The sequence below is a fragment of the Eucalyptus grandis genome, chromosome 7 (genome assembly GCF_016545825.1).
Source record: "Eucalyptus grandis isolate ANBG69807.140 chromosome 7, ASM1654582v1, whole genome shotgun sequence".
NCBI lineage: Eukaryota > Viridiplantae > Streptophyta > Magnoliopsida > Myrtales > Myrtaceae > Eucalyptus > Eucalyptus grandis.
Genome location: NC_052618.1, coordinates 866,734 through 1,010,912, shown reverse-complemented (window position 1 = coordinate 1,010,912; position 144,179 = coordinate 866,734). Strand labels below are relative to the sequence as shown.

Below are 144,179 nucleotides of genomic sequence, written 5' to 3'. Positions count from 1 at the left end.
TTAGATGCTAATTTGTGCTATTTGAGTGATATTTCTAATTTTGGGAATTTATCCCAAAATTGAGTATTTTCAATATTTAATCGAGAAACATCGGGCGTCGGTTTATAACACCAAAAATATCTTTGTGGACTATATTAAATGGTGGGATTTAAAAAAAAATAGTATTTTAGCTAAAATTGATTGTATACCCACACACGATTATTTTTATCGGGAATGATAAAAATGGTGAAATTCTCAGTTGGTGGGGACAATATACTATATCAGCCTATGAACCTTGAATATCAGCTTAGTGTGAGCAGTGTATTTTATTAGCTTAGAGTGAGCATTATCGGTATACTATATCAGCCTATGGGCTTTGATATATCATCTTAGTGTGAGCAGTATACCTTAGTAGCTTCTAGTGAGCATTATCGGTATACTATATCAGCTTGAGGGCTTTGATATATCAGCTTAACACGAGCAGTATACTTTATCAACTTTTGGTGAGCTATATCTATTATTAGCTTTTAGCGAGCTATACTATTTATCTTCAACTTAGGGTGAGTAGTCATTGATATGATCGGACTTTATAGATAGTATTGATTGGGATGATTGATAGATGGTGTTGATGATATGGAGTCGATTGGATCGATTGATCGATGACTTGGTTTGATTTGATTTGAATTGAAATGATTCGTTGGATATATGAATCGTATGGACTTGCATGAAGGAACTAAGGCAAGTCACCTATCTCTTGTGTGTGTAAGTAACCTTTAGGTGTATTTCCTTTCTAGTTGGAGTTTAAAGGGTGAACTTGCTGAAATGTCGTCTCACTTCATTGTAGGATAACATTTACAAGTCCTTAGATGGTTGTGCCACCCGAGCGTTTTGGCCAATTGAAGAAGGTTACCGAGCAACACTCTCAGATTCCCCTCCCTAGGAGCCAAGGAGCCTGAGTCTACGAACTCGTGTGATCCGTTGTCTTGGTTGATGTGGGTCTACCCCATAAGGTACCTTATTAATTCAGATTGTGATATCGTTACGGGCAAGATGGACCTAGAGAAGGCCCCCTTTTAGAGTCTAAGATTCCTAGGTCGATATTGGAGATCACGTTTGGCAATGGCACGATTGACCCTTCTGGCGGTTTAGTGGTAGACCCGAATCTCTCAGATCCAAAGTCCCCGAAGTATTCAGTTGGAGACTCGAATGCTTAGAGGATTCGTAGCCCGCTACTTCCCCCCCCCCCTCTTTTTTCAAACCTTGTATATATCGGTTAATATTTTATGACTTAGTTTGATATGTATATAAGTGTGTTGTGGTTTTCAAAAATTCATGGTCCTGCTTTTCTATCCCGCCTTTCTGTTTTCTTGGCATTAATTATTCGCTTCCACATGCGCATTAAAATGAATGGATCGGCGATACGTCCTAGGATGTCGTTATTTAATCAACCGCTGAGGGATGGGCACACGCTCAAAGGATTGGGGCGTGACATCCCCATTTAAGTGGTATTAGAGTAGGTCAGTGGTTAGAGTGATAAGGTGCGATAAGTTTATGGGATAGTTAGTAGCAAAAGGCCTTTATTTCTTGATGGTGCATGTTTGTGATGGTTGGTAGATTGTTTGTTTGTGATCACTCAATTTCTAATTCTATGTGGAATTGGAAGGCAAGTTTCAGTAGAAAACTTGAGTCACGAGTGATCTGGAGCAGAGGACTCCTAGAAAGCATACCATAGGACCTGTGACTCGGGGTAGGACACCGATGAGGGTCGGTACCTGAGGAGGTTGTGGTCGAGTGCCAGCTCAAGCTAGCACTAGTGGGGTAGCGCCGCCTCTCGTTGGTGCTGGGGTAGTAGCCCCTGGTGATCACAGGTTCAAAGGGATTATGCAGGCACTTGAAGCGATGAGAGATCTAATAGGGCATGTGGCACCCTCGAAACAGCCCCTGATCCGTTAGGGTCGCCACAGTTTGCTTACCTTTCTCTTGACCTAATAATATATTACTCTGATACCATAGAATTATAATGGGTCCATAAGTCCTGGGGGTTCATATCATTTAGATCAATCCCAACGCAGTTTATATAGCAGAAGCATATTCAAAATCTCCCTATCCCATACTTAAACAAAATAATGCCATGCACACCAACTACACATTTTATATAGATTAGAGCTGAACACTTTTATTTACATAATTTTATAAACATCATGAGTCAGTACATCAAAAGGCCAAGGCTTTTCTAAGCTCGGCTATAACCAAAAGTACCCAACTACAAAGCAGTTGTGTATATCAGTCCATCATTCAGTGTCGGCGGTCCAAAAAGCTTCATCTTCCACTCATCACACTCAGTCACACCCAGCCCGGTCCGTCAGTTGGCGGCAGCGGCAGCATCCCTAGCATGATCCCATCGCAGCGGACATGCACAGACAAAAACTCCTGAATGACAAGTCCGGCAGGTGATCCAACGTCATACAAGACCAGAACCCGCACACGAACAAAAACTAACCCCCGTATCTCGGGGTGATGATGCTCCATACACTCGCACTCAACATCGGTCAGTACACCATAGAAAGTACCGGGGGTGACTGGCGACAGAGACATATCTCCTAGTCTGAAATGTTAATCCCCAAAAGGGGTGAGTACAACCACTCAGGAGTAAAAGATCCATCAAACTACACAACGCAACAAGCAAGACAACCAAGATTTCATATGAAATGCGCATATCATCTATGCAATCATGCATATATCTCCATAAGATTTATTCCATGCCTTAATGACCACATTTTCAATGCCAAATAGTACCAGCTCAAATTCATAGACAATTTATGCACCATGCCATATGCACACACATGCACATGATTCATTTCCCATTTTGATATTCAATAGAATCTCATTTTCCCCGGGGACCAATGTTTGCATCCCTCTGGGCTTTCGCATCTGATCCTGGCATCATGAGACCTCCGGCACACACCTCCGGCATCTTGCACCCCACCCGGCATCACAAGGCACATCCAGGGCTCGCCATGAAAATGGTTGCCCCTTCCATCCGAATTTACATACAATACTTACAACCGAGCATCTCAAAACTCCCGAGGACCTCTGGCACACACCTCCGGACATCCGGCACACACCTCCGAGCATCCTGAAACTCCCGAGGCATCGTCGAATCAGCCGTCTAACAGTATCATCAACATCACATTATACACATATATGTCTCACTTTGAAAATAGCATTTGATGCAATACCATCATAAGTTTCCATAAGTTTACAAAGCCTCATCAATTTCATTTTTTTAATGTCATATGATATGCTAAATGTCACCGCATCCGTCGATGACCCAAGGCATCACAACTCATAGAGCAATTCAATTGTTCTTGAAATAAAACAGTTTTCGAACAAAACAGAATGCACTCCACTAATTGAAATTCTGGAAAAATTAGTAAATGATCTTAATAAATTCTAAGAATTTAACATGTGATAAAAAAAGGTCTAGGGAAAAAGGTTTTATGAAGAACACAAAGTCAAGAAAACTTCGTATGAATTGCAATGGTCCGTGCATCACAGCCATAAAACATTCAAACATCGCTATTGCACAGTTTTAATAACAAATTTGGTATAACCCCTAAATGAATGCAGAAAATTATGAAATTTTGATATGTTATAGATAAAACCTAGAGGTAAAATTTTTGTGAAGAATCAAAGTCGGATTCATTATATATCAAGAGCTATAATCACTATAACTCTCCCTAACCCTCTGTAACAGTTTCCAGGTTTAACACTTTCAAAGAAAAATTGTTTCACCGACCAATACTTGTCCGTTTCTTTTCAAATTTTAGTATGTTACTCCTCAAGATGTCATCTACAACTTCCATCAAGGACAAAAAGTCAAATTTCAAATAGATAATTGCATAAAATTCACGGAGTCGCCAAAGGTCAAGCTGTTTTTCCATGATACAGTTTGCTAGTCCTAAAGAACTATTTCTATCCTTTCAAAATTCCAACATCCAGCATCAAAATTCAAGCATCCCCAAAATCTATTACACTTCACACACAACCACAGCAAGCATAATGTAAATCAATGGACTTCACTTGCCTTAAGCCAATGCAACCCCATCAAGCAAAATAGTAACTAGCAGACTTCGGGTGCAGCTCAATCGACAGCGAAGCTAGGGGGTGTCGACGGCAGCAAGAGGGCATATGCACGGCAGGGCTAGTCTCCTTCTTTCCCTCGCCGATGCACCCTCATGAACTCTCTCTTTCTCTCGGACTCCCTCTCTTTTTCTCTTGGTCACTCTCCCTTTTCTCCCGATCACTCTCTCCCTCGGTTGCTTCCTCATTCATTCCGCCCCCTTCTCTTTTCTTTTTTTCTTAATTAGCTAGTAATCATGAGATTTTGCATGGGAAATCTCCGGTGAAGCAAGGGGTAGTGACACCTCATGCAGTCCCTCTTGCCACTTGTTGAATTCTTGCATGGAGGTGGCCTCATTCGGCCGAGCCTTGGTCGACCAAATGGAGAGGAAATGTGGGCTGTCTTGGGTGCTTTAGGCCTTAAGTATCCAGCCCGCATTTACTCCTAATATTTCACTTTAATCTCCACTTATAATTACATAACCACCAATATTCGCATGGCCATGAATATTACAACATTAATCAAGGGTAATTCAATTCATAGGGTACACGGCCAAGTATAGAAAATTTCTTATCAATTTATTTTTTAGTACAACCTTGGTCACACATGAGCATATGTTATATCTTCAACAAAACAATGGTCCATTAAATGCTCGGCCCTTGCTTAATTGTAATCCATTGGTCTAATGACTATAATATAGTCTGATGGTGCTTCCATCACCTAGTCATGGGTCATAGTGTATCTACGGATCGTTATGAAATTTTTAGGATGCCATAATTCTCCCCACCTTATAGAATTTTGTCCTTGAAATTAGACATCACTTATGTCTCTTTAAACAAGTGAGGGTACCTTTCTCTCATCTCATTTTCACTTTCTCATGTGGCTTCCTCCAAATCATGATGTTGCCATAATATCTTAACCAATGGAATTTTCTTGGTCCTGAGAATTTGCTCCTTTCGATCCAGTACTTGCATAGGCTCCTCAATGTACCTCACTTTCTCATCCACTTTGATGGCTTCATGATCGAGTATGTGTCCTAGATTGGGCTGATACTTCCTCAGCATCGATACGTGGAATACATCATGTAAGTTCTCTAGCTTAGGAGGTAAAGCTAGTCGATATGCTACATCCCCTATTCTTTCTAATATCTCAAAAGGTCCAACAAATCTAGGGCTCAACTTACCCTCCATTCCAAATTGAGATATTCCTTTCATAGGGGATACCTTAAGGAATACATGATCCCCCACATTAAACTCTAAGGGTCTTCTACGCTTATTTGCGTAGTCTTTCTGCCTACTCTAGGCTGTTTTAAACCTTTTCCTGATAATTTCAACAGCCTCAGTGGTAACTTGTACCAATTCAGGTCCTGTCAATCTCCTTTCACTTACTTCATTCCAACAGACAGGGGTCCTACACCTTCTTCCATATAATGCTTCATATGGAGCCATGCCTATACTTTTCTGAAAACTATCATTATAGGCAAACTCTATTAAGTGCAACTTTTCATCCCAACTTCCCCTAAAATCAATAATACAAGCTCTCAGCATATCTTCCAAAGTCTGGATCACTCTTTCCGTTTGTCCATCTGTTTGAGGATGAAAAGCAGTACTAAATTGAAGCTTTGTCCCAAAGGCATTTTGGAGACTTCGCCAAAAATTTGAAGTAAACCTAGAGCCTCGATCAGATGTGATCGTTACAGGAATACCATGTAAGCGTATTACCTGGCTTACATATATCTCAGCCAGCTTATCCATCAGGTAGTCTACACGGACCGCTAGGAAATGGGCAGATTTAGTCAAGTGATCTACTATCACCCAGATCGAGTCGTGACCACTTAATGTCCTTGGCAGTCCTTGCACGAAGTCCATCGTCACATGCTCCCATTTCCATTCTGGTACATCTAATGGTTTCAATAGTCCTGCATGTTTGCGGTGTTCCGCTTTCACTTGCTGGCATGTTAAACACTAAAAAACGTGTTTAGCTATATCCGTCTTCATGCCATTCCACCAAAACTGCTGACGTAAATTTCTATACATTTTTGTGCTATCCGGATGAATACTATAATTACTCCTATGTGCTTCTGATAGAATTTCCCTTTTTACTTCTTCATTATCGGGAACACAGAGTTGTCCTTGGCATCTTACTACTCCATCCTTAGAGACTTGAAACTCTGGTCTCTTCCTTAAAGACACAGTGTTTCGTATCTTCACAATCTCCGGATCAGATTCCTGTAGAATCTTAACTTTCTGAATAATTTTGGTCTCAATCTTTAATGCAATGAGCATACTGGTAAGGTGATCTATTTCCAATTTGAAGTCTGAATCTGTTATTGACTTTAACAGATTTCATTATGTTATCCTTAGACTAGCCATGTCCATAACTGACTTTCGACTAAGGGCATATGCCACCTTATTTGCCTTCCCTGGGTGGTACCGTATTTCACGGTCATAATCCTTTAATAATTCCATCCACCTTCTCTGTCTCATGTTCAACTCTTTTTTGCGAAAACAAATACTTCAAGCTCTTATGATCTGTATAGATTTCAAATTTCTCTCCATACAGATAATGTCTCCATATTTTCAAAGCAAAAAGTATAGCTGCCAATTCTAAGTCATAGGTTGGGTAATTCTTTTTATGAGGTTTCAACTGGCTGGATGCATAGGCTATGACCTTGCCATACTGCATCACAACGCATCCTAGCCCTTTGTGAGACGCATCACTATATACCATGAATCCTTCATATCCAGATGGTATAGTTAAAATTGGGGCTGTAGTTAACTTCCTTTTAAGTTCCTAAAAACTTCTTTCACATTCTCCACTCCATTCAAATCTTACATTCTTTCGGGTCAATTTCGTTAAAGGGCCTGCCAATTGTGAGAATCCTTCGATAAACCTCCTATAATGGCTAGCCAATCCCAAGAAACTCTGTATTTCGGTTGGTGTTGTCGGCCTCGGCCAATTTACTACCATCTCAACTTTTGGAGGGTCTACTGTAATTCCATTTCTCGACACCACGTGTCCTAAAAATATTATCTGGTCTAGCCAGAATTCATACTTACTGAATTTGGCGTATAACTTATGATCTCTTAGTGTTTGCAATGCTATCCTCAGGTGTCGTTCATGTTTTTCAGGTCCTTTAGAATATATCAGGATATCATCAATGAAGACAATTACAAACTGATCCAGATAAGGCTTAAATATCCTATTCATTAAATCCATGAATGTGGCCGGTGCATTTGTTAATCCAAAAGGCATAACTAGGAACACCTTAAGTTAATTTTAGAAAAGACTGAACTTCCTTGCAATTGATCAAATAAATCATCAATTCTAGGCAATGGATACTTATTCTTTACAGTCACCTGGTTCAACTGTCTATAGTCAATACATAAATGCATCGACCCGTCTTTCTTTTTCACAAATAGGACTGGTGCACCCCAAGGTGAAACACTTGGTCTAATAAATCCCTTATCAAGCAATTCTTGTAGTTGCACCTTCAATTCCTTCAGCTCCATCAAGGCCATTCTATACAGGGCTTTCGATATTGGTCCTGTTCCAGGCATTAGTTCAATTTCAAATTCAATCTCTCGTTCCGATGGTAATCCAGGCAACTCCTCAGGAAACACATCCTGAAATTCCCTAGCTATTCGAATCTCATCGATTTTAGTCTATTTCTTAGTAAGATCTCTTACTACTGCTAAGTATCCTTGACATCCTTCGTCAAGTAGTTCATGAGCTTCTACCATTGAACTAATAGCTATAAAGGGTTTGTCTGACCTTTGAAAGATTCAAAACTAGACTGGTTAGGTAACATGAACTGGATCACTTTCCTATAGCAATCCACCTTAGCCCGATACTTATGAAGTTAGTTCATACCTATTATAACATCAAAGTCATACATGGCCATCACGACTAGATCTATTTCCATATCCCGCTCTTCTATAGTTATCTTACATTTTGCACATACCATTATAGGTAATACCATATTCTTTAATGGCGTGAAAACATAAATAGGCATCTCAAGAGATGTAGTTTCTATTTTACTCAATTGCCTATATCTTTCATATACAAATGAATGTGTAGCACCCGTGTCAAACAATGCATATGCCTTTTTGCCATTTATGAAAATTGTACCTAAGATAACGTTTTTGGAAGCTTCCGCTTCCTCTTGGGTGATTGCATACAACTTTCCTTGTGCTGGTGGTCTTTGTGGATTCCTTTGTGGATATGGTCCAACAATATGTTGTTGTACTCGTCGCATCGGGTTGACATTCGGCTACAACCTCTCTTGTGGACAATCTTTCTTGAGGTGACCTACCTGTCCACAACTATAACATTTCAACCGTCCATTGCAAGGTCCTGGGCCATGTTGTCTATCGCATCTTCGACAGGTATTATTTTGATAAGGTGCTTTTCCTGAATTCAAGCCATCTCTGGTTTTTCCAAAGTTTCCAAAATTACTCTTTTTCTTAGATTCCCAGGTCTGACCTTGACCAGGACAGGGTCTCTTACCCCTTCTGATATCACTAAAGTTCAACTATCTTTTAGACTCTGATTGCTCTCTCATCAATTCCTATTCCACCAACTGTGTCCTTTCATAAATCTCATTATAATCTCTTATATTCAAAGACACCAGTTGTTTCCTGATATCAGTCCTCAACCCTTTCAAAAATCTCTTAGCTTTTTCTTCTCGATCCTCAATCAGCCTGGGAGCATATCTGGATAATTCAGAAAATTTTGCCTCATACTAGTCTACTGTCAGCTCCCTTTGTTCCAACTGAACAAATTCAGTGATCTTCTTATCCCTAGCGCAGTCAGAAAAATGCTTTCTATTGAAAGCTCTAACAAATTCATCCCAATTTATATCAGTACCTGGTGGAAAGATTGTGTCTCTTGAAGCTCTCCACCAAAACTTTGCATTTCCCTCCAGTTGGTACTCTGCCAAAGTTATTTTCTCAGCATCATTGCAATCCAACAAACAGAAAATTCGTCCCATTCCATCTATCCATCGTTCCGCCTCCTCAGGACTTCCTGTTCCACTAAACTTAGGTGACTTCAGCTTCAGAAATTGTTCCACCGGTCCTTGAGGGCGACGTTCCACTCCAGGTTGTTGCTGCATTTGTCTTTCCATCAAATTTCCTATATTGGCCAATGCCTGCAGGATGTCTTCCATTTGGGGTTCAACCCTTGCAACAGAGGCTTCAGCACTCGATGGATGAGAACTTCCAGCTCGTACCATGACTTTCCTGCAATTTCCAAACATTTGCCTCAGGAATAATCTGTGACTCAATGTCTCCATTTAAAAGCAACTTCAACTATATATATGTAACATAAACATGCTACTGACACCTAAAAGCAACTTATAAAAATTACTAGGGATCTACAAGTGAATGCCCATCACCCGTTGTTCAAAGTTAGTCAACTATCCTAGTTAGTATCCTATGGTGTGCATTGTCATCTTATTCCTCAATTTCCAAATGAGGCTCCTTATCACTCCACATATAACCATTGCTCTGATACCAAGACCGCTATGGCACCCTCGAAACGGCCCCCGATTCATTAAGGTCGCCACAATTTGCTTACCTTTCTCTTGACCTAATAATATATTACTCCGATACCATAGAATTATAATGGGTCCATAAGTCCTGGGGGTTTATATCATTTAGATTGGTCCCAACGTAGTTTATATAGCGGAAGCATATTCAAAATCTCTCTATCCCATACTCAAACAAAATAATGCAATGCACACCAATTACACATTTTATATAGATTAGAGCCGAACACTTTTATTTACATAATTTGATGAACATCATGAGTCGGTACATCAAAAGGCCAAGGCTTTTCTAAGCTCGACTATAACCAAAAGTACCCGACTCCACAGCAATCATGTACATTGGTCCATCATTCAATGTCAGCGGTCCAAAAAGCTTCATCTTCCACTCATCACACTCAGTCACACCCAGCCCGATCCGTCAGTTGGCGACGGCGGCAGCATCCCCAGCATGATCCCATCGCGGTGGACATGCATAGACAAAAAATCCTGAATGACAAGGCCGGTGGGTGATCCAATGTCGTACAAGACCAAAACCCGCACACAAACAAAAACTAACCCTTGTATCTCAGGGTGATGATGCTCTGTACACTCGCACTCGACATTGATCGGTATACAATAGAAAGTACCGAGGGTGACTGGCGACAGAGACATATCTCCTAGTCTGAAATGTTAGTCCCCAAAAGGGGTGAGTACAACCACTTAGTAGTAAAAGATCCATCAAACTACACAATGCAACAAGCAAGGCAGCCAAAATTTCATATGAAATGCGCATATCATCTATGCAATCATGCATATATCTCCATAAGATTTATTCCATGCCTTAATGACCACATTTTCAATGCCAAATAGTACCAGCTCAAATTCATAGACAATTTATGCACCATGCCATATGCACACACATGCGCATGATTCATTTCCCATTTTGATATTCAAAATAATCTCATTTTCCCCGAGGGACCAGTGTTTGCATCCCTCCGAGCTTTCGCATCCAATCCTGGCATCGCGAGACCTCCGGCACACACCTCCAGGCATCCAGCACACACCTTCGGGCATCTCGCACCCCACCCGGCATCATGAGGCACATCCAGGGCTCGCCATGAAAATGGTTGCCCCTTCCATCCGGATTTACGTACAATACTTACAACCGGGCATCTCAAAACTCCGAGGACCTCCGGCACACACCTCCGGGCATCCCGAAACTCCCAGGGCATCGTGGTCTCAGCCGTCTGACGGTATCATCAACATCACATTATACACATATATGTCTCACTTTGAAAATAGCATTTCATGCAATACCATCATAGGTTTCCATGATTTTACAAAGCCTCATCAATTTCATTTTTTTTTTGATGTCATATGATATGCTAAATTTCACCACATCCATTGTATAAATGACGACCCAAGGCATCACAACTCATAGAGCAATTCAATTGTTCTTGAAATAAAACAGTTTTCGAACAAAACAGAATGCACTCCACTAATTAAAATTCTGGAAAAATTAGTAAAAGATCTTAATAAATTATAATAATTTAACATGTTATAAAAAAAAGGTCTAGGGAAAAAGGTTTTATGCAGAACACAAAGTCAAGAAAACTTCGTATGAATCGCAATGGTCCGTGCATCACAGCCATAAAACATTCAAACATCACTATTGCACAGTTTGAATAAAAAATTCGGTATAACCCTAAATGAATGAAAAAATTATGAAATTTTTATATGTTATAGATAAAACCTAGAGGTAAAATTTTCGTGAAGAACTCGAAGTCTGATTCATTATATATCAAGAGCTATAATCACTATAACTCTCCTCAACCCTCTGTAACAGTTTCCAGGTTTAACACTTTCAAAGAAAAATCGTTTCACCGACCAATACTTATCCGTTTCTTCTAAAATTTTAATATGTTACTCCTCAAGATGTCATATACAACTTCCATCAAGGACACAAAGTCAAATTTCAAATATATAATTGCATAAAATTCTTGGAGTAGCCAAAGGTCAAGCTGCTTTTCCATAAAACAGTTTGCTAGTCCTAAAGAACTACTTCTATCCTTTCGAAATTCCAACATCCAGTATCAAAATTCAAGCATCTCCAAAATCTATTACACTTCACACACAATCACAGCAAGCATAATGTAGATCAATGGACTTCACTTGCCTTAAGCCGACGCAACCACAACAAGCAAAATAGTAACTAGCGGACTTTGGGTGCAGCTCAATCGACGGCGAAGCTAGGCGGTGTCGACGGCAGCAGCAGGCGTACACACGGCGGGGCTGGTCTCCTTCTTTCCCTTGCCAATGCACCCTCATGAACTCTCTCTTTCTCTCGGACTCCCTGTCTTTTTCTCTCGGTCACTCTCCCTTTTCTCTCAATCACTCTCTCCCTCGGTTGCTTCCTCGTTCATTCCGCCCCCTTCTGTTTTCTTTTTGTTTTCTTAATTAGCTAGTAATCATGAGATTTCACATGAGAAATCTCCGGTGAAGCAAGAGGTGGCGACACCTCATGCAATCCCTCTTGCCACTTGTTGAATTCTTGCATGGAGGTGGCCTCATTCGGCCGGGCCTTGGTCAACCGAATGGAGAGGAAATGTGGGCTGTCTTGGGTGCTTTGGGCCTTAAGTATCCAGCCCGCATTTACTCCTAATATTTCACTTTAATCTCTACTTATAATTACATAACCACCAATATTCACATGGCCATGAATATTACAACATTAATCAAGGGTAATTCGATTCATAGGGTACACGGCCAAGTATAGAAAATTTCTTATCAATTTATCTTTTAGTACAACCTTGGTCACACATGAGCATATGTTATATCTTCAACAAAACAATAGTCCATTAAATGCTCGGCCCTTGCTTAATTGTAATCCATTGGTCTAATGACTATAATATAGTCCGATGGTGCTTCCATCTCCTAGTCATGGGCCGTAGTGTATCTAGGGATTGTTATGAAATTTTTAGAATGCCACAAGGTAGCAGGCCCAAAATCAAGCCGTCGCCACTGCCGCCACTACTATTGCCGTTGCCAACACTACGAAGGCTGCCACCGTTGCCGTACCTGTCGAAGTTCTAGCTGGGAACATAGTTGTGGAGAAGGGGAGTCAAATCCACAAGTTGGTTGAACAATTCCTAAAGCTAAACCCGCTGAGGCTCACCAATGCCGGAGATCCAGAGACTGCATCACTTTGGATTCAAGATATGGAGAAGGCCTTTGCACTATTGATGTGCACTGAGACAAAAAAAGTTGTCCTGGTAGTATACCAATTATAGGGTAACGCAAACACCCGGTGGAGGGCCGCCGGAGGTACAGTATTTTTGGAAGGCGTAATCCTAGTGTGGAACGCTTTCCTCAAAGCTTTCAATGACAAGTACTTTTCGGGTAATGCCCGAGAACATAAGATGGAGGAATTCAACGCCTCCGCCAAGGATGATGACTGTTGACCAATATGAGGTCAAGTTTGCAAAACTTTCTCAATATGCTCCGATATTGATAGAGGATCCAGAAGATAAAGCTCGAAGATTTAGGAATAGCCTTCAACTAGAGTTGAAGAATCCCTTGGTGCCGCTAGATCTCAAGGACTATCGTGAGGTGTACAATTGAGCCCAGCTGATAGAAAGAAGTTTGAATGAACAAGCCGCCTCTTTTGGATCGAGATTTACTTCGAATAAAGTTGGGAACCGGTATGGGAAGAGGCCCATGACCGAAGGAAGATTCCATGTTCCGCCCAATAGGAAGGGTGGAGTTGGAAAGCGCCAAATCAGAATGGCGTATGTCGCTCTTGTAGAAGGCGATACGACTTTGTGCATCCGGAGAATGAGCATTTGTTTTGAATGTGGCCAACTAGGTCACTAGGTCACTAGGTCAGAGATTGCCCCAGAAGACTAAGGGGGCAACATCAGTTTGTTGCTGCCGCCGCCACCAAGCCTACATCCACTCTCTCACACTAACAACTTTCTGGCTGAAATTCACTAAAGTATCAATAGAGAAGTACAATGTTTCGAGTGTAAACACTCAGTGGAAAATTTCTTTTCTTTCACTAAGTCACTCTTCTTGTGTTTTTCTCTCTTGAATGCAATTTGTAAGTGTTGTTGTTGAAGAAAATTGGCTATAAAGGTCTCAAACTTTGGAATATCAATTTTCACACTCTATCTCAAATGGACTAAATGACCTCCTTAAATACTCTTCTATGCCTTTCTAGCTGTTGGCATTCTCCAATGAATTTCTTCCAATCAATCTGTTGGACATAATCAATTAAGGAAATCTTATAGCCATTTGAAAATTGAGATGAAAATTCAATGATTCTAGTCGTCCATACAATCAGAATCTAGGTTTCCATAAGTAGATGCTTCCCAAAAAGGAACTTGTCTTCAAGATTGATTTCATCAATTCATGATTGATTCCATCAATGTATTTATAAAAAGTAAGTGAGATTCTTCACTATAAAGACAAATATTAAGGATAAATCTCTATAACATTCATACTAAACTTGTCGTAAGATCAATAATCATGAGTCTGATTATATTTTCGTTATGGACTTGGTTTCAATCTGAATCACATTAGAGTGGGAAAGACTTCTGTAATAAATAGATTTTGAGAAAAGCTCATGATATAGCTCAAAAGTCTAGTATTCTTCATAATAAGAACAAGAACAAGAAAGCTTTGTCAACTTCAAAACATAATAGAAGTTTTCTCAATAGTCGTAAGTGTGAGATGTAATAATCTCTTGCACGAGCTTGAGTAGTGAGTACTCAATCCTTGTAACCTATGATTGATTGACTATAATGAAATTCAGCTGATAGGCTGTCAGCGTGAGCGAGCGGATGTAGGCTTGTTAAAGCCGAACCACTATAAATTTGTTGTATGCAATATTTTCTATGCCTTAAGCTCCTATCTATATTTTGTGATAGATTTATTGCATATCGCCAAGATCTAAGCACTGCACGGTGTTATCAAATGTTGTCCTATAGCAATATTATCTTAATTTTGCTTTGATTCCGCATTGTCACTTCTTCAACCCCTCGAGATGATAAATCTAGCCCTACCTAAATACATCCCCAGAGACAAACAATTCCAATGAACGGTATGTATGTTGACATTCTAGTAGCATGATGTGCAACCATGCTATATGTCAAGAGCTTTCTCGGTGAAGCCACAACCTAGTTTCTGGGACTTCCTCCGATGAAGGAATCGAGTTGTTTAGGCAGTGGCAAGGTTGCTTCTTCATTTGCCAACATGATAACCATGGATTGCACCCCTGGCCTCTCCAAGATATTTTTGGATGAACAGCTAACCGACCTGGATACATCTCTCTACTTGAGATTTGATGGAAAGTTACCCAAAGAATCAACCTTAAGTTCTAGGGCGGTGCCATCTTTCCACAACAACCATGCCTAGGAAAGATCAACTTGAGTTGGTTGGTCGCCAAACATGATAAGCGACTAGAAGCCAATATGTGAATTTGTAATGATTTGAACATCAGAAGGAATTAAGTATAAGAAGAAACAGCATTACATGTCCGAGAAAGTTGTGAAGGTGACTCGAATGGCAGAATCCTCTATTGATTTTGCCACTATCCATTTCCAAGAAGAGCGCTGCATAGCACATTGGATTTCATCGAGAATTTTTTATCCAAGGCATAGTCTTAGGGACCTATTGCCACTACATCAAGCAAATCATGTCTCAATTCCGAACTCATAAACTTTGGAGGTCACAAAATGAGATGAGCACTTACCAAGTGCCGATGATCCTTCTAGTTCTTGCTTCCGTTTCTTCACTTCCAAAAGATTCTTGCCAATGAAGTCAAAAACTTTTGGATTTAAATTGTCATCCAGTAAGACGTTGCCGGTTTTAAGGTCTCCGTGAATGACTTGAAGTTTTGAATCTTCGTGGAGGTAAAGATTGTTGAGAAAACTCCTATTTGGTTTTGAAGTTGACAAAACTTTCCTACTCTTATTCTTATTCTTATTCTTATTCTTATTCTTGTTCTGAGAAATATTAAACTTTTGCGTTATATCGAGGAATGTCGTCAAAGTCTTTTTACATCAGAAGTTTTTCCCACTCTGACGAAGATCCAGACTAAACAAAGTCTAGAATGAAGACATAATCAGACTCGGGCTTATTGATCTTCCAACTAGGATTCAGTATGATCAAGACATATTTGGCTTTCTAGCGGAGAATCTCACTTATCTTTTCTAAATATATTGATGAAATCAATCACGGATTGATGAAATCAATTTCGAAGACAAGTTCCTTTTTGGGAAGCATCTATTTATGGAAACCTAGATTCTGATTGTATGGGCGACAGGATCATCGGATTTTCACCTCAATCTTCAAATGGCTATAAATTTTCCTTAATTGATTATGTCCAACGGATTGATTGGAAGAAATTTATCTGGAAAGTGCCAACGGCTAGAAAAGCATGGAGGAGTTAAGGAGGTCATTTGGTTCATTTGAGATAGCGCGTGAGAATTAAAATTCCAAAGTTTGAAGCCTTTCCAACTACTTGTTCTTCACCGATAGTGCTTGCAATTGTACTCAAAAGAAAGATAAACACAAAGGAGTGACTTAGTGAGAGAAAGAAACACTTCAATGAGTGATCGTACTCAAATCACTATAATTCTCTTTTAATTCCATAGTGAAATCCAGCTAGAATGCTGTCAGCGTGGAAGAGTGGACGTGGACTTGATCTAAGCTAAACCATTATATATTGTGTGTTCAATTTTCTCTTTCCTTAACTCCTTTAATTTGGTTATTGCGTTATTTTTCCGTGTCCTACTAAATTCCAAAATATCTTATTTGAGTCTAAATTGAACTTAGAAGTCTGATATTAATCAGACCTTGTTTGAGAAAATAACTTTGATTGCTTTTATTGGTCAAATTTGTATTTACACCTATTCACCCCCCCCCCTCTCTTGGTGGTAATATTAGCACATTCAAAGAAGACCTAGACCAATTCCAGTGATAGTGTTAAAGCGCCCTTACCATGCAATGAGAAGTGCCACTCGTGATATATATATATATCGATTAGCACAAGCTGTATGGGAACAATTCTTTGTGCATTGAACCCTGCATTCTTCAAGGCTCATGCCATTGGCCAACCGATGGTTGATCAGATTTGGTAGTTTACAATCAGAGAGTTTGAAAAGTGCTTCTCCTGTAGAACAATTTGGGGGAAACTTTCTCAAGAAATCACTGGTCTAATTAAAGCATTTGCCACTCTTCTGGCGGCTCTGGGAGGAAACCTTGCAAGCACTAGCATCTCGAATGTCCGTAACTTTTGCAGAAACCATTGTAAACCACACAGTGCATAGCCGTCATGGGATCAGTAGAAAGCAATTGCATGATAGACTAACTAAAGCTTCCCTTCTTCCACACAAACGTTGCACCAAACCAGATGCATACGTTGGTGTTCTAGTGAGGATTTTATCATTTGATGGCTGATGGTACGTGGCGTAGGCATCCGTCTAGTTGTAAACCACCGTTTGCCTTACAATGGGATCCACTGGCATCGAGACGCCATCAACCTGGATCCCACTCCACTTCCCGATTGCAATATGTTCAGATGAACCCATCGTTCAACACTTCAAATCACGGCAATCCCTGAGTGGTTAATCTGAAGGGGCAATGACCAGGGGTAGGGTCATCCACACTTTTTCCAGGTGGTCAGATACCATTTAAATCCGGTTCAAGTTTGACCCCAATTCCATACCTACTAAGACTGTGTTAGATGGGTACTCAAAGCTTTGCCAAGAATAGGCACCATCAGAATGTGAGCTGAATTTCAGACCCAATGAAATCATTTGATTAGTTGAGAAGGGGATAAGATCATCACAAATGTAATAACTTCCATACAATACTCATATAACTGTCATAACTTTTAAAAAGCGTTGACCCAAGTGCTAGAAATTTGACATGGCATGGCACTCATGGTGAACGTTTTTAAATAGTTATGAAGTGATCCATTAAGAATTATATGGCACTCAATTGATCAAATAAAAATTATATGGCACTCAACTGAGCCAATATATATATGACAATCAGTTAACTGCCGTATAAAAGTTATGGTATCCAATTGATCGGAAAAAAAAAAATGACTTTCATGTGAGCACCATACGTAAGTTATGAAATTTGTAGTGACTTTTTTCCGCTAAAAAGAACTAGATTCCCTGCATGGCTGAATGTCATAACACCATTTGAATCCGTTGGTTGTCTATTAGCAATCCAAACAACTGTCTGAGGAGTGATCTTGTTTCAATGCCCAAGTATCAGTTCTTGCAGCTTCCAGGAGAGAAGAAGCCAAGCTCAAATCTTTGGCCTGAAGAGGCCAACGTCTCTCCATCTTTCATAGACTAGTCGGAACTCAAAGTACTAGCTCCAGATGAGGACCCAACAATCACACGAAGATGATAAAACAATAAATGCAAGTGGCAAAAGGAGTTTTTTTCATTTGATTGAAGACTTCAACTGATCTTTTGTGCTCCCCACGATTAAATCCATTTTTGTTTCTGGTCATGAAAGGCCAAAGGGTCATATGAAGTCCACCTCGCAAGTTGCCGCAAGATCAAGAAGACTGGCATTAACAGTGGCACGTACATTAAGATGAGTGATGCGTCACTAATTTAGAATTTCTCCTGGTCCAAACGAAACTAAAGTCAGAGCAAGAATTTTTGCGTAATTTTTATTCTACGACTAACATCCACTTTCTTCAAGCGTGGAATTAAAGTATACAATTTCAGTTTGACCTAGATGGTTCCAAGGTCGTTGAACATATCCTACCATCGGTCCATTCTATATTTTCTCGAAATCCAATGCCTGATGTGCTTTCACACAATTGGATTTGTTGATATTGAATGCTGCGAATGTATTGACGTCTTGCTCATTTGTCTAACTTCATGTGTGCTGGTCAAGCTGTCTTTAGATAATGCAAATTTTGGAATGATCATTACTATGATTTCCAAGAAAGAAAGAACAATGTCATTCATATAGCAGTCTCCATAGAAAGGCTATGCCTGAATGAATCCCGCCTAGTCTATTTTCAATTACAAGCAAGGTTATTTCCCTCCCAAATTCAAAATGTTCACATTTTTGTTGACTGTTCTGTCTTCTATATTCACATTTAATACCGTCCCCTTCAGCTCAATATCAGCAGCAGAAGCTATAGCTTGCGAATAAATGCCCACAGGTTTAACGAAATCAAAGAAACTGACATACAACATTACTATTATATTCTGCTCCTTGAATGTCCAAAATGGTGATGACTTTGATTAAATCTCCTATATTCCTTTTACTGCTGTCTACCAAAAGCAATCCACATTCATAAGACTTTACTCTAAATCATCGAAGGCATGTGTTGGTGGCAAAGCCACCATCGAACAATCATGTCTCTAAACTGTCCGAAAGTAGCCCAGTGAGCCTCTACGAAACAAGCTACAGACTTTCTAGGTATCCTTATTTGTACTTGTCCTCTCTGCAACTTTCTCGTTGCCAACCTAAGCCTGAAAATTTAAGATCTAGAATAGCGCTCAGAAAGTGCATTGCTTGTTTTCAGGTCCTTGTGAATGACTTTTAAGTATCGACTCCTCATGGATATAGGGAAATCATGCAATTCCCGAGACAATTTCACCTTTTCAGTGACAAAGTAGGAGCTCATCCTCCGGAAGATCTATTGGTCAATTTAGCTCCACACCCCTTTTTGTCTCAAGCATGAAAGTCGCGCATACAAATTATGTCTAGGAAACAAAATCAGTTTACCAGGCCCTATGCTCTCATTCCACAAGCTAATGCCCCGTTACCATGGTGTTCACCACAGCCACAATAACAGAAGAAATGAGAACTTTTAATCGTTATCATTCTGCGGGACTCAGTCTGCTTCTGCCTTTGTTGCACACGCAGGAGATACGCACATGGGGAGATCGCACCAATGGTTTAACACTACCATGCAATAAATATTCAAGACTCAACTGACTGAAGCCGGGTCTAGGGGGACGCTCGGAAACGTCAAGTTTTTTGATCAAACAGTTGGTGTAGATACCATCTGTCCATAAACTTATAAGGGTCTATTAGATATTTTCCTCAGCCAGAGACAGGTACAAATCTCATCGTGCCAAGACGTCCCTGTGGTTAGTTCATATCGTCAGGCGTCTTCCTATGTGTTCTGAATTTAAGTGCAAGGATTGCCCTGCTAAAACCAGAGGACAAGAATGGGTTTCTGCATGAAAACCTTCTCGAGAGCATTAGTCACAAGCTGGCTGCTCACATGATTTCTAAGATGGTCAACATTGCGTGCCATTAAAGCGCGTCGAGTGAAATAGCCACTAGTCTGCTCCAAACCAAGAGCACCTCCTACAGTAGATTATACTTTAAGGTAGTAGACAATCAAATTCATATCCACATCAATTCTTTAAAACGAGTCAGGGTCAGTTGGGGGAAAGAGATGGATAGAGAAATGTTTCACGAGGTAGAAATAAGGGATAATACAAACCCAAGACTCCAGAAACCAGACGTAGTTATCATAGATTATAAAATAAGGCATAAATTAACCATATGTCATCACAAAGTTCAGAGGTACTTTAAACATAAATCGAGCACATTGATGGAGCAATGGCGTTGAGGTTGATGTCCACTGCCATCAGAAGACAATTCATACTCAACAGGATCCTCCATGGCTTTCATCAGTCTGGAACCAGAAATATTCTTTTGTTAGTCGCTCGCAAAGTGGGTCCAAAGGACCTAAAAGCAGTTGAGAAAGGGAGTGGGAGAGGGGTTTTTCTATAGTTGGCGAGCAATTGATCCCCCAGGACCTTTCTCGTACTCATACCCAATATCATTGCGTACCGCATGACTATGCATGAGAAATCTATATACAGATTGTGGTGCATTTTGAGAGAGCTTAGAAAAACTTGAACTGTGGCCAATTCGCTTCTTGACACCTACGTCCATCTTATTTCTGTCCAATATTTGCGCTTCCAAAAGATCAGCCCTCATAGATTTCACAAGGTTCCAGATATAGCTAACCCCTCATTTCTTTTTCTATTCCAGAAACAATTTAAAGGGATTAGAGACTTCTTTGAATGATAAAACCTAATCGAATTAAAGAGAGAACATAAACAATCTAAAGAAATTAGAGACTCCTCTGGCCAACCGAACTTAATCAAATTTAACATAAAGGAATTCAAAAAGTTCAAATATGCAATCGGAAATACAAAGTCCATCGAAAGTATTCATGAAGAATAGTGATAACAAAGGACTTGAAATTGAAAATAGTAGTACTGGATGAGGTAAAACAAAAAAGACAACAAAAATAAAACATACAAAGTGTAATATTAGGTTAGTGGGCCCCAAAGGAAATAAAAAAAAAAACAGAAAAAGAAGTTGAAAAGTCAATAAAGTAAAAAGGAGAGGAGAGAGGGCTCGGTTAAATAGAAGCTGAAGGGTCCTCAACTAGAAAGAAAATAAATAAAAGAAGATAAAGAAGAAGAAGAAGAAGAAGGAAGAAAGGAAAGGGGTTTTGGCACGTGCATGCCTCAGATGCCTTGCCAAGCCAACTCGACTCCATAACGCAGCACTTGGTAAGAGATTAGGCTTCTCATTCGTCCAATTGAAGTAATTCTTGGATTTATGGCTCAAATTCGAAACTTTTGGAAAATCGAGCAATGAAGTCTGATTTTGGAGTCGTTAAGCCGTGTATTTTTGTAGGAATAGTAGTTTAGGGTGTTTCTGATCTCACTCGATCATTGAAGACCTTACAACCTCTCCCTCGCTATTGGCCAACAGGGATGAGCCTTGCCATTGGTCGACAAGGCCAGCCTTGCTAGCCCTTGCCTTTGGCCAGTGCCGACTAGCTAGAGGAAAGAGAAGATGAGAAAAAAAATTAAGAAAAATAATTAAAGAATAATTAAAAAATGTGTTAGCGTTTGCCGGACCGGCCAGCATCCACGTCAATATCAGCCAGCTAAATTTGACCACATAGATCGATTGACACAATTTCAATAGATTTAAGATTTTTTTAATAATTCTCCCCACATGAATGATATACCGTAAATCTTTGTTGGGGTGTCAATGGCTAGGTCCAATTGGAGAGTTCTGACAAATCCGTCCAAGTACTATTTCAGACATCTTTTTAACTCAAACCGAAATAGAAGTGGAGGCTGCCCGTTTGACCAAAAATTCGAAGACTAAAAAATGAAGGATGTTATTACTTGTGTTAACCGGAATCGGGAGATGAAAGAATTGTTTGAGATGACTTTATGCTGACATCATCATGACGTCAGTGGCGAGATCGCTGATGGCTGCCATCAAAACTGCTAGCGAGGTCGAGGCCCATCGTCGGTCCATGGTAACTTTCAACATGTCAAAAAGTAGTAACTCCCCAAAATGGTTTTGCTTGGTAACGTTTCATGGGAAGGGTAAGTAATCATATAAAGCTTTTCCGTTGATATGGCCCTAAAACTGAAAACTTTACACTCTGGTCAGTAACTTCTGTTTGTTATGCAATTATGTTTCTCTTAATAACGAGTAAGCTTTCTCGACCAAAAAGTAGAGGTAGACTTTATAGGTGATAACTCTTGACTTATAAAAGTAATTTTCACCTTCTATAATCAATAAATTTTCAACAAACAGAAGTTATTTCCCATCCACAATAAGGTTGGTGGTTCATTCTATCGTTGGTAACTTCTAAATTTCTAATATAAAAGTAAAAGATCTTATCCCATGGAAAATTTTAATCATTTTTTTGGTCGTAAAAACTCAGTCATTTGACTAGCAAGTTTTCAAACGTAATGGTATCCATTGGCATCTACATAAACTTTTATACGTGATTAATAACTTTATATCTACACCAAAGTAATTATTTATCTACATACCAATACCTTTTCCACACGAGTTCTGATCAAACAAGTATACCCAACTATTGCCATTAAATGTGTCCACGGTAACTGAGAAAAAAAATGAAACTCGCGATGATTTGAAATAGGATTATCTCCGTACCATTATTAGCCAAACAATGGGATTAACTTCTTATGGAAACATCAGAAGTGTAAATTGTACAGAAGGTCCAATAGAAGAAAATGTACCAGAGGTCACTGAGCTTGTCAAATACATCCAATATCAGCATCATAACTAACATTTTACGTCAATCGTCTTCAGCGACGGTTTCAACTTGGCCCTTACAAGAGATCACTTTGCAAAATGGCAAAGATATGAGAGGAGGAAATTTCAGTCTATCAACTACTGTAGAACGCAAGACCATGTTCTCTACTCGCAACAGCTATCATACCACAGAATAATACATTTATCTTTCAGGTGTTTTGCACTAACTTGCCATTTAAAACTCATACAGGAGGTTCAAGTTACAAGACTGCGATGGGATATATACAATCACAACTTCAATCACAGAGCAAAATTGAAAGACAATGCTGTTCACCTCTAGCAATACAAGCTACACGCAGAAAATGAAGCATACCACTCTTCCTCCATGGCAGGAATCATATTAGCAGCCAGAACCCACAACTGATGAGCGATCATCTGTGTTGACCGCGACATCAGACCCTCCATTGGCTGGGCCGACATCTTCCACTGGAAGCTTTATTTTGGGCAACAACCTCTTGACTTCCTCTGTAGTGTAGATGTAAATCTTCTTTGCCATACTGCAGAATTCACTGAAAAATAAAAGAGAGTTAAAAATATTCGATTGCAATTTTTTTATCAATACAATAGAATTTCTCCAGAAAGGAACGACCGGTATCTAGTTCCCTGGTGCTTAAGGATAATACTAAATTTGATCAGACGCCAAGGTAGCAATCGAACCCAACTTATGAACCACAGTGGAAGTAAAAACCATTCAGTAGTCACAAATTTGAACGCATTAACTGGGCTTAACAGTGAAACAAGTGATGTTTCTTAAGCTCCTTATGACCAGATACAGAGGCAAAAAAAAGAAATTTGCAGAAAATGCCAATGGAAAGTATTTAAACTAAAAAACGAAAGTCCATCTTTAGCTTAATGAATTTGAAACAAATCCAATCACCGAACTTGCAAAGAGAATGAAATAGCCTCTGCATAACTAATTGCAAGTTCTACAAGCAAGCAAAATATACAACTTATGCACCAACAGTCCGAATGTGGATGCATGTGTGTGCGTGATGCTCCTGTTGAGTTCCGTATGCATGGTCTTGTAGAGTTCTCGAGTCCACACATGCATGTACGTTGGAAAATAATGAGACAGAGGAAGGAATAATGGCCATGCTACAGTTTGATTCCAGAACAATGTTAAGTTAATAAATAAAAACAATCATCGTGCTAAGAAGTCCCTTCTCCCTCCCCCCTCCCAGAGACCTCTTTAGAACAGTGGAGGAGTCTGAATTTTCCAAGGCCTCCTTTTGTAAGTGAAACATAGTTGGAAAGGAAGAATCCAAACAATTATCTGCCGATCCAAACATTTCAGACCTGAGCTATGAATCATTTTTCCATGTCTTCAGTTCAGAAGTTCAACTAAATTACCTATCCTTTGTACTTGACGAGGCAAATAGTTATGGTGAATGAGTATAGAAGAGGTCTTCCTATTATTGTTTGGCCGGATGCCATTACAAAGGTGGTCCATGGCATACTGCAAAGCGTAGTTCCTAAGTTGATAGCATGAAAAAATGAAATTTGTCTCACCTTTCTGAAGCAACTCCGGTTATGCCACAGGTTGTTTATTTCGCAGACAATTTTCTATCTAACAATAAAACCATCTACAAGCTACAGAGATACCACCTAAATAGTCTAAAAATGTCCTATGCTCACGCGATTCTTTGATTTTACAGACTACGCCAGGTATAATAATCAAGTACTAAAATGGTTTAACGCATCTAACTGAAACTAAGGACATGCTCTTTCAATTTACTCTTTTATGCCAGTGACTTCATTTCCCTTGAGAAGACAAAGCATCTGAAAGTAACTTACTTCCATGGATCATCTCCAACCATCATCATGTCATCTTCATCATCTGTATAGACAACCTGCCATTTTCTCATGGATCCACAGAGCTCGCCTCCAATCTCGAACATTTCTTCAAATCGCATGAGCAGGTCCTCGTAACGATTAAACTGTGCCAAGTTGACAGCTCTCCCAACAGCAATTCCTTGCATGTGAACCTAGAAAAAATAATAACCCCATCAGATAATATCATCTCATGCATAGCATATTTCCACATAGAATAAGAAAGAAAATATCAATCAATTATAGAATGCCAATTTACAGCTTTAGAAAAAACATAGTACAAATATCATAAGATGGCTTAGTATAATTCCCATAAGATGGCAAATTTGATACTTAGCTTTGCAATGCCACCGTTAGAGCACATGTATCAATTCTACAACCATCTGAAAGAAAGTGTTTTTCTCAATATCAAAAGGCATCAAGCATAACAGTGTATTCTGGGGATAGGGCTACTGATTCGCAATCCTAGCAATGAGAATAAATCCAGATATTACAAAATCCAAATAATAAACATTACAGAGTCATGTGTTACCTTAATACAGGTCCGGATTTGCCTGCTTTGTAGATCCTGAGAAGAATTTGGGCATGATTTCTCTGGATCATAACATGCAGAAGGATTATCAAAATGATTCACACATGAGGGTTCTTGGTGCTCTTTGGAATCATCATCTACGGATAGAGCAGTTTTATCATCGTCCCTCTGTCCTGCAGCCAAGGTTACTGATAAACTTTCTTTTTTGGCACTGTCAAGTAGCTGAACGCCAAATAGCCTGCAGCCACTACCACCGCTCTCTCTCTTTTCACTAGATTCTTTCCCATTGACTGGTGTACATGGATCAGTAATAGTTTCCATATGACTAGGCCAGTTGACTGTGTAGCCAGATAATGCAGCTGGTGAACCATTTCCATTGTAATTTAAAGATTTTGACCTAGCAGATGGAGAAAACTTGGGAGAGAGATAGACATCTCTTCCCCTCTGGGAATCGCCATGTAGAAAATCTGAAGAATACTCAGGAGCTTTAGGTCCACCTATTACCAAAGACACAAGACAGCTGTCAATTAGTCAAGAAACAAGAAAAGTAGCATTTCTAAATATACATTGAAGCAAGGTGCTTACCGAACACAGAAAGTTCTTGCACTGATGATGATGGTAAAACAGTTGGCCGTGCTCGCTTCCTCTGTACCTGTTGGGAATTAGAAGGAGCAGTCACAACAAGTGGCTCCAATTCCCATGATGAAACTCTGTCGGGACGCATGATTGATGAAGGTTCGTCCCATTGGACCTACAAGGAAATGTACTTCAAGAGATTACCCATTTATACCTGATTAAATCTTCTTCTAACAATTGAGGAAATTTTATGTAATTGAATATCCTCAAAGATAAACCACATTAGCACCACTATAAGCATGATTCAACAAACTCAATGTGGTGCCAAGAGTGAGCGAATGTGCTCAGCTGTTGAAACTCTTGACAAGGTTGGACTAATGGGATGGGCATCACAGAGAGCCAGAAAAAACCACTTATCAGAGTAGTTGAAGGTTTAAGTCAACGGCGGCACAGAACTAGAAATTAGGGTTGGAATATCCTCAGGCGGGTCTGAAGATGATTCCATCATAATAATAATAATAATAATAATAATAATAATAATAATAATAATAATAAAGGGTTGTTGGCATAGGCAACAGTTAGCCACAACTTTAGCAGGAAGTGGTTTGAAATTTTATGGACTAGATAGTCCAATGAAGATGGTAATGAGACCTGCAAGCAGATATGCTGCAGGAGCAATCTCTATACTACTTGCCATTATTGAAAGAAGAGCTGCTTCAAACCCAAGTGGCGCAATGATGAGAATAGGCTTGTGCACTATAAACTTCAGGGCACAGAAGAGACCCAATGCCATTAGTTATCAAGAAAAAAAGGTCAACATTTTAAGAAGAATTTTGCATATTAGCTGAGTACCATTGAATAGCAGTCAGGTTCTACAAAACGCATTCCATTGGTATTGCAAAATGCCCAAGGAACATTTTGTATTTGGGGTGATCTAAAATGATTTCATACTAACATTACCAAAATACCAGACTTGCAGAAAAGCAGGAAAATCCAATCTTTTTCCCATTGCTTTGCTCTGGTTGGTTTGCCTTGTAAATTTAAGTTTCACCAGTTAACCAATCCAACAGATTTTATCGTATCCATGGATCCGGTGGCATTATCATGTGCTGAGGCTCACCAGCCAGATGTTTGTTACATCACCATCTAATTTGGCTGCTGAGGCAGGGCTGATAAGGAGCAAGCTCTCTTTTCAGTTTAAAACATGTACCCTAAGGTTCAGGATTTTTATGAAAGGAAAGTTGTGGCCAGAAAATTTGCAAATTGAAAGTCTTATTTAAATTGAAGCACATCAAAGAAGAGACATAACTGTTGCAAAACATGCTCAGCAAACTATCGAGGACAAAACAGATGTCCTTTGATCAGATAAAAGGAACCAGCGTGAAGTTTTATTTCTTTGATTCCCAGGAAACCAAACACAAAAAATAGCTCCTCTGATGTATATAAATTATATGTTCAGATATTACCCTACTTTATCACAGCTTCAGTTTTGTGACACATAAGCAAGCCCAAATAGCATCAGTGATCAGTCTTTTTAATTTGACTTAAAATCATGTTCCACTTCTCCTGGTTAATCTGCTTTGCCACTAGTTTTTTTCTCATATATTGCTCCAACTAATTCTGGCCACGTCACTCAAGTTTCACAGATGAAGTTTGAACCTACAAGAAACCAGAAGTCTTGAACATATCATGCTTATATGATGGACAGACTCATGACCTATTAAAATTGTACGTAGTCTCTTATAGATGGTCATTCAAAAGAGGCTCCAGGTCTCCAGAAGAGTACTAGACAGGATCGAAATGCTTGTTTGGAAGGGAGGATGATTCTTGATGTGGTTCTCGTTTCAAAGAGCTTGTTCATTGATAAAAATCTTCATAGAATTTTTAAAAGACCTTTAACAATATCTGCAAGGGCTAGCAAAGGTAAGAACGGTTTAGTACAATGTAAGGGTGTCTTTCTAATGTTGCATTACCTCTTCATAATTTCCTGTGCTGGAGAATCAGTAGCTATTTTATAGTGACTTTCAAATGTCTACTTTAGGTACCACCAGCATCGAATGCATTCATGGACATGCCTGCTGTCATGATCTTTGTAGATCCTTTTCTCATATATATGCTACACGAGTTGAGTTGGCAACCCTTAATGTCCTAAAGTGCAAGTTTTTCCTCTTAATGCCTAACTGTCCACATAAATGAAGAAATTCAAACAAAGATACATGTACGAGTGTACACATAGATGACCAAGGTTCTCATTACATCAGCAAAGCATGAGCATTTCATTTCTCCCAAGGTGCCTGTGAATTCCATACATGCCCAAGGTTCTCATTACATCGGCAAAGCACAAACATGTCATTTCTCCCAAGGTGCCCATGATTTCCTAATTTGTTCTTACAATCTTCCTCTTGATGTGCAATCAAACAAGTATGAAAACCAAGCTTAAGGAATTTTATGATTTTAAGCTAAATCCCATATTTAGAAAATGTTGACATGATAATTCGCAATTTAAAAATGATTCAACGAGTGATAGAGGTGAGATGAGATTGTCAACTCAATATGCCATGGGCCTTCCTACAAAATGTCCAAGACATCACTTCCAAAAAAACATCATACGAATCATTATCTAATTAATATGCTCTTTGAAATTGTTAGATATATTTTGGTGGGAACTGTAAACCAAAATGACTTAGAAAGCATAATGCTAACCTTTAAGGATCTCCATTCAGAATTAGTCCATCCAGATGACATGCTGTCTCCTACACCAATGATTGTGCCGCTGAACCTGTGATTTGATAAATACCTTGTTAAAAGGTTCTCAGTTTCCTCCACTTGTAAGTGAAAAAAGAATGATCAAGTGAGCAACACAGATACCTTCTTTCTGAAACTTCTTCACCCTCAAATTTCATTTTAAACCTCATTCCAATGGATAGCTTGTGGGCCCGTGCTTCAAGGTATTTATTGAGACTCACAATGAACTCTGACCTACTTGTTCTGCAGAAACAATGCTCTTTGAAATGAATACACTGTTTTATGACAAAAAAATATTTACCATTTTCTTTGTCGGTCAAAACTTATGGAAAAGCCACAGCATAACCACAAGCTGTATAGACAATCCTACAGGCAGAAGATTAATCTCCTAATGATAACTCAAGTCCGCCTTAGCATTAAAAGATATCATTAACAAGTCCAACTTCCTCCTGATCCTCCTTAACTTCCACGGTCCAACATAAATACCAGAACTGCTGTATACAACCATTCAAACCCCCTCGTCTAAATAGTTGACTTCCTTAAGTCATTGTGTGCATATTTGACTAAACTGCCTTTTTCCAATTATGCAAAATTTATTGACTGAAATTTCTCCATATCTCATTCTTCTATTGGCTTTTCTAAAGTACATCTAAGGCTAAGGATGCCTTTCTAAATGAAAAGGCTTTGATTGATTAATCTTCTTACCTTATTTCTTTTATACTTTTTTATAAAGTAAACCTGAAGATACCTTTCTAAATGAAAAAGCAACAAACCTTGGTTTGTAGAATACAGAAAAGAGAGTTCCAGTTGCAATGGCATGAGATGCAGTGGCCAGAACCCCAAGATGCATGCTGTGACTAGATATAACAGAGGATGGCATGTTACTTTGCTGTCTCATTAATCTCCTAACACCGACGCGCAATTCTCCATCTTCACCCCTGTATAATGCATGCTAACATGCAATTAATGGAACAATTCCAAAGGGCAAAGAGAAATTCAAGAACATTGTATTATGCACAGCATACCTCAAAAATATAAAGGCATCACCAGCTATCAACTTCTTGGAGCTCACAAAGACACTCCATCCAGTAGTGAGTAGGTGGCGTCTAGGTTGCCCTACAATAAATGCTATATCAGCATAATGAACTGAAGCATCCATAAAAAACACAACATGAATTGAACAAAGAACTGCAACAATGAAATATCCATCCTCAACTCCCAAGAACTGTTACATGAAGATGAAGAAAGAATGCAAGCTCAAGGTTTTCAGACTATATCAAAGATAAATTTTTCAAGCACAGTCGGACTCCATCAAAAAATAACCTCGAAAAATATGTCGGAAATGCCATTCATTGCCATGTAGATCAGTTGCAACCAATTCCTGCCAAGGAGGCTGCTGGGTCATATCCTGCACAAGTTAAATAATGACAATTAGTATACACATAAATTGTTCAAGGAATAAGGTAAAGAAGGAAATGCACGAATTACATATATAACCTATTTAAAAATTGAACATTTCAACATAGCTGTAGAGCTTACTAGAAGTGGCAGACACTCCTCAGCATGCCTCCGAAGGACAGAAAATCCCCCATGAGTACTTGTGTCAGAAGCGGTAAGTGTCTTGCAAAAGGAATGCACCTTGCACCTTGGAGGCTCTGGGAGGGGAGGATCTGGGCTCGTGACTTCCTTTTGCTGATTTTAGGATAGCAACATAACAACACATTTATAATTAAGAGAAGGTGTGCCCATGTCAAAAGGAACCATAACATCATCGATATAGAAAGAGTATAACTCATGTACTAATCAAGCATATAAGTGAAAGGAAGGCAGAACATGCTCACTTCAGGTTCAGGTAGCAAAGTTATCTGTGAATAAACTTCATCTGTTTCAGGTTCGGCCTGCAGTTTCAGGTGCTAAGCTTAGAAAAGTACTACTTAGAACAAAATAATAAACGCTACTTAAGCATCATGGAAGCGAAAGCGTTGTCCTGTGTGATCATGTATATTAGGCATATAAAATCTCACCCGGAGCTGAATATTGACTACCCTGCAAAGAATTTTAGAGGGCAGATCGAAAGAAGGCATTTGCTGTTCCAACCCTCTGTTTGTTGATGCTTCAAGCTATTAAAGAGAAATAAGCATCAGTACAAACAGTAGCAGTGACCTTAATGATTTAAGAACTAGATGTTGTTTCATGATGCTTGTTACATAAGCTGAGAAGAACCACAAATCGGACCATGCAATTACTAGATGAAAGACCACCAAGGAATGCGTGACCAGCCAAAAATAAATAAATTTGTGAATATGTAAACAAACAAATAATGAATCCCACTTCCATCAAGATATCATATGAAGGTTGGATATGGATGACATTACTGACTTACCTGCTCCATGTGACCTTGTGGAAAATAATAGACACGCTCTCCCTCTCGAGGAAGGGTGACAAGAGGCCCAGCACAGGCATGCCACAGCTCTTTGTATAAAGCATCAGCAAACGCACCTGGTTATAAAAGGGGAATAACTTATGGAAGATGACGAGAATTTAAGCTTAAAGCATACTAGAGCTCGAAATATTCACTCAAAACCCATTTTAAAAGGCCATCCACAGCTTTCTACATCAGACACTCAAAATTATAACCTCATTCCATCATCCTGACATTAGAAAAAGCATTTAGCAAGTTCCATATTAAATGGATAAGGAATCGCAGGAAAATCAAAGTAGTTGGTAGTAAGAAGAAGATAGCATGATTTGCTTCAATATTCACAACAGTTGTTCCAGCATATTTCAGCCAATAAGGAAATAAGCTGAATGAGAGAGGGAGAGAGAGAGAGAGATCCAGCGACGAACTTCAAAACCTTCAGTATTTAAGTTAGACAATAGAAGTAGGGGAGTTTAAGCTCGTAAAATTTGCCTGACAAAGTTGTATCCATCCTTCTAGGTATCTCTCTCACTCTATTGCTTTCTACCTTTACAAATCAAGAGAAAGGCAAAGCTCATTGGAAATAATAATGTCTATGTCATTAAGATTAATACCTAAGTTTACATCTCAAAATATTGTATCATTACTAGCTCATAAAGAACAAAATCAGTAAACAACAATCACAATTCAGAACTTTTTTACCAATATAAGCTAATAGAATGTAAATTAATATTCGATGAAGTGACTTTAGAAGCTTAAATTTGTTTATTTCCACATTTTCCCATATCTATTAGATATTTAATTGATATAAATATATGGGTTGTCATCCAAATCACCTTTTCTGCTCTTCCCCTGGAGTAGCTAAGACATTTCATCAAACATATGCTTTACTTGTGCAGGCATGGCATTTAAGCAAAATTTAAGGTAGTTTTCAACAAATTTCTACATTTATGAACTAACCAAATAACCAAATCACTACCATAAAGCCATAATATTCTGGGATATCTTAACAAGAAACACTTAAGTTATTATGATGTATAGTACAAACGAACACTGTATATCACTACAAACAAAGCACCACATGAAAACATAGCATGTCTTGCAACTGTAGAGGAATATATTCAAACCTTGATGAGGGCGCCCACACGAATGATTTGATGGATGAGATGCCATCAGAGAACCACAGCGCTCTTAAAGATGATCTCAATGTAGAAATACCAGCTTTAGGATCTGCATCAAAATTCAAGCATGATCATCTACACGTAATCTCACAAACTATCAGCCCATTTGCGGCTATTCATATAAAATGCTCAGATGTGATGCTCATATGAGATATAGGAAGCCCAATCCACTCCAAGGAGTCAAGTCCATCTTCCACATCATTCAGCTCTCTCTCACGATGTTGCTAATTAACTTAAGCTCAACACTTAAAATATTTTAGAATATTTAAAGGTTGTACAGCACAGAATAGTTTGGCAACTCATTTCTATTCAAGTGTTGTCCCCCCCCCTCCCCACCAAAAAAAAAAAATTCAATTCAATGGATTAATTGAGACAACAACTAGATTCCCTAGTCCTGTTTGGTTTATCCAAATGGAGAAATCAGACACAGAGAAAGATGCATGGCCTTGCCACTTGAGCAGTGCTTCACAGAGATATCAAACTAAATTTCTTGAAGGAGATTGACTCAACCGATATTCTTTAGTACTTTTGACCCTCAAATAGATGGTCAAGCAATGATCCAAAGAATGGTGATTTCACGATAGAACAAGCCAATAAAGATAAGAGATGGTCAATCAAAATAACTCTCAAAAGATACCATTTGAAGCTCTTAAAAGATAAAATTTTCTATATGGGTTCTAAGCGAACCAGCAACCACAAGAAGCCAGAACCACACGAAGCTAGTGCGACGGATGATAATGATGATCTGTCAAAGATAACCAAGAGGTTCAGGCAGAGGTAAGATCACTTTGAGGGCTAAACGAGAAGTTTGCTTATGTCAAGTAAGCAGAGTTCATTAATCCATTAGAGGACTTTTACACAGGAGACAAGATAGAGCTCTGACAAACCAAGTAGATTTATTTTCTGCTTTGAATGCCTCTGAGAGTCTTCTCTGAAGAAGATCATATGGTCGACTCCCAAATGGAAAAGGATGCCACGCAAGATGTACTTAGACATCAACAAAAGGTAAGTTCCAAAAATATAGAGATTAATGGTGTAATTATTGAGCTAATAGCCTTTGGGAGCATTTAAATTGCAAGGACCAATCCAGATGAACATGCTGAAATCATCCAAATCTTATCCACATATCAAGATCTCTCAGACATGGAGATGCTGATACAAGAGAATAACTTTGTCCAATTTAGTTATGCTAAGATGTGGATCGCTTAAGAAAGAAGAGCTTGATATGTAAGTGCTTTTTAAAGTCAAGTCTGCCCCTGGCATGAGCAGAATAGGCATTTCTTGAGAATAATTATTGCTTTTTAACTTCTAAGCAGTAAACTCTACTATGTTTTGGCCTCTGTTTTCGTACTTATTTAGCAGTCTGTTCGACTATTAGCTGCATCAGCGAGGCTAAACATTGGCCGCGAACACAACTATAAAAGGCCAAAGAAAACCATTGTGGCCGGACTCACCATTCTCCAAAGTCAGCTGATCCAAGATCACTTCACTTCCCTCTCTGCATAAAAAATAAGCAATAGGGATTATCTCTCAAAAATTCCATAATCGCCTATTTAGGAAATTTATCTCCTGTTAAATGCATTCAAGTATTAAATGAAGGAATATCCTCTTCTTCTTTCATCTCTCCAACACATCCTCAGAATTCAATGATTCTATAGTTGATCTCACTGATGTCAAAACGGATTGATTTTCCACATTGCCGCCTCCAGCTGTAGTCTCTCCTTAACAACCCTCACCCAAAAAATTTCTACGAATCCCTTCATCAGTCAGATCACAACCACTAATATCTCAGACCCAAATAAACAACTTCCCCACTAAAGCACAAACTGGGTTCGCTCGCAAGCAACTCCTCCACCAATCCATAAGCGCCGCAACATCGACTCCACCCAGCTCATCGCAACACACAAAGACACTTGCAGCTAAACCCATCGCGACGCGAGCCGGTGAGACCCCGTCCCGAAAAGCAAATGCGAACCCAAAACCCCCATCGAGCTAAAACCAACAGCCCCGGACCCGGATCTAAGGAAGGAGCGAGCAAAATCAAGACTTGACGCAGACCCACATTTCCTCGAGCAACAGTAAACAGACCCAGAATCTGATCGAGCAAGAATTGAGTGCGGAAGACGCGAGACCGACGGCTACCGCTGCCGGGTCTCGTCTTCCCAGCTCAGCTCAGCCCCCAAATCGGGGAGCACAGGAGAGAGAGAGAGAGCTCGACAGCAACAGCAGCAGAAGAAGAGAGAGAAAATCTTACCCAGAAGCAAAGAGAGATTACCCAACGAGAAGGTGGCGGTGGGGGGTTGTGGTGGTGGATTCGGGATTTCAAGGGGGGGAGGAGGAGGAAAGATGGAAGGAAGGATTATCGATTGTTTCAAGAAAAAGCGAGGAGGAGGAGGAGGAGGAGGAGGAGAGAGAAAGAGAGAGAGACAGCGTTAATGGTCGCTTCTGTCTCTTCTGTTTGGTTGAAGCCGACACGACCCAACCACTGCCCCTTTTCCCTTTCTTTTCTTCTCTCCTTCCTTCCATTTTTAATTCTCATTCCTCTCTCTCTCTCTCTCTCTCTCTCTCTATCTCTAACTGTTTTTACTTTCATTGCTATTCACTTGCGTTGGCTCAAAAATGGAAATTAACATATTGGGTTTCCTTTCTCTTATAACAATGAAATTGCTAAATACACATGTATATTGGTTATGGAAAATTTACCTTGTTTATGAGTAGATACCGTGATTTGACGGACCCGGGGTTTTCACGTGAAGGTGGAGTTAATAGATTTCTCGATATTCAAGACTAAGATGAATGGAGATCTCGTGAATCTGAAATTGACCGTGCGGCTCCGTACCTCTATTGTGACCTTTGCATTGCGGTGAGGAAAGGAATGGCCATTTTCACTCGTGAAAATCGTGTGAAGTGTCGCTGTTGGAAGGGATCGTACTATCTTTTCTTCGTTAGGTGACTATGATCAGTTTGTCAAAGATGGACGAATTTTACGGAATGCATTATTAAAATATATAGAATATAACAAATAAAAATTATAGGGAAATACTGAATGGTTAAGGACATGGCAATCATTAATAGCTCCCGGATCCATTGTTGGATGTTTGTTTGTATTTCGTACGGTTATTATTATCATTTGACTTTAACTCACCGTTCCTATGGGTAACAGCATTAACATTCAAAGTCAAGGAGGAGTTAAAGGAAGTGGGGTAAGGTAATTACTCATTGATGATAAAAAAAAAGAAAAAAAAAGAAAAGAAAAGAACAACGGCGACTAGACATACACCGATTGATTAATGATCTAATGTGTAAGTTTCTTCTTCTCCATTAATTTCCGGTTTTCACACCGTGTTGCTCACGAATTCTTGACCCTAAGGAATTCCGACTACCAAGACCCGACAAGAGTGAACCAACTCTCCATTATGGCCAACATTTCAATGCGATGAGTGATCTTCCATTTGTGAACCAACTTAGGGGGTTATAGGATGATCCGTATTCTTAATTTGTTGGAAGGACTATAGGCACCTTCCTCGCTACTCTATCTCTGCTCAATAATCTTGTAAATATTATTATCATTAATTAGTAAAAACAACAATAAAAAGAAATCATTAATAGTAGGACGAATGTGAGATCTCATGAATATGAAATTGACCGTGTGGTTCCGTACCTCTATTGTGACCTTTGCGTTGCGGTGAAGAAAGGAATGGCCATTTTCCACTTGCGAAAATCGTTTGAAGTGTCGCTATTGGAAAGGATCGTACTATCTTTTCTTCAGTAGGTGACTATGATTAGTTTGTCAAAGATGGACGAATTTTACGAAAGGCATTATTAAAATATATAAAATATACCAAATAAGAATTATTGGGAAATACTGAACGGTTAAGAATATGGCAATCATTAATAGCTCCCAAATCCATCGTTGGATGTTTGCTTGTATCTCTATAGTTATTATTATCATTTGAACTTTAACTCACCGTTCCTGTCTGTAACAACATTAACATTCAAAGTCAAGAAGAAGAAAAGGAAGTGGGGTAAGGTAATTACTCATTGATGACTAAAAAAAAAAAAGAACAACGGTGACTAGACATACACCGATTGATTAATGATGTAATGTGTAAGTTTCTTCTTCTCCATTAATGTCTCGTTTTCACACCAATTGCTCACGAATTCTCGACCCTAAGGAATTCCTACTACCGAGACCCGACAAGAGTGAACCAGCCCTCCATTATGGCCAACATTTTAATGCGACGAGGAATATTTCATCTGTGAACCGACTTAGAGGGTTAGGATGATCCGTACTCTTAATTTGTCGGAAGGACTATAGGCACCTTTCTCACTACTCTATCTCTACTCAATAATCTTGTAAATATTATTATTATTAATTAGTAAAAACAACAATAAAACGGAATCATTATAATTGTTAATTAACAAATATAATAAAAAAATAACTATCTTTCCTCTGCCTTTTCGTACGTAGAGCGCCTATAGGATGGTCAATTCCTCCAAATGGGGACAATTCCGAGTACTCCCCTCTCTCTCTCTCTCTCTCTTATCTTCTTACATAAATTAAGAATTATTTTTTATTTTTTGTTTGTTTTATTTTTATTTTTTATTTTGAATAATAAAAGAGGGGCTGACGAGGGATTGGGCAAGAAGAGTGCCCCCATCTCCGAACAGCTTCGTCTTGTCCCACGGTCTTCACGTACGCCGAATATTCCCTCACTCCAGTTTTCCTTAATTTGACTGCAACCCCCCCAAGCCAACCCCTGCTTATCTTTTTATTTTTTAATTTCTTATCATTTTTTTATTATTTTTTGCAGATTAGTCCCGTGAGCCAGGTTGATACGTCATCGTTAATTAATGTCCCGATTAAATTAACTTAATCAATTCGCTAATTATGCGGGCGTGGGGTCCCGATTGGCGAAATTGGGCCCCTGCGAATTTACGGGAATGCCACCCGCACGTGCGGGTTCAGGTCATCATCTTCGCCGGCTTGCTTTCTTAGGTTTCAAGTTTCCTGGGCTGTATTTTTTTGTGCCAACAAGGGGGGACGAACTCGTGCCTCGAGGACACAATTGCCCCTACTACCACACGCGAATCTTTTTGTCTGGTCAAAGCTTAAATGGCAACTGATGCAGTGAATGACGATAACATGTCGTAACAAAAACATTGAGGCAGCAAGGAATGCAAAATTATACCATTTTGTACTGAATCCAAGCTATGCTAAATTTTTGCTTAGATGCTTGTCATTTGTCATTTGTATCGTTATTGCTGTTTGCCGAATCAATCGCTATATAAGTCTATTTGGAAAGAAAGGTCATTGGGTGGGTATTTTTGTCACTCAAGTGAAAAATCATGAGTGATTGCTCATTTAAAAGTGAGGATACAAAAAAATCTCTAATCGAATAACATTTTTCATGGAACAAAATTGTTGTTGGGATAAGGGATATGGGGTCCTCCTATTTACTAGGTTTTAATATCTACCCAACCAAGCAAGGGTCACCATCATGACCAGCAGCAAAAAGATAAAGAGAATGGGGGGGTTTAAAGTCAAAAGGACTCCTTGATTGAAGTCCTACCACTCTTTTAGTAATTCAAGAGTTTTATCTGGTGTAAAACTTAAGCCCCATTGGACAGAAATCTTCTTTTGGCAGGGCGTGAGGAGTCCCGTGTGGCTGATCTCGAGAGTTTAAGTAGGTTAGGATAAAGGAAGAGTAGCTATTGGGCATCTTGGAGAGGTAAAGATTCTATTTGGTAATCTGTCAAACAGCAATTATTGGTAATTCGTCAAACAATAATTACTTTTGTGTTTTCGTAGAGAGGCTAAGGCTAAGGCTAAGGCTAAGTGAGAGGGATTGCAAGCCTTTGATGGATAAAGGTCACTTCAAGAATGAATCTTTTGGACAGTCAAGCATCTGTCCTCTGCAGGGAGGGTTCACATCATACAATGTCATGTGTGGTCTTGTGCATTTCTAGAGCTAGGGTTTTGGTGCTTTCCTAAGAAGGTTTTGAATATGGTTAAAGAACAAATGGAGTGTTTTCTTATGGGACGGTGTACGTACTCCAAAATGTGTGGGTGGTTGGAGTTTGAGCAGAATAATCCCTTGGAATCATGCTTTGTATATTGACAAATTTATGGAAGTTGCTGGTGAAGTCTGGATCTATTTGGGTGGCGTGGACTGCTGAATATCTATTTTAAGCCGTCTTCAATCTAGGCCGGTCGAGTGAAGATGACAGTACCTACGCATGGAGAAAGTTTTCGAAGCGTAGATCAGCTTTAAAGCCCTTTTATTAGGAACATCATTGAAGGATTCTTCTGGGAGTGATCCTTGGCATCCGGGTGGTGTATTGTTGCATGTGTACTCTGCCTTGAGTGTTCATGCAAAAGTGGCCACCAGGAAGATTTGAATATTTTGATTTTTGTCTTCGTCCTGGTCCGGCAGGCTACTTCTTTAATTGGCATGGAATGGAGCCCTTTATCCACTTGTGGAGAGAAAGGAAATAAGTAAATCCCTGATGGGTGCTCTCCTTAGGTTGATAGGGTGGTGAAGAACGATGAGATTGTTACGGGAGAAACGAGTTACCATACAAATTGGAGAATCCCCTCTCGGCTTTTATACTTGCAATGTAATAGGCGCAAGCAAGTACATCGGAGTATTTCGCTCATAAATAGGAGTGATAATTCCTAATATGACACGGCACAAGAACATGACTCTTACCTGATGTGAGTCTACTAAGAGAGACCCAAAATCTGACATGACATGATGTTAACTTTAAATCATGTAATCATTCATCTTCGATGAAATGTATTTTGAAATTACATGGAGTTATTTTTGTAACGATATGAAATGACTCGAGCAGTCGAGACCAACACGACACAAAAAACTAAGACTAGTCATGGGGTTTCTTTTGGCTCTGAGCAATACAAAAAGGCAACTCACTCATCCCAGAAAAAAAAAAAAGAGGTGAAATTAATAAAGACTTCATCGTTAGATCTTATCAACAAACACGTCTCTTTCAAACTTCAAAGGCATGTCATATGATTAGTCCGAGCTCGATACAAGTTTGCAAGATACACGGCTCGTGTTCTGACTACCAATCGCCTTCGGCGACCTGCCGAGATCGGCTTCGATTGTCGTTTTCATTGTGGAGCATAAAGAATGTACCGGAGAATCTGGCAAGGCATCTGCAGAAATTGGGCTTAAAGACAAGAAACGTGTGGTGACGAGGCCATTTCCGACAGAAAAAAGGGCTTCGTGTTGTGGCGCGATTGAAGGTTTGGTTTGGTCATTTTCACGAGCAAATGGGCTTCCCAATGTCTACAGAAAATGCAAGTGTCGCATGTTAAGAATGGGCTTTAATCGGTGCACGCCCACCATCAGCCTTCTCTCCACCAAGCGATGTTGGGATAGAAGTAGAACATGATCTGTCCCACAGACTTGGAAAGTGACGTGACCAAAATATTAATAGAACGTGATCTATTGCCCTTGGCTTTGGGTTCATAATAAGTCGTGCAAACATGGAAAGTGTCTATGCTTTGATCTGGTAATGAGGCATGTGAATGACACGAACATGGCAAGGGATGAAAGATCAAAGCCCTCACCTTTAACCGGGCGGATTGCCGATAATTTGGTATTCGGCCAGTAAGTCAAAAATGGAATAGGTAGTCCTCCGATTGTTTCACAGAGACAATACTTAGACAGTAGCAACTTTCAGTTGGACCGGGCTGAATCTTTTTGCAATGGGCTTGTGAGAAAGTTGTTTTTGGGCTTAATGGGCTTTTCTTTCCTTTAAAAAAAAAAAAGATACAAACTGTTTAATCAATCGAAGAATAAATACTTTCGATGCCTCTTTGATCTTAAATCGCTCGAATCTTCTCCAATGGCCTTCTCATGCAGATGAAGATCATCTGTCTTATGTGGTGTTTTTTTTTTTTTTTTTTTTTTTGTCTCAACAACTCTCAACCATTGATAATGTCTTTGTTTCCGTAAATTAATTGTAAAGATTCATGGAGACACCAAAAAGGAAGTACCAGAGGTGATAGAAGATTCATGTCCTCCCCGTGATCGAGTCTATTCCACTTCAAAAAAGCTTTTTATGGAAGAGATGATGACGGATCATCCGCAGACTCTTCCAGCACCAATATCACTACCTCTCCAATCTATATGAGACACTTCCATAAGCCCTTTTCATGTGTTTACCTTCTTTAAGTCAACAAGAATCGAGATTGAGATCGAGATCGAGATCGAGAGAATGGTGTTGAAAAGTGACCAAAAACCTAGTCAAGTCACATTCAGATTGAAGTGGAAATCTAGTCTAAATTTCAAAGATTTGATCATATGACTATTTGTTTCAATCCACACCAATCGTTTGACTTGATGTCATGGCCTCTTCATGAATCTTCCCGTTATCTTCGTCATTGATGTGTAGCCACAGCAATAGCATAATCAACCAGAAAAAGACAAACACAATGAAGGCATATCTTCTGAGGATTGCGAACTTAGATTCGAGGCCAATTCCTCGTCACCAATCATAATAGATGGCTCGCATTTGTCATGGTTGGTGGTCTTTACGATCTCCACTTCAGTGTCCAAGTTGCGAGCACTTTAGAAAATAAGGCTTTTAGTGTTTTTACAAAATAAGTTGTCATAAATATTAAAGTATCTAATAATATAATTTTTTTTTGCCATATTTTGCGAATATGTTGTCACAAATAAGTGATGTTTATGCCAGTTTTTTGCGCCTCGACTGATTTGCTTCTCCTGGCGATGTTAAGAGCACATTATCTTTCATTACCCTTGTGCATACAAAATTTGAACCTGGGAGTGCTCCAGATCTCGAGAAGAATGAACAAACTCCCCTATCATTCAAGTCAGCGTGTTATTCGTGCACACCGAACGTTTGTCATTCATAGGACAAGCCACGTACTAAGCACCATCACATATAAAAGTTCAGAAAAATTTGTGATCCAATTGCTTTTCTTGACCAATTATAACTCCACGTCATAAAGGCGGATAAACATGCCAAGCGGCGTGCTACACCAACAGGTGCGTGGACAATTCATGGACCAAGTTCAAAGGAATCGATGGTCTTCCATGCCCTTCATTCATCGGTTCGTCAACCCTTTCTCTCTCTCTTTTTGTCCTTTCTTGCTGACAAAATCACATAAAGGGAGCTTTGAACAGAGAAAAGGAAGAAAAGGAGGGAGGGTGGGGAAAGCAAAGGGTTGACTTATTTTAGGGAGCCCCATTTTTTTCATTTGGGTGGCTAACAACCAACTCACATCTCAAGCCCCTTTTGACTCTCTCATTGGAAAAATCGATCTCTCTTCCTTTGTGTCCTTAGCTTAATTTGAGGGGGGAAGTCTTTTTTGACCTTTGGGGAGAGTTGACTTTCATCCATGAACAGGGAAACCCACAAATCAGGGACACGTGTCGTGCCCTATGAAGCCAAGGCAAGGGGGCTGTGCTTGTCTTGTCCACATGAGAAACGGACTGCCACTAATTTGCAAATTTCTGGGTCAGAATTGGGTTTGATTGAGGTGGGGTCCGGGAAAAATTAAGCCTCTGGAGTGGAGGGGCTACTTTAGACGTCGATTGCGCTTAGCCACTCACAATGAGAGCACCCCACCAAGGATCACGCAGGTATGTGCTAGTCAAAGTGTTGCATCGAAATCAGATGCTATCTCGCCTAGCAAAAAGCCCCTCATCAATTGCATAACGTGGGATCTTGAGGATCTGATGAGACTTGTTCGATTTGATATTGAGATTCTGGCAATAAAATAACTGCGCATAAAAAAGGGTTTTGGATTACCCTACTTTTCGGCATGTTTCGTCTTTATAATCTCTTTATAATCAGAGATGTTTGTTCAAGATTGTTTGGCAACATCATTTCGAATATGCTTTTCCATGGTCTCTCTAAAACAAGTGCAATTGAAACTATAATTAGGTGGCATTTTCCTAAACAAAAGATGCATAGTTAATTAACAACTCGTGATGAAGATTGGAAATTGTGAATCCATAACTTTACCGAGGAAAAAAAAAAGAAAAAGAGGAAAATTTAAAAGGTACCGCACTTAGGTGAATTTTTTTCCTCTATAACATAACTAGGTGTGAAGTGAGGGTGAAATTGTAATAACAGTCAAATCGTGTTGAGGGCGTCTCAGGATATGTACAATTTTTTATGTTATACTTCTTTTCGTGGGGGAGATTATGGGATCCACTTAGGATTCAAATGCTTTGTCTCCTCAGTGTCTCCCAAATTGACCTCATGACACCTTCCTTGTACTTCAAAATCAGAGCATCCAACAATGATCACCTTTTGCTTTGCTTAGGTTGGATTGCACTCGCCACCTCGCCGACCCACCAGTGCCCAGTGCCTTCGTGACACCTTTCATCTGGTAAATAAGCACACCCACACATACACAGTTTAAACCTACGTAATCCACTAGAGAGAGAGAGAGAGAGAGAGAGAGAGAGAGAGAGATCATATAATATACTTTTGCATTATCATATGGTAGAGAGAGATCATATAATATACATTTGCATTATCATATGTTTTTGACCTTCCCAACCAAATTAGAAGTTGAGGATAAAAAGCAACAAAAGCATATGATCTAATGTTTGATAATCTCACATGACCATGTGAAAGTAATGCTTTAAAGAAAGCCTCCTAATCCAAGTGTCGGTGGCTTACTTTCCATGGGACATGATGGTGAATTTATTTTGATGCACAAAAAGGGATCAGAGATATCGCTTGGCTTTAATTATTAGAATTAGAGATAATCGTTGAAATATTATCTAGGACCATGACCATGCGACAAGGGATGTGATCGGTGTACCCCACCCCGCCTTTGATTTCGAGCGAGGCGGCCCTTATACAAATTGTTGCCCCACTTGCCTAATTTATTGAGAAAAAAAACAAATTATTTCGTGTGTTCAGTGATTAAATTATTATTACTATTAGACTAATATGAGTTCGAAAAATTATTCATCATATGTTCAATTATATGATTGCTAATGGAACGCCCATCTCAATGGGATAGAATTGAATTCATACATTCTTGTAGAAATACAAGTCAACTATAGTTATATAATTGGGTCAACTGTATTTTGTTTCTGAAAAGAGTGCTAATAGAGGAATTTCTCAAGCCTATGATAATGGCAAAATCTTACCATAAGATTTTTCGGCTACAAAACTTAAATTGTTTCAAGGTGTAATTCACAAGGAGTTGCCCCTTGGATGCTCTTTACAACGAAAATGCTTCTTAATTTAGATAAGGGTCAAATCCAAATTAAGAAACTTCTTTTAAAAAACCTTGTCATATTAGGAAACCTAGAATTTGCTATGCTAACGGCTCCGTCATTTTCTTCCTAATAACGGAGCATTCTTGACCACTCAAATTTCATGGAAACCAGACCACTTTCTTCACTAATTTTTAGAAAATAAATAAAATAATCACTTGCCCTGTATTATTTTGATGCAATAACAATAGGAAATTGAATTTTAAATAGAGGAAAGAAAAGATCCATGAGCAATAAACACTTTAATTGACGTACATACAGAACTTGTAATATCAAGGGTATACTAGATAAGTTTTCTTACATTTGACTTTCCTTTCAAAATGTAAAACTTTTAAAAGATTAAGTTTTAAAAAACTATAAGTACTATACATAATTCTACACGTCTATATTGTATAGTTTGCAAAGTTTCATTTCTTTTTTTCTTCTTTTTTTGCTATATAGAAGTCTAATTACAAAAGTCTTATACTTATGTTTTGCCTTTTCTTTCAAAATTGTGTACATGTGTTTTTGTGGAAGTGGTTGTAACTCTAAACTCTATTGTCAATTACATTCTGGCATCATTTGTATGTACAGTTCTGTTCATAGTAAAATTTGTAGTTATTTCTAGTTTACCTATGATATTTTCTAACTACAAAACCCATATTCTCTAATAAAAATTAAATAATAACTTTCGATGAAAGATATGGTAGCAAGATCAATCTCGGCAAAACATAAGCGTACGATTTTCATAATCGACTTCTATTTGGTATAAAAAAAAAAGTATGAAACTTCTCAAACTATAGAAATATAGACATGTAGAACCATTTATTGTATTTCATAGATTTTTTAAAAAGTTAATCTTCTAAAAGTTTTAAATTTTGAAAAAAAAGTTAAATGTAAGAAAAATTATCTAACCTTGATATTGCAAGCTCTATATGTACGTCAATTTAAGTGTTTGCTGTGTGTGGATCTTTTTTTTTTGAACCCATATTAGAATTCAATTTCCATTAATTGTTGCATAAGAAAATTTTATGGCAAGTGAATTTTAAATTTTTTAATTTCTGAAAACCAGTGAAGAAAGTGGTTTGGTTTCCATGAAATTTGAGTAGTCAAGAAGGGAGCAAGAAAATGATGGAGCTGTTAGCATAGCAAATTCGAGAAACCCCAAAAACTAAGAAATCAACTCTAACTAGAAAACCTATTCGAATTAGGAAAGTTTCCTTTTTGAGTTTAAACTTGAGACATATCTCAACACTAAGGATGCAAGATCCAATGAAGATTTTATTGAAAATTAGGTACCTTATATGCTTTTGAAGCTCTATTATGCTCAAAATGAGCATGTATATATGTGTGATATCATAATTGTCTATGAATTCAATAGCAATTAGATTCTATTTCTTAAGAGGAAAGTTAAGAAATGTCATTCCCTATTATTAAGGCATAAGCATGTATTCGAATTAGACAGTATGCATTTAGTTCTTCGTCATACTGACGAGTGCAAATAATCGCACATATAAACAATTAGTTCATATGAACGAACTTGGGTTCACACATCTCACTCAATCCATGGGATTAATGGAGTATTCCATCACCTCGAGGATCATCTACCCACTAAGAATGAGCTTATTCGCCGTTAAAAATAGTTTTTCATACGATGATGTATCGTCCACGTTTCATGGAGGCAGGAGAACAAAAGCGACCAACCAAAAGGGGACGAGATAAAGCCTATGAAGGGGGCACATACCAAAAACCATTGCACTTTTGTTGTTTCACCTTTAATACCGACAGCCTTTTGACTAGAGTTTCCCTGTCGTTCTTAACACCCACAAAAAAAGACCAAACACATTACAATAATGAACACCCCCCACACAGTAATTCCACTACATAAAGCCCTAAGTGAAATGTAAGTTGCACAATTATTCCTATTTTTTTACTTTAGTGAAATAGCTAGGACCACAAATACCTAACTCCACCTCCTCCCTTCTTCTTTTTCTAAACTCTTATCAAGTCTATTGAGTCGGCATACCCTCCCAAAAAATAATTTCTTTCTTTTAATTTTTCCTCATTCGATGCTGTTGTTATCATGTTAATTTTGTTTAGTAGCGAAAAGCTTGGAGTAAGTTGGCAAATGCGCCGGCCAAATTGACAAACCGTGTTCGTGCATGATTTGAATGGGTTGGTTCCAGATCTAAAGCCTAAAACTAAGGCCGGAGGGGCCAATTCTCAGAAAGCGAATTAGGAGTTTGACCTTGCAATTCGGAACTGATCACTTCTGGTTCAACCAGGGAAATAATGTCCTTTCTTTGAAAATATTTCATTATCAAGCTTTTTATTAGAAGTCCAAATCAACAGTTTTAAGTCATTAGGCACTGTCAGATTCGGTATTTAAGCGAGGTCAGATTAAACTTATACAAAAGGTGAACAAAAGACATGAGTAATAAGATGGGAACAGGTGCCAAATGGACAAAAGCAAAAAGAAGAAACAGTCAGCAGGATTGGAATCGAAAGGTGCATTGTATTTAGATCTTCCTCCATAGAATGCGCGACATCTCACATGGAAGGAGAGCGAAAGGTGATATGTGACACCTCTCTTAGATCACTCATTCTCTTGCCTATCTAAATTAATCAGGCGGGAAAGTTGAATACAGTGAAGATGTTATGATCCTTTTTCCATGGGTAAGTATAATAGTATCGCTCATATGTGATACTCAAGATATGATTGATTTGAATGATTAGAGACTCTCGGAACACTTTAAATTCTAATTTTTTGTTTTGTTTTGTAGTGTACTTTCAATGAAGCATCGAACTTGTTCTGTGTTACAATGGTGGCCTATGTGTTCATGTACGTATACTCTCGTTTCTCTTATTTAATACGGTCAAGATTGGAGCCGCTTGAGGAATGTGTCCACCAACACAAAGCACTAATTGATAAGGATTGGAGCTTGATGGTGACTGAGCAAAATGAGGTGTGAATTGTGAGGTCAATAGCCAAGCATGGCAGTCACACACAGCGAATGTAATGTTTGGCTGAGTTTTTAGGATAATTTCTGGAAAATGCAAAAGACTTTAGAATAAAAAGTTCTTTCAAAATGTAAATATTGTTTGGTATAATATAATCTAAAAGTACATTAGCAAGCGACTTTTGGTTTAGATGTTGTTTGGAACAAATTGCATTTGGGAAAAAGAACCCAAAATCTTTTGTTGGACACCGATAGTAAGATCTAGGCCACTGGTACCATCACACGAGGTGAAAGCAACTCCATAATATTTCAAAGAGCTTTTTTCATAGATGCTATTACATTTCAATAGAAAACAACGTATTATTTTGGAAATACTCATATCCCAAAACTCTTGTGGACCAACTTCAGAAATGCAATTGCATCTATAAAAAGCTACTCGAAAAATGTGGTAAATGCCACCTGCATATGTCCAATAACCTTTAAGGCCTCGAAGAGCTGTTGGCCAAGACTTGCCAAACAGACCCAAGAAGTAGGAAGTGAGGGAGGGAGCGTTTGGTAGGTAGGTGGCTGTAGAACTAGAAGTAAGGGCATATTTTGGTAAGTCAAGTCAAATGAGTAATGTAGGTCAATTGGAACACTTCACTAGTTGGTGATGTGGGTTCAATCTTTCGGAAGGGATTTTGACTTAAGATGTAATTTTATCCTCTAAATTTAGAAAATGTCCTATTTTATTCCGTACACAAGTATATTCTCCTATTTTTCTTTGTGGGCCATGAATCAACATACGGTAATTCTACATGAGAAAAGGAAGAAAAAAATAATTTAGACATTTCAAGAAAGATTCAAATCTTCTTAATTTATACTTTTAATGTAAATTTTACCTCTCCAAGTGATTCACGTGCCTTGCTACCCAAAAATCTGAGGGCTCGTTTAACTCACTTTACGAAAAGCAACCTCGACTTTTCCAAAACACCTGTTCATTTGTACCGAAAAATGACTGTCACCCTAACCCTAGCCAAGCCTTTCACCTTTTTCTCTCCCCTCTCTCTCTCTCTCTCTCTCTCTCTCTTCATCACTGTCTAACAGCTCCTCCACCATTAATCACCCTCGGTCCCACTATCACATCGAAGCCACCACCGACGTGACCACGGCCACCACGGCCACCACGGCCATATATGGCAGCTCCCCTTGCTCGTCCTCATCTCTTCAAGCACCCGCCGACGAGACACGTTGGTGATGGGCAGCAACTAGAGCCACGTTGGCAAGGGCGTGCGGCGGGCGAAATAATGAAGGGGCAAAAGATGGAAGGGAAGGTTAAGAAGCGAAATGCATCTCAACCATTGAAAATGTATCATTTGCTAAAGCATATTAGGTTGTATTCCGTAAAGTGCGCTTGATTTGACTGATACCCTGACTTGGAAAACTTAATGGGCAGCTTCTTCAGTGCACGCTCTACGAAGTTTTGGGTTCAGTTGACTTATCTGTGCAATAGTATTAGTTTAATTTGACTGCAAAATCACACGCCTTTCTGCGCATGTTGAATAGGATAATCTTTCTCCGAAATGTCATACATTTCGGCCGATACCCATAGAATTGGAATTTGTTTCCAACTCTTGACGGCAAAAATTTCAAGCACGTACGTCAAAAACAATTAGAAAAATCAGGAGGTGCTGATGGAGCGCATCATTGATTGATTCCCCATTGGATCAGAGAACGACTAGTTTAGTAGTTTCTTTTAGAATTTAGCACATTATTGTTATTCCACAAGAAAAACGAGGGAAGATAACAGGCGCATGTTGGACCACAAAGCAAGACTCAACCTTACGCAACACGTCCAGGGACTCCATCCAATCAATGCGACCCGATTCCACGTCGCTCCGCCCAAGCGGATGGTCCAAATTTTCTTTTTTCAGCAGAAGAAAAACACAGCCAAGAAAACACAACCACCTTGTCTTTCCCTTGGAGGGTTTGTACTGAGATGGAGAAAGTCCTCCATGTGAATAGCATACAAGTGTAGCCCCACTCATCCAATCGATGGATCTTGAAACTTTGGTTTATAATAAAGCCACTTGACGAGACGGGCGACCATACGTGATACACGGACATCACATATTGGATCTTTTCTAGTAGGATGGAGAATTGATTGGAGGATATTCTCTAGAGGATTTTCACGTCACTAATTCTAGACTCGTCGGAGATGTTACTGTTAGCAGAAAGTGAGCGGCGGGAATCGAAAGGTCTGTAGAACTGATCAAGGGAAGGACCTGCCGTCATCCTTGCTAGCACTGATTGCGACAGGTAATCTACCTGCTAAAATGGAACAGCTTTTCCACCATAGTACTCAGTAAAATTTGAAGTGATTATGTGAGGATGGGTTTGAACTCGGCACTCGAAGGTGGGCTTGAAAGTGGTACCATCCACTAATGCGTCATCCCATGGGGCGTAGTGCCGGAAATGAGGATGGGAAAACCTCACCATCCGGCGAGGCCGTCGGTTGTCGTCTACCACATTCTATAATAGATCTATTTTCTACACCCGTATATTAGGCATTGTACTTTTGCTAAAATTGGTTTGCTGGTATTGACTAAATTAATTTCAAGAGGACGTAAAAGGTTTTTAGGGGAGGCGAGGGTGATGTCCACTAGGTAGTTTGTTAACCACGTTGCTGGGGCCCGTGTGGGGGATGGAGGAAATGTTCATCTAAATAATTATGAATAATGCGGAAAATATATTGAGAAATTTTTGTATACTTCAATTTATAGGTGCAAAAAAATAATTGCGCTTATTTATACACTTAATTAAATGACTATTTAAGAAAATCAAATCAAATTTACATAATTAAAAGATATATGAAAAATTAAAGGAAATATCTTAAATATTTCTTGAAAATATCACTAACATTCCTTAAACTCAGAGTGCATAAAAGATATAACTGAGTTCGAATACAAGTCTGAACAATGTGCAATGGTTGAGACATGGCAAACTAGGTGGCATTCGGCATTTGTTCGTGATGAAATTTCTAGATCTAGTTAGTCTAAGGGCAGCGAGTTTGATGGTGGTATTGGTTTCTCGAAATGAGAAGTGAAAAGTCAAGAATTGGATGCCAACAACGTGTGTTCTTTGCAGTCACCTTTGCAGTTGGAGTAGAACATCATGCGTCCTTTGTTGTCGACTTTGTTGCCGGAATAGTAACTAATCAAATGTGGTTGATACAGCTAGCATGGCTATAGCAAGCAAAATAAGCCACGCTTTGTTGAGAGAAAAAGAAAAGCTCGACTTGACGACTGCATTGTCGACATCATTATGTGACTACTGTGGCGGTTGGTTAAACGCGAATGAGGCACTCAAATGAACATTGTTGAGTGATGGGATGGATTTATTTTGCTAAGGGGTTCATCGAGTGCAGGTGTGAAGTGCGTTCAGTGCACTAGAAATGCCTTAGAAAAGGAGGCTTTGATATCAAGATAAGAATGAAGCTGCTGAAAATAAATCTGAGAAATTTTTGCTTATTTTCATGTATATTGTATTGGAGAATTTTTTTTTTTATATAATTCAATATATCATAATGAAGAACATAAACTTATTTATAGGGGGATTCAGGCGAGGTTACCCTGGGAAACCCCGTAAAAGGGTTTCCCTTGTGGCCGGGCCCCGTGGGGGTTCCATTTTTATCGAGGGGGAACCCCTCCTTTTATCCTGTCTGATTCCAGGATATTAAAGCCTTTTAAGGTCATGTTTAGAACCGGGTTTTCTTATATAATGATCTAAGAAAACAAATCAGGTATCTATAATCAAATATATAGGAAAATTCAGAGGAACCATCGTAAATAACTCCAGGAAATATCCCTAACATGAGCAGAGAATCTTCTTTTGGGGGGACCTCTTGGAGTTCTATACTCTATAAATGGAGCACCCACACACCTCCACTTGCCTTCATCTCCAGCATAGAGTATATGCAACCACCACCTTCTGAAGAGGCCCCCCCTCCTCAGGCTCCCCAACACTAAAGCCCCTCTCTCTCTCTCTCTCTCTCTCATACTGAAACATAATTGGTACAATCCAAGCTCATAAAAGATCAGAAAATTGTGAGCAATCAGCGAGAAGCAAAGCAAATTAGAGAGGGAAATGGAGGGCAGGAGAAGTGAGTACAAGGACGGTGAACTGAATAATATGATCGAAGAAACCACTTTTGATTGGAGAGGCAGGCCTTCCAATCCTCGCAAGCATGGCGGCATGAGAGCCGCAACCTTCGTCCTTGGTCTGTATCTCTCTCTCTCTCTCTCTCTCTCTCTCTCTCTCTCTCATGTGCGCGTGCATGTGTGCGTGTATATCTTCGAACTTTATCCAGATTATTCTGGTGCATCTTCGGAGAGATACTATCGTAAGTACCTCTCGATGAGGATAGGAAAATTGCAGATCATATTCACTTTTTAGTTTTGATATAGTACAAACAATAGTTTGTACATCCTTTGATACTTACATGTAAAAATTAGTAATGTCACGCCTGTTTTTGTGTTCGATTGGTTTTCCGTCTCCATCACACACCCTTTTGAGATCGCTTTCTTCTCTTGCCATGAATCCATTTCAGTGGTTATAGCGTATAGCTAGCCATCAGTGTGTTTCTGCTTTTGGTTCTTCTTTTAGGGTAATATCTGGCCTCACTCCTATGCATCCACCATACTCCATAGGTTCACCTTGATGACAACAAGAGCAATAATGATAGAAAGGATATTGATGAACTTTTCCCTTTTTCTTTTATTTGATCATTTGTTTCTGTATATCTGATGCAGTGCAGTATACTGATACATAAAGAGATACTAATATCGTAACATGTACGCATGAACAGGACTACAAACGTTTGAGATAATGGCAATAGCAGCGGTCGGGAACAACCTGATAACCTACGTGATCAACGAGATGCACTACTCACTGTCTAAATCGGCCAACATCGTCACCAACTTCGTTGGCACCATCTTCATCCTCGCCCTCCTGGGTGGCTACCTCTCCGACTCCTACCTCGGCAGCTTTTGGACCATGCTCATCTTCGGCTTCGTCGAGCTCTCTGTAAGCATTTGCTGATGAATCCAGTCGCTGTGCATTTCGTATACTGGTATCTAGTGATATTGAGATATCAAGAAGAGGTCTTGAAAGTTATGTACATCATCATATATGCACAGTATATTCAAACATTTCGAATGTGTCCACTCTTTTTGTCTCTATCTCTCAAACTTCATTATTGGTTTCTTTTTCTTTCAAGACTTTATGTTTTGATTCTGTTTTTTATGGCCACCTTCTAATCTTGCTTGGTCACTTGCGGATACACATGTTCAGTATAGTCTCTGTCTGCTGCATCATGATTCGCCAAATAAAAAAATCTGCATCACCTGAGAAAGGGTGATTGGTTTAGCACTTGTTTAATGAGCATAATTATTTGCTAATCCCCCCAAAAAATGATCATTTGCAGGGTTTCATATTGTTGTCGGTCCAAGCACATCTGCCACAACTCAAGCCACCAAAATGCGACATGATCCATAGCCCTTCTGACTGCGTTGAAGCGAAGGGCTTCAAAGCGTTCATCTTCTTTGTAGCCCTCTATCTAGTCGCGCTAGGAAGCGGGTGCGTGAAGCCCAACATGATCGCCCACGGCGCAGACCAGTTCAAGAGGGACGACCCCAGCCAGTCCAAGAAGCTGTCCTCGTACTTCAATGCAGCCTACTTCGCGTTCTCGGTTGGGGAGCTCGTGGCCCTGACCGTGCTCGTGTGGGTACAGACTCACTCGGGCATGGACGTTGGGTTCGGTGTGTCTGCGGCTGTCATGGCCATGGGGTTGATCAGCTTGGTCTCTGGCACTCTTTACTACAGAAACAAGAGGCCCCAAGGAAGCATCCTCACTCCTCTTGCCCAAGTAAGAGTTTTTTTCAACACCATTTATTTTTCCTCAAATATAATGAGAATCTCTTGATTATGACCTATATTAGCATATAAAAACGTCCACTAGTCAAACGGGGAAGCTCTTTTCTATATGGTTTTCTAGTGTGAAACGAGCTGTTTGATTTCATGGGCTACGTGTGCTAATCCGTTTGCTTCCGTCGGCCAGAAAAAGGCTCGACATCTGGTGTTTTGTATATGAACGATATGCAACTCGTGCATTTGTTTAATGTCGGATCACATGAATCATGAACCAAAATAGCTCCGTCGAAGAGGATGACTCATGGTCAACTATCGGACCATCTTTATTATATACCGAACGCTAGAAAATTCGTCTGTTTTGTCTTCATATCTGCAAAGATAATCTAGTCATTAGCGTCGTCTAAGTTCTTGAAGAGGTGTTGATGAATAGGATGTACTTTGTTTCATACAGGTAATAGTGGCTGCTATAGCGAAGAGGAATCAGGTGCTGCCGTCGAATCCGCAGCTGCTTCACGGAAGCCAGAACAGTGTGAATGATAGCAACAACGACGGCTCATCCTCATCGCCTCATGGTGGTCACCTTTTTCGCACCGAAAGGTTCAGGTATATTTCCTCCTGTCCGTATTGCACTTTTTACTCCTTTTCTTTGTCGATTCCTTTTCCATGGATCTCACCGACTGTCAAATCATTCGAGCCCCACTTGAGATTCATACAATCTAACGGATACGATGAACTGATACATATAGTTCCATCCTCTTTAATAAGATGTGTATATTTTCATTTATCTAATCGGTTATTTGTAACGATGACGGTTTGTTTCTTCTCTCTTTGACCGAGAGATAGTTTCTATTTGGATAAGGGTCTTAAATTAGGGTCGACGTTTTCTTTATTACAAGTTTTGGTAGTTCGTATTACCACAACTATTCATGTGATAAATAATTTCATCTTCAGCAGAATTAGAATAAAATTTAGTGCTTTGTCTTATATGCTCATGTTTCGAACAGTTGATTCCCTTAGATCGCTTACATTATCCCAAAGGTTATGTCAATTCTAAAAAACATCGAAAGAACAAGAACATCAGCTTCCTAAAACAACCTTCCAACAAAAATTATCCATTGATTCCACACATCAAGAGATTTCAACATTATATCGTCATCAAAGATTAGATCTGTTCTCTGAGGCTTGTGGTTGAACTGGATGGCAGGTTCTTGGACAAAGCATGCATCAAGACCCAAGAGGAGGGGAAGAGCAGGGAGAGCCCATGGAGGCTGTGCACAGTGAGCCAAGTGGAGCAAGTGAAGATCCTCCTCTCCATCATCCCTGTATTTGCATGCACCATCATCTTCAACACCATCTTGGCTCAGCTCCAGACCTTCTCGGTCCAGCAAGGCTCCTCCATGAACAACCACCTCACCCGCTCCTTCCACATCCCTCCCGCCTCCCTCCAGGCCATCCCTTACCTCATGCTCATCTTCGTCGTCCCGCTCTACGACACCCTCTTCGTCCCCTTTGCACGCCGGTTCACTGGCCGTGACTCTGGGATCTCGCCCCTCCAGCGCATCGGCTTCGGCCTCTTCCTGGCCACCTTCTCCATGATTGCCGCCGCCCTCATGGAGCGCAAGCGGAGGGACGAGGCGGTCGGCAATGGCAAGATCATTTCCATCTTCTGGCTCACACCGCAGTTCTTGATCTTCGGGCTCTCCGAGATGCTCACTGCCGTCGGGCTCATCGAGTTCTTCTACAAGCAGTCGTCAAATGGATTGCAAGCGTTCTTGACGGCGATTACGTACTGCTCGTACTCATTCGGGTTCTATTTCAGCTCCTTGTTGGTGTCCCTGGTGAACAAGGTCACGGCGTCGAACGGTAATGGCGGTTGGCTCGGCCAGAATGACTTGAACAATGACCGGCTCGACCTCTTTTATTGGTTATTAGCGATCCTGAGCTTCCTCAACTTCCTCAACTATCTCTTCTGGTCTCGGTGGGTCTCTCGTGGCCCGGCTTCCTCGTTGGCGCCGTTGCAGCCTAAAGTTAATCATGACATACCTTAGAATGCATGATATCATGGGGATTAGTTAATTTGAATCGTTAATTATATTGCTCATAAATAAATATATACACTTGGCCTAGAAGAATCAAAAGAGCCATGGAAGCTTTTGGCGCCCCCAGATATGAATGCTTCCTTAAGGCTCTTAGAGAAAGAGTTGTAGCAGTAGTGCATAAGATAAGAATGATATATGGATGCAATTTGCTTCTGTTTTGCACCTACTCCTCACTAATATATGAGGGATTCACATGAGTTCAAGAAGCTTTTAAAGAACTGTGCTTTTTAGACCTTCTGTGAGATCTTTTCTTTGTGCATAGAATATAATAAGCGAATATTGAATCCTTATAAATGTTAAGCATTGTGCCCTAGTACCAATTTGATGCAAAATCTTTCGGCAGAACATCGGAATGGCGCTAAGTTATTGTTTCCATCGTTTATCATTTCCACAAAGTATCGAGTGAACTGGATGCAAGTGCTGGTTTCATTCTCTGATCCGTTGAATCTGATGGGTCTCTTGATATTTTTCACGAGTTTCATGTAATATCACGTCGGGGAGAATTGTCAAACAAAGATTTAGGAAGCCGCAACCGTAACCGCGACGAGATTAAGGAAATTCTAACGTTAGATGATCCATCGCCTTCCTCATATGCTCCCACGTCGATGATTGGTTGAGAATACCACCGAGACACCTACTATAAGCTTTGGTGAAAAGCTTGACATAATATGAAAGAGAGGGGTGTTAACGTTTAACCTCGGAATGATTGAGCTAGAAAGAGAAGTAATGCCTCGTTTGGTTCAAATGTGAAATGAGATTCCTTAAGAAATGAGAAATGGGATTCCACTTGCCATTATTATTATTTTTATGTTTAGAGCAATCAGGGTGCAGATTTGGACTCCACATGGAATGAAATTCCTAATAAAAAAAAATGCCGAATAGGATTATCTAGCTACAGCTAGGATTTGGATGCCATTTTACAATTTTTTAAAACCACAGAAGTATCCAAAATTCAATTCCACCACATTGCCGATTGCTAGCAACTTGGCTGTTGGCTGCCGGTGGGCCGTCGATGTTCGTTGTTGCTAATGAGAAGTATTTTGAAGAGCAATTTTTCGCAGCCCGAATAATTGAAAAGATTGAAATTAGAATCTATATGAGGATTCCTTGTCATGGAACCGAACGGGGCCAACAAAAGTCGCCAATTCTGGACGAGTCATTCTTTGGCACATCGAATGTGGCCTAAGACATCGAACTCCATCCACCACCAAAGTTTTGTGTGAACTTGAACTTTTCAAAAGCTAAATTAACTAAACGAGGGACATAGCATACACGCAAAGCAAAAGAAGATGTGCCCTTGTCAATAGTGGCATTCACTTTTGGAACTACTGTTGCAATGTGACGGATAAGAGGGGGCCTTCAATGAACTTGTTCAGTCTCCATGCTGTGCAAATACACTGTTGTGCTTGTAATGATCTCGTGGATTCTGGGCGACCTTTTCTTTTCTTTTTCTTTTCTGGATGAGTGGGCGTGTAGTGCTCTCTTACACGTTTGTGTAGGGGTCACTTCTCTCTCGGCCCTTTGGATAGAATGAAGCGCTCTAACTACTACGATGTGATGGGATGCACGTACATGGAACACCAGCCAGACTTTCTCAGTACTGTCCAAAAGCCAAAAAGAAAAGGTAATTCAGAGAGAGAGAGAGAGAGGGAGGAGGGGCTCTCTTTTCAAAAGTGGAGTAGAGATGCTTCCCATTTTCTCGTGGCTTTGGTTTTGGGCATCATGGGGTTCTTTTAAACGGAGCAGACATGTCTGAAACATGTCCTGGTGTTGGAGTTCGGCCTATGCTCTCTCCATCTCTCTCATTGGCTCTCCAGTCCATCATATCTTTGTTGGATAAAGCAAGGGCATCTCCATCTCTGTTGTCAAACTTCACTCATTGGGACTGAGAGAAGATGCTAAGTCTCCTACCCAAGTTTCCGTTCGAACTCATTTTGCTTTAGACGCTTCCGAGCCCTCTTCGTGCGAGTGAACTCCGGGCTTGTGAAATGCTCTGACTAATCTCTCTAATTATGTAACGTGCAAGCGAAGTTGGGATGGGTGACCTCAAAAGCACACGAGACTGTTTCAACTTCATGAAATAAGGAGTTGGATTTGTATGCGGTGAGTGTCTCAATCAGACACGTTGTTGATCTACTCTCTCGCCACAAAGTCAATCAACGCATAAGGGTATAATTTACTCATCTAGAGCGAATCAAAATATGTGTATTACTTCACTTATTAGATGATTGTTTTTGTGACATTATGTGATTATACCTAGGAAATAGTAAAATGAAATTATTAATATATGCATTTATAGACGTAGAGAAGACGTCTACAAAATACAATCAATACATAATATAGTACTTTGCACTATGCAAACCGTTGATGGTGGTTCTGGATTTGGACCAAGATGTATTACAGGGAATTCGTTGAAACCATTAAATTCAAAATATGGTAAGGTAGCTCTTGGATGGGTAATTACTCATCCAATGGATTTCATAATGGCTCTGTTCGCAGCATTCCCATCTATTATTTGAGTAATTTAAAATGCTTCTATTCCATTGGACGGAATTTCAATGAATTAGGCTTAGAAGAAACTAGCTTTTCAATACAAGCTAAAGCATTTAGTTGTCAAGTTTTATCTCATTACATTATTTTTCATTGGCAATTCGATTGTGGAACTTCTTTCTCTCTCTATAGTTTCGGAAAACATGAGTGTATGATTCCCACTGGCGGTACAGAAAACAGATCCGTCATCATGATAGAAATTGTTTTACTTTGTCGGATATAAATTCAAGTATCTGGTGCACGAAGTGGATCACTAGAAATTTACCATGATTCACCTGCAATATCCAAATTTCTTATTGAGATAAAGGGAAGCTACGATCTTGCTGTCATATGCTCAATAATAGCATCATTCACAGCCCGAAGCGATGGAATTCCACCAGAGGAGGACAAGATGATAACTGAAACGACCTCAAAAAGACATCATGATAATTCACAAGACAAACTTCTTACATGCAAATGCTAAAGGGAACAGTCAATCTAAGAGGAACACCACATGTGGTGCTCATTATAATGGAGCAACCAAATTAGAGATCCCCACACATCTCAACTCCAAGTACATCATCTGCTTCCTACTACTCCTTCATTTTGAAATTCGAAGACGGTTCCACTCATGACAACGAGGATAAGATCCTAATTCTTCACCAATAATCATAAATCCATTCAAAATTGCTACTTCGATTGTAAAGGTTTTCGACACCACCAAATTCCCAAAAAAGATGAGGAACAAATCAACCTTTTGATCAACCTTCACCAATGGAGTGTATGATAAAGTAATTGCAGATGTGCCCTAAACCCAAGTCATGCTTGATAAAATAATGGAGTGATGAGCAATGCGTTTTTTTTTTTTTTTAAAGGGCAAAGGTATGCAGTTCTTCAAATGTACAGAATGTGTTTCCAAGTCTCGATGGAACAGTCACCAAAATCAGTCTAAGGAACAAGGGCAGGGCAGGTCGTGTATATCATTACAGATCATACGATAAGGTCATCCAGTGCGCAGGCCACCAAGACAACTATCGAACAATTGCAGCCTCTCCCATGGCCAATCATCACCCGTCTTTGCCAGTGAACCGCCACCAGCAACTACCAATCACTCCCTCTGCCACCTATGCTACCGATCATCATCTCATCCTCCACACGCAGATCAACACCAAAAATAAATATATGAAAAGTTTGGCCATCTCAAAGCACTCGCTGCTTTTCTCTGAACAAGCTAATGGAAATACTGAAGAGAAAAAGCAGTTCCAACAATGTGGCCAAAAAAAGAAGGCAAGACCCTAACAACAGAAGAAATTTCACTATATTCAGGTTACATTGTGACGTCACAAGCCAACCGGTACAAGTCAATTTGTAGCCAACACTAGCTGCGTATCGGGACCAAGCTCAATGTGCAAAAAAATTTACTCAGAAGGCAGTAATACAAGCTACTGCAGGCCAGAAATGAAAAATTGTCATAGGATCACAGTCCTGATTTTAAGCAGCCCCATCCAGCGGTCAACTATACATTTAGTAAAAGCCAGTCTCCAAGAAAGTCGAAGGAAAATGGACAAAGCTTCAAACCAACCGGACATGTTGTGGTCTCTCGGTGTTTTGATATGTCCATGCATATACGCATTCCTTCGGGAGAAAGGGGCTACTAAGATTTCCAATCCTTTCATTTGATTGTTGGTAATTCATACTTCATGGACAAAGGCAGATTGTTCATCCTCTGGCATGCCATCAAGACCAACACCCAAACAGCAAGGGTTTAACACTTTCATCACTCATTACGAATGGATTGGTACATTTCCCACAATGCTTGGGATTTTGACATATCACTCATGAGATTCTTGAACTTGACACTGCAATCTCCTCCACTGCGAATAACATAAATGAGAATGAGAACTATAAAATCTGAACGAAGAATCATGCAGGAAGGGGGCAGTTTGCATATTATTCATCTCAAAATACGAAATACACCAAGAGTCACCAATCAAAAACGCAACACATCAATATTACAACAATCCAAACAAATTATTCTTAAGCATTTATGAGCAATATGTTTACGATGGTTGTTAAGATCACAATCCAGTAGGTCCTACAATCAAGGAATTATCTAACAATCTGCATCGCCATCAAAGTCGCTGGCAGTTAAGGCCAAGGTGGGATCACAATTCGGATTGTGGGATCATGCGTGATTGCAATGTGGCTCACGATTCAACAATCCCACTCATGATTCAGTGCTCATAATGGAACTCTCTTCTCCCACAAACCATCATCTTTTTCCACTAGAAAATGCTATCCCATGAAACAGTAATTTTGTATTCAAACTAGAATACTTAAGTAGTAACATACCTTATCCGATTTAAGGATGCAATTGCTCGGAGAGCACTTCGAATCATGTCCTCATTACGATCTACTTCTTGCTTGACAGCATCCTGCTTTGGTTTAAAATTGATGGTCTTCAGAAGAGGGTCCACTAAGTTGTCTAACACTGAAATGGTTACACAAGAAAATTACATCAGACAAGTAAATGTCAGCATGTCCAAACCCAGTCAAAGTACAACACACCCACCTGCCAAGACAGCAGCAGCACACTTCTCTGCAAGTTTTGAGAGGATAAGATGACAAGGCATCTTGACATCATAGTGATCTGGAAAGACCAAACACAAACAAATCATTGAGCAAGTGCAGTAAACTATGAACATCGGAAGTAATCTGTGCATGCACATCAGCTCTTGCACAGGATGAGACAGCTCACCGTCCAAACCAGATCTGAGGTAAGGAACAATAAAGGATGAGGGATTGACTTGATCAAGGCAGCTGTCCAATAATGTATCCACACATTCAAAAGCTGCTTTTCGTAACTCAAGGCCATCATCAACAACATGCTTGAAAGGACCAAGATCAACTGTTCTAATCAATTCTTGCTGCAGAAATTCCAGACATACATAAGCCGAAAACACAATAAGTGATTGATTAACAACTATAACTGAAAAAGGAAAGAGAGAGAGAGAGAGAGAGAGAGAGAGACCATAAAACCAGTTATATAAGGCTCATTGATATATTTTGATAATATAACACGCCAAAGCCAGTACCTTAACAATTGTCTGATCATAAAGAAGCGGCAAAAGTTCTTGCAGTAAACCCTTGATAAGGTTAGGCTTATTATGAGCAGCTGTACTTAAGGCCAAAACAGCCGCACGTCGAACATGCTTCAAAAAAAAAAAAAAAAATCAAGACAGACAGGTTTTCAGCATAAAAGGAAAAAAGAAGAAGAAAAAAACACTCCATAAACAGGGTAAAAAAGGTTAACCAGTATAAGTTCATCCCAGATCACAAGAAAAACCTCAGAGAATCCAGTGATAAACTTTCAAAGTAGTGCTCTTTGTCTAAGAGAAGAAAGAAGACAGACATACCCGGTCCCGATCCTTAATAAGCATCAGAAAAGTTGAGATCTCCGGATAAATAATCTCATCTATCTTCTCTGGCCTCTCTACCATAGAATATTTTACAGCAGTGACAATAGTAGCTCTTGTAAACCCGGCTGCACTACTTGCACGCACCTACAAAGAAGAAAGAAAAATGTTGAGTCAAATAGAAATTATTTGAAGCACTTCTCTTTCATTTTCACACTATTTCAGAAAATAAAGAACTAAATTGTATGGATATGCAAAGTACAAGTTTTTCAGTCTGAGCAGGAAATGGAAAAGCCTCAGCTCATTAAATAATTTTAACAGGTAGCATTGCAAAAGCCTAGATTGGATTACATGCCAATCCATTGATCAGTAATCACATACCTTCAGGGCAGGGACAAGCTTTGTTGGTTCAATTAGTGCGAGTTTACCCAGGCATTCTGCAACAACATTCCGAACTCCTTCCTCTTCACTTTCACAGTGGTTGAACAGCAATTTAAGTATTTTATCAACACTTGGATCATCAAACTCATGTTTATCGACGGACTGTCTAACTATCACCTGAAATACAATGCATTGTAAAAGAATAAGGCCACTTCTTTGACCGCTTAAGATTTCACAATAAAGATAACATACCTCCTTTAAAGAATGAAGAAGAAGATACTGTTTCTTCTGTTGATTGTCAATCTGATCCAAAATAAATGGTAAATACTTTGGTAGACTCCCAACAGCAATATTTCCAAGGGCATATGAGGCAGCAGATTTTATTTCTTCAAAAGGAGACTGGAAGGACTCTATAACAATACTCTCAATATGCATGTGCCCACCCAAATTCTCCCTTCGACCAATCTCACCCAAACAAAGCAATGCAAGGTGCTGCTTAGCCTGCACAATGGCATCACATTATCAACATGCAATTAAAATGTAAAACTACAAGAATTTCAGCATCAATCAAAAAACATGTGCTCCACACCGGTAGACAAACAGAAAAAGATGGCACAATTAAGATAGCTCCCCTACAAAGAAAATCACAACTTCAATGGAAAAGATGCTACATTCCTGTAAAGTTCACGCTTTTAATAACAGAAAATAAAAGTCGTCCAAAATAATAGCATAGTTGATACGAAAAATTCAATTAAAGAAATGGCACACTGCTTGACTTCCTGATCTCCATTGATTAGTTTTGTTCAAGTAAATCTGCTGCCAAGTTGAAAGAACACATGCAGGATGTATTGAGTTTTGAAGTGCTTTATATGAACCACGAGGACCACTATGTACTTTTAATTCTATCTCAATATGTATACAATGTCAAGTAATGTCTTACCAAATCATCTTACACAAATGTTGAGAATTTTTAAGTTTGAGTAAGGTAAAAGCAATTTCATTACAAAGTTTGCAGCCAATGGAATTTCAATGGCTTAAGCAGGACATCTTACCAAACCACCGTCCACTAAATGTAGCGAAACTTCAAAAAAGCTCAGGAGGAAGAATCTCCTCTCCCCACATGAGCGTGCACATACGGAGAGAGTGATAGAGAGAGAAAACAGTTGAACCAGTCTTGTCTAGCTTTTGTCAACTCTTACACAATTCCATGTCTTTAGCACCTTAGCCATTGTCTTACTACACACCATTGCAACTTCTCACTTCCCAATCTCCATTCAGATTTTCATTCATCAGGGGAAGGATCAGAAGTGAGGTAAAAGCAAAAATTTTAAATCGAGGACAGCACAATGTGTATGCACATAATCATAATACTAACAGAATGATTATATGCTTGTTTATATTCTTCAATAATCACCATCTATACTATTGAAGGAAAACTACAAGATTGTGGTGGAACATTCTTCCAAGTAAACCTCAGCAAAGAAACAAACATTGAATTAAACAAAATCATTGCAACAAGAGTTTTTCCATTACTAAAAACTAACCAGTGGCACTTTTTTTTTTTTTTTTTAATTTCTTCAGAATTTTCAGTTAGATAATGCCAATAGATTAAATTTTTTCAATTTAAAATCTTTTACGTTCCCATGCCTTCGATCCTCTTTATTCCCAAGTATCAAGTTAGTCTCTGCTATCATGTCCCATATATAAACCAACTACAAGAACAATGACGATCAAACTGGAATTGAGTCCTGGTTAACAAATTCTGATAATTTCAGCTAATTTTCTTCCAGTGAAAAAAGAAACATTTCTTCAATGTCAAAAGACTCGTATTTCTATAAAGTAAACTGGGTACCTCCTTACCGCTATATGTCATATACTCTGATAGGTTAGCAGTAACTATATAGATCAGAAAAAAAAATGACTTACAGAATTGGTGCTGTTATCATCTTTAAGAATTCGTGTGAGCATTGTCACAGTAGCTGAACATTTCTGATAACCAGCGGCGAGGCAGAGAACAGCAACACATTGTGCGATCGAGTACAATGCTTGCTTTGCAATGCCACCTGACTGTGGTGATGGTTTAGCACTGGCAAGCAGAGATTCAAGCAAAGAATCAAAGCTGGTATTAGCAGAATACACCAATTTAGCAAAAAAATTTTGCAATGCCTGCAAAATCCAATCAGACAACAACTTAGTGACATGAAAGATCCAAGTCATGAATACAATTCAAAATTCATAAGGAAGAAGTACCAGAAGGGCTAGCCCCTGCAACAGTGAGCTTTTGATTAATGTCAATGCTTGAGGAAGAACTTTATCTGTAACAGCCACGCCAATATTCTGGCTTGACCTTTTGTCAGCCATTAAAGTACAGCACAGTTCCAAGGCAAGAGCTGCCATATGCAAGTCTGAATCACTGAAATATAAGAAATAACAATCAGCTCCAAATAGGAATTTATAAAAGCTAATATAATATAGTTTGTGGGCACAAAGAGACATAAAACTTGAGAAGGAAACCTTATCAAAGATGACAGCTCCACAATTATAGTTTCGTATGTGGATGAACTAATTTCATCACCATAGGCAGCAATCAAGGAATTCAATGTACCAAGCGTTGCCTGCCTTAAAGCTCGATTAGCCTACACAACAAACACACAGCAAACAGAGATATCATTGAACCAGCTTTTTTCCAATTTAGTCAACAATAGATTAATAGTTAGATGGTATAAAGTCGCTATACCTTCCGCAAAAATGCAGTCAGCTCTGAAATGACATGCTCCAAGACACACGATAGATCAATACAGAGAGGAGAAGTTGCTATTACAGCAAAAGCCTGCGAGGGAAACACTAGATTTGGAACCAACTCTGCAAAAACACACAGAAAGCACAAAGGATGGTAGGGGAGATAGGCATGTCTAAAGAGGAGTCAGACACTGCATTCATCAAAGTCCAGAGCCTTCTGTCTAAGATCGAAAACTTTGTCCTATTAACTGATCATGATGTAGTCTTTCATCCAAACAAACATGTAACCAGTAATGAGCCCAATCATAACCTTATGATTCTAAACAAAATCCTAAGACCTCCATCCAACTAAGATACCACCATAATCATAAGAAGTAGATAGAGCTCATCAGATAAAGTGAAGTAGGATTTGAAAGATAGAATTAGTCTTTGAAAGAGGCTCGATCAAAATTGTATCATGATGTACAAGTTCAATATCAGTCAATTTAAGTGCTATTCTCCTAATTAGTGGGTGACGGATTCAGCAGGATAGAGATAACCTTCACAGCCGTAAGGCGTGTGATCTCGTTTCCCATCCGATCGACAAGTACAGGAAGGCAAGCAGGTAATTGATGTCCAAGATTATCACCGAATGTTGATACAACAAGTCCCATACAAGATATGGCACACTCCTTCACTTCCTGAACAAAGGGTAAACATAAGAAATAGCAACAGCAGCAGAGGAGAAACTTTTAATGAGAACAAGAATAAACCTGATCCTGATCTTGGTTTGTCAAGCGTGACATAATGGCATCATAGATAGGCTGAACATATGGCTTGAAGTCGAAACCATGCACCTGTGTGCAGAAACTACTCAAAGTCAGACTGTTTCACCAAGAAATCTTAAATCATAAGACAAGTGTACCCCACCTTAATATTTGGGCGAACAACACGAACAAGCTCCCCACAAACTCGTAATGCTTCTGCTGTGACTTTGTAATATCTCTCGCCAACAGCAGATAAAACAGGGGAGGAAAGCGCCTAAAACATCATAATAAAAACAGAGAGTAAACACCACCAGCTGCAGCTGATTTCGTATAGACCCAACTCTTAAGGAAGCAGGTAGCATAAACAGTTTGTATACAACAGTTTGCATGAATTTCTTCCAAAAAAATTATGTATTTTTTTAGCAGATAAAATCCCATCAGAGGATGACAAAATGCACATCCAAAGTTAACAATACAACAAACTATGCTCAAGGAGCAAGAAGTCGAAAAAAGACATCAATCAGAAACGTTCTTGAGAATAGTGAATGCTAAATGAGCAACTGAATGTGGTACCTCTAAATAGTTAACATATCATAGCAACAGATACTGTCGCTCATGTGCTAAGACGTGCTTTTCATCTTACAATGCAAGAGCCATCAGACTGATAAGGACAACAAAGCATACACATTAAAAAAAGAAAGCCCTCTGCACCTAACAATCTGATTGGTAATACCTAATTTTGCAGACAACAGCAAAGGTAGGAATTATACCTTTATGTAAGGATGGAAAACAGAAGGCGAATGTGAAGTCAACACCAATCTTGTAAATATCAAAGCCTCAGTTTTCAAATTTGATGTAGAAGACTTGTCCTGGTACATATAAATACGTGACGGTTAGTAGCCAGAGAAATAACTGGTAGATCATTTACATCATGGAGTCAAAAAACCTCTAACAAAACATTTGGAAAATGACAATGTACATACACTTAGTGCCTTTTCAATTCCAGGAATAAGTGATCCAATGTGGTCAGCAAGACAATCTGGCAATACAACCACAAGTTCTTTCAAGACAGCAAAAGCACCAACCTGCAACAATTGCATATATTAAAATTTACTAGGAAGGAAAAATGTCTAAAGAGACTGGAGGACTGCACCACCTTAGTTTTGATTGATTTCTCACGCAGCTGTCTGTTAATAGATCTGACAATTTTTGCTACTTCTTGTTTCAACAACCATCTTGGACTGCATTACACACCCAAACCATTAGCACCATAATTTAAAAGTTCAGAATCTCAAATAAACAAGAAAATGCAACCAGGTATCCTAACGACAGAACAGTAATTCCTGAACCTCTAGGACATAAATATTGATCACTGACAAAAATACAAATCGAATTGTATGATCACTGACATAAATATTGATCCTGAAACTCTACAACTCGATAACTAATCATCCAGAAAGTTTCTATCTCAGAAGCTCTTCCATCAGGGTAAAGCATCCATTCAAGTTGAATTATTTCTGGTTAAATATTTCAAAGATATAAAAGAGAGCACACAGGGCGTCCTTTCTTTTGTAACAATGATGCTCAATCAAATTCCATCACATCTTGGAGCAATGTGCGTGAGAATTTAGTAGAAGACACGACTCCGCAACCATCCACATTAATAACATACAATCCAAATTAAGGATCCTTTGTGGTTGGAAACACCAAATGGATGGAAAACCATTCCAAAAGGTAACAAGGTACTTTGTCTTCCTCTCAAATAAAGTATGCAGATCCAAAGATTGCCTGGAATTTCAAATAGTTATATATCTATGTGATTACTGGTTTCCTACTACGTGTGTTGAAGCATTTTACAGCACCATACCAGATTTTAGACAACTAAAGTTCCATAATTCTTTTCCTTTACATACACTGAGATTCCACATTTGATCCATCACTCTTCTCACAAAGAACAGTAGCTACAAATATGAGCAAAAGAAACGAATCTAAGACTATTCGATTTCTGCAGATGCACACTTGAGAAAAATAAAAAGGCCCCTGTATTCTTCCAATATAGAAAGAAATATTGGTGGTGGATGATTATGTGTTTTCTCCTGTTATCTCACTCTTTCACATCATGACTTCTTGTTTTTTTCTCCTAGCCAAATGTGATATAACCAACTTCTATCAATACCTTAGGTAACTTCAATTTCATGGTAATATGAGAAAAATAGACTATAAATACAAAAGAATTAACACTTACCTCGATTCATCAATGTCTATCTGCCCTTTTGTCACATTCCCAGTTTGCCTAAGTAACTCAATAAAGGCATTAAATACATCCATCTGCATTGTACAAGTATTAGAATTGAACAGCTAATGGCTCTCACAACAGAAGTACTCACGGAAGCTCACTCACTTTAACATTTTCTTCCCTTTCCTTAAACCGATCAATCAACTTAGGACAAGCCTGCATAACAATATCATTAATTAATCATGGATTCCCTTTTAAACCAGAAATATCCAAAGTAGAATACGAATATAAGAGTCCTAAAGCAATCAAATGCAATATAGACAGGTGCCTGACAAACAGGAAAGTAATAAAGCAGGACAAGCAGAGTAGATCCTCATGAAGATGCACATGGTACACTTCTACATGATCAGATGCAACTCTTGTTCAAACAAACCTCAACATAAAGCTTGGAGAGCATTTCAGGGCGAGAAACAATTAATGCTGCCAAGCATTTAGCCGAAGCTCTTCTAACTTTCCAGCTGGCATCCTCATCATCTGTATACTCATTTGCACTATCACTGTAACAGAATGCAGTTCTCAAGTCAATATGAAGTTTCCATCTAAAAAATAAAAGTAAGAATTGCACTAGCTCCTTAATAGCCAGATTAACATACTCGTCTTCCTCTTCCTCAAAATTTTCCTCATCAGTATCTTCCTCCATGTTATCCGTAAAATTTGGGTCATAGCTAAGATACTCCAATGTAAGACTGAGGATTTGATCACAATATGAAGAAATATCTCGGGGGCACCTCAACAAAAAGCTTTCTAGTGCCTGCAAAACAAGATTGAACCCAGTAAGAAAAGAGTTTGAAATTCAGACAACTCCGGCCAAAGACAGTGTTAACGATCTATTGACAGAGTGACCTGACATCCGAGTTTGATAAAGAACAAAAAAATATACCTGCAGGCTGTATTCACGGAGCTCTTCATCATTCTCTGAGGCACTGGTGCAATAACTGATTAGCACTGGAACAGTTTCTCCAAGATGGGGTCCAAATCGGTAGCCAACAGCACGGCTAGATTACAACATTTTCATATATTAGTTTCCACCAAAAGTGGATTGGCAGCACCATAAGCAATTCAGTTGATCAATTTCAATTTAAGCCTAAGATATTGGTGGTGCCTTCGTATCATACATTTTGATTTTTCTAAAGCTTTTCTTAAGAGTTGAGACTTGCCCTATTCTGATAACAAAATGATGTTGAAAACAGGAAAAATGCAATATGCCTCTTAAATCAAGTACAAGATTAGAAAGATTATGCTCCTTAAGCTTACAGATCCACAGCATACTCAGCGAAACAAAATTTACTTATTTAATTCCCCTAAGTCATCAAACAAAATAGGGTAATTAACAGCTAGAAATAAGTGACAATGAGCACAGCAACAATCAGGATTAATTTCAACAGAAAACAGAGACTGGTAACTAACACAACCGAATTTATCCTTCTAAGTTGTAAAAGGAAGGCACACCTTAGTGCTCTTAATCGCAAAAAAGCCACAATATCCTACCAAGAAAAACAATGCAGTAGAGACAGCACAAAAGGAGAGGGGAAAGGGGAGATGCAAGAAATTTCAACGGGAAATAGACTTAGACTATTGAACTACAACTATTAAAAGTTTACTGAAAACAAAGTATAACTTTGCAGAAAAGTATCATCTTCTAGTTACCAAGGTACAACCAATGCTACCTAAATAGCCATAGTTCTTCCTCAAACTGATACTGTTCAATGCAATAAATCAATGAGAAAAGAACAGAAGGTAAAACTAACCTCAGAGCACCAATCATTTGAATATTTGTTCGGATCATTTCAGACTTCATGACCTTCTTTCTCAGATGCCTTATGACCTCAACGGTTGCCTTTGCTAACAGATCGTCCGAGAGGCTTGAAGCAAGAGATGCTGCAGACAATGCAGTTCTCACGCTTAATCTATTTCATTCTTGACCTTGGTCACTAAATAATACCTTAAGTGAAATAAGCTAGAGAATGGCAGTGACTTTAAGGAGAAATGTATTCCAAGATGCTTATCGACTATTTTACATCTGTAGCTGACAAACCATCATAACAGTCCCTCCTCCAGGCTCAACTAAGCTAATTGACATCACTAACATAATGCACATCATAAGATGCTGATGACAAGACCTCAAATGCCAATTACAATGCTGAGATGACGTACTCTCCAGATACACTATAAGGAGGGATATTCCAGAGCCAACTCTCTCTTAAAGATTTGTGCACTGAATATAAGCAAAAACTTTCCATCAGCCTCATATTTTTGTGGACCAGTCAAATGCCCTAATCAAGATTGCTTTATTTGTGAACAATAATTGCCACAACTCTATCATGTTACTGTTCGAAAAGCAGCAACTTTGGTTCAACATGTAAAAGAGAATGAAGTCTTCATCACGAAACACTAACATCATATAAACAATAAGGGACTGAAACACTATTCAACACTGTGGCTTACCTATGCATGAAACAGTCTTTTTTCTCACACTAGCTTGAGGTGAAGTCAACTGGGTTAACAGGGCACCCAAGAGAAGTTCATGGTCATTTGCCATCAAATTACCAAATTTGTGAAGGACATCACATAGAATGTCAAGGCATTCACACTTAATCTCTGTGCTCATACCCTATAATCGTAAAGAGTCAGAGTTAGAACAATGAGCAACAAGAGAAGAAACATCACATTCAAACGATGAAAGTGTGTTTGTGGCAATTTAATCGAGATAAGATGCGTCATTTCCATTGTTTAGCACATGTAAAGTTCTGGGGAAACATCATCAACTGCTCTAAAATCTTAAGCCATCAAATGGAGTGTGGTTTAATATATAAATACTATAACACTCCTCCTCTCCCTAGAAATGTAGTGTTTATCATTTTGAATAAATACTTTGCACAGAAAAAAAGGAAAAAAAAAAAAAAACACACATTGGGAGGCAAAGCATGCCAATGAACTAGGATTATTTGCTCCAACTGCAGTTTTTTTTTCCCCTGAAATCAGTTGAGGTTGAATCATCCTTTATGGCAGTCCATTTAGTATCCAAAAACTGTTCATTAGTTGTTCAATAAGTGGTAATGTTGAAGTTGCCAACTACGACCGCAAAGATCCATGTCTAGAAACATTGGTGTAGTAAGTCAAAGTGAAGTGTCTTCTCTACCCTCTATTCATCTTGAGAAAATGCTAATCTCATTTACAAATACAATTCCCAATAGCAAATGGCCATATGTAATGAACAACTTGCTAATGTTGACCCTTTTAAAACTTTAGATAAGTCAATCTCCGGAAAAATTCTACCCAAACTTAACTCATACATAGCAATGGAAAGGGCTGACCTAAAAGCTTGCATGCACTATCACTTGCAAATTTGTGTGCTGAAGATAAAAATGAGTAGAGATGCCACATACAAATCATCCAACACCAACATCAAATTTCAGGAATTGCCCAATATGGAAATGCGCATTCATTCATTTGACATCCACTTGCATCCTTATTGCACATGTATGCTCATATTTCTCATTAAGGATGCATGTTCGCATTGATGTATTTAGCCTCAAAAAACTGAATGTGGATCCCCCAGATCATGCTTAAAGTTATATCACAAGATGTAGCATGAGACTGTGCAAGCAAATGGACTTATTTTACTACTTCTACAAACTCACCGGACCGGTAATTCCTTTTACCAACTGTGGAGTGAGAGTAACAAGCACTGAGCGTGCAAGAGACAATGAAGAAATCTCAGAGATAATAGTCTTCAAAGCAATGCTGGCAACATCACGATGCTGATCCTTCCCATTTAGTAACTTATCACAAAGTTTATCTGTCATATCCACAACACGCAATGCGCTAACCTTCTTGACCAAAGGAGCAAGACTGCATCAACAGATCATACTCAGTGTTAGAAAAGAGCCAGCGCACACTGCAATAGAACAGATGACGCCAGCACCCTTATGCATAATCAACAGGCCTTTTATACTCTCCTCAGCTAAATTGACCCAGATAAATGCTCACACACACGAAACCAATGTACATTTGACATCACAAAGAAAAGCTATCGGCACAAAAAGAAACACAAATGAGTAATCCATTCCAGGACAGACTAAAGTTCGAGTGCCAACCATTTCACAGCCAATCCAGAAACATCGCCAGCTGCATCATCAAGCTGTTGGAGAACAATATTAGATAACTTTATCTCCAGATCAGCGTCAGCTTTGAAGCCCTCTTTATTCAACTCATTCAACAAATCGGACGTCGCCATGTATCTATAATCCTTGTCCTTGCCCGTCATCTGCAGACACGCTCAACATCAGAACACCACACCCTCGGCACCTTCCAGGCGTGACCCCCCCCAACAAAAAGAAAAAAAAAACAGCTTTCGAGCCGCGCACAGTCATATCAATACCTTTTCTAGTATGCCCGTCATCTGTAGATTCGCCATCTTTACACAAGACCAAGCTCACCAACCACCAACCCCTGAATCACACTGAAATCATCAAAAAGCGCAAAACACACGCAAAAGATTAAGACCAGCGGGGGAAAGAGAAAAACAAAAATAACCCACTCATGCTATCACTATGCAAAACCAGAAAAACCAATCCTTCCCCCCCATCCGCAGAGCCCACCCTCATCGCTCATCGCCCCCATCGCACTCGCAAAACAACAATGTATCACCACTACTCGGCCCCAACCCCGCCGCGAGCCAGCACCACGGCGCAAGCCCTAGCTCAATCCCCATCCTCATCGGTCGCCCGCAGCGAGCCCGGGCCAACCCCCACCGGCCGCCGCAGAACCCCCCGGCGCCTTCAATCGACGGCGGCGCCGAGCGGAGAGGGACGATCGGGCGCGCGCGCCCCGGAAAACACGGAACGAGACGGGACCGCGGCTTACCGTGAGAGCGCTCGCGAGGCTGGGAATGCGCACGAATCTGGGAGGCTCCTCGCCGGCTCGCCGCCGCGTGCGGGGGCGATCCGCTGCCGCGCGGGCTGCTCTCGCGGTCCTCCGGCGGTCTTCCGGCGGCTTGACTGATCGGAGACTGTGAAGTAGTGAGAGAGAGAGAGAGAAAGTAGGAGGAAGAAGGAGAAGCTACTGCTGCTGCTGCTATTCTCAGGCTTTCTTCACCTGCGCAAGAATAGGAAAGAGGGAGAAAAAAAAAATTAAAATGAAATTTTGGGAAAGTAAAATAAAAACCCTATTTTCTTTTTTCCTCCCCTTGCTTTTTTGGGCTGATTGGGCCGGGCCTGGAGCCGGGGTTTGGATATCCGGTTTTGGGCCTAGGGCCCATTTCCCGTCTAGGAGATAAGAGGCCTGTCCTTTTTGATAAGTGAAAAGCTTCTGTAAATTTGGATAAGCCTATGTATGGACGATTTTGGTGGCGACTCTGATTTTGAATTTCCTTTGACTTGGAAAATTTTGATGCTCCACTGTATTTAGAGAGCATGGTATTACGTCGCCTCTTTTCTTTTTTTTTTTTAAATCGAATGGATATTGAATGAACCTCGATGTTCATATTGATTCACTTGTTTAGGATAAGATATGATATAATTCATATGTTTCATTTGGATGTCACTAATAGTTTCACTACGATCTCTAAAAATCCACAAGCTCATCATTACTCCAATTGTGACTCTACTTAAAAAGGAAAAGGAATCAATTCGCATATCTGATTAAGTGACTTTCACACGATTCTTTTACGAGTTGTGCATATGGGAGACTGCAGATTTAGTTTACTTCCACCGACACTTATGTTGAATTATCTAAATTAATCATATCAATACATTAGATAAATAAAATAGATTAATGGCTAATTCCTTTTTGATAGATTAAAATCGGAGTTGGTAAGAGGTAATTTATTTGCATTATAGAAATCAACGGCAAATGCAATGGGAATAGAGTTCCATGCCTACAACCCATAAAAAGTACGCTGCACTACTTTTCTGGGTTTAATAGTAAATATTTAATTTCGAAGGACTATTTTCACTTTAATTATAAAATCTAGGGTCACTTTCCCAATTAGGCAAGGTTACATTAGCACATAACTGCATCGACTCTGAAAATTAAGAGTTGGAAGTACCGTTTGAAAGACAAAATACTGACTTATAAAAGAAATTACCTTATAAAAGGATATAAATTCAATATGACTCGTTTCTTCAAATATTCAAAACACAGTTTACCACATCATATCGGAAAAAACAACTTTGTAAACCGCTCAATATGTCGCTGGCTGCTATGTTCACAGTGACACGATCCAACGAAAATTAATCAAGTTATCCCGGAATCTCATAAAGAAGAAAACTTCAGTACGGATAGTTGCCGTCCAACAAACAAAAGTAGTGAAGCAGTGGAGCCTATACAGAAAGAGTTGGCTGGCTTTGGGTACTGTCACATATGCAAAGCATGACCTAACTAGTACGACGGTTATCTACTATCAGCATCATAACTGCTGCTGCAACAATGGCTGCCTATATAAACATCAGAAATTCCTGTACAAACTGTCTCCACAGTGGAAATTACTCGTACAGACTCAAGGCCATTGGACCGGATCCATCAACATTGGCTCTGCATGTAATACCCCCAAAGTAGACCAAACCCGATGCTATGCCTATCCTTGTGTGCAAATCCTTATGGAGCTCTACGACACGCCCATCCTTTTGTGCAATATCCTTAAGTGAGCTGATGAGGGACGACTTTGAGAACCATATTAAAAAAAAAAAAAAAAGGTTCCTGACTTTAGAGACCAATAATTAGCATCTTGAAATTCAATTCTCTCATATTGAGTTGTAAAAGCGCTGACTACCTAGTGTAGACAAGATAGAGATCAGAAAAATTAAATGAAAACAAATTTAAGCACTACAGAGCATTTAAAGGGAGGCACTGCATACCGCATTTGGGGCTCAACTTTTAGTCATGAAAGAACTGCTTCTATTTGCAAATCCTTTTGAATGATTTTCGCTCCGCAGCCTGGTCCATCCAATGGGCCAACAGCCTCCTCATCAACTAGAACACTACTTACGGTATTGACACCTGCAGTATCCTGTGGAACCTGTATAATAGAAAGATATAACTTTTCAGCATTGTATTGCATGAGCAATGTAGGGCAACTAAACTCAAGAATACAGATTTCCCACACTTTTCCCTTCACAATAGCAGAATTAATCCTCTCACAACTATGATCAGACTTAATGACTAGTTAAGGGTTTGATTTTTCAGCCAAGAGTATAGCACAATCCTTTGGCAACTATATGGAGCAAACAGACTTGTCCTGCTTCCCCAAGATTTATTTATTTATTTTTTCATTTTTTGGTGGAAGGGTCAAACTGCTTCTTGAGATTTATGATTGATTGACTGCAGATGTAAAGATTGGGGAGGACAGCACACCAACTTTTACTATCTTTTTAGATCCTCTTTCATCATTAGCTTAGCTAAAGTGGAATTGTATGATGACTGGCCTTATGGAAAATGGGGACTATACAGGATGGTGTAAAAACTTGATTTTGTTACTCCAATTAATTGCAACAACACTAGAGCTTTAGGTTTCGTACTGCCAAATAGTTTCAAAAGAGTATAACAAATACAACTTTCATAACCATTTTAAGAAATCTACTTATTTATTCTCAGCTACCCAGCTGTCCATATAACGCGTTGCTGCATCATGGAGCAGAGTGACACGTCACTGATAAGACCATGTTCATATTATCAAAGATTTTTGGGCCCGGAGAACCATACTGGAAATTAGAGTGAGTTTTCAGCTCCCGAGGAAGATGCAATCGGTATGGTATAAAAGGAACTGAAATGGTAGTTGGTACCTCAAACATTGCTTCGATCAGTACATTCTCCAAAAGAGCTCTTAAACCTCGTGCACCAGTATTCTTTGCCAATGCTTTCTTAGCAATTAATCTCAATGCATTATCCGTGAACTGTAATTCAACCTGAAATATATGTGATAATATAGGTTAGCACAACACCATGGCACCAAAATGAAAGTTGTCAAGAAAATATTTTCAATAAGACTACTGATAGATCAGCATACGTTATTCATCCGGAACATCTTCTTGTACTGTTTACCAAGAGCATTTTTTGGCTTCGTGAGGACCTAACGCACATCAAGGGAAAAGACTCTGTAAACTTTCCCATAAAATAAAAGCAAAAGTGAAGAACTTCAGTTAAAGGGAAATCAGCTTATTGCGGAGGCAGTATGAGTTATCCTAGTGGTAACCATTCACCTGAACTAATTGGTCTTCGCTTAAAGCTGACAAGCTAACCAAAACAGGAAACCTTCCAACAAACTCTGGAATAAGGCCATATGCAACGAGATCACCACTTTCTACCTGCATTGCCATTACAGGGACATGACGTCACACTAAAGTTAACAAACCTGGGACAGTCAAAAGTACATTTCGTTCTTCACCAATTAAAAAAAAAAAAGGATTTACAAAGTAATACTTAATTCAAATTCTTGAGTTCTTATTCTAATACTCAACAGATTGCAACAATGAGGATGCCACCAATGTGTCTGTCAGTCCACCCTTCCTCATGTTTGCGCGCACTGGTGCTCCAAATCCAATGGAAGAATCTTGTCGCCTGCAAAGATAACACATAAACAAAATTTGACACTATGATCTCCCTTTCTACGAGCAATCAAATAGATGAAATAGAAAAAAGGGAACCAATTAACATTGCCCAAAGATCTTGAAAGGGCTTTACCTTTCCGAGATAGTCTTATCCAGATCAACAAAGGCCCCACCACATATAAACAGGATATCCTTTGTATCTATCTAAACATCAGCACAAAAGATTAGACATCTCAAGCATGAAAACCTACACTTTACTAAACATTTGAGATCATGTTATGAACTTTAAGTTCTAAGTAGGAGGAACACGAGACCACTTCAAAGCCAAAAATAACAGGAGAATCCTACAACCAACTGGGAAGAAGCACCAAATTACCAAAGTTGGGTGACTAGGGATGGCAATTTATCCCAGCCAGCATATGTCCACATTGCCTGCCCTTAAATTTTTACTCAACTACTACTTGACAATGACTTTCTTTTTAAAAAGAAAAAGGAAAAAACCTTTTCAAGATTAGAAAAACTGTGTGATATTAAATCCAAAAAACTTTTGAATTAAAGTGAAATGTGGGGCAATATTACAAAGAAGGTAGCAAAACCTGAATGCCTCATGGGAGTAGGGCCTACCACAAGGGATGGATATGGGGCTTCCTCAATTATCCCGAGGTGGGAATGGGAAATGCAAGCCTCGCTGCCCCATTGCCATCCCTATGGGTGACTCTCACTCCATCATTCCACCCAATTAATTAATCTATGAGAGTATCCCAGAAACAGAAAGTACTAACAGATGTAACAGAAAATCCAGTTTACCCGAATGTCATCTCCAGGAAGATGCTTTCGAGCTCCTTTATCAGGAATATTCACTACCTGAGAATGACAACATAGTCCTTATGTATAGATGAACTAGAAAATGTAGCCTTTGGTGCTAGGAAAACAGAATAGAGAATTGCAACAACTGAAGAAGCTCATGAATGCAAAGGAGACGTAATTCTTTTGCTCTAATTTAAAAAGAGTCATAACATTTTGAGGTAATTGACAGATGATATATCACAAAAGGCATTCAAGCTCAATGTATGAGAAATCACACCACCACTACACAGGCCAAAAAACTTCGAATATTACAGACACAAATCAGGTTGGAGATAAAAACGTAAGTGGACAATGTGTAATTAAAGCCTGAGGATGTAAGTAAGTTTAATAAGAAACAAAAGGCTATTCAGTATTATAAAGAACTGACAATTGTGCCCTTTTCTTAAAAAATTATAGAAAAATTATGTGAATTTACATGTCCATGTATATTTTGAAAGTTTTGTTCTGAGTTAAAAAAAAAAAAAAAAAAAAAAAGATCCAATTGCGGAGGTGGTAAATTTGAAAAATCCAAAAAAAGTTAAAAGTGAACATCATTCCCCTACCCCCCACAAAAGAAAAAGGGTTATTCCAAACAGACCCAAAAATGGTACTGAGAAAACAAAAAGATAGCATCCATTAACCTGCAAGTTACTCAAACAGGGTCTTAGATAAACATCAAATGGAAAACCAAGGAAGTATAATGGCCATCGAGTCAGAAACCTCTGATTTCAAGCTAAAATTGATTATTGTTCCTACAACTCAAAATTGTAAAGCAATTTAGGAGGCCGAAGGAATCCAGACCCCTATTCCAGATTTCTGTTCTCAATTAATCAACAAGGTAAGTTGCCCTCCTCTCACGTTGAAGAAAAATAGCACAACTCTTAACATGAATCAAAATACTTATCCGATAATCTAAGACCAAAGAAAAAAAAAATATAATAACACATGCAAGAAAACCATCCAACTGTTCTTTTGGAGCTCTTTCACAGACACTGCGAAGCATGAAAAATCAAATTAGAACTAGTACAAAGAAAGAAAACTCACAGTTCCTTCTAGCATTTTCAATAATGCCTGTTGGACACCCTCCCCTGAAACATCTCGGCCAGCATTTACATACTCAGCCTGCACATTGGTTCCGCTTAGATAAGCATGAGCTCTAGATACTCTATATATTGAACAAAAAAGCGAATCAGTCAAGAGTACCTTCTTTGTTATTTTATCAACTTCGTCTATGTAAACAATACCTTGCTGTGCTGCCTCCACATTGAAATCAGCCGCCTAAAGGCCATAACATAAGTTGGAGGTTGATAAATATGTTGAAAAGGCATGCCATGAGCAGCTAGAAATTACTTCAAATCTTAAACTATATTCAAATACTGCAAACATGAATGGATGTGTATACAATTGCAGATAGCTCTTCACTCCTATCGCTAAAACCCACCTATATGGTATGTGAGACAATACTAGCAATAAACAAAAATTCACCTCAAATCTGGTCCTCTAAATTAGCAGAAACTTGCAACCATTAAAAAATTTCTAGAGCCAGTTAAGCATTCTTAGCTTTGCAACCATGTAGCATTTGTTCAGATCTAATTTTCCTTTTACAGCACCTTCTAACTTGTAATGTTCTGAAATGTTTTGGCCCATCACCGTTAACCTTTTTCACCCCTTATTCTCACAAAATATTCTTTTTATATCTTTCACCAACATCATTTCATGTCCCAGCTGATTTCCACCAAAGATCTCTAAAAAGTCACTAATTATTGCTTAAATTACAGTAACCCCTGTATAAAAAATAGGATGTCTAGAAGACTCAAAAAGGAGATTGTTGGCCCATGACAATTGCCTAGTTGAAACCTGAACACAAAAAATCACCACATAAAACACCATTATGAATCTTTCAAATCACAGAAGTGCCCCATGGAGTAGGAAAAACCACCAACTTAAGTGGCCTTTTATATGCATATCTTTAGGAGGTTATGACTATTCTGCCAATATTTGATGATGAAACCAAGAAAAAATCCCAAAAGAGGTTTCTTTTTGTTTGGCAAGAGTACTTCTAAACATACCGCAAGCAGCTTATACATTATTGACTCTACATCTTCACCAACGTAACCTGCCTGGAGAGAGAGACAGAGAGAGACAGAGAGAGAATCAATTTAACTCAGATATGCATGTAAACGTTATAGGCAACAAAAATGACAACAAAAATAACTGGCATGCAATTGCAGAACGAATTCATGGAGGTGGCAATTGAATGGAAAAGGAGAAAACATTATGCATATGAATCTGTATCAATAACTCTGGAGAAGTCCATTAGTGACTGAGATAGCCAGTCCAATTCTCTTGTCATTGCTGAAGACTCAGTCAAACAAAATTTTCTCCTTGGGGAATACATGAGAACTGCTTAGGTATTTGCAACTAAGAGTTGATGTCCAAATGATATCCAAAATTTGATATGCTTCTTGAGAGTCATGATCCATAGTTTCTCCATGATCTATTAAGAAATTGAGCCTCAGCCCTACATAAGATTACATGCCTATAACAAAAACATCGTGATGTTACAGCTATCCTAGTCACCTCAAAAAAATTGCCTCTCTTACCCATGATAAGAAGGCAGAGCACTTTCCCATAAACTCATTGATCTCAAATCTTGTGAGTTTTTTCAATATCGCACATCATTTGAGACATCATAATCTCTACTTATACTACCATGCTGATGTTAGATTGTTCAGCACTGTCCAACAGCATGAAGAACTTTTCACTGAGATCGAGGACAAGGATTACTTGCCTCTGTCAATGTCGTGGCATCTGCAATTACAAATGGGACACTCACAACGCGAGCTAGCGTCTTTGCCAGCAATGTCTTCCCTGTCCTTAAAACCACGGCAGAAGTTAATCAGTCCACAATCACACAAACCTATGACCCCCAACATGTCCTATAACTGCAAGACAAATACCAACACATTACAAGTACTGTTCATACCCGAGCCAGTGGGACCCAGCAATAGTATATTGCTTTTCTCTAGCTCCACGGAAACATATCGATGATCATCAGCAAAATCACCAACAGATAACTCCCCATCTGACCTGGTAAAGACATCAATTGCTCAGGCCAATATAGTGAAATCACCTCATCAAGAGCATAATAAAAAATAAACAAGTTTTGACATACACGCAAGATTTCAAAGCAGACTAAACACAGATAAATAGGAAGATCTATGCGCTATAAGGACACCAACTGACATAAATCAGGAAGAGCAGGAAAACTAACTCTTTCCCAAGAGAGGTGTGATATATCCTCTTGTAGTGGTTGTACACTGCCACGGCAAGAACCTGTTCACGGCGGAATCTTAGTGCCTAGCAAAGACTGATTCAACTGACAAAATTGCAGTTCCAAGATGCAATCATCATAAGCATCATGCAAAGAACTATCTAAACTTGCAGTCAGAGGACAACCACGCAAATTGACATCGGTCATAACCCCAATTCTTCACAATGCCTATCATGACGCAAAAAAGCGCGCAAATTCTACACAAATTCGCTCCTAAGTATATCAACCCCGGAAAAAAAAACAAGAAATTGCCCGATCATAATCTCAAAAATCGAACCTTTTTCGCCATTTCCTGCCCCACAACGAACTCGTCGAGCCCCTTGCAAATCTCCTTCGGCGTCGGCAGCTTCCTCCCCAGCTTCGCCCCTCCTCCTCCCCGACCTCCTCCGTCCTTCTCCTCCTCCGCGGCCTCCTCGCCGACCTCCGCCGCCGCCTCGCCGCAACCCCGGCTCTCCGTGCGCGGCGGAGCGTTGCGGTCGCGGTCGCGGCGCCGCTCCAAGTCCTTAGGCGAGACCCGGCCGATCTCGACGAAGCTCCCCTGCAGGGGCTCCAGCTTGAACGGCCGGAAGTAGAAGGCGGTCCGGCAGTGGGGGCAGAGGTTGAGGGCCTGGTAGACGCCGGGCTCCCGGCCGGTGATGGACAGCGGGCGGTTGGAGAAGAGGAGAGGCATCTGCCTCGAGCACCGCGGGCAGTTCACGTCCGCCCTGATGTGGTCGTACTCGGTCCCGCCCCACTTCTGGCGCCGCTGCTCGCGGCGGTGGGAGGACGACGACGACGAGGCGCCGGCGCCGGCGCCGATCGTCGCGGGGAACTCGGCGGGACGGAAGGTCCTGCCCCGGCGGCGGCGGCGGCGGCGGCGGCGGGGGAGGAGGAGGCGGAGGAGGCGGTTGAGGGCGGCGCGGGAGCGGCGGAGGGCAGCGAACATGGCTCTCCGAGGGGTGGCTCCGCCGGAGCGACTCGGTTTTCAGTGGGAGTGAGGTGGTTGGCGGATGAAGGTGTTTATGGGATTTTTCTTTTAAAAATACCATTAAATAAATAAATAAATAAATTTTTATTTTTCATTTATTAATGTATAATTATTTTAATATATTATTTATTTTTGATAAATAAAAATACCGTGAAAGGACCAATATATTTTATTTTCATGGTTTATTTTCATGGTTTATTGGACTTTCTACTGATCGGTATAACTCATCATCATATCTAACATTGCCCTCATGTTTTCTATATATCTAGGGAAAAATTGGGTTTTCGCCTCGCTTTTAGTAAATTTTCAGAATTATAATCCCATCAAATAAAGATCTTAGGTGGAAGAGATGTTTCGATATCCTCATCTTTATTTATTTTTTCTCATATCGATTTGTCTTTGCCCACGACTCATGAGAAGCACGACAAATTTGATGGTAGAATTGCACTAACTAGCAATTATCTTTTAGTGCTTAACTTTTCAATCGATCATTTTAAATTATATAAATCTTTTAAAGGAAAAACATTCACTTGAGTGATGTCGGATATCACACTTAAATCGAAAGATTTAACGTTATGATCCTTTTTCAGAGCTTCACAAGAAAACGTGGTGAATGAAATTCTATAAGCATACGTCCAAGTTTTGTTCAATGTGATTCTTGTACTTTTTATACATATTAAATATAATCATTTCATTAATCTAAGATTAGAGATATTATTGAATCTTTTCATAGAGTTTGTGGATAAATTGAACATATATCCAAAGTTCAAAACTATATTAAATAATTAAAAAATTTTTGAACCACATTGTACATTTAAACTAAAGTTGGAAAAAGTATCAAAAAGTCCTAAATCTATTGTATTGATATCAATTTAGTCATAAATATTTCAATTATACAAATTCAATCATAAATATTTTCATATTGGTATTAATTCAGTTTATCTTACTAATTTTGACTAGTCGGTGCTAATGTGGACATTAGTCGGTAGTGTATTTTTATATATATTCAATATAATCATTCCATTAATCTATTATTGGAGATATTATTGAATGTTTTCATAGAGTTTGTGGATAAATTGAACATATGTTAAAAGTTTAAGGACTATATTGAATAATTAAAAGTTTTTGGACCACATTGTACATTTAAACTAAAGTTGGAGAAAGTACCAAAAAGTCATAAATATATTGTATTTTTGGTAAAGATAAATATATTGTATTGATATTGATTTAGTCATAAATATTTCAATTGTACAAATTCAATCATAAATATTTTCATATTGGTATTAATTCAATTTATCTTACTAATTTTGACTAGTCGGTGCTAATGTGAACATTAGTTAGTAGTGTCTTGAATGCCGGACAATGGCTGAATATTAACATGCAATTTTTAAATAATTTTAATTTTTTTTCAAAATTTTTATTAACTTTTTTTTTTCTTTTTGTTTTTCTTTTTTTTTTCCTTTTCTTTTCTCCCTTCTTCCTCCTTAGATTGTCCTGGTAGTGGTTGGCGAGCCTTCGACAAGGCTTTGCAAAGAAAAGAAATAAGAAAAAGAGAAAAATATTACTAAAAAATTGAAAAAAAAATAATTAAAAATTTGCCATGTCAACATTCAACCACTAGCTTGGGTTCACGTTAGAGCTGGCCGCTAAAATTGGTTGGATAAACTGAATTAGTACCATTATGAAAATGTTTAAGATTAAATTAATCTAATAAAAAAGTTTATGATTAAATTGATACCAATATAATAGGTTCGAGATTTTTTTAAAATTTTTTCCCAACTAAAGTTCATGAACTATATTAAACAAATTAAAAGTTAAGATATCATATTACATATTGAGTCAAAGTTTGGGAATTATTTATGTGATTTTCTCAATATTTAAACAATTCAGAGAGTTGATTATCATATAAAAGAAATGACAAAGTGTTTGGAGATTTACCACCCCTCATGGTGGTGTCGTTGGAGCGGGTGTTCTTCCTCTCGCAAAAGGTCGAGCGTTCGAATCCTGGGCGTCGCTAGAGGCCTTGCCTGGGGGCACGTGGTGGTGGTTTCCACGTGTCCTCCCCAGGGTTTATCCGCCACTAACGGTGTATGGGTTTTCTAGGTCAAAAAAAAAAAAAAGTGTTTTGGAGATTCACCATAGCTGAAGAGGATCTTCGGTGGAGGGAAATACACGAAAGGTGCAACCGTTGTGGATGGCAAAATTACACCACACATTCTCTGGCATATAGGGATCTTGCTGCGGGGTAAAAGACAAAAATATATCCATATATGGAATAAACTCAAATAAAAGGTAATATGGTAATTCTTATCCCAGAATAAAAAGGAACAAGAAATAGAACGGTAATATGGAAAATCAAAAGGCAGTATGGACCAAAAATGAAGGAAAAAACAAATGGGTAATAAAAACAGCGATGTCTTCATTTTCTATACTTTAATTAATCTCCGCACAAGATAAACATACTTGATTTGGAGCAAATTCTTATCCCAATTAAAAAAGAAAAAAGAAAAAGGGAAACATGTAGAAGGTAATATGGGAATCCAGAGTAGGAAGGATTAAAAACTAAAAGGTAATATGGTAATGGCAAGCTGGCGACATCCCCCATCCTCCATTCTTCAACCTTAAATAGCTAAATGATGTTGAAACTGGAGCAAAGATATCCTTTAAGGATGAGTTCATCGGATAAGCTCATGTTTATTTGTTCTTTGTTGCTTGCTAGTTGGGTGGGAGATGTTTGGTGCAAGACACGAGTTGTAATCCAGAACGGGTTGCCAGGCACACCTCCTATAGAGACTCATTGCAAATCCAGGGACGATGATCTCGGATACCAAACGGTAACAACGAGTGGCTGGGAATTCTCATTGAGACCCAATTTCTGGGGGACAACACTGTTTTTTTGTAGCTTTCAATGGCCGAATGGTCATCATATTTACAAATTTGATATATATGTGCAAAAGAGGGATGGAAAAAATTGTGACATTTGTGTTTGGAAGATCACGCCCAGTGGTCCTTGTAGGCTCGATCAAAACACTGGAGACTTCACTGATTGTTATCCATGGGAGTGAACCTCTCGTGTAAATGTATGGTACGAAAAAATGATGTGATGAACTTATACATCACAACTAAGATAGAATAAAAATCATCTCACTTTATTTTTTATTTTTTATTATCAATATACTCTCAAATGTTGTCTGTTTCTTTTAATATTCTTATCAGTTCTCTTTCGATTGGCATCTTTTTTTTCTTTATAGTTGTCACAAGTGAATCCCAAGGGCAAATGGTTTACTGCAGAGGAGTGAATAACCCTTTTACGAATTACGAAGTGGCGCTTACGCCTTGCATAGACTCTACCTAGTCGCCTCTTCCTTGTAAGGCGTCCTGGACCCTGCATCATGTTGACTACATGCTAGGCGGCCTCATCGCGAGGATCAAGCCCGGGGGAATCTCCCAATATTGGTTAAATTGACCCCCGGCGGTTTATCATTACCCCATTTTACGTTTGGGGTTGACTCCGATAAATGGGATAGTTTAAGGACTTGTCCAGGTCCATATTCTAGGTCAATTAAGGGGCGAGTATGGCGCCGGACACTGCCTTTCTTTGTGAATCACGAAATTCTCGTTTGGAGAGTATGTGAAGCTAATTTTACCTAACACTCGTTATTGGTACATTTTCTCTTTTAGTAAAATGTTGTCTCATGCAACCCTTTTTGCCTGTGCATATCTATAAGGCGAAGCATCGCACTAGGACGATAAAAGTAACCAATTCAAGCAGACTTATATAAGGCTATGCAATAAAAACCTTACGATGTAATGCATAAAAAAAATGTCTCAATCCCAAATTTCTAAATCCTAATTTGCCAATTCAATGAAATTCCCAAAATCTTTTAGTAAGGAGATGAGGATCAGATCTGAGTAGGGAGATCATAGGAGCAACATTTCTGACTGGAATCGTTGAAGGAGGCAGTGTTGACCAAGGTTTGAGCACTTCGCCGGCGGTGGCCAAGAAACAGGGCAAAGAGTGAACGGGAGGAATCGTTCCGGGAGAGGAAATTCATGGTGAGCTCTCTGTGTATGCAAATGTGCTCGGTTCTGTGCTGTAACCTGTGGTGGTTGGCGACGGTGGATGAGCAGCGGCTTCGGGTGGTCGGAGATGGTGCGACGGAGAGGGGATGAAGATGGGAGAAGCCTCTGAAAATCGATTATTCGAGAGAGATTTTTGTGGCCGTTTAGAGATTTCTGAGTCCTTCCCTTCTGATACTCTGTATTTTGCTCTGAACATATATAGTCGTCGTGGCTGGCGATGGTGGATTGAAGTCGTTTGTGCTCCTAGGAGTCATGCAACATCATTTTAGGCAAGCCAGCCACATTGGCTCGTGTGATGTCATTTTCCATTTCAGTGTGGATTGGGTTTTTAATAACATATGCCAGCTCATATTAAAATTGTATTTATAGTTGTCACATAATTGATTGTTTTTTCTTTGTTTTGATATTTAAATGAGTTGGTGAAAACTTTTGGCACTTCTAATGTTTCATAGGAAATTTTTTCAAAAAGCCCTAAATCTATTGTATCTTTATCAATTCAGTCATAAACATTTTAACTTTGTCAATTAAGTTCTAAACCTTTCAACATTTTGTCAATTAAGTCAACTCGGCCAATTTTGACTGGAATTTGCTGACATGAATGCTGACTATCCTTTGTGGCACTGCCAACACTGATGTGGACAAAATTTATTATTTTTAAAATTTACTATTGCACTTCTAATGTTTTATGGGAAAATAAAATATATTGGTCCTTTCATGGAAGGACCAATATATTTTATTTTCATGGTTTATTGGACTTTCTACTGATCATTATAACTCATCATCATATCTAACATTGCCCTCATTTTTCTATATATCTAGGGAAAAATTCGGTTTTCGCCTCGCTTTTAGTAAATTTTCAGAATTATAATCCCGTCAAATAAAGATCTTTAGCAGAAGAAAAGTTTCGATATCCTCATTTTTATTTACTTTTTCTCATGTCGATTTTCTTTTGCGCATGACTCATGAAAAGTACGGCGAATTTGATGGTTGAATCACACTAACTAACTCTTATTTTTAGTGCTTAACTTTTTAAACGATCATTTTAAATCATATAAATTTTAAAGGAAAAACATTCACTTGAGTGATGTCGAATATCACACTTGAATTGAAAGATTTAACGTTATGATGCTATTTTAGAGCTTCAAGAGAGTATGTGGTGAATGAAATTCTATAAAGCATATCCAAGCTTTGTTTAGTGTGATTTTTGTACTTATGATATATATTCAATATAGTCCTTGAACTATATAAATATGTTCGATATAATCCTTTTATTAATCTAAGATTGGGGATATTATTAAATATTTTCATATAGTCCGCGAATATATTGAACATATATTAAAAGTTCAAGAACTATATTAAATAATTAAAATTTTAGGGACCATATTTTACATAAACTAAAATTGAAAAAAGAACCAAAAGTCCTAAACCTATTGTATCAATATCAATTTAGTCATAAATCTTTCAATTGTATCAATTCAATCCTAAATATTTTCATATTTGTACCAATTCAGACTATCTAGCTAATTTTGACTGATCGGCTTTGATGTGGATGCCAGTTAGTAGTGTTTTGGATGCCGGCCAATGGCTAAATGTCTACGTGGCAATTTTTAAATAATTTTAATTTTTTCGAATTTTTTATTAATTTTTTTCTTTTCCTTTTCTTTTCTCTCTTCTCCTTCCTTAGATTGTCCTCGCAATGGTTGGCGAGCCTCCGGCAAGGCTTTGAGAAGAAAAGAAAAAAGAAGAAGAGAAAAATATTAATAAAAATTTGAAAAAAAATTCATTAAAAATTTGCTATGTCAGCATCCAACTACTAGCTAGTGTGCACGTTAGAGCTAGCCGGCCAAAATCAGCTAAATAAACTGAATTAATACCATTATGAAAATGTTTAAGACTAAATTGATCAAATAGAAAAGTTTAGGATTAAATTGGTACAAATGCAATAGGTTTAGGATTTTTTTGATACTTTTTCCGATTAAAGTTTATGGACCATATTAAATAAATTAAAAGTTAAGATATCATATTGCATATTAGGTCGAAGTTCAGGGATTATTTATGTGATTTTCTCAATATTTAAACAATTAAGAGAGTTGATTATCATATAAAAAAAAAGTGACAAAGTGTTCTGAGATTCATACGAGCTAAGGAGGATCTTTGGTGGAGGAAAGGATCATAGATTTAAAAACCAATATTCGATTTTTCGGGTAAGTAGAAATACACGAAAGGTGGAACCGTTGTGGATGGCAAAATTACACCACACATTATCTTGCACATGGGGATCTTGCTGCGGTGTAAAAGACAAAAATTCTATCGTGCGATATCCATATATGGAATAAACTCAAATAAAAGGTAATATGGTAATTTTATCCCAAAATAAAAAAGGAACAAGAAATAGAACGGTAATATGGAAACACAAAAGGCAGTATGGACCAAAAATGAAGAAAAAAAACAAATGGGTAATGAAAACAGCCATGTCTTTATTTTCTATACTTTAATTAATCTCTGTAAAAGATAAACATACTTGATTTGGAGCAAATTCTTATCCCAATTTAAGAAAAAAAAGGAAATGTAAAAGGTAATATGGGAATCCAGAGTAAGAAGGATTAAAAACTAAAAGGTAATATGGTAATGGCAAGTTGGCGACATCTCCCATCCTCCATTCTTCATCCTTAAATAGCTAAATGATGTTGAAACTGGAGCAAAGATATCCTTTAATGATGAGTTCATCAAATAAGCTCATGTTTATTTGTTCTTTGTTGCTAGCTAGTTGGGTAGGAGATGTTTGGTGCAAGACACATGTTGTAATCCAAAACAGGTTGCCAGGCACACCTCCTATAGAGACTCATTGCAAATCCAAGGACGATGATCTCGGATACCATACAATAACAACGACCGATTGGGGATTCTCATTTAAACCCAATTTCTGGGGGGACAACACTGTTTTTTTGTAGCTTTCAATGGCCAAATAGTCATCATATTTACAATTTTGATATATATGTGCAAAAGAGGGACGAAGATAATTGTGACATTTGTGTTTGGAAGATCACGTCCAATGGTCCTTGTAGGCCTGATCAAAACACTGGAGACTTCACTGATTGTTTTCCATGGAAGTGAACCTCTCCCGTAAATGTATGGTATGAAAAAATAATGTGGTGAACTTATACATCACAATTAAGATAAAATAAGAATCATCTCACTTTTTTTTTTTAATCAATATACTCCCCAATGTTGTTTGTTTCTCCTAATATCCTCATCAGTTCACTTTTGATCGGTATCTTTTCTTTTTTCCTTATAGTCGTCACAAGTGAATCCCGGAGGCTAATGGTTTACTGTCTAGGAGTGAATAACCCTCTTACGAGGTGATGCTTATGCCCTACGAACACTCTGCCAAGTCGCCTCTATCATATTCTAGGTCAATTAAGGGGGCGAGTAAGAGGCCGGAGATTGCCCTTCCTTATAAATCACATATTTCTCGTTTGGAGATTAAGTTATGCTAGTTTTACCAAACACCCGTTATCGGTACATTTTCTCTTTTAAAAAAAGATTGTCTGATGCAACCTTTTGTCCTTTTGCCTATGCAAATCTATAAGGCGAAGCATCGCACTAAGGCAATAAAATTAACCAATCAACAATAAAGATAAAGGTAAAGAAGGAGTGGAAAACAAAAAGAAAGCTGAGCCACATCGGGCAAACTTATATAAAGCTGTGCGATGTAATGCAAACAAAAATGTCTCAATCCCAAATCTCTAAATCCTAATTTGCCAATTCAATGAAATTCCCAAATCTCCGGTAAGGAGATGATGATCAGATCTGAGTGGGGAGATCCCAAGAGCAACATTGTTGACTGGAATCGTTGAAGGAGGCAGTGTTGACCGAGGTTTGAGCACTTCGCCAATGGAGACCAAGAAACAGGGCAAAGAGTGAACGAGAGAAATCGCTCCGGGAGTGGAAATTCATGCTGAGCTCTGTATGTATATAAATGTGCTCTGGTCTATGCTGTAACCTGTGGTGGTTGGCGACGGTGGATGAGCAGTGGCTTCCGGTGGCCGGGGATGGTGCGACGGAGAGGGGATGAAGATGGGAGAAGCCTCTGAAAATCGATTATTCATGAGAGATTTTTGTGGCTGTTCGGAGATTTCTGAGTCCTTCCTTTCTGATACTCTGTCTTTTGCTCTGAACATACATAGCTGTTGTGGCCGGAGATGGTGGATCGATGGTGGCCACCGGCGGACCGAGAGTCGGAGAAGGAAATTGATGGTGGATTGAAGTCGTTTGTGCTCCTAGGAGTCGTGCAACATCATTTTCGGCAAGCCAATCATATTGGCTCGTGCAATGTCATTTTCCATTTCCGTGTGGATTGGATTTTTAAAAGATATGCCAACTCATATTAAAATTGTATTTATAAATGTGCAATAGATTTAGGACTTTTTAGACAATTTTTCCAATGTCTTTTTGCCTCTCCGATGGCATATCAATCTCACTTTTTTTTTTTATCTGAAAAAAATCCCTTAAAGTTTCAATACATCATGCTAGTATAAGTTCTCCATATTTCGAGCATTGCCTGCCATTTTATGATTAAAATGAAAAAGATTAGTGAGTACGTGGCATCTACGAAGTGTAATTGATTCATTTTCTAGACAATAGCTATAACAAAGTTGTTTTCCCCTTCTCTTCTTTAATTGACTTGTACACAAGATATTATACTGGATTTAAGCTATACTAATTATACTTAATTCGATACACTTGTAAAATGTCATAATCCCGATGGTCAGAACAAATCAACAATTCGCCCACGTCTCTCTCATGAGTAATGTGGCAATTCAAAGTAGGTAATGCGGCAATACATGATTTTATTGTGTTTGGGTGTGAACATCTTATTGTTGTTGAGTACTTCCGGATCATATAATGTTCCTACTACCATAATAACATATATATTACAATTTATAGGCAAAATGGAAAGGTTAACTGCCATATCATTTACAATCGGTTGGTAATTTACAAATTATCATCCATATCATTCAGAAGCTACAAAAAGAATGGTCTAATTCCATATTAAAAATAAAATAAGATAAAGAACTCAAAACTTTAGATTTAATTTCAATTCCACTCCAAACTCTTTTTCCCAAGAAAAACATCCAGTCATTATTCGACTCCCAAATGTGCCCTGCCTTTCCATGCATCTACATGTAAAGCAGCGCGGGACAAAGCAACCTTTGGCGCAGCGGCAAAGGCGTCAAACGATGACAGACATAGCTTCTTGACACTCCCTTCTCTTACTATTCATCATCTTCAACCTCTCCATCTCCATCGCTCCACCGTCACACTCTGTGATGACCCTCATCGTCATACTCCGTTGACCGCCGGTGGCATTGCAGATAGAGAAATGGTGAAAAGTCGAGGTCGACAGGAGAGTCTAGGTAGAAGCACACCAGGATGATTGGGGCGACAGACGGCGGCCGCGAAGTGGTTTCCGCAAATGGCGGAGCAGTGATAAAGGTCAAACCGGGGCTAAGGGATTGTGGGCGGTTGCGGATGAGATGTGGCTTGAGAAGGAAGACAATGGAAAATAGTGATTAAATGCCTCACTAGCTTGTGGAGGGCTGACATGAAACCGCCATGTAGGTAACGTTGGATGGAAGGTTAATAGAGGACGGATTTGGTACTTGAGTATAAGTTAGAGGATTTTCTTGAGAGAAAAAAAAAAGTTGGGGGTAGAGTTGGAATTAAACTTAAAATTTGGGTTTTTTTTTTTTTTAATCTACTTATGGAATTAGGCCCAAAAAATATTATACTAATTAGAGTTGAATAGGAGAAAACCTATTCCATTTGATGGGTAAAGTATAATAACATATAAATCGATAATGCCAATAACGAATCGATAGATTAAATGGGGAACCGGTAGACTCACTTATGATTAATTTTTAGATTCGCTTGATAGATACGTGATATTTAAAACTTGAATTAAATTGAAACATAAGATGCGAAGCAAGAATTATATGATGATGATGATGATGATGATGATGGGTTAAAAGAAGCTCGAGAACAACAGGAATCCGACGAGCATGATGTCATTTAATAGGTGGTTGATTGACTAGTCTACAACCAAAAGTAATTGAAATATTATCCTGTATACATGATTCTTTAGTTAGCTAGCGACTAGGATGATACATTTAAACATCCAAGAGAGTTGATTGCTGTCACGCCCTGATTCTCAGGCACGCACCCATCCCTCACCTGGTCGATTAATAGCAACATCTCAAGACGCATTGCCAACCTTTTCTTTTTAATACGCATGCAGAAGTATATAAAATAATTCCCAGACAATAAAACAATTGAGATAGAAAAGTAGGGCCATATTTTTCGAACATGAAAAACCACAACCATACTTTTATATAATGCAAACCACATAGCATATATACTACAATACTATTCACTAAAGTTTGATCTATCACACATTAGATCACAACTTAGAGTTTGCAAAACAGGGTGGGATCTTAATTTTCATCCGGATCGTACTCTGGATCATCCTCGGGATCCTCCTTTGACTCATCTTCAGTTTCTTCTTCAGGGTCCTCTTCAGGCTCTTCCTCATCCGATTCCTCTAAGTACTCCTCATCCTCAACTAACTCTCCTTCCACATCGCTTCCAGTGGAATCCACACTCGAGTGCATTGGAGTGTTAGGGTCACTCTCGAGTTTAGGGTCTTTGGCATCGGTCACCGCTCCGTCCTTGGGATCTGCAGTCCCTTCTCCGAATGCCTCCTCTAAGACAAACAGAGGCACATTACCCTTCGATATGGGACCCTCGCTTCACCTATCATGGTAGTGATGATGTCCCGATCTATACTCCTGGGGCACCAAGGTGTCTTTGCCCACATCGACCTAGATAGTTGACTTTACCAAAACATACTCTAGACTTTCCGGGTGGGGGTGTATTGAGAAGTGGTACCCTATCTCGGTAATTTCTTTGAGTATACCAAAATGCATGGGAGGACGATGAGGTAAAGGTGCTATCATCTAGGGGTCCGAAATGGTTATACAATAATTAATGAGACAAGGTCTCAGCGAGTTCTACCCCTTAAGACTCGATTAGTAGGCCAATACACTTTAGAGGTTGCCTAAGCATAACACGAGTCAAAGGACTTATCTTAGCCTTGGATTCCACCCGCAATTCAATACAGTTCAATAGACACCCCATCAATCATCACAGATTGAAGCATCGATCAATCAACCTAGTCAATTACATATTAATTATACTGTTCCCCGGTCATTCTAGCCAATACTATCCATTCTCAAATTGATATATCTAATCATTAAGCCCACGTGCATTCTCTGAGATGACATATCTAGTCATCGAGCTCATGTGCATTCTCCAAGGTGATATTCCTAGTCACCGAGCTCACGCGCATTCTCCAAGATGATATTCCTAGTCACCAAGCCCCTGTGTATTCTTCGAGGTGACATATTGAATTATCAAGCCGATATAATACCATGTCTTTCTCCGAGATGACATCCTTAGTCATTGAGCCAACATACTATAACGCCTTTCTCTGAGATGACATTCTTAGTCGTCGAGCCGGCATAATATATTGCATAATCAATTTCCCATTTAATTACCAAAATTATCCATTTTTGGAATAAAATACCCATCCACACAATATTACTCAATTTGCACATTACCAAAATTATCCATAAACAGAGATCACCACTGCGATCAGCACGAAATTCCGATCGTCGACTATCCCAGCCTAATTTCCGAAAAATAATAATTAATTAATTAATTACAAAAATATTAAATAAATAGCAATAAATCCAATTTATGCCCGTAATGCCTAATTGGATGCTGAAACAAACTCGGAAAATTCCCGAGACTCGTTCAATAAATAATAGAAACTATTCACTAGCTAATAGCACTAATCATTTACCTAACATGCATTAACAGATAATTAAATTAACTAATCTACTCTAATCTATCCATTTAATCGCACTTAATTAAATCTAATCAATCCCTAAACATCATTAGCAAACTAAATAAGAATTAGTGAGTAAAACTCACTTGTTTAATGAACGGGTTAGATCAAACCGATGGGAATGACGCGATGGTCGATTCTTCTCAAAGCGGGCCTAGGTTTCGAGGCTCGGAACCACCTCAAAATAAGCCCAACACCTTACTAGAAACCCACAAACTTTCTGTTTTGTTCTTGCTGAAACAAAAAGCCACAATTTCGGTTTAGGGTGGGGATTGATCGAGGAAAAGTGCAAGGGCCAAACCGAGCCTTGGCGGAGGCTTATTGGCAGCGGAACGACGAAGGATAGCTCCTGTTGAGCCTGCTGGACAGTGAGAGGTGCGGCTGGGGGTTGGGATCATGCGAGCTGGTGCGGGGTAATGGCGGCGCTACTCGTGTGGTTCGGTGGTCATGGTGGCGTCGTGCGGCTCATGGCGGTTGGTTGGCTTGCTCTGGCGACTTCTTCAGCGGCTATGGTGGTCGAACAACAACAAGAGAGGGGGAGGAAGGAGTGGTCGTTGGTTGAGAGAGAGAGGGAGGTGATAAGAGGCAAGATGGGGCCTACCAAGCTTATTTTCCACAAGTTTGCCTCCCTTGACCATTCTCAGCCAAGTGTGGTTCCTTGGCTGCCATTCCTCCACCCAAGCACTCCTCACAACTCTCGAAGTAGTCCATTTTGGCTAGGCATGGGGGAAGTTACGAATTTGCAAGGGAATTGCTTCAATTGGACACTTGTTCCTTCTCAAATCAATCCAATTTGGCCTCAATAAATCCAATTAGTATTTCAATTATCAAACTGATATTTTTCCTTATCAATTGATCTACCTTGCATCCCCATTGCGCGATAAAAAATGATCCCAGCCTTTTTCCAAACAAAAACGGCTCTAGGACGACTTTTTCCCAAAAAGTCTCAGATTTCAGAAAAATTTTCTAAGATTGAGTCAATATTTTTAGAATTTATTATGACATGACGGAATCTTCGGACTCGAATTCAAAGTAAATTTCCATTCGACGCGTTTTTAGCGTGACCTAGGCTACCGGGTAGTTTTCAGAAACTTTTGATGCAAATGACCCATGGTCAATTTTTTTTTGAGCCACAATGAACCCACTTGACACATTGACAACTCTCAATTGTCGTGAAAATCTCGAGAATTCAATTACGGACACAGGGTACCAAAATAATAAGAAATTCCGTTTAGTGCCGGTCGACAAGAATTTTTCAATTTAGTGGTGTCACCCACGATTAGCCACACATTTCAGTCGAACAGGCCTATCTTTGATCTCAAATTGATTTTTAATTATGCCGTAATGGCCTCTAAAGATAAGCACGGTCGAGAAACCGATTCTTGGTCGAATTCTCAAGTCTATTGCATTAAAATTTTTTAATAGCTTTCCCAGATAGTTTAGTTATCTTAAGAGTGATCAGCTCTGAGAACAGGCCTATAGGCGTGTCAATGAAATGCCCGATTTATTAAGTAGAAAACAATGTTGAAAATCTGGGATGTCACAATTGCCCTCTAATGATAGTGAAAAGAAAATGTAACAGCTAAATATTCGAATACCAATTTTGGAATTTGGATCCAACCCATTCAGATTCGAGACCCTAATGATATGTATTGAAAGATAAAAATTTCGTTCTATGACGCTGATAGAAATTCTTAATTCAGTGAACAAGTTCTACCAATGAAAGCCAAAATATAAAAATTGTAAAACTAGTGGATTTAAACCATATGAGGCTATTTTAGAGCTTCGATAGAGTATGCAAAGCTTGGACTATTATAAGAAAAATTGTCCAAAAAGTCTTACAACTATTATGTGATGACAATTCAATCCTCACCTTTTGAATTTGACCAATTTAATTCTAAATATTTTCATAATTTTCCAACGTTTCGATTTGAATTTGTCGACATGGACAATTCTAAAAATTTCTATAATTGAGAAGATTCTAAAAAATTGCAAAAATCATCTATGCTAGTGCTATTTGGCCATGTATATGGTTACTCTTTACTAGAATGTCAGGTCACTTATTCCAGCTAATTTTGGCATCATTGGAAAGTTGTTAACTAGTTTAAGGCTAAATTGGTCATATTAAAATGTTTATAATTAAATTAGCTATTATAAAATAACTTTAGGGATTTTTTGACAATTATCCCAACTTCCATAAGCATCCATCCAAGATTTCCTCTTTCACTTGATTTTTTTATGTGTTTCATTAAAATTAATTTCATTCTATCCTATTCGAGATCCTAGCAACATGCATCTATTGGGTGAATTGTAATCAACTTAATCGTAAGCAAATCTATCGATTGTAAGGAGGAATTAGGAGTGCAAATGATAATCATTTTGATCATAAATTGATTTATGGAACATAAATTGATTTTTTTTTATTTCTATTATTGCATGGGTTTTTGAGCGGAATACGCTTTTGATAACAATACAAAATTTTTATTCTTCATTTGATAACGATATAAAATTTCTTTCTCCTAGGCAGCGGTGGATGGTGAGGGGCGAAGGTAGTGGTGGTGACCAATAGATGGCAACTATAGATGATGACACTTGATGACCAGTGGCCGCCAGTGGAAGGCGGTGACTAGTGGTGGACAACAATCGGCGATGGTGATGGGGGGCGGTGAATGGGGAGTGGTAGTGGTGGGTGGGAGCTTGGATAGTAGTAAGGACAAATGATAATGAGATTTTTTTATTTCTCATTTTTGTTCCACTTCTCTATGTTTGTTTCGAACTTATTTGTGGACTAAAAATTTGTTTGGGAAATAGAAAAATGAAATTGCATTGCTAAACAGTTTTTTATTCTAGAAACAAGTCTAGAATAGAAAAATAGTGATTGAATAGAAATAGAATAGTTATTATGCATGTTCTAAGAGTGTCACAAGTTATGAACAACGCTCACTTTACTGCAAAATTTTTTTTTTGGACCACTTAAGTGTCACTTTTTTTTTATTATAAATAATCACTTATGTGCCAACTTCAATCCAAGTCGCTAGAAATCTGACGTTGCAATATTTTATTAATTTCTTAGTCTCACGTGGCTTGCCTACGTGCCTAGTTAGTATATAACCTCTAAACGATGTTGCCAAAAAGTTGTAAATAGTGATTATTTGAGTGCTAGATTTTGTTTAAAGTGATTACTTTAGTGCTAGTCATTATTAAAATCGATTACTTTAATGCTAAGCATGCCATACATAAATGCCATACAGATTGGATTTTTTAAACAATATGCCAAGTCATATAAAATTTCTAATTATAAGAATTTTTTGCCATAATTTCTCATCATTGGTGCTTAAATTGATCGTTTTCTCTTATATGGGCATTTAAGTCATTTGACGGAAACTTTTGACACTAAAGTGAGCGTTGTACATAACTTTTAACACTTTTAGTATTCTTCTGCCATCGATTGTATAAGAAACTACTAGTGGATACATACCTATCGATTCAAGCAATTTGACTTTTCATATGTTGACCTATCAAAATAACATAACTTTGTCATATTTTTAGGTTTATAGTGTACTATAGACTAATCAAAAATAAATTTTGCACTATATAGTGCAATGAGAAAACCACCCAATCATTCCTAAACATATTGTATCAATATCAATTTAATCATAAGCTTTTTCATTTTGCCAATTGATCTTAAATCTTTATGTGAAATTCCAATGTAGTCCTTTAAGTCAATTTTTGCTAGAAATCCATGTTGTGATGATTCAGTCATCGCCATTGTCCTACGTAATACATTATCACGTCAGCGATTTTCGGTGAAAATTAGCTAGAAGAATTATGTTAGAATTTCACACAAAGATTTAGAAGTCGATCAACAAAATTGATACGTTTAGAAATGATTAACATTTGCATGATACATTTATGACTTATTAGACAAGTTCCCATAGTGCAATTAATGTATATATGTGAATATAATCTTTATTTTAATAAAGCAATTGGAAATTATATTTTCTTATGCATGGGGATCATCAAACGTACTCAAAATTAAGACTAAATAAGAACTAATACGTTCTATCACAAATAGTATATGATCCTCTTGGTAAGCGATTCTAATGTTTCATGTGCACCCAATTTTTGTAAGCCAAATGTGTATATAAAATGATTTTTCCAAATGTGTATATAAAATGATTTTCTACAAAAGGTTACCTGAATCACAAAACGACACAAAAGGATTGATAGCAAATCTTGAGAGGTGCGTGACAACTTCCTTATGTCACTTCTCTTTCCCTCTTTTTGGTATCTAGCCAAATCGCAGCTGGATTCCTTAGTTGCCAAAAATTTGGCATAGAACTTACCAATAACCCTTAGAGATTTTAAGAACTACCATAAAAGTTAATTTATTAAGCATCGTTTATGTCAAAATTTTTCAGAAAATAAAAAATGAGTTTGTGCAATGGTTCCTTTTGGCGTTTAAACAATCAAATTCTGTTTATCAATGCCACGTTTCCCCCCATAAATCCCCTTCAAGTTTTGATACATCATGGGAGTAAAAGTTTTTAATATGTCTAGTATTGCCTAGCATTTCATGGTAAAAAATAAAATAAAAAAAACACTACTGTATAGATGGCACCTGCAAAGTGTGATTGTTTCTTTTCTGGACTACAGCTACAACAAAGTGGTCTCCGTCTTCTTTCCAGCTATAGACATGATATTTTACTTGATTTGGAGCTAATTCATGGGCAATTCTTATCCCAAAGTTTTTTTTTTTTCAAAAAAGGGAACAAAAAGAGAAAAAGGTAATATGGTTGTGGCAAGTTGGCAAAGTCCTATATCCTTCATTCTTCGTCCATATATAATTGAGTGATGTTGATGTCAGTGCAACAATATCCACAATGATGAATTCATCAGCTATGCTCATATTTATATGTTCTTTATTGCTAAATAGTTGTGCAGGAGCGATTTTGCGCAAGACAGAAGTTGAGATCGGTTACGATTTGCCTGGTGAAACTACTCTAACAGTCCATTGCAAATCCAAAGATGATGATCTCGGATTCCATGACATAACAATAACAAGAAAATGGAGATTCTCCTTTCGACCCAGTATCTTTAAGGATACATTATTCTTCTGCAGCTTTGCATGGCCAGGTCAATTTAAGTGGTTTGATATATATGTGCAAACAAGAGATGAAGGTAAGTGCCCTTTGTCTTTGTGTGTTTGGCAGATCTCACCTAGTGGTCCTTGTAGGTTCAACGAGAACACCGGAGACTTTGATATTTGTTTTCCATGGAATCCTCCCAGACAATTGGGGAGAAAACCTCTCACCTAAATGGATGGGAGAGAAAGATGATGTTGTAAAACACCTCATTGCAATTTAGATGGAATAAGAGTTATCTCAGATATCTTTTTGATATTTATACACAAATATGTGTGTTTCTTCTAATATCTTTGTTGTGCCAATTTCGATTGTCATTTTTTTTTTTTTACTTTATAGTGTTTTCTCGTCATTTTGTGTCATTTTATTTGTACTTTTCAATTAAATTATCCATTATCGCCACCCAAATGTCTCAATGTCAGTCTTTTTCAACAAATAAAAAGGTTAATCAATGTTAGGTCGTGCCGGTTTCGAATTTGTAATGCTGTGTCATATCAAGAATTACCACTCTTGAGTTCGTATCTGGCAAAATATGAGAGTACTGAATCGAAAGACACATGTTTGAGTTGACTGTCTACGGGCCATTGATCTGAGAGGGATCCTAAAAGCAAGGTGAGATTGCTGAGGGATCATTCAGGTGTTGGCCATGTGAAAAGAACAATCACGTTCTTAACTAGACTTCCAAGAAAATTTCTATTTAAAAAAAAAAAACTTGAAGAATTCAGAGATCATAAGCTATATTTGTCGGTAATCGGAATGATGCTACGCACGTAATCTTGTGTGAACCAAATGTATATGCAAAATGACTTTTTACAGAAGGTTACCTGAATCCGAAACAATACAAAGGCTCCGTTTGGGAACCACTTTACAAAGCCCATTAGGCCTTTAAAGATCCTTAGGGAAATGCTATTCCGTTTGGCATTTATTTTTGGGTTTACATTCCCCAAATGCCAACCTTCACAAGGTTAAAAGCCCAAGGCAGGTGGGGGGTTGCCTTGGACTTTCAGCATTCTTGGCATGCCCAAGGCAGAGGTTTACTATTCATCTTCATCTTCATGAGGGGTTGCTGGTGAAGGGCGCCCGCAACGTCGCAACCCGCAACGCCACGACCTCTGCCACGGCCGCACGACCCTTCGGCGAGGGTCGCGTGACCCAGATCGAGAGGTTGCTGCGGAGGGTGTGACCTTCAAGCGACCTCCGTTGAGGTCGCAACCTTCGCGAGACTCACGACCAAATGTGGTCGTCGTCCGCGACCTTCAGGCGACCTCCATGGAGGTCGCGACATAGATCTGGTCGCTACCAGATCTGGTCACTAGATCTGTGTCACGGAGGCCGCAACCTTCACTCGACCCATCTGGTCGCAGATCTGGTCACCGCGACCCTCGTCAGAGGGTCGCGCGCCTCTCATCGGACCACCTACCTTCACTGGACGGCCTGTATCAGACCGCTCGCCCGCCCTTCGCCGAATCGCTTGCTGCTCGCCGACGATTACTTGTTCTTGGCCGGCCAACTCTTATTTTTTCCAAACATTATTTTACTCAAAGGTACTTCACAATGGACTTTTACAATACAATTTACCAAACACAATTTGCATTTTGGAAAACACCTTTCACTCAAAGGCCCTTGCATTTCCCCAAAGACTTTCCCCAAAAATCTTTCCAAACGCACCTAAAATGGGTAGGTAGAGAATACAATGGGGGTGCAAGACGACTTTCTTATGCCACTTCTCATTCCCTCTCTTTGTGGTATCCAGCCAAATTCCCTAGTCGCCACATATTTGGCCTAGAACTTACCAGTAATTCGTGAAATATTGAAAACTACCATAAAAAGGTATTTATTAATGATCATTCGGGTAATGTTTTTCGCGAAATCAAAATGAATTTGTGCAATGGATCCGTTTCAGTGTTTAAACTAGCCAGTTACTGTTCATCAATCTTACTTTTTCCCAAAAGAAGTCCCTTTCAAAGTTTTGATACAGCGTGCTAGTATTGCCTAACCTTTTACGAATAGAAAAAAGATAATTGAGTGCGTGGCATCTTCAAAGTATAATTGCTTCCTTTACTAGACAATAGCTGTAACAAAATTGCTATGGTGTTCTCTCCTTTAATTAACCCATACGGAAAATATTGTACTTGATTTATAGCTACTCATAGGTGGCAATTATTATCCCAAGTAAGAAAGAAAAAGAATAAAAAGTAATGTGGCAATTATTATCTCAGAGTAAAAAGGAAAGAATATAAAAAGTAATATTCTTATTTTTTAGTGTGTAAAGAAAAGAATATAAAAGGTTATATGGAAATTCTTATCCCAAACTATAAAAGAAGAAAAAGAAAAGGTAACATCGGGCGCGTTTGATAACGATTCTATTCCCGGGAGCTGATTTTGACTAAAAATGATTATTTTTTATTCTGCTTCCGGGAACTGATTCTGAGTAAAAAAACGCGTTTGGTAACTGTTCAAAATTTTTTATTCTAAAATAGAATTGTGTTTGATACCGTCCTAATTGATGATATTCCAAATTAAATTCTTTTAATTTTTATTTTTAAATACTTTTAAATACTTTTTCCTTTTTTTTCCCTTTTCTCCTATTCTTCTTCTTCTTCATTTGGCCGATCGTTGGACCGGCGACCGGCCAAACGAGGGCCGGTGACGCTTATTGGAGCGTAGCCGGCCCTTGGCGAGGTCGGCCCTCGTCGGTCGAGCCTCGTCGGCGGCTGGGCGAGGCTCACCCAGCCCCATCAAGGCTCGGCCTCGCCAGCCTCGCCGGTGGCCAGGTTGGCCTTGCCCAGCCCCTCGGTGGGGCTAGGCGGGGCTAGGTGAGTGTTGCCCAATTGTCGGTGAGGCTCGCCCCGCCCTGCCGGTGGCCAAGCTGGCCTCGCTGGGGTTGGGTGAGGCTGGCCTAGCCACCGGCGAGCTCACCGGACCTCACCCTGGCCTGGCGAGCCTTTGGTGAGCTCGCTAGACCCACGGCGGTAGGCGGCGGCGGCGGACGGCGGCAGGCGGCGGCGGCGGACGGCGGCGGGCGGTGGTGGACGGCAATCACGGGATGTCGGAAGGGAAGAAGGAGACTTTTATTGTTTTGATTCTTTTTTTTTTATTCTCGGACGGAGAATCATATATATATTTTTTTATTCTCAATTCTCTTCCCAATCCGTTCCTGGGAATAAAAATTTTACCAAATGCGATTCTCGTCCCAAACTAATTCTAGGAACAAAAAATAATAATCTGGCACTGTTTGGCACGTTGCCAAACAGGCCCATAGGGAATGCATTGGCATACGCAAAATTGGAAACTTCAATAAACCGGAAAAAAAGGAAGAAAAATAAAAGGAATATGGTTGTTATTATCCCACAGTTAAAAAGAACAAAAATAAAAGGTAACATGGTTAAGGCAAAGTGGAGATAAGATATCCACAAGCATAAAGATATTAGAAGTGCCAAAAATTTCCTTTGACGCTCACTTTAATACCAAAATTTTCGTTGACTTACTTAAATGTCAAATCCAAAAAAAAAAGCAATCAATTTAAGTGCCTCGATGACAAAGTTTAGCCAACAGTTTAGCGGTTTTTTTAATTAAATGTTAATGTGCTTTTTCATTAAAAAAAATAGAGAGAAAATCCACCCGATGATGAGTTGGCAATTTAATCTCTCTACCTCTCATTTTCTCTCCCTTCCTTCCTCTTTCCTCTCCTCCATCAAGTGACTCATCAATTTTTATTTTGTTTTGGTTGGCTCTATTCTATTCATACTCTAACTTTCAGCCTTTTACCTTACCTCCTTATAAGGCATGAGACCCATACTAAAATTAAATCGTCCCCACCCCACCTATCCCTTCTCATGTGGGAAGGGCGGCAGTGACCACTTGGGCAAACTTAGTGCTCTACTCATCAGATTATCACCACCTAGCGAGATTGCATTTTGGCCGTGGCTTCTGCATCGCCTTGTCTCTCCTCCTACGCTTCTTCTCCTCCCGAACGCTGCCGTTTCACTTCCTACTTGGTTGTGTAGACGTTTTCTTGGGGAAAAGAATTGAGATTGGATCGAGTTACTCTAAAAATTGATAGAAAAAAAATTGATAATTGAGTCGAGTTGAAATGAACAAGACTAAGATTTTTATCTCTGAGTGTGGTTTTGGAGGCAAATTGAATTAGGATTTTGAATTTGGAAAAAAATTATATTAGGATTTTTAATTTGGGACAAAACATGTAGATGACATCATTTAATAGCATATATGCTGATTGGGCATACCGATGAGGCACGTCAGTAGGAGAAATTAATAAAAATATTACCACGTTGGATTTTCGGTAACCCAAAATGGAGTTGGCATTTAAGTATTCGTTTTCTTTTGAAGTGGCACCTAAATAATTGCTTTTTTTTTAAGTGGCACTTAAGTGATTCAAAAAAACTTTTCATATTAAAGCGAGCATCGTACAAAACTTTAGATACTTATAATATCCTTATCTCAATATCTTTCGCTTTATATCCTTAAATAGCTAAATGATGTTGATATTGGTGCATGCATTCAACTATGAGGAACTCATCAGCTTGGTGCCCATTTATTTGTTCTTTACACGGAACTTGTATAATAGAGAAAGATAATGTTGTGAACTCACACATTGCAATTTAGATGGAATAAGAATCATCTTCATTATCTCTTAAATAAATACATGCACATGTGCATGTTTCTTTTCTAATATTCTCACCATTTTGATTCTGATTATGATCTCTTTATCTATAGTGTTGACTCTTTCATTTTGTGTCCCTCGCCTCTTACTATTTTTTTTGTCGAGGTGTGCATAGATCTCAACCCAGGAATTGGACTGGATTGATCGATTCTATGTAGTTTCCATAGGATACGGTCCAATTCCTAGTTCCTAAGGAGGAACCGAACTTACTAGACTAGATCTGATTGGTTCTAGATGGTTCTCACAAAGGGCGCTTTTATAATAATAAAAAAAAGGTGGAAAAAGAGAGAACCTTTTTTTATTAAAGGCAAAAAGTAAAATTTATTTATTGGAGCAATCTCATCTTTTACTAGGAAAAGTTTCAAATAAGAACCTAAAATTGAGTCATTTCCTCATAAGATGGCCACGAGTAAACTTTACCTTAAATAAGGGACTAAAGTAGCCACGTTAGTCTTTCAATAGGGGTCTGACTTTCTTGGTTGGTGAGCGAGTGATTTTTCAAGCAACTAACACAAAGGGCGCTTTTATAAAAAAAGAAATCTGAATAAAACATTCTAATCCCTGAGAATAAAAACCCCAAGCTACTTTTTCTTCGTTTTATCCCATCTTCTTCTGGCCGGATGCGTTTGATTGATTCTGAGGCCAAGTGTAGGAGTTTCATTTCAATGAGGTCAGAAAATAACAATTAGATAGGCGGTTTTCAAATTAAGTTTTATTGTCCGTACTGCCAAGGCCCACCCACCACTTCCATCACTTCGTGGACTTCGACGTGCGATCTCACTTTGTATTCGATCTACGGCAATCGCGTTTCGGTTTGTTCAGCTTAATTTGTAGCTGCCCCTTTGCTTCACTGCGCGGAAACCAGAACCCCGCTCACCCCATGTTTCAATCGATGGCCTGTGACTGTGTCCTTGCTAAGTCGAGTTGGACCGAGTCGCTCATAGTCGTGGTTGAATGTTTCATATAGTCATTGATCTCGTCGAGTTGGATGTGGTGGATTCTCATGATTCGGCCCGGATCATGCGGCAAGCAAGTAAATGGCCAGCAAAGCTCCCTCATTTCCAAGTTCACGATTACTTCACGCATGGATTTTAAGTTTGTGACGTTGTGGATAAGTTTCCTTTTCTGGGAGACTCCTCTGCATGTGATTTGTTCTTGATTCCAAGACCTTTGTTGTGCGGAGTATGTACGGGGGATGAAGCGTTGATTAGAATAAATCACCTGAATTTTAAGTTCTACTAAAAGAAGATGAAGACGAAGTAGTCGAGAGAAGAATTTTCTTTGTATTCTGTATATCTTTCAATGTACAGTATTCACATTGTTTATAATACAAAGTGTGTATAAGAAAAGCAAGTAAATATTTTACAATATTTGGATCCGATTAGATCCGATACTAAATGAATGTGATTGATCCTTGAATAATATTGTGAATCTTCACGTGTATCTTCTAACACTCCCCCTCAAACTGGTGGCTTGTAGATATCCAAGACGCCTAGCTTGTTTAAGAGATAAGCGTGCTGGCTTTGACACAAGGGTTTGGTGAAGACGTCCGTTGGTTGCTCTTCTATTTGGATCCTCAGTGTCCCAATTATCCCTTGCTGGATCTTTTCTTGCGTGAAATGATAATCCACTTCTATGTGCTTCGTTCTTTCATGAACTATTGGGTTTGAGGCAAGTTTGAGAGCCACATCGTTGTCACAAAACAATTTGGTTGGTCCTTCAATTTGTACCCCTAGATCTTGAAGCAATTCGCGTAGCCATACTATCTCACATGCGGCCTTTGCCATGGCTTGATATTCCGCTTTTGCTGAGGATAATAAAACAGTCGGTTGCTTCTTTGTCTTCCATGAAAGTAAAGAATCCCCTAACTTGATACAGAACCCTGTTATGGACCTCCTGCTCATTGGAATTAACCGGTAAACTAGATTTCGCTAAAAGCACGCCAGATTGAAATTAACCTTGAATTTGAACTCGATTTCAGAAATTGAAAGTTCTGTCGTGACAGTTCTATTTTAGGAATGTCGACTCATCCTTCGAAGAATTTTCGGAGATTCCAAAATTTTTACGGAAAATAAATTCGGATGTCGCGGAAAATTAACAGAAATACGGATGGGCTCGTTTGAACGAAATTTGGACTTTCAAGCCGAGTTATTTGGTGATGGGCACCTATAGAAATGGTATGAGCTTTTTCTTCGAGGAAATTGAACATCAAATTTTGGAGAATTTGCGAAGAAATTGAAGCTATGTGAGTAAAATTCGGAATTATACTTGGGGATGGAATTTTGACACCAAAATTGGATTATTTGGTGGATTTTAATGCAAGAAAGTATTGGAGATTTAAGTGATAAGGTTGGAAAGTATTTGAGGGGGACAATGCATTCAATTAGATGGATAAGCACCCTTGACCTTGCTTCTTTCTCCCCCATCTTCCTTTGCACGTTATCCCTACTGGTTTTCTCCCTTCACTGTCTTCTTCTCAATTCGATTGAGACCGACGTTCCTTCCTAAAAAACAGAACCGCCTTTGCCTTCTTTCAGTTGTTTCATTGGAAGCTCCCCTCCTTCGGTCCACGTTCTCAATACTTGTTGCTACCGTCCACGCTTCTGTGTCTCTCCCTGCAGTTCACGCGTGTTTTTCCCCTGCCAGCGACTACTGAAGCTCCAATTCTCTTTCACCTTGCTGCCACTTGTCCATCAAGTCAACCAGCCCAGAGATTTGTTGATTTCAACAGCCTAACTGAAGCAGCCCCATCTCTCCTCCATTTCAGCTTCGTCCGCGTCCCTTCCTCCCACCGTCAACCATGATCGACCAAGCTGCAGTCAGCACCTCCAATTGTCGGCCACCATCCACCAAGCCTTCGTCCCATCTCCTCCTTGCCACCTTGCTGCCTCCCCCAAGCCAACCCAAGCTGCATGCCAGTGAAGCTCAAAGACCCAACGAAGCTAGCCGCGAATTCCAGCTTCTTCAACTCGTGGACTTTGCTGCTCCTCTCGCACGTGAAGTTCAGCCCAACGCATTTCTTTGGCCCACATTATCAGCCCAGCTCCTTCAGTCTTTCGGGCCCAGCAAAGCCTGGTTCAGCAGTCCACAAATCAGTGAAGCCCAGCAAGTTTTTGTTTTCAACAAGTTTTTGTTTTCAGCAAGCCCAAGTGTTCAGCCCATCGAGTCTAGCTTTGAGGCCCGCAACTTCAGCCCATCTCCAGCAAATTTTCTGCTCACTTGAAGCCCAAGAAGTAGGCCCAAGCCTGAGACCAAGCCCACCAATTGATGTGGGCTTGCAAGGCTTTTGGGCCCGGCCCGAGTGTCTGCTGACGCCGTCGTCGCAGTAATCCGGCCTTCACATTTAATCAAGTGAGTTTTGCTCACTAATTTCTTCTTAGTAGGCTAATAATACTTAGGGATTTATTACATTTAATTAAGTGTAATTATGTTGATAGATTAGAGTAGAGCAATTAGTTTTGAGCCTTATTATTGCATGTTAGGCAAATGATTGGTGTAGTTAGCAAGGAAATATGCTCTATTATTTATTAAACGAGTCTCGGTAATTTTTCGGACTTGTCTCGGCTTCCAATTAGGCTATAACGGGCCTAAGTTGGATTTATTATATATATTTAATCATTTTCGTAATTATTTAATTTATTTATTTATTTTCTGGAAATTCGGCTGGGATGGTCGATGACCGAAATTTTATGCTGATTATGATGATGTGATCTGTTTATTTATTTGAGCGTTAAATCATACTTAATTGATTTAAAGATTATTTTAGGATTTTATTCCTAAATTGATTAATTTTGGTAATGAAGGGAAAATTACCGGGCGTCGGTTTACAGCGCAAAAAAAAAAAAAAAGTTACGAGCTATTGAAACTAGTGGGATGTTCAAAAAGTAAAAGTATGATATTTTGGCTAAGGCCAACTGTATCCCTACACACAGCTATTTTATCGAGAATGATAAAAAAATGGAATTGATTAAATGATCAGAATAGTATACTATATGATCCTACGGGCGCTGATATGTCAGCTTAGGGAGAGCAGTATACTGGTGTATTACATCAGCCTGTGAGCAACATGTCAGCTTAGTGCGAACAATACACTTTATCAGCTTAGAGTGAGCATCATGGGTATAGTATATCAGCCTACGGGTAATATCTCAGCTTAGCGAAAGCAGTATGCCGGTATACTATATCAGCTTGCGAGCGATATGTTAGCTTAGCGAGAGCAGTATACCTTAACCCTATTAACTTAGTGCAAGCTATACTATCTATTTATCAACTTAGAGCGAGCAGTCTTGATATGAACAGACTTATAGATAGTATGAGATGGGCACACAAAGAAAGGGTCGAGATGACATGTAATTAACTAAATCGATTGATCGATGATAGGATTTGAGTTCTGAATTGATGTGATGGCATAATTTAATGATTGGTTGATGTTATATAAAGCATTTATAAATAATGATGATTTGCAAGATGGAACTGAGACTAAGGTAAGTCTTTTGACTCGTATTGTGCTTAGGTAGCCTAAGGTGTATTGGCTTCCTAATTGGGTCTTAGGGGGTAGAACTTGATGAGTCATAATCTCATCCCGGTTGTGGGACAACATTTCAAGTCCCTAAATGCAGCAAACCCGGATTTTGAAGATCTTGGAAGTTCGGTGCAGTCTGCTAAAGGCTCCAGTTGGAGTGTGGAGGATGATGAAAAGGAGGACAAGGGCTCGTAGTTTGTGGAACCCCCACCCCTGCTTGTAGACCTTAATTCTCAACTTGTTTAAGTTGAATCGGACTTAGTAGTCCGCCTCATATATATGTGCACTGGTTTGCAATGTATTTAAGGGTAGTAATAAAATGATTTAAAGTTTTGTGGTTCTATTTGAATATAATTTTTTATATTAATAGAGCAATGCTTATACATAGGGACTAAGATTTAAGAACTAATGCTATCTATCACAAATACTTTATTTGCTCTTGGTGAGTGATTCTAATTTCTCATGTGCAACCAATTTGTGTGAGTCAAATGTGTATGCAAAATGAATTTCTACAAAAGGTCACCTGAATCCTAAACAACACAAAACGAGCAGGTAGAGAATACAATGGGGGTGCTAGACAACTTCCTTATGCCACTTCTCTTTCCCTCTCTTTGTGGTATCTAGCCAAATGTGCAGCTCAATTCCCTATTTGCCAAAGATTTGACATAGAAGTTACTAACAATTTTTGAGATATTTATTCAAGTGATTTACTCTCTCTGTTTTTTTTTTTTTTTTTAAATATTTATCAATCAAAATGATGTAACTAGATCGTAGTGTACAACACTTGTTGTACTTTGACAATTATAGAATAATCATATATAAATTTTGCACTCTATAATGCAATGAGTAATAAAATGATATATAAAAATTTGTGGTTATATTTGAATGTAATCATTATATTAATAAAGCAATTCTTATACATAGGGACTAAGATTTAAGAACTAATGCATTCTATTACATATAGTTTATTTCCTCTTGGTGAGCAATTCTAATTTCTCATTTGCAACTAATCTATGTGAGTCATATGTGTATGCAAAATGACTTTCTACAAAAGGTTACCGGAATCCTAAGTAACACAAATGGAGAACACAGGAGGAGTGAAGGACAACTTCCTTATGCCACTTCTCTTTATTTCTTTTTCTTGGTATCTAGCCAAATGTGCAGTTGGATTCCCTCTTTGCCAAAGATTTGGCATAGAACTTACCAATAATTCTAGAGATATTTATTCAAGTGATTTATATATATATCGATCAAAATGATGTAACTGTATCGTAGTGGACGACATATGTTGTACTTTGACAATTATAAAATAATTACAACTAAATTTTGCACTCTATAATGCAATGAGTAATAAAATGATTTATAAAAATTTGTGGTTATATTCTAACATAATCTTCATATTAATAAAGTAATTCTTATACATAGGGACTAAGATTTAAGAACTAATGCGTTCTATCACAAATGGTTAATTTCCTCTTGGTGAGCGATTCTAACTTCTCATGTGCAGTTAATTTTTGTGAGCCAAATGTGTATGCAAGATGACTTTCTACAAAAAGTTACCAGAATCCTAAACAATACAAAATGAGTAGGTAGAGAACACAGCAAGAGTGCAGGACAACTTCCTTATGCCACTTCTCTTTCCTTCTCTTTCTTGGTATCTAGCCAAATGTGTAGTTGGATTCCCTACTTGCCAAATATTGGGCATAGAACTTATTTAGGAGATATCCGGGACTAGCATAAAAGGTATTTATTAATGATAGTTTGGTGAATGTTTTTCACAAAACCAAAATGAGTTTGTGCAATGGATCCCTTTGCACATTTAAACTAGCCAATTATTGCTTAACAATCTTAGTTCTTTTTTTTTTTAAGTCCCTTAAAGTTTTGATACATCATGCTAGTATTGTCTAACTTTTTATTTATTTATTTATTAGAACGGGCTTTGTTAGCGTAACTTTGAGGTACTATGAGAATAACAGTCTATTGTGAATCACAAATTCTTGAAGAAGTATGTTCCACAATAATTTATAATTTTTGTGATTTGGTTTTTGGGGTCAAGAATAAATTATTGTTCTAACAATGCATTAAAACTGTCACACAATCATTTCTCAAATAAAATTGTTCTCTTTCCTTCAATTAAGCTGTACAGAAGATATTAAAATTGATTTGTAGCTGATCCCATGTGGCAATTATTATCCCAAAGTAAGAAGTAAAAAGAATAAAAGGCAATGTGGCAATTATTATTTAGAGTAAAAAAAGAAAGAATATAAAAGGTAATATGGTAGTTTTTATCGCAGAGTAAGGAGGAAAAAAATATAAAAGGTGAATAAGGAAACATAAAAGGATGTGAGAATTCTTATCCCAAACTATAAATGAAGTGAAAATTAAAAGGAAAATATAGTAGTTCTCATACCAAAGATGGGTGAATGCATGGCATCTACAAAAAAGGGAACTTCGATAAAAAGAAAAAAGGAACAAATTTAACATAAGGGAAAAGAAATAAAAGGAATATGGCAATTATTATCCAAGAGTAAAAGGAACAAACATAAAAGGTAATATGATTGTTGCCAGGTGGCAAGCCCACTCTCCATCTTTAAATACTAGAATGATGTGTGATATTGGAGCCATGTACTCCACAATGAGGAACTCATCGGCTAAGTGCTTTTTTATTTGTTCTTTACTTGTAACTGGTTGTGCAGCAGATATTTTCAGCAAGACATATGTCGAAATCAACAGCAATTTGTCTGCTGCAACTACACTAACAGTTCATTGCAAATCCAAAAATGACGATCTCGGAGACCATACCATAACAAGCACCCGTGCCTGGGGATTCAAATTTAGACCCAATTTCTTTAAGACGACGTTGTTCTTTTGTAGCTTTGCATGGCCCAATGAATTTCATCGATTTGATATATATGATGAAAATAGGGACGAGTGCACTGAGTGTATTTGGACGGTCTTTCCCAATGGTCCTTGCAAGCTGAATGAGACTAGAGGGATCGATTTTTGTTATCCATGGAAAGCTTCTATGCAATTAGGGAGGAAACCTCTTATGTGATTGTACGATGGATGAAGATCATGTTACAATTTCAATAAGAATAATCTTCGTTATCTCTTAAATAAATACACACACGTGTGTTTCTCTTCTAATATCCTAATTGTTTGGATTTCGATTGGCATCCCTTTCTTTACAGTGCAGCCTCATTTTGTGTCCTTCTATTGGTATTTACGATTCTTTTCCGTTTATGTCGCTAGCTCTCCCTCCCTCCTTTCTTCGTGGCCGGAGCCTAGAAACGAGAAACCTCAATCATGGGCGGGGTAAATACCCGTCGGTGGTTTCAGTGTTGTGGTTTTAGGTCCGATATGAAGTGTGTTTGGGAACGGTGGTGAACTCAGCGTGGAGGAAAACCACGAAGAAACGAGAAGGAAGAAAGAACAAGAGGACTAAGCTTGAAGTCTAGGAATTTGGGCTTGGCTTTGGTTTTGAGTGAGACTAAGCTTGAGTTGGGTTTAGCCAATTTGGGCTTTGATTTAGTCTACTAAAATTTCATTCGTTTCACGGAAAATGTAGTGTTTCTTAAAAATAATAAGAAACATATTTTCTTCCATACACCGTTTTGAATAATTTTTTGCTTGAGCATCGTTATAGGCTAGTGAGCCAGCGAGCTGGGTGAGGCTCGAGCCTCACCTCTCACCTGAGGTCGTTAAAACTTTGCTAACCTCTGGCAACTATGGGCATGGCAAGGCAGCCAACGAGGCTGGAGCTCGCCCGTGGTCAACAAACAACAAAAGAAGAAGGAAAAGAAAATGAAAGAAAAGGATAAAAAAAAAAAAGAATAAAATAATTGAAATTCAATTTTTTAAAGATAAAATAAAAAGTAAAATTTAAAGGAAAAGATATCGATGAGAGAAAGTGAGGTAAAAGAATTTATCGAAAATGCTTCCGTTCCATTCGACTTTGGTTTAATGTTGTTGGGAATAACGGATCCCCAAAAACTGGATTCGACACTAAATCGAACCCCTAAATCAATGCGGAAGACGAAGCCCGAGAATAACACGTATCACCGATCCTAAAGCACACCACGGATTCGAGCGTACCTTGTTAGCCACAGATTAGACACCGACGCCGATAAGAGGAAGAGATTTGGCCCTGTTCGATCCGATGACGCCTTGAAGGGAAGAAGAAAATGCCGTATGCCTTACTGTTTCTTCTTTTTGTCTTTTTGGAGAGAGAGAGCGCGCGGGAGAGAAGAAGACGTACGTTTTTCCAACCGTTGTCATCGCTCTCTCTCTCCTCCCTTTTATACCTTCCCCCATACACGGGCCCTATTCCCGTGGGCCAGGCCTTTTGGGCCCAGCATGGGCGGACGGGCCTTAAGCCCATCACCAATTAAAACCATCATCTCCCACTCGCACATGGTGGGCTGAACAAGATTCTCTTTACCTCTCTTCAACATTCATACTGGTGAATAATCCGTGCGACCAGCATACTTTGAGAGCTCATTGCTATACATCTGTTAGGAATATATAGCAACTCATAATGGGCGTCACACTCCGAGTAGATTTAGTATGCAGTACCCTAGATCGATTGATCACATTTATATCTCTCTTGATCTCTTTCAAACAATGATATATATATATATACATAATTGGTTAACCGGTTAATACAAAACTACAATGTGATTCTCCATAATTCGATCTTCCTCTTCCCTTCAAACTCTCAATTTCAGTTCGGCTTGCTTTTCTAGAAATGTCCCATTAGATCGAATCAACTCATGACCATTGGCAACACCCTAAGATAGCAAACACTAAATAGAAATCTTGAGAATAAGTAAGAGTCATGAGGGGACAAAAAAATTAAGGAACTCTTTTCCTCAAGAGTCTCACACGTCATAAAAAGTTGAGATCAAACTTTTTGCCACTCTTATTGGTCGTCTCATGCATACGTAGTATGAAATACGTATTACGGTATTAACTCATTTCCCATGGAGCGTATGTCTACACTTTCAATACCGTACAGATGATAGTTCAGACATACCCAATGTCTAACTTGAGTTCACGTATCTACTCAATCATAAAATTCATCAGAACTCACATCTGGCATCATAGACAGATAAAGTAAAATATGTGAGGTATTTTACTTTCGGACATAGTAAGTATTATGTCCTCATCTTAACACCCAGTTAAGGCGACATGCGTATTTTAAGCTTGAGCTCTTGATTATCACCTAGATAATAAGCTTCAAAACAGTCTCATCTCTATTTATCACACAGTAAATAGAGGCGATTACCCGTGTGAGTGGGCTAATCTTATATCTGTCCGACATACTACCTCAACTTAAAATAATGCACTGAGCATTAAGATGCATAAAGATTAAACAAAGATTCATAGGCATTAATGATGAAAAACACAAATTCATCAAATGTGAACGCTTCAGGGAAATTACAATCCAGTACGTCAGACTCTACGCACTCCTAGAGATTTCACATGGCCACAAAACACATCTCTAGATATTGGCTTTGTTATAGGATCTGCTACCATTCTATGCGCAGTATGTACTCTACGTTCACATCTTTTCGTGCAATCATATCCTTGACAAAATTATACTTGGTATCTATATGTTTGGTCTTGCCATGATATTTTGGATCTTTGGTGTACGCTTTTGCTGTTTGGTTATCACAATTAACCAACAATAAATCTGTAGCACTTCAAATAATACCTAATTGATCCAATAATCTCTTAAGCCAAACATCTTCTTTTATTGCTGCTAATAATGCCACGAACTCAGTTTCCATCGTGAACAAGGCTATACACTTTTGTTTCTTACTACTCCAATATATGGTGCCATTATTCGGTAAGAAAACAAATCAAGAGGTAGATTTTCTTTCATTTAAATCTCCTCCCTAATCAACATCAGAATAGCCTTAGAGTCGCAGATCATTTCCTTAATAACTCAACGTATAATCAGCAGTCCCCTTTAGATACCTTAGTATTCTTTTAACGGCTTTCCAACGTGCTTGACTTGGATTGGATTGGTATCTGCTCACCATTCCAACTGCATAATATATGTCAGGTCTTGTACACATCATAGCGTACATCAAGCTCCCAACAGCACTAGCATAAGGAACATATTTCGTTTGTTCCTTCTCTTGTGGAGTCCTTGGACACCGTCTATGGCTCAATCCTTCACCTTTCGCAATAGGAGTGTCTATGGGTTTACAATCCCATATCCTTCAATTCAAAATTGGAAGACAACCAACTCTTGACAGTATTGACAAGTTCCATATTGTTTCCGGCAATTAGTATATCATCAACATATAATGATATGATCACAAATTGATCCTTGGATCTTTTTATATATACATAATGATCCTCATCTATCATTGTAAAATCATATGCCATTATGACATTATGAAATCGTATATACCATTGTCTTGACGACTGCTTAAGGCCATATATCGACCTCAAAAGTCGACATACATTTTCTTCTTGGCCTTTCACTATGAAACTAACAGGTTGTTCCATATATGTTCATTCCTTTAATTCTCCATTGAGGAGAGCAGTCTTTACATCCATTTGATGTAATTCAAGATCCATACTAAACACTATTGCCTGAATTATGCGAATCAAGGTAAATCTCACTACAGGAGAAAATGTATATTCATAATCAATATCTTCATGTTGATTATACCCTTTTGCCACAAGGCGAGCCTTATGCCTTTCTATCGAGTCATCAACCTTTCGCTTTATTTTGAGAATCCACTTGTTCCCAATAGCTCTGCGTCCCTTTTGAAAGATCAACCAGTTCCTAAACTTGGTTTGATTTCATTGACTCAATTTCCTCTTTCATTGCATAAATCCATTTTTCCTTACTAGGGCAATTTAGAGCCTCATTAATATTTTTTGGCTCATCCTCATCTTGCGGAGCAATCATAAAAGTTTCCCCTTCAATGTCAAAATGTCGACGGGGAATACTTTGGCGACTTGTTCGCCGTATGGGAGATTGTACACTTAGCACATCATTCCCCATTATGCTCCCACTCGGATTAGATAATAACGATATCATCTCATCATGTGGTTGTAATTTGAGAATGAGTTGAATTCAATTCATCACTTCTCATAAAACTCCCACTTGGACGAACTCCACTAATATCATTATCTTGATCCAAGGTTTCAAATAGGGACTAATCTTCCCCTATTTCGCCCTTCTTATGAAATGTATCCACTAAGAATGTGACATCCCGTGATTCAAATTCAGTTATACTCCCACTTTCCTGCTCACCTACGAACACATACCCTTTCGAGTGTTCGGAGTATCTTATTAAAATACTCTTCTTTCCTTTAGGACCCAATTTTCCAAACTTGTGAGAGGACTTATGAGTATAGGCAGTACAACCCCATGGCTTAAGAAAACTTAAGTCCGATTTTCTACCTGTCCATAACTCATATGGAGTGAAACTAACTGATTTGGAAGGCATCCGATTAAGTATATAGGCAGCAGTTAACAATGCATCACTCCAAAAGGTGATAGGTAAGTTAGCATGCGCCATCATGGACCTAACCATTTCCATTAGGGTTCTGTTTCTTCTCTCTGCAACATCATTTTGTTGAGGAGTATATGGAATAGACAACTATCTTTCTATTCCTTTTTCATCACATAATTTTCTGAACTCATCATATAAATATTCTCAACCTCGATCGGATCTAAATACTTTTATTTTCTTGTCTAATTGATTTTCAACCAAGTTCATAAACCTTTTGAAACAACATAATGCTTCAGATTTATGAGAAATCAAATAGACATATCCGAATCGAGTATAATCATCTATAAAAGTGATGAAATAAACAGCCCCATGCCTTCTTCTCACATTCATTGAACCACAGACATCATAATTGATTAAATGCAGAGGAAATTCAGCTCTTTATCTTTTTCAAATGGTTTCCTTGTCGTTTTCCCTACTAGGCAATGCTCACATTTGGGCAAATCGACTTTTTCAATGTTGCCCAACAAGCCATTTTTTGGCTAGTCTATTTATACGTTGTTGGCCAATATGGCCAAGTCTAGCATGCCACATAATCACATCATTATCATATTAAGTAGAAGACGTGAAATAAGGGAATAACAAATATTGACATTATTACAGTCAACATTTAGTACAATAAAACCATCCAGAAAATGACCACAACTATAGTAATTTGTATCCAAATACAAATCTACATCGCTATTATGGAAGTTCACACATAAACCAAGCTTAACCAACATCAAAACAAACACTTAAATTTCGACGAATCTCCAGAGCATTTAGAACATCATGTAGGAACAAAGTGCGCCCACCACACATGTTCAGTTGGCAGGTGCCAATCCCTTTAACTTCAGCTCTGGAGTTGTTTCCCACATAGATCCACTTAGTTCCAGTTGGTATTCGTCGGAATTCTACGAAGGATCATCTATCCTTTGTTACATGGTCTGTCTTTCCTGAATCTACAGTCCACAAATGATTGGATTCAGCCAATAATTCAGAACTTGACACATAATCAAAGTTCTCAAATGTACAAGAGGTGTTTACCTTTTTCGGCTCGCAACAGTTGCGAGCATAGTGACCTTTTCTTGTCACAATTGTAACACCTCACACTTGACTTTTTCTTCACTTGAGGACGTTTTCCTCTTTTGTGTTGGTTAACTCTTGATTTCTTACAACAAGGACTTGATCCTTTGCATTCCCACATATTGAACGAATCAATACGCTTGCGCTTAGAGCTCAAAGCCCTTTCTGAGCTAGAACCAGCATTGCAAATATCTATTTTCAGCTCACATGCCGATAGGCAGTCCTCTACTAGCTCAAGGTGGCGCACAACATCCTCTAGATCTTCCATAATATGGTCAAGAGCTTCTAGTGCTTCTAGCTTTTCCAGCACATATTGAATCTTCATATTCAATATTCCACAATTGTTGCCGTTCATATCAGCAATTACGTTCTTAGTTGCTGAAACCATCGATCTGAACACATCAGACTTATATGCACGAATAATTAATGCCTATCATTTATGCATCCCTTTTGCACAGACCCATCATATTAATGAACAATTTCAAGTAAGGTTTTAGAATCAAAATGTCACTACGTTTCCAATCATCCTCCAAAAATCCTAACTTAAAACTATCATTAATATGATTGTTATATGCAAAATCAATTCTATGAAGCTAAAAAAACTTCTAAACTACCCACAGCTAATTACCCACAGCAACCATCAATAACAGAAAGCAACAGATAATTGATATCCAATAAAACAATAATGCTTTCAACTTAATACAATAATCCATTACACTAAGTAATATACACAGAAGAAAATATCAACATAGAAAAAGATATTCACACTCAATAACATCTCAAACTAATCTAAGAAATAAATAGGGAATGTCCCTTCTAATCTATCAGTCAAAACATCTAAGAAAACTAAAGGCACATTTGCCAACCATGGAAAAACTTTTGGAGAACTCTCATGTCGCCACCAAGGCGCATTTACTCTACGCCATGTGGCGCTCAATCTAAGGGTTGAAGTTTTGGCCAACTCAATCCTATAGTACTCTCTTACAAAAGCTTCCACTAGCCTCCTATAATCCGGGAACACGTTGACCTCTCAAAGCCGATCTAACACTGCTTGCCATTCAGGTGGAAGAGTGTTCATCAAAGCCGGCACCTTCTCAAAATCCGACATAAGAAAACCATTCCATATGATTTCCTGTATCATCTTATTGACCATGACCATGTGTGATACTAAATCACCATCAAGCCACCAATAATCAGCTAACTCTTTCATCAGCCTTTTCAGTCTAGCTCTTCCTTCGTCCGTTCACGGGATTGCAGGTATCCTTGCATAACGCATCATAATTCCTGCAACGAATGCAGAACTTAAATGGATCACTTATAATCCACAATAAACAAAATGGAAAATACATAATTTTCCATGATTCATGCAACAAATGCAGAATAAAAAATGGATTACCTCTAACCCACACAGACATAATTGAAAAAGAAACAAATTCCTTTTTTTTTTCTTTTTTTCTTTTTTTCGGGTCAACGGTCAACGGTCAATGGTCGTCGGTCAATGGTCAACGGTCGCCGGTCGCTAGTCGTCGGACGTCGGACGTCGGACCGGTCGGACCGGTCGGGCTAGTCGGGCCGGGTCGAACGAACCGACCGCATGTGCCGTGTGCGTGCGCGGGCTGACATCACGCAGATGTCAGTCGGCACGTGCCGTGCGCGTGCCGGGTGTCCGCGAGTCGGGTCGGATCGGGTCGCCGGTTGGGTCGCCGGCCGGCCAACGGTCGTCCGTGCTGACGTCATCGATGACGTCATCCCAGCGGTTACCGACCGTTAGGTGACGTCATGCTGACGTCAGCACGCGTCGGTCCGTCGACCGGCGCGTGCCGATTCGCCGGCCGGCGATGCGCACACGCCGGTTCGCCGACCGGCGTGTGTGCCACACGCGCTGGGCGAGCCAGCGCTTCCGGGCGTGTCGTGCCCACGCACAGCGGCTTCTGGCCGCGCGTGTGGGCGCGTGCGGCGTCGCCCGGCGGCGCACGACCTGTCGCCAGACTCGTCTCGACGACCCATTTCTCCCCATGTATTCAGAAAATGATTTTGACTTACGAAAACTCAGAAAAATGGCCGAACAGCGCTCGGGTGTTGGGATTTCTCGCCCCGATCCATACGGCCGAAATTTTTTTTCGAAAAATCAATCAAAAACATCAAACAGGTCAGGAAAAACGTGAACTAGGGCTCTGATACCAATGTTGGGAATAACGGATCCCCGAAAACCGGATTCGACACTAAATCGAACCCCTAAATCAATGCGGAAGACGAAGCTCGGGAATAACACGTATCACCAATCCTAAAGCACACCACGGATTCGAGCGTACCTTGTTAGCCACAGATTAGACACCGACGCCGATAAGAGGAAGAGATTTGGCCCTATTCGATCTGATGACGCCTTGAAGGGAAGAAGAAAATGCCGTATGCCTTACTGTTTCTTCTTTTTGTCTTTTTGGAGAGAGAGAGCGCGCGGGAGAGAAGAAGACGTACGTTTTTCCAACCGTTGTCATCTCTCTCTCTCTCCTCCCTTTTATACCTTCCCCCATCCACGGGCCCTATTCCCGTGGGCCGGGCCTTTTGGGCCGAGCATGGGCGGACGGGCCTTAAGCCCATCACCAATTAAAACCATCAAATGTCTTCTCATGAATATACTGCAATTGGTGTCTCGACTTGCATTGTTTAGTTTATTTTGATACGGATATTTTATGCGATCTTGGTTTGATTGCATTATCATGCTATTTCTTGTTAAATATTAGGTTCGCATGTTAGTTTAGATCAGCATCATTGCATAATCTTAATCTGGTCACCCAATTTGCATCACCCTTTTAATTCCATATAGTAATTTGCATATTTCCTCTGCATGACCTTATTCTTTTGTGGCATGTCATAGCCAGGTCAAATTCATCGGTTTGACACATTACATAACAGGGATGAATATCGTTGCATTGACCCTCTCACGAGATTTCAATAATTTTTAACCATGCAATCATCGCGCTGCATGTAATGTCTCTGATTGCCACAAGACAAGGAGATGTTGATTGTGGTGAAACTAAGTGAGAAGGTTCTGTGGTGCTGGCGGTGATGGTGGTAGCGATTGTGAATGAGAGGTTTTCAAGGCAATTTCGAAGCGAAAAATAACTTAATTTTCAAGTACATGATAAGCATAACATAAAGTTTCTTTTACGTACATGGAAAGGTCACGGGCCATATCATCTACAGCCAGTAAGTAATTTACAAATTATCATCGATATCGTTGAGAAGCTATATAAAAATATGTATACTAATACGCCACGAAATAGAATAAACCTACTCCAACTGACGGGTAAGATGTATAATTTAGAAATTTATAACAAATGTCAAATTTGTAGAATTTAATTGCGAATCAATAGATACGCTTACCACAAAATTTTCTTTCAAATTTGCCAGATAGATACAATTGTTTAAATTTTGAATGGGAATCGAGAAACAAATGAATATTGATGACAATGTCGGCAGGGGTATAAAGAAGTCTGGAGATATAAACAATCGTAATTAGTATGATGTCGTTTAACGGGAAACATCTGTTACTAGCTAAGTTGGCCGATTAATATTAAACCAAAATTTACTGGAAAATTGCCTTCGCTTCATGGTATCTAGCTAAATGGCAGCTGGCTTCTCTAGTTGCAAAAGATATGGCATAAAATTAAAGAAAAATCCTAGAGATTTCCAGAACTACCATGATCAATCTGTACATAAGATATCATACTTGGTAATAAGAGATGTTTATCTGGCAATTCTTATACCAGCGTGAAAAAGCAACAATATAAAAGGTAATGTGGCAATTATTATGCCAATTAAAAGGAACGCTAATTAAAAATACGGCTATTGCCGGTTGGCCACTTTAAACTTCATTATAAGAGATGTTTATATGGCAATTCTTATACCAATGTAAAAAGGAAAAAACATAAAAGGCAATCCTTATTCTAGAAAAAAAGGTACAAAATTAAAGGTAACATGCCTATAGTTAGTTGGCGAGAACCGATATCCTCCATCCTTCTTCTTTAAATAGCTAATGATATTGAGAATTGGAGCAAAGATATCTCACAATGATGAATTCATCAGGTAAACTCATATTTGTTTGTTCTTTGTTGCTTATAAGTTGTGTGGAAGATGTTTGGGGCAGAACGCATGTTATAATTAATAACAGTTTGCCAGCTGGAACAACTCTAACAGCTCATTGTAAATCCAAAGACGACGATCTCGGGATCCATTATATAACGAGCAGCTGGGAATTCCAATTTAGACCCAGTTTGTTTGGGAACACTTTATATTTTTGTAGCTTTGCATGGCCGAATAATTTTCATCGGTTTGATATATATGTGCAAAGCAGGGACAGTGATCATTGCACCGCGTGTTCTTGGAAGATCTTTCCCACAGGTCCTTGTAGGTTCAATGAAAAAACCACACAATATGATATCTGTTTACCATGGAACCCCACTACAAAATTAGGGAGAAAACCTCTTATGTGAATGTGAGAGAGAAAGATGATGTTATGAATTGGTTCATCAATAAGAATTCTTAGCCATATTTTAAATATCTACATATCTATAAACTTATCCTCATCCTTTCAATTCCTGTTAGCATCTCTTTCTTAATAGCGTTGTCTCTTCGTCTCATGTCATTCTATTTGTACTTAATTTTTTTATTGTTTATTATCGATTCCAAAAAATTTCAATGTAACTCTTTTTTTAATAGAAAAAGGTAAACAAGTATCAAGCAATGTCGGTTTCATATGTGTAATGCGGGTATCGTATCACAAATCAACACGCTTGAATTCATTAGTACGTAAAATAAGTTCATTTTGAAAGTATGGCAAAAATACGAGAAAACTGGATAGACGGGAGATATTTTTAAAGTTGACAATATTTTGGGCCATCGGCCTTTGAGTGATACTGAAAGCATTTTGGCAAACGAGAGATTTGCAATGGCCAGTTCTAGTGTGGGACATGTAAGAGGAATAATCACATTCTTAACCTCGACGAGTAAGGTTTCTTAACCTTGCTTCTTCGGACAATGCACGGTCAAAACTCTCTATTTATGGTTGCAATTCATTAATGAAAATGACTGACATATGTGGCATTTGGCACGCACGATAAAGACCTTCGCATAGCCTTACGAAAAGAGAATCATCACTACAATGTCTCAGAACATTAGATAATCGTCATTCCGATTGCATCAGAAATTGCAAATCTTACCTCGCAGCCAAAAAAAAAGGCCATATTACACTAATTAGTCCATTTTCGATATTGGCACTATACCCCACTATTAGCATAAGCACTAAAATTGATGGCAAATCAAATAATTAAGAGCCACTACATAATTAGTTTTTTAACAGAGTCAAAATGAGATTGTGCAATGAGTCCGATTATCTTCATGATCCATGAGTTTAAACTTTTGGTTCACAATATGTATCTTGATTTAACAACTATGATTGCTTTGCTTAAATGGCCTTAGTACCATAAAAAAAAGGATATAAAAACCAGAAAGAAATTAGAAATCAGCGAATGAGCGGCATCTGCAAAGTGTAACCGTTTCCCTTTCTAGGAAATAGCTATGACAAAGATGTATTCGTTTATCTCCTTCATTTAAGCCATAAATAAGATATTATACTTTATTCGTATATGATCTTATTTGGCAATTCTTATCTGAACGTAAAAAAGAAGAAAAGGCAATTCTCATACTAAAGTGAAACAGTGGATGTTGTTTTAAATGAAGACTTGAAGTGGTTATGTTTGTTTCAAATAAGAGCTTTGACTATGTCCGTTTCAAATATGGACCTAATTTTCCAGCGATCAAGGGTATTTTCGTCATTTGTCATTTTTCCTTTTTTTCTTCCTTTTTTTTTTTCTGGTTCTTCTTCCTCTTCGCCGGTGGTTGGCCGGCCACGAGCAATGCCAACAAAGGTTTGGGCGAGGGTCGCCCTCATAAGTGAGGGCCATCCACATAGGCAAGGGACGACCTTGCCTGGGCTTGGTGACCCTCGCCTAAGGGCCATTTGCGAGGTTAGCCCTTGTTGGCCCTAGGTGAGGCCGACCCTCACCAAAGGCAAGGCCTAAGGGAAGCCGACTCTTGCCAAATCTAGCAAGGGTGGCCTCGTTTGCGGCCGGTGAGGGCTTGCAAGCCCTTGCTCGCCCTTACTAGCGGCCGGTGAGGTCACCTAGCTCTCGTCAATTGCGAGCAAGACGAAAAACTCTTGACCGAGGGTGGTCTTGCTCGCAATTGACGAGAGCTAGGTGACCTCACGGATGGCCCCTTGGCGAGGGTTGCCACACCCAAGTGAGGCATTCCCTCGCCTGTGGGTGGCCCTCGCCCAGCCCTCTAGGGGCATCACTGATGGCCGGCCAACCACCGACGGAGAGGAAGAAGAGAGAGAGAGAGAGAGAGAGAGAGAGAGAGGAAAAAAAAAAAGGAAGAAAAATGGGGAAAATGCCAAATGACGAAAAAACTCTTGACCGATCAAAAAATTTAGTCGGCCGACAACCTGGTGAGCCGGTCCTTATTTGAAACAACCAAAGCCACTTCAGGCCTTTATTTGAAACAATCAAGGCCATTTCATGTCTTTATTTGAAACAAAATCCATTCTAGGTCATTATTTGAGAAAATAAGAGCAGTTCGTATACTTTTTTGAAATTTTCTCTTGCAATTCCCATCTCAAAGTTGAAAAAGAACAAATAAGAAAAGGTAAATATGGTTGTGACAAACTGGCGAGATCCAACATGCTCTGTTCTTCATCCTTAAATAGCTGAATGATGTTGATATTGGAGCAATGACATGCCACCATGATGAATTCATCAGCCAAGCCCATGTTTATTTGTGTTTTGCTGCTAACTAGTTGTGTAGAAGATGTTTGGGGCAAGTTACATGTTGAGATCCAAAATAATTTGCCAGCCAGAGCTACTCTAACAGTTCATTGCAAAGGACGAAGCTCGGAATCCATTATTTAACAACACAGAGTTGGGGATTCTCATTCAAACCCCCCCCCCCCTTTTTTTTTGAGGACTTTATTCTTTTGTAGCTTTGCATGGCCAGGTCAATTTAAGTGATTCGATATATATATATATGCAAATCAGGGACTAATATTTTTGCGACAAGTGTGTTTGGAAGATCTTGGCCAATGGTCCTTGTAGGCTTAATGAAGCAACCAATAAATTTGACGTTTATTTTCCATGGAATCGTCCTAAATAATTAGGGAGGAAACCTCTAATCTAAATGTAAAGAGAGATGATGTTGTGAACTGATTCATCAGCGAAGCCCACGTTACAGGGACTTAAGGGGTTCAAAAGTGGGCTGGACGGCCACTGTTTGGACATCCACCGTTTGCACCGCCGAAGGCCTGAACGGTGTGCGTCCAGTCCACTAGTGGTCCGTCTATGCCTTCCCAATCCGGTCCCCAGCAATCCTCTATTCGTAGAGCTATCCCAGGGTCACCGGCGTCCAGTTTCTGCTCGGCCCATTTCGGTGTTCCCAGGATGGCCCTCTTCGGTCGTGTTCTAGCCCATGTTCGCTCTAGGATTCAGAGTACAAGTGATAAAGATTAGCTGAATATTGCTCTTTTGCAGCGTGTTGTGGCCAGGCCAACTTCATCAGTTCGACATGTATGTACAGAAAACGGACGAAGATCACTGCTTTCAGTGTCTCTTGAAGAGTTTGACATTTGTTATCCATGGAGCCCTCTCTCTCGCCCGGTGACGGAGAAGAGGAGACACATTTGCTTCAAGCTTTGAGGTTAGTTCACATCTTCCCTCTAATTAATGTCGTCCTACTCGGTATTGTCCCCCACATAACGTCTCTAATCGCCATGGGACATGGAGATGTTGAGTTTAGCGGGAGGGAAGGTTAGGTAGCGGCAGCAGTGATCGTGGTGAAGGAGAGGCTTTGAGGACGATATGGAAGCAGTGGACGAGGGCGCACGCAGGCAAAGATGATTTCAAATACACGTTAAGCGTAACATAAAAGTTTGGAGCACATTATTTTCTCAGAAGTACCATGTTTATAAGAACATAGAAAGGTCTTGTGCCTTATCATCTATAGCCGGTTTGTAATTTACAAATTATCACCTATATTGTTGAGAAGCTATCCGAGAATATACTACTACATCATCATATAGGACATAACCTACTCCATTTAATATGTAAAGCGTGATAATTTGTATAATTGATAATATTGACAACGAATCAATACATTCCATGGTGAATCGATAGAGACGCTTACAGCACAAAAGTTCATTATATTTGCAAAATACATATGTACTATTTAACCATTGACCAAATCCTATCGCAAGATGCAAATCAAGGATCATAAGATATTGATAACGATGTCGCCAGGGATAAAAGGAATCGTGGAAATATTGACAATCTAATGAGTATAATGTCACTCAAAGAGAAGCATCTCTTGTAAGCTAGTTGATTTATTAGTCTACAACCAAAGTAGTTGGAAAATTGTCTTGTTTACACATTCATATTTAGCTAGTGATTAGGACAATCAAAAATGGTAGTTTTGCAAAATATGAATAAGTCTTGAAACAGGGTGTTTTCGTGCCCCCACACATGGTTAGAGATAAACTGGACTAGGACAAACAAAATTGGATAATGATGTATGGAGAGACAAACCAAGCTCAGAAAACTACTATCATACCTTAAAGGGATCTTTCTGCACAACGCGAAAACAAGCATTAATTCCTTTTCTGTCTAACTAGCTGTCTCTCTTTATTATTCACTTCTCCTTTTCGGGCTTGGCCATCTTCTGACCCGGTGACCACGAACAAGGCTTGGAAAGAGGCTATTGGCAAACTCAGAGGCCATGGTTAGTTCATTTATTTGCTCAAGTTCCCTTCAAGCCTATCAATTGCAGCCCCGACACCACTCCTTGCCCCTTCCCTTTGATCCATATCACGGGAAGCAGCCAAACTCCCTTCATTTGCTTTCTCCACCAGCTTCAAATGGAGCCAACCTGCACATAAGAACACCATACCTCAAATAAGGTGTCGAGTCAGGAAAAAAAAAAAGAAGTCCAGTCTTATTTCACATTTTCAGGTCAAGTTTCAGTTTGTGCCTCGTGAAAAGCAGCAGTGCTGTAAGACCTACAGACTGATTAACAAATCAGCAACATTTTCAGATCATTCTGCTAAGATATTCTATCCTGCAAACCCCCTTGGATATCTTGTTTCTTAACTCACTAATTTGAACTTGACCGGGACATCGTGCTGACTATAAAGAATCTCAGAATACAATCAAGCTTTTAATGAAGTTTTTCTGACACGGGCCCATTCTCATACTTACCAAGTGGAAAGCAAACTGCAGCCCCAAGAGCGGCACCAAGAGCAACATTCCTCGCACGCCACTTTAGTGATCCTGGTACTAACACAAAGTAGCGTTCAGAAAAGTAACTCTGTTTCCATGTAGGATCAGTTATTTAACAGCATAAGTCCAAAAATTGCGATACATTGATTTAGTAGGCCATTGCATAACAGCTAATAGACACTATCTTGAAGATGGGAAGTAATGTCTTACAGATCAAACCAAAGGTCGCAGCAGTGGCCGAACCAGCTCCAGCTATGTTAAAAACATCATGAACTCCTCGTTTCTCAGCTAGCAGATTTTGCAACCCATAAAATGCAGCAGTAAACACCCCGAGGCGCACTCCACCAATGATGGAGCCACGTGTAACTCGAATGAACCTTTTCTCCATTGCATCCCTCATTAGTCGATACTGCTCACGCTTGTCGGGTGTGCTCCCAAGTTTTAACATGACTTCAGCATCCTTGCTCTGCAAAACATAGCAAAGTCTTTTACCACCATCAGTGTGTGATAGAATTACACTGAACCACATGCCATACTTCATGAATTATCTGTAGAAGGGTCTCGGTTACCTAAATTCAAAATGGTTGGCCACGAAGTATGAAAAAGCATGTTAAACAGGAAGTACAAACACAGGTTGGAGCACTAAAATTCCAGTAAAAGAATACACTCTGCATCATTTGGTGACTAGATAAGGACACAATTGAAACTAAATGTGGTCATCTTTCTTATCAGCCAAAAAATGAAGGAATGTATGTGCAATTGGAAAAAAGGCCCACAACAAAGTCCCTTTATTTCCCTGTTCTTTTACCTAAGGGGTACTGATGGTTCTGGAATGAACTTTTGATACAGCACTTAGGAATTATCAGACAACACATATTTCTTGCTGAATTAATGGTGATTTTATGGCTTCACTTCATTACTGTTTCGTTCATCACCTCATCATAGCTCTAAAACAAAGAGGAAAACATGTCCCACCAAATGCCTTTCAAGAATAATAATCTCAACCACTGAAGAAAATATGATTTTGCACAGCATAACGGGTATATCATTATTACCACGTAATCAGTAAGGCCAGACAGATGGAACTGTTAAAGACAGTGCTAGATTGACTCGAGAAGGACATCTCTTGCTAAGGAAAACTTACAACAGAAGCAGCTGCCTCCTTGCCACCTCCATATAACATGCCAGCAAACACTCCAACAACAGTCGCAGTACCCCAGTTGACTGTTCCAGCCACCTTCGGAGAACGCTGCCCATCAAGAAGAGAACATTAGCCAGCACAGACATGGCAATCTAGCGTTATCAATCAAACAACTTGAGCATATGATGTTAATGCACAAACACACAAAGCTTGTCCTCATTAAGTTATTTCGACACATTGCAGTCCGCACCCTTTGCGTCTCGCTCGCTCCAATGCAACTCATTGTCTCAATGGGCATATAAAATGCCCACCTCCGACAGCTGATAAACAAGAGTTTTCTCCAAAGTCATGAAGAACGAATTACATGTTTCAACAGTCGATGATCAGTACAGACCACCGCTGCTGAAGATTCCCGTGCAACTAACAGGAAAATCAGAACCGAATTTTCGCATAGACATTTCATCGAGCATGTGGGCGACAACGCCCGTACTTCCAAGTTCCAATAAAACAGGAATCATCCCTCATTGGGTCGAGTCATTTTGTCGCGATGACACAAGACCCAGCATCAAAAATCAATCTTCCCGATCGAATGAGTCACTTTGAGCTCGACAGGCACAGAAAACGCCACGCGACATGCATTCTCGACCTACCCCGAATCACCCCCAAAAGAACCGCGACATCAAGGAACCGCACGAGGATCTCAGAGCTTACGGTGTAGATGGGTTCTTCGGCTTTGTCGGCAGTTTCCATGGGGCTGTGATTCCGGAGCCAACCGCGGAGCCGGGAAGACGAGGGAGGTCGGGATCTTCCCGCGACGGAGAGATCGAGCAACTGGGTTTTCGCCGGGAGCGTTTCTTGCTGTCAAAATGGTTAATGGGTCGAGCAGAATGTCGTGCTCTGGAGAGGTGAATCGATGGAGGTCGGTGCCGACTGCCGAGTAGTTCGAGACTGGAGTCGGCCGGCGATCTCCCCGACCGCTCTCTTCGGCGCCGAACGGGGAGAGCCTGAGAGACTGTCTTTTTCTCTTTTCTCTCGCTTTTTCGTTTTTGGTTTAATTTCTTTTGTGCTAGAGTTTGAAATTTTGGAGATCGAGTAGTCCTAATAATGCAATTACGTTGAGGTAATAATAAAACGGCTTCAAGCGAATATTATTATATTTTTTTAGGACATATTCAATGCATTCCAAAGGATTTCCTAATAAATAAATAGGAAAAAGTATGGTAGAAGGCATAGTAAAATTTATCATGAAAGTGCGAACAAGTCATACAACTCATGAAAAGTGTAATCAAATTGTAAAACCTTGTCAACTCTATTCACTCGGGTATTTTTGTTAACTCCATCTAGCTTTATTAAAGAAAGGCTTTTTTATAAAATATATATTTTCTCTCCCATGTGACAATAACATTGCAAAAAACGACATCGTTTTGGCATTATATTTTCATGCCACATAGGAGAAAGAAACTATTTTCTAAAATTAGTTAATACTACCAAAATCCTAAACTATGCCTACCATGATATAAATATACTAAACTTTTTTTGTGTCGCTAAAAACTCCAAACTGGCCCACTATACACAAATACCGTAGACTTTTTTTTGTGTGAACTCATACCAAGATGACAAATATTCCTAAATAGAACTGAAAAATTTTGGGGTGCTTACAGATTTTTAGTGAAACAAAAAAAGTTTGAGGCACGCAATTAGCATAAATTACATCAGAATTTTTTGTTAGCCTAATTGAATAGAGTTAGCGGAATGATTCGATTGCACCATTGAATAAAAATTTATGACTTGATTGTATATAAGTTTTACGATTTAATTGAACTTTTATAGCTGGTTTCATAACTTTCAATATACTTATTCAAATATATATGTATTATATATATATATGTACAGCACAAAGTAACTTATTCAGGAGAAACACGAAAAAAGAATTATTTAAAAGATAGAGAAAAACAAAAGCTCTGACCTTGGACACGTCAAAATTGAGGTGATGAGAAGGCCCACTTGAAGCTAATGCTTATCTATATGAATATATTCTTACAGAACCTTATCTGGCAACTGCGTTTTCATGCTTGTCGCATATAAATTGCCCCGGTGAATCTCTTTTTCTTATTACCCAAAAAAAAAAAAATTTGATTTAGCAATTCGATTAATATGTTGTAGTAATTTTGTAACAGTTATCTAAGCATTGTTGAATGGGAGTAGGTTGGATGAAATCTCAATTTTTTTAAAGCTGATTTAGCCATTTAGAATTTACTTGAAAGTTCATTCTCTTGTACGACTCTTTCATTGGTAAAAAGGGCGTGTAGGGGCAATCAGTCCTGCTGGCCCCTTTTGGGTGTTGACATAACTCTCATGTGTTGCAATGGAATATTTAGATTTTTTTTTTTTTTTGGTTGAAAATAAATTTCATAACTAACTCAAAGAGTTTAACTATAGAAGACTTGAATCAGAAAAAAGTAAGGCTCAAAGGGCTTCCGGTGGGTTGGACAACCAATTAAAAGGTAAAGACCCATTTCTATGTGTTTTTGCTAACCAATCCGCAAATAAATTTGACTCTCTACTGCAATAGGCCTACCTTAAGTTAGAAAAGCCCATAATTAAATTTCTGGCCTCAATAATGAGTGGTTCCAAAACCCACGTGCTCTATACTTCTCCTTTTAGTGTCTTTAAAAGTGTTTGACTATTTGACTGTAGCAAGAGGTTCTCTTTCGTTCGTGAGTGTAGCAGTTTTACCATGGCCAAAGTTTCAGCTTGCTCAGCCGAGTGTATTCTTACCGGTCTTACAAATCCATCCACCAATTCTCCATACTTGTTTCTACAAACACAGCTAATGGCGCCAATTGTTGATCCGACTGAGAAGGACCCATCAATGTTGATTTGGAGGGTTTCAATGCTCGAACCAATCCGAGTCTGAGGTGAGTTGTTCTAAGTGTTGTTGTCTTCTTTTTTGACTTTGCCAAGTTTGTATAGCACCGATTTTCCACCATGGCTGAGTTGATGATGTGCTTCGGGGTTGGCTTCTGTTTGCGGAAGACAAAATTGTTTCTTTCCCTCCAAATTAGCCTGAGGATAGCAACTAGCAAGTCGAAGCTAATAGAAATATGGTTAAAGTTGAGTAGCCATTCTTCAATTCGTCCAAGGCCATAAGGCGAGATTTTGATCTGTATTGCATGTAGAGGTGTTAAAACGGGTCACAAACCCATTTATAACCCATTTAAATCTTAAATGGGTCATAAATGGGTCACTTGTTTATAACAAAAGATAGTTAAATGGGTTTCACAATTATAGGTTTAAGATAGGTGGGTCTTAAGTGGGTTTTTAAATGGGTTGGGTTGAAAACTCATCTTTAACAAAAACATTATAATTCCTCCCTTCTCTCTTCAACTTTATAAAAATCCAAATTATAATTTTTTTATTTTTATTTTCTCTTTTCTTTTTCTTCCTTTTTTTCTTTCTTCTTTTTTTTTTTCTTTCTTTTTTTCTTTCTCCTTCCTCCTTCCGGTCGCCGGCACGGCGACCGCCAGGCGAGCCTCGAGCTCGCCGGCGTCGGCGAGCTCGAGCTCGCCGGATCTCGGTGAGGCGGAGGCCTCGCCGACGCCGTGAGGCTCGAGCCTCGCCGATGGCCGCGAGACTCGAGCTTGTCAAGCGTCGGCAAGGCTCGAGCCTCGCCGATCTGGCGAGCCTCGAGCTCGCCGGCGTCGTCGAGCTCGCCGGCATCGGGCGAGCTCGAGCTCGCCGGCGTCGGGCGAGGCTCGAGCCTCGCCGATTTGGCGAGCCTCGAGCTCGCGGCGTCGGCGAGCTCGAGCTCGAGGCTCGCCCGTGGCCGGTCGCCGCCGGCCGTCGTCGTGGCCGGCGGCCGGCCAAAGAAGAAGAAGAAGGAGAAGAAAAAAAGAAAAAGAAAAAGAAAAAAGAAAAAGAAAATTATATTTTAAAAATAAAATAAAAATAATTAAAAATAATTAAATTTCGATTTTTATAAATAATTATTTTAAAATTTATAAAAATTGTCCATTAAATTTATATTGTATAAAACTATTTTAGCAATACAATTTTTAAAAAAATAATATATATATAAAAGCTTGGAAGTATTTTAATAATATAATCTTTAAAAAAAAAAAAACATGGGAATAAGTTTTTCTAAATTTGTTAAATATGAAAATATTTTATTAATATGAGTTGGGTCGGGTCGGGTATGGGTTGGGTATGGGTCGGGTCGGGTTTGGGTCGAAAAATTTACATTAAACATTAATGGGTCATAAATGGGTTAATGGGTTAATTTGGGTCGGACCATTAATGACCCGACCCAAACCCGACCCAACCCACCCGTTTAACAGCTCTAATTGCAGGGTCCATCCACACTTGCTAAGTCCAAGGGCAAAGCAAGAAGATGTGCTCCACAGTTTTAGGGTGCTGCTTGCATAGATCACAGGTACTCTCCTCCACTATACCCCGCTTGAGTACATTTTCCTTTGTCAGCAGAGTATTTTGACATAAACTCCATAAGAAAAATTGAATCTTTGGGCTTGTATTAACTCTCCAGATTTTGGTTCCAAAGAGAGCGTGGGGATTGATGTGAGGATGAGGGTGTGGTAGAGGTACTCTGTTTGTCGAACTCTCTAATTTTGTTGTATCCGCTTTTAATAGTATACTCCCCTGTTCGGGTGATGGTCCAAACCATTTTATCCTCTTTCACTTGCTGACCTAATGGAATTGTGATTTTGTTGGCCGTTTCCTCATCAAATAGGTTGGTGATAAGCTATTCATTCCAAGTTGGGATATCTATTAGAATTAGTTCAGAAACATTCTTCGGTTCTTCACGATTCACTGGCCCTCATATAACTCCTCTAGGGAGCCATTTGTCTTCTCTAATGTTAATCTTTTTTCCATTCCTTACAGCCCAATTAATTGCGGGAATAACTGCGGGAATAATTTCATCTCAGCCCCTAAGGATGCTTTGCCAACTCCATGAAGGCCGATGGCCCTTTCTTGCTACCCGGAATTTGGAATGAGGAAAGTAAATGCCTTTCAGAATCTAGCACCATAATGATGAGGGGTTTTGCATCAAACGACATGCTTGTTTTCCTAGCATTGCTTTTTTTTTTTCTTTTTTCTTTTTTTGGTAAAGAAAATATATAAATAGCTTTGAACCAATGTACACAAGATCGGCGCCAAAACTTTCACTCAAAGAGACAACAAGTCTGAATGAGTAAATGGGAGCCGATGAAAGAAAGAAACACCCTAACAGGAGGGGCAAGAAGAAGAAAACCAAAAGGGCAAACTAACAAAAGCCACACTGGCCAAGACGGAAAGAGCACTGAAATCAGAAGTCTTCCAATGTAATTAAATCATGAAAACCCAAACCTCCATTATCCTTTCTAGTTTTGAGAACTTCTCACATTTTCCAGTGTAATCTAGCCTTCTAATCATAATTTTTCCACTAGAATTTTGCAATTTTCTTTTCAATGCTCTAACAATTAGATACTAGAATTTTAAAAATTGACATGGCATATTGTGGGATAGCTTGGAAAACTGCTTTAATGAGAATTTCTTTCCTTGCCCTTGATATTAGCTTTTCCTTCCAACCTTCTAACTTCATGTTCACTCTAGCTTGTATCCAGGCAAACATTTGTTTTTTCATTTCACCCAAATCAGAAGGAATTCCTAGATACTTACCAGGTTTTTTCGATTTCTAGGACCCGCAACTTAGCTAGCATATTCTGGCGAAGTCTATGGGGGCAACTTTTATTAAGGGATATGTTTAGTAGAAGTCCTAAAACTTGTCAAGAAAGTGTAATTGAGTCCTAAAACTTACAAAAGGTGCAATTAAGTCCTAAAAATTGTCAAGTTGGTTCAATTGAGTCCTAAAGTTAATATCGTCAGTTTACTAACAGAAATTGCTGACGTGGCATTGACGTCATATTTTAAATGATTTTTTTTTCACATGGCTTTTTAAAATTATTTTTTATTCAAAATCTTCAAAAATTAGATTAAAAACTATAAAGGAAAAGTTAAATTTATTTAAAAAAACAAAACTGTTCAAAAAAAAAAAAAAAGGCACCGATGGAGCTTCCGCCGCCGCCCATCACCGGAGGGGTGGCGACGATCACCGGCCTTGGGCGGGGTGGCCGGCCCTCGCCAGGGCAAGGCCTCACTGGCCCTAGGTGAGGGCCAGCCACCCTCGCCAAGTCGGGCGAGGACGCCCAAATCTAGGCACACTGGCCCTCACGGGGGGTCGGTGACCATCGCCCGCGCTAAGTGAGGCCTCGCCAGCCCTCGCCTGGGGTCGGCGATGCTCGCCTAAATTTGGGCGAGCACGCGTTGTGGCATCCCAAAATTCAAGTCATCCTCTAGAGGAATTAAAGCCAATAATTAGGTAATGAAAATTACCTATGGTTTATGTTTTAGCCATTAGTTTCCTTAAGGCTATGTGTTATTGTGCTTGTGATCATAAGTTTTTAAATTAGTATCAAAGGATAAATTTATGAGGATGATTTATTCTTTGGCCAAGATGAAAATTGAAAATTGAAAATATTTATAGAAAGGAATTTCAAAAAGAAAAAAAAAAAAAGAAAGAGAGGAAAAGTCAATTTTTAGGTTGGGCCTTAGTAGGCCCATTGGCCTAAGATTTTAGTGGGCCAAGTTAGTCGGCCCAATAAGGCCCACTAAAGGGGGCTGTCGACCAGCCAAGGGGAGGCCCAAGAGTGGCCGGATGGCTCAAGCCCAAGCCCAAAAAGCCCAAGCCCAAATTCAAAAATCCAATAGGACAAGTGGCACTAGACTCTCATGCATTGGCTTAAGGAAGAAGGCCATGCATTGGCTGGTTTGTAGGCAAGTAATCATGAGGATTTGGGGGTATAAGAGGGAAGAGAGGGAGAGGGTGGCCGGATTTCCTCATTTGGCTGAGAGAGAGAAGGTGAGAGAGAGAGAGAGATTTCGAGAGAGAGGGGGGAGCGGCCGAGAGAGAGAGGAGGAGGAACCGCCGTCCGTCCGCCGTGTGCCGCCGTGTTCACCGCCCTACGCCGTCGACCAACCGGTCTAGAGGCAAGTGGGAGTCCTCTAGCTTCTCTTGCATGTTTATATGTTGCTTGCATGTTGAATCTTTGAGTGTTTAAGTAAGAAAAACCGAAGCATGAATGATGTATGTTGAATGGTATTGTTGTTCGTGTTCGGATCGTGTGAGTCAGAAACTTGTTTGAGCTTGCATGTGTGTTTGGAGTCAGATTTTGGCTTCGATTTTTTCATGAAAGTTGTAGCTAACATCTTTTACTACAACATACTAAAATTTCGTGGAAAATAATGGATATTTGAGGGGTTAAAGTCTCATCCTACGGAGACTTCAGATCTGGAACGATTTCACTGACTTCTTGTTGGATTCGTGGTTGCATGTTGATTTGCGCTAAGAATCTCTCTTCTATTTCTTCATGAAAGTTGTAGGGGATATCTTAAACTAAAACATACTCAAATTTGAAGTGAAACGAACAAGTATAACCTAGTAAATCGACTAGATCTTGAAGACGATGATTCTGGTGATGTATTCCGAGACACCCGAGACTTCATGGACATAGATGATGACTATACTCTGGTTATTCGACTTAGATCTCTTCATGAAACTTGTATAGGACACCTTTATGTATAACATATCCGAATTTCAGAGGAAACGAAAGAGAATAGGTAGGTGAAATCTCAATATTTCGGAGATGTGTACACTGGACGATGCGGTAATGAATCCAGAAGCTTCGTGAGACTGTATAAAATAATATAAAAAGAATCTGGCTTAGAGTTCTTCATGAAAGTTGTACGAAAATGTCTTGGATATAACTCAGTAAAATTTCATAATTTTTGGAGGCCATATGGATATTTTAATCGAATTTCTTCGGAAACCGTGCATTCTGGTTTCATCCGAAAATTATATGATGTTTTGTGAAAATTGGGAAATTGTGTGAAATGCTATTTGGCCATGTATTTTGTATGAAATTATCATCCTATTGGCTTGTTTAATATTTGCTGTAATTTTTATAATTTTGGGAATTTGTGGATATTAAATTTAATATTTATGGAAATGACAAAGGTTGGAATTTAAATAAATGAATAAATAAATAAAGAAAAATAAAATAAAATAGATTATTTTATTGGCCATAAATTCCATTAATTTTATAAATAATTATACCATGTTGCATTGTATGATGAGGTCTTGATGTATGCATGACATTGAATTGAGATGCATGTGTGAATTCCATGCCAAGTATGACTTGTTTGATGTCACGTCATATGCCATGCTAAATTAAGACCGAAATTGGTGAACATGAATAATGTTAAATGAGGAGATTGTTGTGGTGGATGATGATGCTCGGTGGCCTAGTGGCGTAATTCCGGAGATTCCCCGGGAGTGTCGAGATGCCCGGTGGTATACGGTACGTAATTCCAGGAGAGGCCTGGTGGTATGTCGGTACATAATTCCGAAAGCCCTGTCGGAGGTTTTTGCCCGAAGGGAATGCCTTGCGATGCCAGGATTGGGGTGCGGGATGCCCGGCCAGGGAGTGTAAATGCCGGAAGCCCTATCGGAGGTTTCTGCTCGAAGGGAATGCCTCGTGATGCCAGTTGGGATGCGAGATGCCCGGAATGTGGGGGGCCGGATGCCCGGTGGCTTGGGAGGCTGAATGCTGAAAGCCTCGGAGGTCTTTGCCCGAGGGGATGATGAAATTGATGAATTGAGAAATGGGTGATGTGGTGATCAAATTAAAAGCTAAAAGTGGAAATTAAACTATGATATGATATGCATGATGATATACATGATGATATGCATGATAATGATGGTGACGATGATGATATGTGATGTGAGATAATGATGATCACCCATGGCATGATATGCATGATGATATGCATGATGATGATGGTGACTATGATGATATGTGATGTGAAATAATGATGATCACCCATGGCATGACATGCATGATGATGATGATGATGATGATATGTGATGTGAAATAATGATGATCACCCATGGCATGACATGCATGATATGCATGATGAGGATAATGATGATGATATATGATATGGCATGCTGACATGCATGATGATGATGATATATGACATGATATGATGATGATATATGATATGGCATGATGCTATGCATATATGTGTGATATGATGATGATCACCCATGGCATGACATGCATGATATGCATGATGATGATAATGATGATGATATATGATATGGCATGCCGACATGCATCATGATGATGATATATGACATGATATGATGATGATATATGATATGGCATGATGCTATGCATATATGTGTGATATGATGATGTCATGATGATGATGACATGTGTATGGTATGATGGTGTCATGTATATGATGATGATGACATGTGTGTGATATAATAATGTTATGATGACGATGATATGAGTATGACACGATGATACACATGTATGTGTTATGACTGTGGTGATGATGCATGATAGTATGCGCATGGCTTCAAGGTAAGTAATGCCTGCAATGCATGTATGACTTGTATGATGCATTGAGTGGTTATTAGATTCATTTACCTGCTGAGTGGTTGTACTCACCCCTTTTGGGGAATAACATTTCAGATTAGTAGATGGTTTAAGCGGTTGGATATGACCGCAAGGAGAAGGATAGCAAAGGAGGGAACCTTTGGACGCCGACACTGGTTGATGGACCTTAAGCATACGATTGTGGGAGGAGATGTCGGTCATCTTTTGAAGTGTAGCCGAGTATAGTAAACTACGGCATTTTGATGTACTGACTAAAGATGTCCATCTGCTCTATGTAAATAAACGTGTTCGGCTTTAACTTATATAAGATGTTTAGTAGGTGTGCATCGTTTTCTGAATATAGGGAATGGAGTTTGTTAGATGTGCTTCCGTATACGAATTGCGCAAGGGACCTATCAAAAAAAGAAAAAAAAAATGTAAACCCCCATGGTTGTATGAATCCGCTGCAATTGAAATGGTATCAGAGTGACATGTTATTAGGAAAAGTGAATGGTAAGCGAACTGTGGCGACCCTAATCGGATCGAGGGTCGTCGAGGGGTGCCACACGCGTCGTCTGACGAGGCCTTGTCGGACAGGTCCGAGGGGGAGGAGCAGCCGCAACTCGACAAGCCGGTCAACGAGGCGGACGAAGAGGAACTTGAGGCTGTCGCCCGCTCCGCCAGCTCTGCCGACAAGGATGACACTACCCCCATCGCCGACGACGACGCCAACGAGAATGGCGAGGCCGAGGAGGAGGAGGACCATGAGGTTCGGTTGCTCGGCACCTAGATCTAGGTGAGCATCGCCAACCCTAGGCGAGGGCTGATGAGGCCTCGCCCAAGGCAGGCGATGGTCTCCGCCCCGCAAGGGCCGGCGTGCCCAGGTTTGAGCGTCCTCGCCCGACACGGCGGGGTGGCCGGCCCTTGCCTAGGGCCGGCGAGGCCTCACTTGGGCAAAGGCCGGCCACCACGCCTAGGGCCGGTGACAGTCACTAGCCCCTCTAACGACCGTCGCCGCCCCTACGATGATGGGTGGCGACGGAAGCTCTATCGGTGTTTTTTTAATAGTTTTGTTTTTAAATAAATTTATCTTTTCCTTTCTAGTTTTTAATATAATTTTTAAAGATTTTGAATAAAAAATAATTTTAAAAAGTCATATGAAAAATAAAAAATTCATTTAAAATATGACGTTAGCGCCACGTCAGCAATTTCCGTTAATAAATCTGATGGTGTTAACTTTAGAACTCAATTGAACCAACTTAACAAATTTTAAGACTTAATTGCACTTTTTGTAAGTTTTAGGACTTAAGTGCACTTTCTTTGTAAGTTTTAGGACTTTTGTTACACACATCCCTTTTACTAAAGAACATCTCGGATATATTTAAGTTGATGGCTTTGCCTAATGCGTAGCAATATCTATTTAATACATCAACGACATTTTGACACTCTTTTATGGTCCCATCCAATAAGAAAATCAAGTCATCCTCAAACAGTAGATGAGTTAAAATAGGGCAAGACCTACTCATCTGAATGCCCTTGATAGCCTCATGCTCCAAAGCCTGTTTCAATAGCACCATTAGCATATTTGTTACTATAATAAATGAATATGGAGAGAGTGGGTCACCTTGTCTGAGGCCTCGCGAGGGTTGGAAGTAGGACAGTGGTTCTCCATTAAATTTCACACCGAAGGAGACAGTAGTTACACATTGCATAATCCATTTCCCCACTTGGAATGAAAACCCATCCTTAACATACAAGATTCTAGAAAATCGCACTCAAATCTATCATATGCCTTTTGCATATCTAGTTTAAGTACAGCCTAAAACTTCTTTTTTCTGTTCCAGATTCTAAGTTGGTGTAGCACCTCCTGGATAACTAGAATATTATCTTGGATAAGTCTTCCGCTAACAAAAGCACTTTGTTCCGGTAATATTAGATCTCCTAGCCAGGGTTTCAATCTATTCACAAGAACCTTTGATATAATCTTGTACGAGAAGTTACACAAACTGATTAGATGAAACTATTCCAACTTCTCGGGATTTGGGACTTTTGGAATAAGAGTAATATGTGTTATGTTTAGTTCTAGATCAAGCTCCCCAGTTTCAAAAAAATGCCTCACTTCCTTAAAGATTGCCTGTTGCATAATGTCCCAATTTGAGTGATAGAACATCCTATTCAACCCGTCAGGTAGGGGTGAGCAGCGGTCTAGGGTCGACCACCGACCGACCCGGACCGGCCCAACCCTGCCGGTCCTGGTCCAGTTCCCAAGGGGACTGGGTCGATCCTTGGTCCTGAAATTCCAGGACCAACACTGTGCGGGTTGGTCCTCGGTCTTGAGAGTTTTGGGTCGGTCCAACCCTCGACCAACCCTGTATATTATATTATATTATATTATATTATATTATATTATATTATTTATAATTCTTTTATATATTCAAACCTAAGTAAAATGATGCTAAAGCCGTTGACTCCTCAGGCTCAAAGCATCTAATTCCAAAAGGCGTGAAGTTTACGCCATAAAGGTCTTCACGGCCTCCTCCTCCACAGTCTAGAGTACGTTCTTCACCGTGAGGACCAAGGACTCCTCATAGTCACGGACTCGCGACGTCCAAAACGGCGCGAAGTTTACGCCGTAAATCTCCTCACTGCTTCCTTCCTCAAAGTACGTTCTCTTCCATTTTGTCTTCTTTGTTCTTCAATTTGCCAAAATCAAAAGTAGCAACATCCCGCTTGCCGCATTGTGGACCCTATCTTGTCCCATATCTCGATGAGCAGTTAGTAAGTACGAAATTTTTATTATTGTGTCATCTTAAATTTGCTGAATATATATTGGTATTTATAGTTTAGTTGCACAATGCCGCATTGTGAATGGATGTGTAATTTGAATTTGTAGGTTTGCTTTTTTAGGGAGTATAAAAAACAAGACGAAAAAAATTATCGATCGGTCCCGGGTTGACCCTGGAACCGGACCGAACCCATTGGGTCGGTCCGGTCCTTGGTCCCAGGCTCAATAGGGTCGGTCCTCGGTCCTAAAAATTGAGGACCAACACTGTACGGGTTGGTCCTAGGGTTAGGGGGTGGCCCGGACCAACCCGGACCATGCTCACCCCTACCGTCAGGACTAGGTGCTTTTATGGCTTCTAATTGGTAGGTGGTTGCATGAATCTCCTAAATTGTTACCTCTGCAAGCAAGGCCTTGTTCATCTCCTCTCCCACTGAGGTGGGGCACTGGTCAAGTATTGGCTCAAAGTTCTGATATCCTATTGAAGTGTAAAGCTCACGGAAATGGCTAATGGTCAGAATTTTCAATTGCTCCTCATCACGTACCCATTCATCAACTGGGCTTTTCAACATGGATATTCGATTTCCGTGTCTCCTTTGAACCGTTGTTGCACTGAAGAATTTAGTATTCTTATCACCCCATTTTAGCCATTTGATTCTAGATCTTAGCCCCCAAAACATCTCTTCTTGTCTCCATCTTTTTTCGATCTCCTTTTTCAATGTTATTTCTCTCTCTCTCTCTCTCTCTCTCTCTCTCTCTCTCTCTTTCTGTGATATGATAGGGTCGAGGAATTCGTTAACTGCTGTAGTTCATTTTTTAATAACAAGATCTCCTTGTGGGCAATGGAGAATTTCTTACTCCACTTGCGTAAGGCTTTTTTTAACTTCAACTAGTTTATTCTGTAAGCTCACATTCTTCCTTTCAACTACTTTCCATGCCTGCTGCATAGTCTAATAGAACTCTTCATCATCTACCCAAAAAACCTCAAACCTAAAGCTTCTACTTCTTTTAACTCGTTTTGGGTCTAATACCAGCAATATTGGACAATGATTAGAACCCACAATAGGAAGAGCAAATGCTTTGGCGTTTGGGAAGATAGATCTCCATTCCACAATACAAAGTACCCTATCTAGTCTTTCTTTAACAAAATCAGGTCCTTCTCTATTATTAGTCCATGTAAAAGCACAACCTTTACTTTCTATATCCATCAACTCACATGAATTCAAAAACTCCATGAAAGTGTTGAGTCGATGAAATTTAGCCATTCTTCGTCCAACTTTCTCCCGATGATATAGAATTTCATTGAAGTCACCCATACAAACCCATGGAAGGGTATTAACAAGGCTAATTCTTCGTAGCTTATCCCATAGCAAAATACATTCCTGGAGCTTAGAAGGAGCATGCACGAAGGTAGTTCATGAATTGGTTGTTACTCTCTAACTTGCATATAATATCAATAAAGTGCTTGGAGTAGGACCCCACGTTAACAGAAATTTCCTCATTCCAGAAAATTGCCAAGCCCCCTAAGATACCCACTGGGTTAACTACAAAGTTATTATTAAATTGTAACCTCTTTTTCATTCTTATAAGAACATGTTCTTGGTTTTTTGTCTCCATAAGAAAGAGGATACATGCCTTTCTTAAGCCACTAAGGCTCTAATAGCTTGAACTATATGTGATGTGCCCAACCCCCGACACTTCCAACACAAGAGCTTCATATGTGTCCTGGTGGCTTATTAGGGTTAGCCACTAAAGCCCATTTGTTTGCATCTTCCAATAGCTTAATTGGAGCCTCCAACAAATGAGTTTCATCTAGCATTTCTTTACTTATGTCCTGACTATACCTCTTTTGTTTCTTGCTGATATGGATATTAAGGGTGCGTTTGGTAACATTTCTATTTAAAAATTGTTTTTGGGAACAGAAATAGAAAAAATATTTCTGCTTTAGGAAACAATTTTTGAACAAAAAAACGTGTTTGGTAAATCTGTTCTAGAAATATAAAAAGAATACAAACATGTTTGGTAAATTTGCACAATTTTTTTTTTATTTCTTTTAATTTTTTAATTTTTAATTTTCTATTTTCTTTCTTATTTTCTTATTTATTTTCCATTTTTCTTTTTCTTTTTTCTTTTTTCTTCTCTTGGCTGATCGCCGGCCTCGGCCATGGCCGGCGACCGACCACGAGGGCCGGGGCCTCGCCTCGCCCGGCCGGCGAGGCTCGGCGTCGCCGGGCCACCGCCAGGCGACGCCGACCTAGCGGTGGCTCGGCGAGGCCGAGCCTTGCTTAGCTGCTGCTAGGCGAGCTCGGCCTCGCCGGATCTGGGCGAGATCGAGCTCGCCCAGCCCAACGCGAGCTCGGCCTCGCCGGGGCCGGCGACACTCGGCCTCGCCGGGGCCGCGACGCTCCGGCAAGGTCGCCGGCCCTCAACGGCCGGTCGCCAACCATGGCCAAGACCAACGACCGGCCAAAGAAAAAAGAGAGAAGAAAATGGAAGAGAGAAAAAGTGTTTCTAAATTTTGTTCCAAAAACAAGAAACAACATTTTTTTGTTTCTTGTTTCCGTTCCAGATGTGTTTCTCGGAACAAAAATAATTTTGGAACAAAAACGCAAATAAACGCATTTATGTTCCTTTTTGTTCTCGGGAACAAAAGAACAAAAAAATTTGTTCCGGAAATAGAAACACTTTTTACCATGCAGGGCCTAACTCCCTTCTTTTTTTACTTCTTAATTTCTACCACAGGTTGCAGCGCCAAGGAGGTTGAATGGGATCTTACAGGAGCTAACACCGATGAGGTTTTAGAGAGTGGCAAAGGTACTATGGTACATTCTTGTAACACGCTTCCCTCCCTAGTACGTGTCTCCTTGCCTTTTCTTTTTATACTCGTTATCTGGTTGTGAATCAATCACCCTATGACTATCCTCTCCTAGTTCAAACTGGGTGGTATTAATGGGTGTCTCTAGGATAGCCTCTTCTTCCATGTCCTCTACTTCTATTTTTCCATTGAAAATTCTCCAATAAGGACTGTACTCCTTTGCCTCAGCCTTTACCTAATGTTCCAGTCAATATTCCTCTCACATTAGTAACAACTCCAATAGTGCTGGCTATGCAAGAGAATATCTCATTCGACCTCAGCTTAAAGGGTAAGCCATAAATTTGTACCCAGAATTCACACAGGTTGAAGTTATAGCACTCTGGAGGGGTTGAAGGGACCCATCGTTTGAGGATAAGTAGGTGATTCGAGAAACACCAAGGGCCAAAATCAACCACTTTGAGAAGGTCAGTTTCTTGTTGGAAAGTGATGGCTAGAATGCCGGATTCCAGGATCTCGAAGGTCACTCTTTTAGTGCGTCAGGCCTTCCTCATTGCAGTTTGGAAGGCTTGGAAATTAAAATTTGGGTTATTATGAAGCTTCCCAAAGAGAGTGAGTTTACTTACTTTTATTTTTTCCTCAAAGACCACATCATCTATAATTGCAGCTTTCTTTACAGGCAATAAGTTTCCCAAGCACCGACAGAGAGCTGCAATTTGCAGGGCCTCGGCTTCATCTTCTTCCATCTGAGAGAACTAGTCTAAGAAAGTAGAGAATGAGGGCCCACCTGATCCAAAAATTGTTGCCGGAAGAAAAGGAACCACAAGAGTCTAGAGAAAACCCTAGAGGGTTGGACGCAAGATGGCCATAGCCAAGAAGGGGATTAGGGTTTTAGAGACCACCCCGATAGGGTAGAGAAGAGCTCTTCACTATAGAGAAGAATGCTAGGTTTCATATATTTCGATTGATTCTTGCTCACTATACATAGCTCTCAAAGCAAAAGCCTAAAGTTGTTGAGACTATTACTATAACCACACTAAGATACTAATAGCTAAGAAGACTTTCCGTATGAGATAACAATGGACCACGGCCATTTAAAAGTATTCCCTTTACACTCACCATTTTACTATTCTTGGACTTTCACTCACAAAAAAAGCAACTAATCACGTAGATAGGTGACATTAGCTTAAATAATAGCACATCATAATCAAATTACTATAGTAGCCGTCTTCGCACACTATCTTTCAACCCAGGGTATTAAGTCGACAGTCAGTGGAAAGATATTATGTGAAGTACGGGTCGAGGGTTTTCACCTCCCTCTCTCACCTTTACTGGAGACAGCTACTACACTAGTCTACTAGTTCTTCAAACAACTTTGAAGAAGCTACCATCGAATCTACCCTCTTCATTTAAGAGAGTTCAATAATTTTTGGGTATATCTTTATGCCTTTCAATTTTACATTCCAAAGTTCAGATGAAACAGTTTAAAAATATACTTAGGTCCATAAATGATAATACATCATAATCAAATTACTATTGTGGAATTTTATGATATATGAGTACCAAGTAAATCCAGACTTTCAAAGGTCCAGTAGCTCGGGATGGTTTCCGCATTGGGGATTTGGGTTACCTAACAGTAGGTCACCTAACATAATGCTAATAAAAAGAGAATTGTTATTAAGTGAAAGATGGAAACATCATAATATGGATAAGCAAGATTAAATTCACGAGATTGTGATCCTTTCAATAATTATAGAATACGAATTGAAGAGTGAAGCAGAATAATTCGCAATTGATATGATAATTCCATCAATCATATATATTTTGACTTCCTAAATAAAAGACAAAAAAAGAAGAAAAAAGAGTATGAAGGAAAAACTGTGTTTTTCCCCCACCCCTCAAGCTGACAAGGATGATGATGAGACCGATTTCTCAATTCACGTGCGCCAGCCCCCATCCCACCACGACAACCTCGTTCTCGTCCGCACTGCACTGCCGTCAGATGGAAGGAAGGAAGGAAGGAAGGGACAATCCGAGATCGCAAGTGGGGAGAGATGCCCATGCTCCCCGCCACGTGTCCGGCCCCCCATCGCCCCGATCCCCAGGTGCCGCCGCCCCCGGTGCACCCGCGCGTCACTCTATCGCCTCCCCTCCCACTCTCAAGACCAAAACAAGACAAGCTCCATCAAGTCGAGCTACAAGAGGGAAGGAAAGGAAGGAGAGAGAAGATGCACTTTGCTTTTGCTCCTCGCTGGTGAGGTGGCCCCTCCGAACAACTTGTGCGGCGTTGCCCGTTGCTCTCCCCTCTTTCTTTCCTTCTCTCTCTACAAAATCAACAATATCAATCTATTAGTTTTACCGACCAAAAAAATCTAATAGTTCCATCCGCGATTAAATGGGGAACCGACCATGTGACTTTCGGTTTCAGAATTTTGAAATCGGGAATCGACCATGTGACCCCCGATTTTATAATTCTAAATTAGGAATTGAACCGGTTAATTCTTAATTCTCTAGAACCTTCCACTCTTTCTATTTTGGGTGAAAGAGTATTTATTGATAAAATATGATATGGGCAATTAATTCTCAGATCAGTCCGTTCTTGGCTAAGAATTGGGATCCAAGACTCCATGGAGCAGAACCACCCAATTCCCTATTCTTCCAGAAACCCTTCAAATTCAATACAAAGTAGAAATTTCATAATGAAACACAAGTCATCCTCTAGACTCGACTCAGATTTGGGAACCGATCCCGCAACTCCCAACTCCAAAATTTTTGGAATCATCCACTTTTTATCCCGCGCGAGAAAAGCGAAATCTTCATAACAACAACAATAGACGCGCGGAAAAGCAGCACGGTGTCAAAATAAAAAAATAAAAAAGAGAGCAAAGGTCGGTGAAGCGATTAAGGTTATTCGATCACGTCCGATTCGGTTTCCGAATCCAACCGGAATCAGACGAACGACACGAGGATGCCGTCCCCTCTGTTTTTGTCGGGCAATGCAAAAAAAGGAAGGAGGAGGAGGCGTGAAAAGAGCGTCGTCCCTCCCCTCCCTCGGTAGCTCCGTTTGGGTAACCTTTCGGTATTGTCCGCGCGTAGGTCACCTCCCAACCGTCTCGCCTCCATCGCCATTCCTTTTCTTCGTTAACATCGAAGTTGCTCTCCCTCCTTTCCTTCTGTATTTATTCTTTCTTTGCATCTCATTGTCCCAGCCTCCGCACATTCCTGTCTTTTATAATTCAGAGTTTATAATTTCAGAGCTTCTCTCTCTAGAGTTTTTACATGGCGCCCATGAAGATCAAGAGGCCGCCCTCCAGCTCCGCTTCCCAGACACTCCCCTCCGCGTCCTCCCAGGAGGCCAGGCTTCTCGTCCGCGAGACCCTCCGCATCAGCGCCAACCTCGCCTCCGCCCCCGCCCCCGCCCCCGCTCCTCCGCCGGTTGCGGCGGAGGCGAGCCGGGAATTGGCGGCCGCCGTCGGGGTCGGGCTC

General features: G+C 39.3%; 6 protein-coding genes across 10 annotated transcripts in view; 2 read left to right on the top strand and 4 right to left on the bottom strand.

Annotated features, from left to right (window-relative positions):
* Positions 1-22,733: 22,733 nt before the first annotated feature.
* LOC104452462 (auxin response factor 1) lies at positions 22,734-34,571 on the bottom strand. Of its 2 annotated transcripts, XM_010066936.3 has the most exons (16): positions 34,337-34,571; positions 33,537-33,580; positions 32,029-32,131; positions 30,866-30,981; positions 30,507-30,602; positions 30,324-30,380; positions 30,022-30,174; positions 29,806-29,890; positions 29,508-29,598; positions 29,256-29,420; positions 28,606-28,725; positions 28,441-28,516; positions 25,747-25,912; positions 25,162-25,658; positions 24,594-24,784; positions 22,734-23,308 (listed from the first exon to the last, which is right to left on the bottom strand). In XM_010066936.3, exons 3-16 carry the CDS (start codon positions 32,072-32,074, stop codon positions 23,140-23,142), a joined length of 2,028 nt encoding a protein of 675 aa, XP_010065238.1. In that variant the 5' UTR covers positions 32,075-32,131; positions 33,537-33,580; positions 34,337-34,571; the 3' UTR covers positions 22,734-23,139. The 2 variants fall into 2 exon arrangements, with proteins under 2 accessions (XP_010065238.1, XP_010065239.1); XM_010066937.3 differs by lacking the exon at positions 33,537-33,580.
* A 15,675-nt stretch (positions 34,572-50,246) lies between these two features.
* Positions 50,247-54,621, top strand: LOC104452461 (protein NRT1/ PTR FAMILY 4.3). The gene is made up of 5 exons (XM_010066935.3): positions 50,247-50,576; positions 51,165-51,382; positions 51,783-52,223; positions 52,680-52,831; positions 53,433-54,621. Exons 1-5 carry the CDS (start codon positions 50,444-50,446, stop codon positions 54,274-54,276), a joined length of 1,788 nt encoding a protein of 595 aa, XP_010065237.2. The 5' UTR covers positions 50,247-50,443; the 3' UTR covers positions 54,277-54,621.
* Positions 54,622-58,127: 3,506 nt separating this feature from the next.
* On the bottom strand, positions 58,128-71,517 carry LOC104454738 (cullin-associated NEDD8-dissociated protein 1). 2 transcript variants are annotated; one of them, XM_039316689.1, is made up of 29 exons: positions 71,301-71,517; positions 70,816-70,896; positions 70,532-70,701; positions 70,076-70,286; positions 68,880-69,045; positions 68,183-68,312; positions 67,315-67,429; positions 67,028-67,185; positions 66,808-66,931; positions 66,540-66,590; positions 66,384-66,466; positions 65,295-65,379; positions 65,122-65,223; positions 64,909-65,007; positions 64,302-64,412; positions 64,145-64,228; positions 63,932-64,072; positions 63,391-63,483; positions 63,168-63,289; positions 62,904-63,066; positions 62,580-62,819; positions 60,906-61,154; positions 60,654-60,830; positions 60,273-60,419; positions 59,952-60,068; positions 59,615-59,783; positions 59,429-59,506; positions 59,209-59,347; positions 58,128-58,730 (listed from the first exon to the last, which is right to left on the bottom strand). In XM_039316689.1, the coding sequence occupies exons 2-29, from the start codon at positions 70,849-70,851 to the stop codon at positions 58,634-58,636; spliced, it is 3,657 nt and encodes a 1,218-aa protein (XP_039172623.1). In that variant the 5' UTR covers positions 70,852-70,896; positions 71,301-71,517; the 3' UTR covers positions 58,128-58,633. The 2 variants fall into 2 exon arrangements, with proteins under 2 accessions (XP_039172623.1, XP_039172622.1); XM_039316688.1 differs by having other exon boundaries at positions 70,816-70,886.
* A 1,079-nt stretch (positions 71,518-72,596) lies between these two features.
* On the bottom strand, positions 72,597-80,150 carry LOC104452460 (CLP protease regulatory subunit CLPX2, mitochondrial). Of its 2 annotated transcripts, none has more exons than XM_010066931.3 (15): positions 79,438-80,150; positions 79,101-79,162; positions 78,813-78,916; positions 78,618-78,697; positions 77,896-77,946; positions 77,030-77,104; positions 76,871-76,948; positions 75,788-75,844; positions 75,114-75,184; positions 74,891-74,990; positions 74,633-74,737; positions 74,440-74,502; positions 74,216-74,338; positions 73,292-73,452; positions 72,597-73,206 (listed from the first exon to the last, which is right to left on the bottom strand). In XM_010066931.3, exons 1-14 carry the CDS (start codon positions 80,083-80,085, stop codon positions 73,315-73,317), a joined length of 1,755 nt encoding a protein of 584 aa, XP_010065233.2. In that variant the 5' UTR covers positions 80,086-80,150; the 3' UTR covers positions 72,597-73,206; positions 73,292-73,314. The 2 variants fall into 2 exon arrangements, with proteins under 2 accessions (XP_010065233.2, XP_010065235.2); XM_010066933.3 differs by having other exon boundaries at positions 72,597-73,096.
* Positions 80,151-123,628: 43,478 nt separating this feature from the next.
* LOC104452457 lies at positions 123,629-126,670 on the bottom strand. Its single transcript, XM_010066929.3, has 5 exons — positions 126,308-126,670; positions 125,600-125,704; positions 124,666-124,921; positions 124,435-124,512; positions 123,629-124,105 (listed from the first exon to the last, which is right to left on the bottom strand). The coding sequence occupies exons 1-5, from the start codon at positions 126,344-126,346 to the stop codon at positions 123,969-123,971; spliced, it is 615 nt and encodes a 204-aa protein (XP_010065231.1). The 5' UTR covers positions 126,347-126,670; the 3' UTR covers positions 123,629-123,968.
* Positions 126,671-143,695: 17,025 nt separating this feature from the next.
* Positions 143,696-144,179, top strand: part of LOC104452456 (protein root UVB sensitive 6) — a 6,560-nt gene continuing 6,076 nt past the window's right edge. The window contains exons 1-2 of one of the 2 annotated variants that reach the window (XM_039318098.1): positions 143,696-143,845; positions 143,964-144,179. The exon at positions 143,964-144,179 is cut by the window's right edge and continues 165 nt beyond it. In XM_039318098.1, coding sequence (XP_039174032.1) covers positions 143,973-144,179 — 207 coding nt within the window. In that variant the 5' untranslated portion in view covers positions 143,696-143,845; positions 143,964-143,972. The remainder of the gene's footprint in view (positions 143,846-143,963) is intronic. The other variant, XM_010066928.3, reaches the window with a different exon arrangement.

What these genes read in the sequence shown, in the direction of transcription:
- LOC104452462 (XM_010066936.3), bottom strand. Translation starts at nt 32,074, where the DNA reads ATGGCATCTCATCCATCAAATCATTCGTGTGGGCGCCCTCATCAAG. An exon ending in CACAAGGTCACATGGAGCAG is followed by an intron (nt 30,603 to 30,865) that starts GTAAGTCAGTAA and finishes TCTCTTTAATAG; the next exon opens with CTTGAAGCATCAACAAACAG. An exon ending in CTTTGCTACCTGAACCTGAA is followed by an intron (nt 30,175 to 30,323) that starts GTGAGCATGTTC and finishes TCCTAAAATCAG; the next exon opens with CAAAAGGAAGTCACGAGCCC.
- LOC104452461 (XM_010066935.3), top strand. Translation starts at nt 50,444, where the DNA reads ATGGAGGGCAGGAGAAGTGAGTACAAGGACGGTGAACTGAATAATATG. An exon ending in TCGGCTTCGTCGAGCTCTCT is followed by an intron (nt 51,383 to 51,782) that starts GTAAGCATTTGC and finishes GATCATTTGCAG; the next exon opens with GGTTTCATATTGTTGTCGGT. An exon ending in TTTCGCACCGAAAGGTTCAG is followed by an intron (nt 52,832 to 53,432) that starts GTATATTTCCTC and finishes ACTGGATGGCAG; the next exon opens with GTTCTTGGACAAAGCATGCA.
- LOC104454738 (XM_039316689.1), bottom strand. Translation starts at nt 70,851, where the DNA reads ATGGCGAATCTACAGATGACGGGCATACTAGAAAAG. An exon ending in TCTCCAAGCTTTATGTTGAG is followed by an intron (nt 66,591 to 66,807) that starts GTTTGTTTGAAC and finishes ATTGTTATGCAG; the next exon opens with GCTTGTCCTAAGTTGATTGA. An exon ending in CCTCAGATCTGGTTTGGACG is followed by an intron (nt 59,507 to 59,614) that starts GTGAGCTGTCTC and finishes TGGTCTTTCCAG; the next exon opens with ATCACTATGATGTCAAGATG.
- LOC104452460 (XM_010066931.3), bottom strand. Translation starts at nt 80,085, where the DNA reads ATGTTCGCTGCCCTCCGCCGCTCCCGCGCCGCCCTCAACCGCCTCCTC. An exon ending in GCTGGGTCCCACTGGCTCGG is followed by an intron (nt 78,698 to 78,812) that starts GTATGAACAGTA and finishes TTTTAAGGACAG; the next exon opens with GGAAGACATTGCTGGCAAAG. An exon ending in GCGAAGACCAATTAGTTCAG is followed by an intron (nt 74,503 to 74,632) that starts GTGAATGGTTAC and finishes GATGTGCGTTAG; the next exon opens with GTCCTCACGAAGCCAAAAAA.
- LOC104452457 (XM_010066929.3), bottom strand. Translation starts at nt 126,346, where the DNA reads ATGGAAACTGCCGACAAAGCCGAAGAACCCATCTACACC. An exon ending in AGGAGGCAGCTGCTTCTGTT is followed by an intron (nt 124,922 to 125,599) that starts GTAAGTTTTCCT and finishes TATGTTTTGCAG; the next exon opens with AGCAAGGATGCTGAAGTCAT. An exon ending in TGCAGTTTGCTTTCCACTTG is followed by an intron (nt 124,106 to 124,434) that starts GTAAGTATGAGA and finishes TCTTATGTGCAG; the next exon opens with GTTGGCTCCATTTGAAGCTG.